This window comes from Psittacula echo (genome assembly GCF_963264785.1).
Source record: "Psittacula echo genome assembly, chromosome: 2".
Lineage (NCBI taxonomy): Eukaryota > Metazoa > Chordata > Aves > Psittaciformes > Psittacidae > Psittacula > Psittacula echo.
Genome location: NC_137737.1, coordinates 136,414,697 through 136,558,875, shown reverse-complemented (window position 1 = coordinate 136,558,875; position 144,179 = coordinate 136,414,697). Strand labels below are relative to the sequence as shown.

The window sequence follows — 144,179 nt, the reverse complement described above, 5'->3', positions numbered from 1 at the left end:
AACTTGACAACTGACATTTTTACATTACAATGGCTTCTTTGTCACTCCAAACAGCAACACATACACAAAAAATCAGTCCAGAAAGAAAATGTTTTCCATCATATTCATGTTTGCGTTATTATCAGAATGAGGAACTATGTGTGTGAAGTTCTCCATAAATTTTTTACCGGCAGTATTAGCCTCCTTTAGATATTGGCAACGGGTGGGAGAGGATCTGCCAAAATCCATTACACAGTCTGTCTTGGCTGTAGTAAGAGAAGGCATTCATTGTAAGCTGGGCAATTCAAATATCTAAGAATGAGAAAAGAGTTGACTCATAGTAGTGAATAATTAGTTTGAACTCTCCAAGCAGAAACTCTTTCATAAGTGAAGTATTTTATGAAGTTTTCTGAGCAGCAGAGGTCCAAAAAGCTCACTCGTCCCTTACACCAGCCTCAAAAAAGGTACCTCTTTTTGATGACTGGTCCTTGCCTCAGACACCAGTTCTGCAAGTCATGTGGTTGCATCAGAATCACACCTTTTTTGGAGGCTTGTCTGCACACAAACTCCCAGTGAAACACTGAGATTGCCTGTAAAGACCACACCTTCAGGCACTTCAGCCCAAGTCTAAATATAGTCACTCTTAAGGAGATTTTTTCCCCAACATTAACTACGCTCTATTGTCAGCATGGAAGAAATTGGATTTTTGTTTATTCCTAAATCACAACGAAAGCAATGGATTTTGAAGAGTGGTAACATGAGCTAATAAGTCTGTGCTGAGCAGATCTGCACAGGTTCATTTTGCAAAGGAGATCCATGGAGTAGTAAGCCCTATTAGCTGTACTACAGTTGTATTAGGTTCCTCTCTGTGGTGTCAGTCTACGCTTCAAGACCGAATTATGTACAACCATGGTGTCACATACAAGCCCACAATAGTATGCCATAATAAATATGCATTAATTTGTTCCCCCAGCAGAACATTTTCTGTGGAGAAAACTGCTGTAGCTGCCACACAGAGCATTTCCGTTAATTAATAAACACAGAGGAATTGCAGATGCTGATGAATTTAAGGAACATGATCCACTGTGATCCCTCCAATTGCAGTTTCATGAGAGACTGGCCCCAGCAACCACACTGGTTAAAGAAGTTCCTGTCCTATGACCTCCAGCTGCTCACTCCTGGTCTTACACCACATCTCATCATCCCTGCTGTTGTGTAAGAAGTATGTACCTTGAGCCACAGCCCAATTTAGCCCTATGGAGGATGATGCATGGACTCAGCTGAGGAGGCTGTGAATTTCAGTACAAGGGCAGGAGCAATCAGCTGGGCATGGAGCAGGGCATGCGCTTCTTAAAAGAGCTTCACTGCCAAAGTCAGTGTCTTGGGGAAAATCCACCCACAGGTTTATGGGGAAAATCCACCCACAGGTTTATGATTTAGTTAAGCCAAACTTATAGCTGAAAGAAGTCCCACTCCCCCTCCTGCCTGCTAGCCATGCTTTTTGCAAGCTCTTTCCCTGAAATGTACATCAAACTGTAAATAATCCTGTGCAGAAAGCTAAACTGATACAAAACTGATATAAAACTCCTTGCTTTTTTTGCAGGCTTAGTTTTCTGCTGGCTGAGCCCTCTGATCTGGCTGGCTGTGGCTCCAAAGAGCACCAGAGCCAGCACAAGGGATGTGTTAGAAACACAGAGAGAGGTGCAGGTGGGGAAGGGCTTTCAAAGGTAACTTGCCATTAGGTTGAGTTAGGCCATTATCAGAAGGCCTCTCCACAATGAGGTGCTGGCCAGGCTACTCACAAGTTACACAAGTCACCTTACAACACCCCTGCAAAAGCTGCGGTACATCAGCCCAGGAAATATTCATGTGGTCACTCCCTTCTGCTTGTCATTGCCAACGGGTTTCTTATTGAGCAATGGAACTGTCTTCCGCTTTTGATATCTTAGAAGAGCTTTCCTTCTGGGATTTTGGGACTGCACAGTTCTTTCAGAATGATTTTGTGAAAGAAGAGCCATTTAGATTCACATTCTCTTCAAGAAATTTCTTCAGTTTAATATTCTACCTACTTCAGTTGCAGAGGCATCAAAGAGCACAGCATGAGAGTTCAACACCTGAGTGATAGCAGCAGTGATAGCAACAGTGCATAGGGGGATCCCAGAAAAACCTTAATAATAACCATTAACATTTTATTTTCTGCAGTGCAATCCCTACTCCAATGTACCACAATTTGCTGTTGCACACCATGCAATACCCAGTGTTGATAAGAGTCTGCATAAACATGAAGAGTAAGAAAGCAGTGAGGAAGAAAGTTATCACAGAGCTGGAACTGCCACAGGAGTTTTTCCTTTTGACATTTTTAAACTATTTTTGTTCTGCTTTGTGGGTAATGTTTCAGGTCACGTATGATTTTGAAGTAGAAGGAAGGTAGCCTCAAGCATATAGACGCATTATGTCCAGCTTCCCTGGTTCCTAGCTTTGTTGCTCGTATCTAAATTTGTGTCCTCACAAATTATGTTGCAACTTCTGCTTCTAGCACTGTTTTGCCCAATTTACTATCTTATTCAAGCGAACATTAAATGGAAGTAGTAAAATCCACCAGGCTGCAACAACAACGAATTTTGGCAAATGTGGTGCAGAGTTTTCCTCTTGCGGCTTGATACTCAGTAAGAAACACAAACTTCAAATAGGGACCATTTTAAAGTGGATCATGTGGGTAAATTTGTGAAAGGAAAAAAAGAAGAGAACTTCTGAAATACATGAACTCATAATGCCAATGGTATATAATTTGAGTGATGACTTCCTAGCTGAAGATGGTGACCTAATGTGTATTTTATAGGAAAGTTATAATGAAACTTAATAGCATTAAGTGCTTTATAAAATGGTTCATTAACTGAAAAGGGGTGTTTCTTCCCTGGACAAATTGCCTTAGAAATGTTGGCCTTCAGGGTCCTGTCTTCATTGCTAAAATAGAATTGTGCCAGCAGATCTACTTTATACAGTTTTAAATCAATTTTGCAATCAAGGTTTCTGTTGATAAGCTCTTCGGGCTTAATTTCCCTGCAAAGCCAACTTGAGCTTTAACTTATTCCAGCTATAACTGGAATCCTGTCTACATAAAAAATATGAAGTCTGGGCATGCATTTGCTTTTGATTTGAGGCAGTGAGTTTAACAGGAAGATATAGGCTGACATTAAAGTGTCTGTCTTGTCAGCTACTCTGCACTGTGAGCACAGTTTTGCACCATTTGAATGCTGTTGGTCTTCCAATGCCTTCCCATTCCTCTTTACTTATTGCTAGAGGGCTCCTGCTCATGCCTGGGACAGAATTAATAGCACAGCCAGCTTTGGTCACTGCTCCACAAAAAAAGATGCAGACAGGCTGGAGAGGTCCAGAGAAGGACAATAGAGGTGATCAAAGGACTGGAAAGCCTGTGTATGAGGAAAGGCTGAGAGAACTGGGTTTGTTCAGCCTAGACAAAAGAAGGCTCAAGGGAGACCCTATCACCCTGTTTCAGTATTTAAGGGGTGGCTACAAAGAAGATGGAGACTTCCTTTTTACAAGGAGTCAGTCACATGGAAAAGACGAAGGGTGATAGGTATAAGCTGCTGCTGGGGTGATTCTGACTGGGCACAGACATGAGGAAAAAAATTCTCAATGAGAGCAATCAGCCATTAGAATAATCTCCACAAAGAGGTGGTGGATTCCCCAATATTGGACACTTTCAAGATTCATTTGGCAGGGTGCTGGGCCATCTTACCTAGATTGTGCTTTTGCCAAGAAAGGTTGGATGAGATGATCCTTGAGGTCCCTTCCAATCTGGTGCTCTATGATTTAAAATAATGGTTGGTTTAGGTGGGTGTCTTTGGCCGTGATCTGTGGGGGTTCAGCAGGACCCTGAAGAGAGGAAAAGTGAATGAGGCAGGAACCTCTCCATGTCTCTTACTGTAAGTCAGAGATCTTTTTTTATCCAAAAGTATTGAAAGTCCTACATCAGAAGGAGGCAACTGACATGACCTGTGATACTTACTATAAATAATGCACGTACAATAGCACCCAAGGATCTCACGAAATATATTATGTTGGATGTTGTATGCCGAAAGTTTTGCAACCTAAAGGTTTTTCTTTATCCACTGAGGGTGAACTTAGCTCTAAACAGAATACACAGGAAAACACAGTTGCTAATGTGATGGAAATTATTACTGCGTAATAATTAATGGATCTTGTTTGTTGACTTTGCTATTGGGAAATTCACTGTCTAAATATATTGGCTTGATTTAATAAGGGAAAGTCAGGCTGCCCTAATAGGTGGCTGGAAGATAAAATAAGCAGACAAGGTAAAAGAAAAAGGCTTGAAATAAGCCACTTCTTCACGAATGTGTGTGGATTTTTAAAAGTTAATGGGGAAAAAAATACACAAAAAAAGGATTGCAAGCAGATCAAAAGGACTATTTCAGGTTAAAATGGGGATGGTAGGTGGAATCAGGCTGTCACATGCATATTTTTTTAGAGAGAGGAAGGCAATGTGTTTCAAGAGGCCAGATCTACCTGTCTTGTTCTGAGGGGCTAATAAAATTTTGGAAAATGGATATGAAGTTCATTGGCTTTGAAATCTTTTGCTATTCACAGAATCTCACAGAGAAAAATGGCAAAGATCGAACTTCATACTGAGTACCACAAATGGACATCATAGTGCTGTGCAGGACTATAATGAGCGGGAAAACTGAGGAATACAAGATGAGATGAGTAATACCACAAAAAAAAAAAAGGAAAAACTAGATGAGCTGAGGTCAGGGAGTAGAAAGAAGGAAATGTAACCGTACCTATAACCACAGCAGCTCACCCAAAGGTTACTCATGCTTCTGTGAGGAGCAAATCCATGCCCTAAATGAGGCAAACACCACAGCTCAGATTGGAAACAAAAAAGGGGTTATCAGATCTCAGGTGGTGCCTGGTTTTCTTTTCTTCAAGTAACAGTCATCTTTTTTCTAATGGTTTAATATTGAAAGTATTCTTGAAGGAGGGATTTCGATGAAGAAAGCTGACAGTTGTGCCTGGGTCCCATTGATTCAGTGGCACTGGCTCTGGTCCTTGTGGGACAAGTGCTCCCTTAATTTTAGACAAGTCTACTTCAAACACAATTAGACAAGAGCCTTCTTTTCTTTTATTTTTGGCCTACATGCTGAGTGAGACACATCCCTTGCAATCATTATATACCAGTTTATTCACTGTAGACAGGCTTGTTTTAACAGAACTGTCAGGAGATGTGTCTGGTAGTCAAACAACTACCAACTGAAGGTATAATGGCAAGCATGGGGATTTTGTTGGGACATACAGAAATGTGCAAGGAATTTTGACAAAAGCTGAATTTCAAAAGTCTGGTATTTTTCAAGAGATGTCACCAAAGTCTATTTCATGGGATTTTGGGATTGATTCAATATTTCATTTTCACCTCCATTTCCTATATTTTAATCTTTGAAAAGATCAGACAAACAGAAATTATTCACAGGAATTGCAATATGGAAAATCCGTAAGAGCCCATACGATGGATTACGCTGGCCCACTGCTTACGATATGATGCTACCATTAAAATGTATTCTGGTTATTAGGAAAGCTGGAAGTGAGTCAATTATTTGAATAAACAAACAAAGACGTGGTTGCCCCGTAGTTTAGTACATCCCTGAGACGTCTGCAGGCTCCTTTCCCACGCCTGCTGTCTCATTCCTAAACTGGCAGAGGCTGTTGCGCAAGGCAGCCTGGCAACTCCTAATAAACAGGTAGCTTAATGCACTCTTCTGAAGCAATCCCTGCACACCAGGCACCTTTGTACACTCGGCGCAGGCACAGCAAATTGACAGCATCTTGAGTGTATCAAAGGAGGGAGAAGAGGTTTTGCAGCTTAGGGAAAGGGAGGATCAGCTTATCAGTCCAATGGAAGGTTCTTGTGGTCCCTCCAAAGGGGACACGTGTCCTGATCACATGGATGAGCTGGGATACAGAAGTTTGATGTGTCAGACACTTTGAAGAAGGTGAGAAGATAAAAGAAAGTTCCAGCTTTAGCTTTCCCCCTGAAGGCCTCTTTTGTGTGTTTGTGTCTAAAAGATGTAAGGAACAGTGATAACTTCAGCAAAAAGAAGTAACTCAGCGTCACAGCTGATGATGTAGTTCCCAGCCTTCCTAGGAAGCAGTGTTCTTACATGCAAATTCTTAGGTAATTGGCTGGGGATGAACAGAAACAATACACGAAAGAAACAAATCCCATACATCTGAATTCAGGTTCTTGTGCTGGGACAAAATGTGAGTATTTGAATTGCTCAGGAATGAAAGCCTATGTTTTCAAAACCAACTGATGTTTCCTGTTTCTACTAAGGCCTCAGACTGGGCATTCAAAACCACATAGAGCTGTTGGCCAACAGGTTTATATTTACCCTGGGAGTCACGGTAAAACTCACAACATTTCTGCTTATTAATTCCCCAGTTCTAATGCGTTTGGCTTTTGCAAGTTGCAACACAGTAAATACATTTATGTCACTTAGCAACCTCAGCTGTTTCCAAAGGAATGCCTTTTGTTCTTGGAAATCTATTATAAATGCAGGTTGCAAAATGATTATTGGGGAATCTAAACTCGTTTTATTTGGATGGTGTTCTGGCCTCTCCACATTCTGCATTTAAAGGGTGCACAGGAAATTTACTTTGTACAAGCATCCTTCATTTGCACTATTGTTATGAAGAGAAGCTCTGCATTTTTCATAGATATGACAGAAGTTCTGTCAAAAATAAAAAGATGTGAGCAATCCCTGAAGAAAAGATGGACTAGAAAAGACCTCCTAGTCACTGGGTTCACCACGTTCAAAGCCCTCTTACTGTTTTGTAAACAACACTACAAATACTTTACCATTGTGATGCAACACTACCTAGTTTCTATCAGGAACTTACCAACCTGGTTTATTTCTATACACAACACTGAAGTCTGAGATCACAGATCATGCAATTCCGGCATAAGGGTTTGAAATATAAACACCTGTGCAAATTAAATATTATTCCTCATTTCACATTGATTGGGTTACTGGGTTTCTGTACAAGTTAGAACATGCACACGATCTTGAACACGTACGTGTAGTGGAAGGACTGAGGTTACGCTCAATTGCGGACTTTAAAGGATTTAAAGGTTTTCTTTCTTCATCCTTAATAGGTTTAAAGCTCAGAATTCACATCCAGCTGTCCACCTTCTCAGGATCAGCGCAAAAGGTAAGATTCATAAATGTACCTTTATATTCTGAAAATAAAATGTACCCTCAGGAAATACTATAAGACTATGTCCAAATTTTATAGATGACTGCATAATTAATACAATTAGTACCTGTTTATGAAACATTGTCCTCTGCTAGGGATATCTGAAAGTCAAGTGTATCTAAAGACTGTTTTCTAAAACTGCGAACAGATAAAGTCAGAGTGCAAATGAACAACAATAATATAAAGGAACCAATTATTGTTTGCAACTGTAAGATCTTGCTAATAGAATGACTTAGACAACAATTTGCAGTGGGCATTTTCACAGTCCCAGAACAGAAACAGACAATAAAGAGAAATATATCCAGGAAAAAAAAGAAATGTGGCAAAGCTCATTGTTAAACTACTGCCCAGGAAAATGTTGTCAGTGGTCAGAAAAATCTTGTCAACAGTTTTGCAACTCTTGTCATCCTTTTATTTTTAAAAACCTGCCCCCATCCTTAATGCTTCGGGTTTGGGGCTTTTTTTTCATTGAAATTGCGGTAAACTGCTGAAGTAAAAGCCGTGCAGCAGAACTCATCACCAGCAGCAGAAGAAAAAGTATGATAAATCAGCTGTGATTCTCCCAGCCTAAATAAGAATACCTTGCTATAGCTAACTCAGAACTCAGCCAGAAGACCTGGTGGCTACAACTGGAGAGCCAGCTTTTGTCAGGGTTGACCTGGCAGCCAGTCCTGTCATGCTTATGAAGTTGTTCTCATTTCTACAGAAAGGCACTAACAAACATCTATCGGTTCATAAACCATAGTAGTGATTTCTGACGGGAACATCCCATGGTGGCTTCAGAGACTTTAGTCCTGCTTCTGGCATGGATTGGGTTTTAGCAACAGAAAAGTCTCCAGGTGTGGACATGCAGAGATCCCACTCCACAGATGTGATTATGATGTAAATTCATACTGAGCCCTCCTTGATGTAGTTTCCCCACACAAATCTTTGAGGGGGAGCTTCAGACCTGATATAGGATATACTGTCTTCTCCAGCTTTTTGGCTTTTCTCTTTCACTCTTACTGGCAAAAGAGCAGTCAAAATACCAAAGCAATGGCTGAGGTTCCCCTGTTCCTCTAGAAGCACAGAGTCTGAAATGCCCTTCTCCTGATAACCTCTTTCAGATAATACAAATCTATGAAGCTTACTTTGTTGAGCTAGTAAAACTACTAACCCTAATAAGTAGCATTCAACATAAACGTTGTCAGTGTGTTTAGTCCTAAAATACTCAGCAGATACTGAGTTGGTTGTCAATCAGGCAACCCTGGTCTTGTTAAAAAAGTTCTGAGGACATCAGGATTCTGCTAATCACTGCACTCTGAGCTTCCTATCTGTAGCACTGATCTGCTCTATCCTGCAAACTTTTCCCAGGGCTGCTGTTGGTTAGGGATGCAATGAAGCGTGATTTGTGATTATCATTGCTGGGCTCATGAAAGCCCCAGGTGTAGATGTAATCACAGGCAGCACTGAGCTTTTGCTGGTATAGCTTATTTTGCTTTTGTGGGAGGAGAAGAAAAGGTTGGAATAAGCTGTACTGGTTTATTGCAGTTTTGCTTGTACAGAATACCAGATTACCTACTCAGAAGTGCTCTGAATATAGATCTCCCTTGGAGTTGAAGTAGAGCCATCCACTGCATCTATGTAGGCCTTCCTTTATTTCACTTGAAAAGATACTGCATAGTAGGTAGAAGTGTTTTCTTAAAAACACTTTGGTGTGGAGAAACAAGATCTTTTTTCATCATCTGTAGAACAATGTGATCTGAGCTTGAGCAGCCAAGAAGGTGCTGAAAATAGGAAAAGACATGCCCTCTCCTTTGCCAGCCACTTACTGATTAATCAAGGGCATGGTGCTGATGGCAGTTACACATGTGAGCAACTTCCATTTTACTAGCGGTTCCCTGGAGATGGATTCGTGGAAAGGGTCTGGAACAGGAAAAGGCAGGGCAGAGCCTTGATCCATGTGATGAAGTAACCCCAAGTAGGTAGAAGACCCAAGAGAACACCACACAGACTTCCTTCATGGCCACTAACTCTAGTGATGGAAAGTAAGACCCCAAAGGCCAATTCTGTGCCAAGGAACTAAACCCAAATCAATGTGCAGCCGGACACGAGGGCACAGAAAGGTACCAGGCTGGTGAACTGATCACACCATTGCCAGGTGTGAACCGGCGGCAGCGCGGGTTGATGGCAGAACCGGGCACTGTCCCACGACAGTGTTGTGATCTCAGAACTGAACCTTGCAGACACAACTGCAATGGGAATTGCAACGCTTTTTGATGATCCGCTTTGGAAGGCACCGGTGCGTAACGTCAGCGCTCTTTTACGAGAACGCAGCACCGCTTCCACGTGCAGCGCTGAAGGGAACACACAACACACACAGCGCCCATCCCGCCGGTAGAGCGCGGCGGGCGCTTACAGGGGCACTGGCACACGCTCGTAGCCCTTCACATCACTGAAGGTTTCGCGGGCCGGCATTTATCGGGCCAGCGGGCTGGGGCAGCCGCGGTACCGATCGCGGGGGAGGCTGTCCAGGCTCCCGGAGGAACACTCCGGGGGGCAGCTTTAAACCCCTCTGCGCCCGGGCGCCTCTCGCCCCCCTGTGTTCCTGCCGCCCGCACTGAGGTGAGCGGACGGCGCAGAGACCCCGTGCGCGGCCCGCGCCTCCCTCAGCCGGGCCGCTGCCCCGCCCCCTCACACCCCTCCTGCCAATCACCCTGGCCCCTCCTCCGAGACCCGAAGTGCGGGGTTTGAAAGCGGACCGGTCCACGCGGCGGGCAGACTGGGGGGGGGAAGGAAAGGACCGGTGTAGCCGATGGATGAAGTGCAACCTCGCCCAGCAGCGGGTCTCCGGCCGTGAAAGCCATCCCTGTAGCGGGGGGTCAGTGTTGTCCACCCGCCTCACGGGGTGCCTGCGCCGGGAGCCTGCGGCGGCCGGTTGGCCTCGAGGGCTTCCCCCCCCCGCGCGGCGCAGTGGGAGGCGCCCGGGACCTCGCGTCACCCATTGTTTACAAACCAACGCCAGCGGGCCGAGCTCCAGCTTCAACCGCAGCCGCTGGAGCCGCGTGTGCTCGCGTGCGCGCGGGGCGGCGGGCGGCGGCCCCAGTCCCGCTGCGGCTGCGGCACGGCAGGGCGCCGGGCGAGATGCCGTGCCGCCCGGGCGAGCGCTTCCTGCTGCTGGAGCGCTCGGTCGCCGTGGGGCAGGCGGGCCCTAAGGAGGTGGACGCGCTGGTGGCCAAGCTGGGCGAGGTGCTGCAGCTGAGCGCGCAGCGGGCGCCGCCACCGCCCCGCAACACCAAGCACCTGGGTCCGGGCAGCGCCCGCGACCGCGCTGCCCCCTACTCGCCGCGCTGCAGCGGCGGTGGCGGGCTGCTGGCGCCCAGGGGACCGCTCCCTCCGCAAGCCCACCAGCAGCCCGCCGAGCCGCCGCGACCGGACCGGAGCGGCCACCAGCGGGTCACCAAGCAGCTGTGCGGACGGGGCTGGCTGCGGAGCGCTGCCCGCCGGAGGAAGCAGCCCCCGCCGGGACCGGGCGACGGGCCGGCGGACGAGGAGGACCCCCACCGGCTCCTGCAGCAGCTCATCCTCTCCGGCAACCTCATCAAAGAAGCCGTCCGGCGGCTGCAGCTAGCGGCGGCGGCAGCAGCGGCGGCAGCAGCCTCCACGACCTCCAGCGGCAGCGCCTCGGCGGGGAGCAGCGGCGCGGACGGCGAGGCGGCCGAAGCGGCGGTTGTGCAGCCCCGGCAGTAGCCGGCAGGGACGAGCGGCGGTGGCAGTGGGAGCGGAGGAGCGCGGCCGCTAACGGCGGCGGGGCCCCGGGCCGGGCGGACTGCGGGAGCGCGGTGCTGTCTCCGCCGCGATGTAAGTCTCCCACCGCGGTGTGGCCCCTCTCCCGCTGTCGGGGGGGGTGCGGAGCGCGGCGGGGTCGGTTGGGGTGGGCCGGGTGTGCCTCCCCTCACCCCTCAAGGTCATCCCCGGCGCCGCGCCGAGCCCCGCCGCCGCTCGCCAACCGGTGGAGGCCGCGCACGCCGCCCGCCGGAGCTGCTGTTGTGTGTGCCCCCCCGCCGCCCCCGGCAGCTCCTCCTCCTCCTCCCCTGCGGGCAGCCCGGCCGGGGCTCCGGCCCCCCCCCCCGCCGCCGGTCCGCGGCCGCCGCGGGGCTGCTTCGTCTCCCAGGAGCCATTTGCAATAATAGTCGCTGACCCCGGCGGGGGGGCTCCCTTCCTCTCCCGGCGGGTTTGGGGTTTTTGTTTGGGCTTTTCTGATTATTATTTTAACGTTTATGATTTACCCGTTGTGACGGTATGAAGCAGTTTTAAACAAAAATGTGAATATCAAAGCTGGAAGGCAGCTGGACTTACAGTTGTAAAGCCTGATGAGTGAATGAAGCCTGCATTGGAGATGCATTGTTCACGTAGCCGAAACAAGTTTTTTTTCTACCAAAAAGGAAAAGAAAAAAAGAAGGAGAAAGCCCTGAATCCATCCTTCCCCGCCAAACTCAATGGCTCGAATACAGGACGCAGCTGTTGATTTTAAATATTGCACTTCGTACCGGAGTGTTTGAAATGGGTTCCTGGTTTACAGGACTTACTGTCTTAATTAACCTGTCTGTATTGAATAAACGTGGTCTTGTTTTTATTTTCGGCTTTGTGTCTCATTGTGAAGGGGAAGTGAATTTTGGTTCACGAGAACAAAACTATATGGATGATGCTCCAGGAGGCACGTTCCTCTTGATCTTTCAGTGGCGAGATCTCCATTTTGCAGACAGAAAGGGGGGAAAAAATCCCCACAACAATCCGCATAGTCTGATGCAGTGGGACACCGGTTATTAATGCACAGAGATGCAACTGAGCCCCTTTGTTTGCCAGCAGTGTTCATGCGTGAGCTGTGAGACGCCCCTTCGAGCAGCCGAGAATGTGGCTGTTGGAATTTCTACGTCAAATCATATTGAAACCAAAATTGGGCGTCGTGTACTGGGGAAGGAACAGGGCTTGTGTTGGTTACTTGTTTGGGGTTTTTTCTTTCTCTGGGGAGGAGACTCTTGAAAGGAAGGGAGAGATGTCTAGGCAGCAATAGTTTAAAAAAACACATGTAAAACATAGGATTTGATGCTGGGGGTGATTAAGTTCCGATAGCTGTTCTGAATAGCTTTCTTGGTTAAATCCTACATTAGGTTTTTAGGAGTCGAAGAATGAGCTTCAAGATCAGGACTGAACACACAGAGGGGAGCATAACAATCTCCCAACCCCCACTCAATTTGAGGTAAAAAGCTGCTCCTTTGAAGAAGGTAGCAATCCCACATGAAAGAAAATGGAAGATGTTTGCCTTTGTCCAAGAGAGCAATTTGAGCAGCTACGTTTACTTGTGTGATTAGTTCTTTCAAGAATACATTAAATCCACAAAATATTTCAGATTTCTTTCTCTGCTCCCAGCTACTGATAGAAACTGATGCTCAGGGTTTTAATAATGTCTCACTGAATTCCTTATGTGCTAGGAACAGTATATGATGTTATTATTAGCTTTATCTTGATTAATTTATAAGTAGAATGCAGTTTTCCTATATCAAAGCAAAGGAGGAAGTGCAGTGCATTTTAGAACCTTAATTACTAACATCTGAAGTCCTTTTTCTCATAACTTAAGCTGCTTTTGTGGCATTTTGCACAACTTGGAAAGGATTCGGATCTGCCATTAATGCTTATCTTCAAATGCAATAATGCTATGTGTAGGTTGTCCTTCAAATAAATTTTTATTTGAAATTTTCTTGATTCTTTTTTAATCCAGGAAAAAAAAAAGTTCAATATATTGTAAAAAAGAAGGTTTCAAATATAACCACTAGCCAACAACTAAAAATCTAGCTGTTGTTGTGTTTGTGCTTTGAATGCTCAGGCAGATAGGTATGTGTTGTACTGCCACTGAATTTGAACCCTAGGATGAGGTGTTTAATTCTGGGGGAAGCAAGCTGAAAGAAAACCGAACATAGCTGATGAAGCCTGAGTTGTTATTACACAACTGCAGTTAAAAGTATATGTATGGCCATTGGCCTAGATTCTGCGAGCTGGCATGGTTGACTTGAATTTTTTCGCCACTGATAATTATGCATTGATTCTGCGTTCCCCTTGTACCCCTCCACTTTCCCCTCCCCAAATCCTAGCCTCTGTATACTAATGAGAACAGCTAACTTTACAAGTGTCCTTTGTAGGCATTGAAAGCCTTGAGACATTCCTTTTAAGGATTTTACTAGAATAACACTTTTCAATAAACTGGCAGTTGAAGTGAGGCTTAGAAAAGATGCTAATAAATTTCACAGTGACTGGCTGGTTTTTAAGCTTCCCAAATTACTTCTAAAATAGCTTTTACTTTCTCCTTTGTGCAGGGCTGGGAGATGTATATATCTGAAAAGGGCTATAGTAAGCTAAGTGTTGTGTAGAGTGTGTGATGATTTGGTAAAAGGAATTTTGGCACTTGTTTCAGAAAACTTGCATAACTCACTGATGTGTCTTCATCACTCCTAACGTGAACATCCGAAGCTCATGCCAGCAACCTTTATCATCACGTCTTCCTTATAAGTCTTTTAAAATTATCTGTCCAAAATAGAGCACGTGTCACTTCTCCATAAGGGAATGGCTCAAACGTGGCATATTTTGGTTCTGGAAGCGGAGTTTTACAAGACATTGGACCAATTGAAACATTGCCTGAAGGTTTCCACTGGTTCAGCGCAAATTCTCTTTTTCAGATATTGCCTTGTGCTATGCTGTGTGGGCATACAAGCAGATAGGAACTTTGCTATCAAAGTCACCCTCTACTTTTCCCAAATAGGATCAAAATGTTGGACAGTGAAGTAAATATTTTTGTAAGCTTTAAATACCTTGGTTTAGAGGTAGGGTTTCTTTAATACATTTAGCCTGTGCTGGTCCTCAGATACCTGTTACTGGTTTCTAGAGAAGTGAAAAGGAAATTCAAGTACATGCTACATTTGGTCTTCACAGTATGCTTAGACTGCCTTCATTTGTAAGTGAAAATACAGTTCAGCTTTAAATTTAGAATAAAATTTTCACAATAGGCATTTAGGTTTTATCTGTTTTTTTCCATCTTATGAGGAAAACAAATTGGCCAAAACAGGATTTTTCAGTGGATCACATGAGATGTAGGATCAAAAATAAGCCATTTAGATGTTTGTAACAAGTGACATTGCAACGCATTGGAGAAGTTTGTTTTCAGTGTATTTACAGTGGGCTATGTTTTGGGGGTAAATTTGATTTTAAATAATTTTGCAGGCAAATGCACAAAAGACAATCTCATTTTTCAATGTGCCTCTCTGTGGTGTTGCATTAGCATGGCACAAGGCTGCCACAGCTTTATCATTTGTAGTCTTGGTTGCAGCTTAATTCCTCGTGAGTTTTCTCTCTATGACTGAACAAGTATTTTCCTGACCCCTTGCCCAAAAGCTTCACACCCTTGTTATTTCTTGCTCTTTCTATTCTCATGCTCCCTGAGCTCTTGAAAGTAACTCAGTTTAGCCAGAAGTCTGGCAGGTAGAATTATTTTAGTATGCTATCCCCCTTATGTCTCCTGTCTCCCTTCTAGCTTGTTATTGTGTTTTGCACCAGCACTCAGAGACTCCTGCAAAAATCATGTTGATGTAGTACTCGGCATAATAAACATGGTGGGGAAGTAGGGACTCTGCCCTAAGGCCTTAAAATCAGATTTTAAAGAAAATAGTGAGTCTCATGGAGAGCATAAGGGAAAAGAAAGATGTTGGCTGGGTAATGCACAACTTAAGTTCTGGCCAGCTGGGCCAGTCCCAGTGTTGTCGGCTTCTCCATCTCCAAGGGCATCCTTCATTCCCTTCTAGTCCCTGGCCCTGTGATTTTCCTCTTGTCACCCTGCACGCCCCCCTTTCCCAGACCATTATTTTAAGCTTGTGGTTGTAATCTTTTGCTTTTATGTTTCTTTTGTTCGTGTTGTATTGCTCTCCCTAGATATTGAGTAGCTTTGTTCTCCTCAGTTGCTTTTTGGTAGGTACTTTTGACTTGCTTGTTCATTTGGCTTTAAATACTGTAGCTCAGTCACTTCTTGGTAGCCAAGATCTGCTTTACTTCCTAGAAACCTTGTGGTGAATGACTTGGAGGGCAAGTTACAACTCTTTCATCTTCAGTTTGAACAACATAGGGGAGAAATCAGAGGTGAAATCCTAGCTGAAATTAAATGAACAGATGAAGTTTACAGAAAAATTCCTTTCTCTGGGAATTTCCTCATGTTTTTTTTTAGAAGTAGCTGGAAAACACCACTTGAAGTGCTATGATAATTACATAAATGCCTTTGCAGCAACACAAAAATGACATCAACAAACTCATTTCCTGAGTCAGTGATGATGGTTCACTTTCTGTCTTCCAAAAATGATGCTTTGGCTGTGTGACTAACCTTGGCCACCTTTGTCAAAGCTGCAGAACTACCATTCTGCAATTTTCATGGCAAAAGGCAGATGCTAGAGAAGAAGGAATTGGTGCCCTTAGAGGAAGGCTGCAGTGTGCCCAAGCTGCACTAGTAGACACTGTAGACTCTGCAACAGAGGAAGCTACAGGAAATCAGGCACCATAAATCCAGAGGCGTGCAGCATGAGCTGTTCCTTATGCAATATCCTGTACCTAAATTGTATTATTTTTGCTTCCCATTATCTAATCTGGTGGTGTCTGGTAGAGTAATACAGTCAGCTAAGGGTGCATTTAATCACTGTAGGCACTAGGACATCAGCAATCAAAAGAAATAGTAAAAACTCCTTGTCTCTGTGTCCCCCTGGTAATTACTGACCTGGCTGGACATTTATGAAGAGGTGCTAAAGAAAAGCTATAAGCATCTGAGCTAGATGAAGAAGTTCAATATGTTCAGTTCCAAACTCAAGTACAGGTTTTATAGCAGCAGCAATTGTAAAGCTAGGGGGAAAAAAATCCTGCTGGAGCTTTTACATTTGGAAGCCAAGTGATAAGTTAGAGAATAAATAGACCTGCTACCTGCTTTCATTTTCCTCCCATGTAAGTACTGTTAGTCCTCATCTGAGGAGCTTTGTTGCTCCCTGGCACATTATGGGGCTTCTGCCATCAGCTGCCCCTCAGAAGTGGTCTCCAGTTGATTTCACAGGTTGTAGTCTTCCAGCTCAATGGAGCAGCACTGTATTAAATAAATACATTTTTCATTTGGTAACAGCACCAGGATGAAAATATTTTAATCAGGGGAAATGGATCCTGACTGGCTTAATAATAAATATTTGCTGCTCTAAGCATTTTACCACAAGAGGCTGTGACTTATTCTACCTGTATCACAACAGTTGTCCTAGTTTCAAGGCTTAAATCTACAAAAGCATGGGCTCTAAGTTAAGGTGCAGATTTGGGTTATTAGTGTTCTTAAATCCACATTGTGATGCCTTTTCAGTTTTACAGGACTAGTAGTTTTACACAGGAATCCAAGCAGCGCTGAAGCAAGGTGACTGAATGTGTGTCTGTACATCCTCAGCTTGTCCTGAAAGATGGAAAATGAGGGGGATTTCTAATCCTCTCCTGTTGTTAGCAGACAGCATTGGCAGTTGCTATTCTGGCAATACCTAGCTGTCAGTCCATGCATGGGAATGCCCCACCAATGTGATATCTCATCTGTACATCACTTTGGAAGGTAAACAAGCAGGTATGTGTATTTTTCATCTTGCTGCTCTTCTATTAGCTTCCACCAGGCTGCTTTGGCAGCTGCCTTCTTCCAAGACTTCTGATGCAAACTTTCTCATCCATTTTCTATGTCCTGAACAGTGACTGGATCCTGGGTCATAAGACGTGGAAGTCTTATTCCCAGAAAAAAGGAGTCTGTCAGCCTGCAGTGTGCCAGATATAGCAGAATGGAAATAAGAGACAGAAACTCCCACCGCTGCATCTATATAGATTTGTTTTTCTCCCTTGTTTTCATTTTAGGAGAGGCTATGGATGTCAAGCACCTCTGAAAGTCAAACTGCCAACCTCAGTAGAGATTTTGATCCACGGCGCCATTTTTCACTTTTCCCATTGTTTTCCTGGAGACCCTTTCCCAGCACGTTTGGTTTGTGTTGATCCTGTTCTCCACCCTGCTGTAAGACAGAAGTGCTCCAGGGCTAGAGAGCAAACATATATATACTTATAGCATGGGTGCTATACTTGTGTGCACACGAGCATGGGTTCAAATGTGCAGATGTTTTATTGATGCCAAGAATAAAAGATAGTTCTACACAAAGGATGTGCTATTAATTAGCTTTAAAATTATTTTTTTAGGAAAAAAAATAGTATACAGCAAAACTGATGGGAGAATACCATTGTGGTTTTTGTCTCATCAAAGTTAGGCGATTGTATTTTAGTGCCATACTGCATGTCCTGGGTGTGCATTGCCTTGATAGTTGCTACTGAGCAGGTCTTAGCTCAGTAAAAGCAGATCAGACCCTATCAGAACTACCATGTTATTGTAAGAAATAGAATTTAAAATGGGTTTTGGTTCATCTGCTTCTTCCTAAACAAATCAGAAATCCTTATTGTCAGGTGTATATTGACGCTGCATAACTCTTTCAAGGATGTCTTCATGCAGGCGTGACTTGAAGTGTGCAGACCTGCCTTATGATCACAATGGCTTTAACTTACCTAGTATTAAAAGTCTCAGATCTTCTGGCCTCATTATTTTTAACTGTGGTTGCAATGTTTTTTCTTGTTTGTGAGAGCAGAGATTTTTCCCTTATTTTCTAAAGTCAAAACCTTTTCTAAAGTCAGTCTGATATTTTCTGTCCTTCAGGGAGAGGAGGGAAAAAAATAAAGGAAACATCAGCTCAAAATCTAATTGTGAAAAACATTTAATGGTTTCAGATTGCATCTGCTTGGAGAAATTACGTTACAAACTGATCTTCACCTTTAAGTACAAGCACAGACACCTGGAAGTTGAAATTGTGTTATACAGGAGGCACTACTTTTAAGTCCATAAACTTTAGAAAGTTTTAAATTGGAGAGGGGAAGTTAACTTGAACATTAAACTAAATAGAAAGAGTGAAGATATTCAGTGAGCGATTCCAGCTTCGCAAATAGTCCAACTTATTTGAACTCCTGTGACTCAGCAGAGGAGATTCGTGGGTTGACACCAAAAGTGATCTTTCATAAGTGACAGTCCCACATAATTAAATCTTTAAAACTCTAGGGATTGTCATGCTGGGTAAGACCTGAGCTCTGGGTAGCTCAGTATCTTGGATGCTGGTCAGCTGCTTCATACCAGCTGCTGCATGGTGAAAAAGCCCCAGCAGTCCTCATCCTGATGTCTGGCATTTTGGCTGCCTCTTGGTTACGTAGCTTATTAACCCTTCCATGCTGTTGAGTTGTGGAGATTTAATCATGGTTACAGCTGATTTTCTTGATAGCTGTGCATGGTGGTCCAGTGCTTTCAGGTCAGTGCCAGGAGACCTGATCTACTGTGGTCAGTTGGCCTGTAAACACTTGTATACAAAGCTGGCTTCTGCCAATTCACCTTAACTACTACTGTCATTTAGGGTTCTATGGTTGACAAAACCATTCTCAGTTTGTTCTAGATCTAGATTATATCCTTTCTCAATGAGATCTGTGAGGGCTCAAAAGCAGTAACAGCCTTTCCCCAGCCACCAATTGCCATCTACAACAGGGAGGCCATCACTGCTCAGGCAGATGTGCACCTTTTCTTCGAGCCCTGTTAAAGGCAGAGAGAAAGGACCAGATGTCATCTTCATGCTTCAGGCATTCTTAATTTCCCCCCATGGCTCACATCTGGATCGTCTGTTGTTACCTTTGGACTCAAGAGGGAACAAATGAGTGCAATGTTAATATGTGCCCGGGGTAAAGGTTATTCCTTAAAGGGTGAGAAAAAAGCCAGATTTGAAGGACCTCCATCTCTTAGGTTCCTAGGATTGTGTTTATAACAGCAGCTCTTATCTCAGTAAACCTAGTGCCTTGGGACTTGACAAGAACTGACAACACCCTTCCATATGAGGAAGCAGTTTGCTGTAACCAGTGACTTCTCAGAAAATGTTCTAGTCCAGTGCCCATGTTGGGGGTTTCAGTGTGCCTGGACAACAGAGAACCTCTAATTTTGATTGTTCAAACTGAAAACTGAATGTTTTAAATTCACATCCTTTGCTTCAGATAAGCCACAAGCCTGAAACCGCCTCTCAGACATGCCTGTGTGCTCCCATATGCCTCTGGTCTCACATGCATACCATCCTGTTCTTTTAGCAATGGCATTAGGAAATTCAGATGAGAGCCCACACATATGATCTTAACAGAGCAGGATCAGCCCAGGCAGTTCAGCTCTCCAGTTCTCCTGAAGCTCTCATTTTAATGTTCAGCGGCATGGCCAAGTTGTTCAGACAGTCCTTCTGAACAAGAGCATCTCTGAACCTCACCTGGAGTATCAGCTGGCTGGCTCCCACAGGGACAGCTCTGTTGAAGTTAAACAAGATTCTCTCAAGCTCCAAATTGTAAAAGATCAATTTATTTATTTAGAAAGGGGAGAGTTTTCTACAGTGGCAGAACACTGTGGTAAGAGCGGAGTTAGACATTTGTAACAGAGGCACATATGCTCCAAGAGCAGAGCGTATATGGCCAACACATCTCAAAGAGCCAACTCCTAGGAACTAACTGTTCTTTCCTAATTAAGTATCCAAAATGGGAAATGATGGATGGTTTAATCAGGCCCCTTTACATAATTTGCTCTGCAATAGAAGATCATTCGCAGCTGGGTTTTCTTCAAATGTGTCTTGGCACAAGGGCTTTTCTTAATCCTTAACTCTTCTCTCTCTTAGCTGAAATGCCATTATTTCCCCCCCTTGATCCTCTGTGGAGGTGTGACCAGCACCTCACACAGCAGAGCAGGCGGGAACACTCCTGCTGCTCTGAACCACTGTGGTCCTCTCTGTTGTCTCCATCGCTGCCTCTCAGAAACTTGAAGAGCTTGTTTGGTTTTTGACCAAAACTGCTGAACTCTCTCCTGTAATGCCCTGCTATCCTGCTCAGCTGCAATGCATAGAGTTTAATTTTTGCTTGGCTGGTTTGCTAGTAGACTCCGTTTGCATATATATATATATATATATATATATATATATGCTGCACTGGCATGCCAGGAGGCGAGCAGAGATATGTCTATCTGGCTACGTGTTTGGCAAAAACCAAACCAATCCTTTTATCACCAAATGAGATGTCATTATAGCCACCCTCCAGCCTCTCCCTCAGCAAAATTAAGCTGTATAAAAAAAGGCAGGTCTCCAGCCCATCGTACTAGAGTTAATGAGAAAACCCCAGTCAAAGTCAGTGGTGCAGGGACCTTAACTGTTCTTAAGTTGGCGGCATGATTTGCATTGCTGACAGTGTGGTGAGTCAGCAGGGATGGGATGAGTGGGTCGGTGGTTAGCAAGCACTCCACGACTTGGCACCGGTACTGGCTGCCGTTATGTCATTGTGGGGATGTGTTAGCACCTTGCCTAATCTGTGTGCTTTCGGGCGGGGGGTTATCCTTGCACCTCCCTCAAGTGTGAAATAGAGGGAGAGCGCTGACAAACTCAGTCTTCATGTGCAGAGACTGAGGATCTGTGCCAGCAGCTCGTGTCAGCTTCGAGGCTCCGCTTTCCTGTGTCGTGGGGCTGTGACAGTGCAGGCAGGCGCTTCCCACTAGATACTCACAGGCACTGAAAATAGACACTCCATTACTGTAGTGCATTAGCTGACATAATGAAGGGCTCTGCTTACTAGTTCAGTTACATACTGGCAATCTGGCCACTTTGCATGCTTTATTTATCAGGTATTAATTGCAACTTCCACTTATCACCCCCAGCCTAATCACTGCCCCGTCCACTGCAGCCATCAGACATCTACTTATTTTTGCCTTTGTTATTAGCATCAGAAAACTCAATTACCGGCGCACAGGCATGCACACACAAACACACAGTAGTAGGTTTGTGCTGATGTTTTTAAAGATACACATCTGCTGATACTAAAAATAGGTCCTTGTCAGCAGCTTGGTAATTTTAGGCTCAATGAGAATTCATCCCCATGGTAACTGTACAGTTGTTGAATCATTTATTATTTGAGCTCCAGAATCACAACAGTGCCAGCAATTTTCATCCCCTGAACATTTTTAAGGACCTTTTGCAATGCTCCTTGCTCCACATCATCAATATTTATCGACCAAACAGCACTAGCCCTTGAACTGACTCCCTGCTTCTCCTCGGCTGTTATCGGGACAGGGATACTGGATATCAGGATGGCAGTTTAAATAGGTTTCACTTTGTGATAACAGCAGCCCCACTGGGATGGCTGTTTGTTTGGCTGGGGATGGTACGCACCAAGCCCTGCAAACTCCCGATTGGCAAAAGGAAACTTTAAAGTGCAGACCTAAGCCTCAGTCTTTGTCTTGAGAGCCACAAGAGGAGATGTCTCAGGTCTGTCTGTTGCAAGAGGTCTTGCAGATAAGGGGCTGGTAGTTTTTAACTGTGTAGATAGATGCAGTTGACTCCAAGCCGGTGGGGGGACACACTGCCTGGCTTTATGGAGATAAAAGCTGTTTGTACTTTCCCTTGCTTAGAGATAACGTTCATTAGGCATCTGGTGCTAAAACCAAGCAAAGCATAAGGGTGAAATTCAGGTCCCCTGAGCCCAGGGGGTGCTCAGACTCTGCTCTCATGGAGCCTCCCGAGAGTGGGACTGCGGGAAGCTCTGCAGGATGGGGTGGGGAGACCGTAACCACTAGCGGGCTTGGAACAGGAATAATTCAGCAGCAGAAACGCTTCCGCAGCATACAGATTGCATTGAAATGGGGTGCCTTAGACTGATTTTGGGATGGATTAAATCACAGGCATCAACTCCCTCACCAGCTGTCCACATGATTTTTGTTGCACCATTGCTGGCCATTAGATTTATGGAGTGGGCAATACAGAGAGCTGCTATGTTTTAGGTAGAAGCGGTTCAGTCTGTCTTAGTCTGACAAACTAGGATGTGAAAGACTGAGCCAGAAACACAGACGCTATTCCCAGGTGCCAGCAGTTGTAAAGTGACATGCGTAACAGAGCTGATTCCTCCTAGGTTAAACATTATAGCTATTATATACTGTCATGACTGATGCCGCATTTTTAGCTCAAATGCACTTTCATTGTGTGAGCATTTTAAGAAGCTCTTGGACAAGGTAATCTGCAAGGTGCTTTTAAATTACCTTTTGTCTTATTAGTTCAGTTGAGTTGATCACAGCAAAAGAAGGATGTGAAGTGCTTCGTACAGCGCCCTGCAGCTGCCTTCCACCTTCAGCAGCTCTCTGTAAATCTGTCAGTACCCAAAGCATGTTGTGCATCGCTTGCACAGGATTTGTCAGGTGATCCTGGTGTGCACTGCGGAGAGAGCCAGTGTCTGCTGTCAAGGGGAGCTTGGTTTCCCCTCCTGTGCAAGCGTATGATCATCACCGATGTCAGTCCAAGTCACCTATGTGCCAAGGGACAATATAGTGCTTTCCCCAAGGGCAGGATTGGAAGAAAGTGGCCCCTGCATGCACCAGTCCCTAAGTTCTCCCCTGGACAAGCGGCTGCTCTTTACTCTTTATTCAAGCATCTGGTTGCTCAGTCTGTTCATTTAATTAAACCAGGAATTTCCATCCCTCCAGTTGGTTCAGCCACTGTACATTTATCCCAGCGCAGATACAGGGACAGATTTGGAAGATGCTGCCTTATTTTATTTCCACCTGCCAGCCTCCATCTTCCTGGGATGGAAAGCAGCCGTGTGGCCATGGCCATGGCCTCAGCTGGCAGAGGCAATGCAAAGTCTCACCATGCTGCAGCCAGAATGTTTCAATAGGAGAATTACTCGCCTGTAGCATCCAGAAAGCTGGTCACAGCTCACAGGTTTTGTAACGAGGTGGGAGGGGGAGAGAATCACCTGCACAATAGACCAGAAACACCATTTATTTCCAAACCCGTTGTGGCCAAGAGCTTATTTCCAAGTAGCTTTTTCTGCTTTGCCATGCAGTAGTGGGTGGGCAGCTTGGTTCTGCCCTGCAGGCTGCTGCCCTTGGAGATGAGGTGGCTATCCCAGAGCAACCCGGCTCTTCCCAAACACTGTTTTCCCCTGTCACAAGAACGAAGATTTGAGTAATGACATCAAATACACTGTTACTGCCCTGTGGTGTACAGAGAACCACAGCACCCAGTTCTACATTGTCATTATTTATGCATTTTTACCTTGTTATGTTTTTTTTGATCCTGCTTGGAGGGGGGTAACACACACAGCGATGTTGTGTAATGCCCTAACAGTGTTGCTGACCATGAACTCCCAGGGTGGCTGTAAGCCAGGGTACCCACACCTCCATAATACAGGGTATCTGCACATCCATAAGGCAGGGTATCCACACATCACACAGACAGAACCCAGGGTACCTGCAGTCAGAAGCCTTCACCAGGCACTGACGAGGGCATTATTGACCCTGCAGGGCAGCCGCAATTGGTGACAGTGCGCAGAAGGGAGACCCAGCCTTCCTGGGACTGGGAGACCAGGCTGGGTTTGAACCTCTGGGTGCAGTCTTCTCCAGCACAGGATGTTTTTTTATCTGAAGTAAGAGAGAAATACTGAACATGTGATTCCATCACACTATTCTTGCAGTTGCTGTCTGAGAAAGAATCGAGTGTTAAAGCTCATCTATGAGCTCTGTCTTACTAGCTTTTTCCATCTGGTTGTAACCGTGTTTTCCATCCGAGATGTTGGTTAGTAAAAATAGCTCATCTATGATTTGTATTAGAGTACTGACAAGGGCCTTTTTGCCAGAAATGGCACCAAGCTGCGGAATGCTCTAGAAATGTTGTCATTCCATAACTTTGTGCTTATGTACGATCACTTGTGAGAGACGTTCATTTCATGTAACGTCCCTTCTTGCTCCACCCTGCAGGCAGCTCTGCACGGGATGAAACTTTTTAATGAATGGGCTCCTTTGTTCTTTATTTGTCTCATATCTGGCACCCCAATTACACACCAGCCTCCCAGGAAATGCAGGCAAAGTGCTGCTGTGCCATCTCGGGTGGCGTGAATGTGCCAGATGCTGCCGCTGCCAGCCAAATGCTGGGACTGCTGGGGAGACACTTTCCGCTATAACCTCACGCTGGCTTTGATATAGGACCTGAGGCTGGAAGTGAAGCAGGGCTGGGGTGATCCCTTGGCTCCTGGCAGCCAGAGGAGCAGGCAGAGAGACACACAGACAGAGCCAGCAGCCCATGTGCTGTCCAGTGCATGGATGCACACAGGACATGTGGTCTGACATTACAGATTGCAAACACTCACAGAATCCCATTCTTGCTGCTGATGCCTCTTATACAGTGATGGATAGATTCTCTCTACAGGTACCAACATGTAACAGCTCTCCAGAAGGCAGATCAGGCTTACTGGTTAATCTAGGACATTTGTAATTTTCTCTGCACTCATTGCTGTGTGTTCTTACTTCATTTCTGTGCTGCCACAGAGGGCTCTCACTGCTATGCACACCCAAATGTGATTGCAGCCATGTGAGAGAGGATCCCACTCCCACCCCATTGGGACCCAGCTGCACTGGGGCTGGCACAGCCTCAGCCCTGCTCAAACCCCCCAAACTCCAGCAGTAATTCACAGCAGGGCCTCAGCACTCCCATTTTGTGAGTGTGGTGAGCCCAGTGCCGCTCTTTCATCACTGCTCAGGCTCAAAAACCAGTATGAGGGATTGATGCTGGGGTAGACAAGGCTCAGAGGTCCAAACCACTCCTGCTCTCTTGCAATCCTGATCTCTTGCAATCCTGTTCTCTTCTGTGGTACAAAGAGGCTGTGTGGGATAAGCTGCTGCCACCCATTTGCCTGTCATGGGAAGCCTATTGTTGATGTGGGGTGATTCAATGTGTTACTGCTGTCATCAGGTTGAGAGCAGTGCTGTGACTCCAGCTGTCCTTCCCTAAATCTCACCTGAGTCTTTTCAGGCTGTTTCATTGCTTGGGATCCTGTGATGCTCTAGTGACAGCCCAGTGTTGATGGTGCTCCTTCAGCTCCCTGCTTGTTCCTGACTCTGCACTGGGGCTCCCCTTGGCTGAGCAGCCACCACTGTTGATCCAGCTCCAAGCTGTGATCAGTAATAGCAAACTATTTCTGTGCTCTTGGGCCCTCAGAACTGTTCTCAGGACCCAAGGCAGTATGCAGTGACAGCACAGGGCCAGGAGGAGGAAGAGATTTTCGGATGGGGTTGCCCTTATACTATGAAATCATGCCCCAAGATATAATGGGGGCACACCTTCTAGGCAGAGGTGATATCTTTCATCAACTGGAGTCATGAAGTTGAAAAGAAACTCAAGTTTGTGTGTCGCAGCCTTTCTCTGAGTGTGATATGTCTGTGTTTCAGCCACCTAACAGGCAGTCATAGAATCGTAGAGTAGTTAGGGTTAGAAAGGACCTTAAGATCATACAGTTCCAATGCCCCTGCCATGGGCAGGGACACCCCACGCTAAACCATGCCACCCAAGGCCTCATCCAACCTGGCCTTGAACACCACCAAGGATGGAGCATTCACAACCTCCCTGGGCAACCCATTCCAGTGCCTCACCACCCTCTCAGGAAAGAATTTCTTCCTTAGATCCAATCTAAACTTCCCCTGTTTAAGTTTGAACCCGTTACCCCTTGTCCTGTCACTACAGTCCCTGATGCATAGTCCCTCCCCAGCATCCTTGTAGGCCCCTTTCAGATACTGGAAGGCTGCTATGAGGTCTCCACGCAGCCTTCTCTTCTCCAGCCTGAACAGCCCCAACTTTCTCAGCCTGTCTTCATACGGGAGGTCAGAGCCAGTCAGGGTATGGTTTACTGGAGTTCATGTAGGCTCCTTGCTCAGTCACAGCCACTCAATCGGTCCTGTCCCTTGAGCCCAGCCGATGTGTGCAGCCATCTCTCTCACAACAGCAAATGAAGCAGTGGGGTTGGTATTCAATAACTTTTCTCAGTGTGGCCATGGTGCTTCTCCAGCTGTTTTCCAGCTTGGTTCTGTAGCCACTGCTTTGGCCACGTGTCCTTTCAGCCGGGCTGGCTCTGACTCTGTTACTGAAGTGCCTCATCGCAGGAGCTCCCACAAGCAGACCAGGATTACACATCCCCTGGAGAGATGCAGGTACTAAGCCAAGTGACTGCCATGCAACATGCAAGAGCCACAGCAGGATGTTCTTTATCACCACACTCCATTTACACCATGAAAACAAGGAGGTGTTTCGTTTCCAGTTTAGCACAGCACAACCTTCCACTGGCTTCTCAAAGCAAGCAGGGCAGAGGCAGCAAAGGTGGATGAAAGCAAGCTCATCTTCCTTATGCTTGCTCTGACTGCCGAGGCTGGTTTGCCAAGTAGCCCATCTTTAACCTGCAGTATGTAGAAGGATCTCATGGGTTCCTGTGCAGGCGAGGATGCAGGTGAGAGTGGCTGTACGCACCTCCATCCAAGTGATTAATGACAACAAAACCAAAAAAGAAGTTCATGTGGATCCATGAGCCGAACGTGGCATCTGAACACACACCGAAATAACGGGTTGTTTTGAGGGGCCAGCAAGCCTGGCAAACACATGGGCTGCTTCCCAGAGGTGTGAGATCAAAGAGGGACAGGGGCTGGATAGGGGATGCTGGAGAGTGGGCCATGCCTGCCCCTCGCTACCTTCTCTTTGCACAAGACACCTCATGCTTTGAGTCTCTGTCTTTTGCCCCCTCCCCTCCAGCACTGTCCCACTGCAGCCCTTCTGCCCCATGAGGGGCACAGCCTGGCTCTATCCCCTCAGCTCCAGAGAGACCAAGGAAGTGACCTTGGAAAAAGAGCAGGGCAGGATAGAGATAGTTGGGAGTATGAAAAAAGGCAGAAAGTCCAGGTTGCAGAAGGGAGCACTTTGCCATTGCAGGGGTGAGTTAGAGTCTTCTCTCTCATTCTTTTGGCCAGTTGTTACCAGCTCTGCATTTTAACAAGGTCCTTAGCTGAAGGTGTTACACTATTAAACCAAACAACCCAAAGGCAGCACAGATGTTGCATTTTCCATTGCAATGTGCTGTCTCTGGCAGCGTAGTATTTAGGACCTCACCACTTGTAAAATCCTGAAGTGCAGTGTTTGAGTCTGTCAGCAGTGATAAAAGCACCCTGAAAAATGATGTCTCCTTAGGGAATAGCACTGCTGCAATTCCGACACCAGAACATATACAGTGTTGTTTGGCAAGTTACTAACTACAGGTTAAACCCACTTTGTGCTCACGGAGTTGGGGTAGGCCTTTGCAAGTTACTTTAATCAATGCACATGCATGGTAGGAAGTTTGGGATGAGAATTTCAGATCTGGCAAAATAAGATCACACAAAATTCTCTAGAGCTGCACATGGAGGGTACAGAAATCAGCCTGTCCCAGCACCCACTTACAGCTTTTGCTGTTGCAAGATGTTTCAGTGAGATCATCCCTTGTCCTGCAAAAGTGCAAATAGAAAAAATACAAATTTAAGGAAGAAATTTTTAGGAGTGCCTTTAGGCTTAAAAAAATTCCTATTGTAAATGCAGGGCATTATTTTCAAAGTAAACAAATCATGGTAGAATTCTGATTATTTTTAAATGGTTTTAAGCCAAGAAAAAGACTGCACCATTCCCAGTTAAGCAGCGTAACATCGTGGCATGCGGGCTGGCACTGACCACAGAAAGCACCTCACTATTAGACAAAAGCTTATTTTAAAAAATACTTCACATTAAGGTCTTAGAAAACCTATGTGAAGGACATAAACATTCAGGTTTAGGTTTTTAATATGGGAGAAAACATGCTGCTGAGACTTTAAAAAGAAAGGAGAGGGAGAAACAGGATGAAGATGTAGCAACCTGAATACTGGACACTCTTTTATCATTAGGGTAAACAGGGTTGTCATTCCTTAGGTTATCCAGGCTAGTAGAAGGCATAATTTAATTCCACAGTTTATATTTTATATATAAACCCATTACATTTTAAAAAAGATTTTACTAAGAATGTAGTCCAGAAGGTGAAATTCCCCCATGTAACACAATCATTTTACATACAGTCTTTATGAAAGTATTATATATTTTCCCAACCTTTTTTTAGGTTAATTCCAGTTATTACATTCATACTACATACTTTCTTTACACATCTGAATATGAGTGATAGACTCATGCCTCAACTTCAATCAATGTCAGCCTCAGACAGTTATATCTTTACTGATGGAAGCTCAGGCTTTCCTGCTTAAATAAATAAAATTGCCTCCAGCTGAGAACCTGCCTAACTGATGTAACTGAGATACCCAGGGATATCAAAGCTGTGATTTCCCAATTCATCTTGCAAAAAGAAGACCAAATACACACATTTCACCCTTTTTGTAAGAATTGCCCCATTTCTAGACTGATTTCTAAAACATATGACCATTATAATGGAGGAACAGTATCTTTACTCAGCTTTAGATTAAATTTAGCATTGTAGTCAAAATAGACTTACTGAAAAAGAACATAAAGGATTCAGTTCTGTACTTCATAAATAGAACCAAAAAAATACTAGACATGAGAAATTATATAACACAAAACTCAACTCAGATTGTATATATTAGGACATACATCTGCCTTTATAAAATTTGAGGCTAGGGTCCAAAGAAGAAAGCAGTATCATCATAAAAAACAAGGCCAGTGGGGACCTGAAGAGAACATCTTGTCCGCACCTGTGCCTATAGCAACATCAGCTATACCAGTGGATCCAGAGGGTTACTGGATGGAGATGGAGCAGCCTCCCCAGGCAGTTCAGATGAGAATTTAAGTACTGCTGATTCAGAAAGGCTTGCTCCAATACCTCCTTTAATCCCCAGCTGTAACTCCATCCTTCTCTCCTGGTGTCATCCACAATGGAAAGAATTCATTCCTCCTCTCTTAATAGCCGCATTTTTAAATATAGTGCTTTTATACCTCTCCTCAGCTTCCTTTTCACCAAACTAAGCACTCCCAATGCCATCACAGGCCCCTGGGAGCTGTTTTCACATCCCCTCTGTTCACTGTCCAGTTGGTCCACATCTTTCTGCAATTTCTGTACCAATTCTTTGTACCTTTTTGCTAAAGTTTTACCGGCACTGGATAGAAGACTTGGAAAACTTGAAGGGCATCCCACTCAAAAAGCCCATTTGTACAACCAAACATGAGATTGGCCTTTGTTTTTCAAAAGCATTTAATTTTTGGTGCATTCAGTTTGATTTATTTTTCCAAACTTTCCTGCTACAAAGCCTACTGATGCCCATCTACTCATTCCCCATCTGTACTTGCACAGTTAGGATATTCCTGTGCAGTTAATATGCAAGGTCTCTATTCCACCATCACTCTCCAAGTACCTTATACAGGCTAATTTTCTTTCTGCATTCCTATTAATTTATAATTGCACTCCAAAGTTAAAGGCAGAACCATCTCCTCTGAAATGCTGGAAATACAATTTTAAAGTATTTGGCATCAATTAGTCACGTTCAATATACTCACATTTACGGAACAGCGATTTCAAAGAATGCCCCGTCACATACTTCAGACTGCAATAGTGTGAAGTTTGCCAGAAGAAAACATAAATCTAGATTACTATGGCTGTAGTGATTGCAGGAGGGTGGCATACAGGAAAGAGCAAAGGAATAAGGGAAAACAATGAAAGGGAGATTTATTTCTCTTCTATTTATTCATTCAGAGAGCCTCACTTCTGTTATATCTTGCCTCATCTGTAAGTTTTTCTACTTTGCCACTTCCTGCACCCCCCTTTTTTGTTTCTTTTACCTTGTACTTATTTTCAGTGACACCAAGGCACTGTCGTAGGTCTGGTCCCACAGTAACTAAATAGTTGTATAGGAGGAACACAAGCATCCCATACCCAAAGTGCTTTACCAGGAACTCTGTCTTAACTGTCAAGGTTTCCCATGGGCCTCCCAGGAGCCACAGAATTAGATCCTACAATTCTGCTAGTCTTTCTGCTGAGTTTGAGGGAAAATCAGGGAAGAAAAAGCAAAACAGGCTCCAAAGCTGCTGGGGACACAAACTAGGCATTCCCTATCCAGTGCCCCCAAAGCCCTGACTCCAATACCCACAGAGGTGACAGATTTCCTCCACCCAACCACTGGTTACAAGAGAGGCTGATGCCCTTCTCAGGCTGCAGTGTTGCAGTCTCATTTTCTTGAGAGAATGTACAGCTGGTGGAGCACAAAGGTGCAGCCCCCCCTTTAGTCACAGTTAAAAGGTGTATATGGGAGAAAAAGAGTCAAAACCCAACCCTGAGCTCCACCTCTCCAGCAGATACAGGCCTCAGCTCCTGTGCCCTCCACCCTAGACCATCTTTGTGTTTTTAGAGTCTTGGACTAAAGCACATCCACAGCTCTAAGTGCCTGCCTCTTGGACAGACACTACATTTGGGATGGCAGCAGTCCACCTGTGTTTTCCAGGAGCAGCTGGACCAACAAGGAAGAGGCCACAGGACAAATGCTTTCCCACATCAACCTCTAGAAGGATAACCAAGTGCATTTTTGTGGATTTGTGTGTTTTTAAATAATGAGACAGGTCTTTTTGCCAAATACCTTATCTTGTTTGGCAGTAACTTTCTCCCTTGGAAGATAGTTTCTAACTTACAACAACTGGCCAATTTCAAGAACAGATCAGCTTGTAATCCTCAGTGCTGCAATATTTATTTTGAACATGCCAGAGAACCTATCCCATTTCCAACTTTTAGCCTCACAAATGTCTTTATTTCAGGCTTTTCCTTCCCCAACACACCCCCCCCACAATCCCTAACTGAAGTCCAGGCCCAGGGCAGGCAGTGAGAACACAGACTGCTAAAAGACATCAGTTATTTAAGTAAGAGCATGTACATCATCTGATTTCTTTGGCAAGAGTGACAGCTGTCATGCTGGGTTGCAGTCAATGCATACTCACTCTAGCTCAGAGAAACCAGACTCAAACTACTGTCTCTGCCTGACCCTTGCTTAAAGAGGAGAAGGTGCTGCGTTCTACAGCAGATCACAATTCCTCCCCTTAAATACGAGACTGCTGAGCACCAAGCAGGGTGGGGAGGGCAGGAAGTGAAAAATAAAATTAGTATCAGAGATGTTAACTGCAGTTCTCAGTTTCTGGCCAAGCAGTGTGATCAAAGTTTGAAAATGACTACTCCTGTAAGCCACTGAAGTTTAAAAACCTGAGTACATGCAGAGAGAACAAGACAAGAACCAGAGACAAAGCCTTTAACATCCCACACATTTTTACATTTACAGAATTTTTTCTGCAGATAATCTGTTTTGTATTCCTAATAATTTCTGCGCTGTGTAAAACACACTTGTATAGAACGCTTCTGTGCAAAAGATTGTAAATATATACAAGTTTTTTATAAAAATGTCAAATCATTCAGAAATCTTAAAACAAAAAAAAAAGAACAACTTTAAACTATGTGCACAGTTAAGTAAAAAAAAAAAAAAAAAACAAACATTTTGGTATTTCAGGGAACATAATCATAGAATCATAGAATAGTTAGGGTTGGAAAGGACCTTAAGATCATCTAGTTCCAACCCCCCTGCCATGGGCAGGGACACCCCACACTAAACCATGCCACCCAAGGCCTCATCTAACCTGGCCTTGAACACCGCCAAGGATGGAGCATTCACAACCTCCCTGGGCAACCCATTCCAGTGCCTCACCACCCTCACAGTAAAGAATTTCTTCCTTAGATCCAATCTAAACTTCCCCTGTTTAAGTTTGAACCCGTTACCCCTTGTCCTGTCACTACAGTCCCTGATGCATAGTCCCTCCCCAGCATCCTTGTAGGCCCCCTTGAGATACTGGAATGCTGCTATGAGGTCTCCACGCAGCCTTATCTTCTCCAGCCTGAATAGCCCCAACTTTCTCAGCCTGTATAGACGAGACTTTGCAGGTTCAGACTAAACTATTTCTGTGTTAAGTTTAATAGTTCCTTTATCAAGAAGAAACCCTTGAGAACTTCTGATTTCAGCAACTGTGCTCTCAGTGAAGGGTTTAGCAGTCTGTGCACAAGTGTCTGAACATTGTACATTGAATTTTAAACCAGCGAAAGGTCCATTTGCTGATTTCCAGAGTTCTGCTTATTTTTCTTGAACACAATGGGCTTGAACAGTGGTAAAACTGGAAAAAATCAAAACCTCCATCTAGGCTCATGGTGTTTGTTCAAAACATCAGAAAGAGTGGAGGAATCTGCACGAGAGAGTTGTGCAAGTCACTGAACACCACAATAAAAGCAAACCTTAATCTCTTGATTTCCAAAACAAGAAGTATTTACTGAAGGACCAAAGGCTTTAGTTTTCACCTTACACAGGTTTCAGTCACATTTTCTGTTAGTGTTTCACTAACAGTATGACAGAATTTATTCAGTATTACATGACCTCTTAGCTTTCAAGGTGAAATTTTACAATCAACTCCAACATGGCAACACCATTATCCCTCAGCGCCTGCTTTAGTCCCTTCTACCTTCCCACCTCTAGGCTGACACAGGTACTCTCACAGTTAAACTGTAAACTGGATTGGGCAAAAACAGCCTGAAAGAAACTCCACAGGTTCCCCCAGTTCTACCATATTCCCTGACCTAGGTCACTGCACGGCATACATACACTATGCCACATCACTTCCCATCCTCCCATAGCCGCTTGTCTAAGCCAGGATGCTACTAAGCACCTAACTATGGCCTCAGACTGTTACTTACACGGACTGGGTTTAATTTTATCAACCCAGCCAGAAGTCAGCTCGTTGACCAACTAGCCCAGATGGTCACTTTTGCTTTCACACATGCTGTACTTCACTTAGCAAGAGTCTTAGAGCGCGGATGACAGCGAGGTGATAATACAGGTGAAGATTTTGCCTAGAAGTGATTACACCTTGGGCTAAGTTGCCATTGTGTCAGAGAAAAGGAAGAATAAAAGAGAGGGCACTTTTGTTGTAGTTATTTTTTTCAGAAGGGAAGGTGAAGGGCACAGAAGAACGAAAAGGGCAGAGAAGAAATCTTATTACTACTTTGACTATATATTTTTAAAAGACTAGCAATTATACAAACATTTTTGTAAATATATCTCTACATCTCCCTCTAAGACTACTGCACATGATATAGTGCACGGTGCAGTCATTAATACACTGCTTTTCAGTTCAACTTGCATTTTTCTGCACAAATGCTTTCTGGGTGACTTCACCCTTTGATTGTTCCTATACAGAAGATCGAGTAAACCAACCTTGAAAGGCTGAAGTGGCCTGATCAGAAAGCTCACAAAAGCAAGAGAGTAGCTGCCAGTTATACACAGAGAGTCTACTTCATTGAGGCAATTTTACATCAGTGTAAGATTCGGAAATCAAATTCTGCAGTTACCTAAGAAAGCAGCTCATTCTGCCTGAACAGTGCTATCCCCTAGTGCATTGCTAAGGAGAGTAACATCTCTGCACTTTGCTCTTCAGAAAACTGACTTTGAGGAGCTTTCTGGAGGCTCTCAATACTGTTATTAAAGCTTGAAGTATCATACACTTGGAGCTTTAAAAAGTACACAGAGCGGCAGTCCATAACTAGACTGGAGTAGTCAAAATTCTTTAAATGATGGTTTTAGTAGCCAAGGTCTTACATACTGCAGTATGACATTCTGGACATAGCACAGAGCAGCCATGCTCCCAGGGCACCAAATGAAAAGTTGTGTTGAGTACAGTGGTTGGTTGTCTGAAGCAAACACTATGATATCCTGAAGCCCATCTCTTGGGGTTTGTTATCCTTACCTTCTCTAAGGAAGTCTAACTGCTGGGGCCTTTAAAGGCAAATCCATTCTTTGGACACTTTCCTGGCTGGATCACTTGTGTGCACAAGTCCATCTTCTGTTGCACACTACAAACACAAGTTCAGATAGAAGCAACCAGAAGCAAACAAATGAAGAGAGCCAGCATCTGGCTATGCCACCTTAACCTTTCTTAAAGTCCTGAGCAGATGTCAAAGATCAGGACACATAATTATACATTGGTAATGCTCCCATCACCATGGTATTGGGAACAATTCAACAACAGAAACTACACTGGGGTAATCAGTCTCCTCTAACACATGGCTACTCACAGTATCATTGAAGACTGTCTTCATACTCTGGCAGTCACAACTGACTGGTCTCAAGACAGTATCCCTAGAAATAGAGACAAACACACCTCCTGTACAGCCAGAGCCATACATAACTCTCAGTGTCTCTAAAGGAAAAGCTAACAAGTTCACTGCTAGTTAGATCTGTATGGGCCATTTACCCCTCAAGTTGTCCTAATACTGAGGGGTGCCACTGGCTTCTACTCATTATCCAAATTGAAGATGAAAGTAAAGCAAACAACCCCCTCCTCCCAAAAATCCCACTTTTTTTGCTCAAAGCCTGCTATCATTTTGCTTTATCTCCTGAGCGTAGTTTCAAGCATCTAACACTTCCATCACCATCTTCATGCTATTCCTTAGACCTAAGACAGCCTCCCCAAACCACACTAGAAAGGTAGTTCCCAGACTGCCTCCACTTCTGTTCTCCAAACTCCTAGCTATAAAAGTACTATAGGAAAGTTGCTCTGGGCACTATCAGTCGTTCATGAAGACAAAATTTAGCCCAAAGATGACTGCCCCAAGATGTCTTATGGAGGAGTCTTCCCTCCCCAAAAGTCCTACAGCATTAGCCTACATTCAATCTCTCTAAATTATAGCTCATCATAGAATCATAGAACAGTTAGGGTTGGAAAGGACCTTAAGATCATCTAGTTCCAACCCCCCTGCCATGGGCAGGGACACCTCACACTAAACCATGCCACCCAAGGCCTCATCCAACCTGGCCTTGAACACCGCCAGGGATGGAGCATTCACAACCTCCCTGGGCAACCCATTCCAGTGCCTCACCACCCTCTCAGGAAAGAATTTCTTCCTTAGATCCAATCTAAACTTCCCCTGTTTAAGTTTGAACCCATTACCCCTTGTTCTGTCACTACAGTCCCTGATGAATAGTCCCTCCCCAGCATCCTTGTAGGCCCCCTTCAGATACTGGAAGGCTGCTATGAGGTCTCCACACAGCCTTCTCTTCTCCAGCCTGAACAGTCCCAACTTTCTCAGCCTGTCTCCATACGGGAGGTGCTCCAGTCCCCTGATCATCCTCGTGGCCCTCCTCTGGACTTGTTCCAACAGTTGGCATGGTTAAATTTCATAAGGTTGGCATCAGCCCACCGTTATATAAAATTACATGACTCCTAGCTCTTGAGTTCCTCCACAACTTTTAAGTTTTATAGATGCATTTGCCTCCTAGTATGTGTTCTCACCACTATTTTTAGTCTTGCCCTTCCCCAGTTCCCACTATTTGCAAAACCCTGGTGTCATCTTTATATAGCACACTATGGAAGAGGATAGCTCAGTCACAGAAGGTAATAAGGAAAGCCAGCTGACAAGCCACATAAAAGCTTGAAAGCACATGAAAGCCAGCTGTGTCCACTCCTGGACACAACACAGATGTTTATGTCTTCCCTTCAGACAAAAATCTTCAAGGGGTTTCACTAAGCAAATGCAATTGACTGATGTCTAACACTACTTCAGTGAAGAGCTATCCATATCTAGGAGAGCTGTTTCCCCACAGGAACTGCTTATAATGCTTGTTTATCCCCACAATATTTTGTTCCTAATCACCTTCGTGAATAATTCTTCACTGGTGGCTCACTCAATAGTACAGACGGTCTAATGCCAAAGATAACACTTGCAATCATTTACACCAATTTTGAGTCTATTGAGAGAAAAACAGCTGTGGGAAGTTCAGATTTTATGCTGTAGAGTAGCATCTTCATACAAATGTATCACAGTACACCACTTCTCACTAATGGTTCCCTGCATGCCTTTTCCATGATATTAGTAATCTTGCTAATCTCCAATAAAATGCTACCACAGTCAATATACCTACCTCCTCAAACACAAGATCCCCAAGAAAACTTTAGCTTATGAGGTTGAAAATAAATCTTCCTCCGCAGTTCACCAATCAGTTTTGGGGCTTATTGTCATCACATTCTGTCTACAACCTCAAAGTTTCCAATGTAGCTAAAGAATAAGGAGATGAATCCATGGCAGATATGCCCATCCACAGTTTGGACAAAAGCTCCAGGTCAGTGCTCTCCACTAAGTACCTGCCAAATACACCTGAGGAAGGAGCTCTCCACAGCTGCCAGCAATGCTAACAAGGCAGAGTTTGCTTTCATTTACTTATATTTCATGGACTTCTTAGACACAGCATCTTTTGTGGTCAATGACAACTGACACAGGTTAAAAGTTAATGCCACAAAGGGACTTCTTTGTCCTGCTTTAAAGCAATATTAATGCCACAATAATTAATTTATTCAGGAATAATACAAATACTTTCCTCTAACACCCAAACCACTCACAGTTCATAGATGTTAGAAGCTTCAATATTCTTTGTCAGGTCTTCCACAGCCTTATTCAGATCACCACAAAACTGTAGTTAGTTAACTGACTCTCTTTTTCGGTTTGATTTGGCATTTCCAGCAAATATCCTCTTTCCTAAAATGCTGCATAACCCACATGAATTTCCAGCTATTGCTAAAGGCATGCATATGTAACATCTAAGAAAAAAATTACCTTTGTTTCATTAAACAAGATGCACCCCGAAGTCTATTTGCAACTGAGTAGCTTTGTTGAAGTGTCATGAATCCTTTTGGTCAGCCAGCTGAAGCAAAATGGGTAATCTCGGCATCTGAGACAAGCAACCAGAACACCATGAGAGAACTTCAGCTACAGAATAGTTCAAATTTTTCTGCAATCCTTACGTAAACAGCCCCATTACTGACAAAACTCATACGAAGAGCAAGGCAAGAGACTTTCTTCCAGCTTGCTTTGCAAAGTTGACTCTTATTAGGGTCAATAAAAAGCTCAACTCCCAAACCAGACCAAGATGCAGCTTTCTGAGACAAACTACTTTAGAAAGCCAAGACAGTTCACTTGCATTACTTACACACACACACACACACACAATCCTAACACAAAACCAAGAAATCAGCAGAAAAAAAACCACGGACACATACAATGACAGACATCTTGGGCAGCCTAGCCTTCCTTTTGAAGCAAGGCTACAGCTATTGTCTTTACAAGATATTGCTGTTAACCCGAAGTTCCTCTCCTCCTTGGCCCTTGCTGAGAGACAAGCCACAAACATTTGCAGTGGTGCCATGCAAGCTTTAGCTGGGTGTCTGAGAGAAGAGCTTTTCCACCATCCCAGCCACTTGGTTCTGCTGCTGAACCTGTGTGTTTTCCCCTCAGCTATAGTAGGACAACATTAAGTAGGACAAAAATGCTTCCCCTTCAATACTCTTATTAGGTGGAATAAAAACCAAAACCAGACCAAAATGCAGCTGGTCTAATTCCCCTGCACCCCTCTATTTCTATTATTATTACTTCTACAGAGTCCTTCATTGTTTTAAGGAAGTCAGAGATTTGCTGGCTTTGCACTGAGACACTACATGCACTTACTAATTCATAATAGCACCTTGGAGATAAAGGTAACAGACAGCTTCAGCAAGAGGTTAGGCTAAAGATAGTACCTGCTCTATTTCCCCAATACAAGATAACATATGGACTGCCCACAGCTGTTTCTGCATGCTTCCCAAACTAAGGGGTGACCAACACCTAGAGGAACAGGAGCAAGTGACTTGGACTGGTCATGTTTCTTGGTAGAAAAGCAATATATAGAGGACAACAGTAACGGTAAGTGTTCCAGCTTATCTCCTCTAGTTAAGCATACCCCAGAACTAACACTTGCATGAATGTATGAGCTCAGAGAAGATTCCTACAGCTATTCTTAGCAGTTGCATATATAACAATCCAGTGGCAAGACCTTAACTCTTTTTATATTAACCTAATTCTTGAAATCAAACACAATATGAAGCATTTCCCAATGGAAACCTTTTTTCTTTACAAATTGATTTTCTTGAATCTAATCAACAGCTAGACTGGATTTTTTTTTTTTTTCCAGTCAATATTTCTGACATTGTGGAATTCTCCAAAGGCTCTCAAAATCAAACACAATTAAGTTCCAGAAATCAGTTTTGGATGCAAGAACAAGTTTTTGCATGTTCTAAAGGCTGATGTTGACATTCAAACAGCAGTTGTGCACCTCAAGGGATCCCAAACAATCATCACTAAAATATTATGTAGAAACACTGAGGCTCACGCTCTCTCCTGTTTGATTTCCTAATATATTTTTTCCATTATACATTTGCTTAACAGATACCGATGTCCAGAATGAAGCTGTGGGTTATGTTAAGAGCAGAGTAGAGGGGCAGGACCACCTCCTTTGACCTGCTGGTCACGCTCCTCTTGATGCAGCCCAGGATACGGTTGGCTTTCTGGGCTGCGAGCGCACACTGAAGCCGGCTCATGTTCATTTTCTCATCGACCAACACCCCCAAGTCCTTCTCTGCAGGGCTGCTCTGAATCTCTTCTCTGCCCAACCTGTAGCTGTGCCTGGGATTGCTCCCACCCAGGTGTAGGACCTTGCACTTGGCATGGTTAAACTTCATAAGGTTGGCATCAGCCCACCTCACAAGCGTGTCCAGGTGCCTCTGGATGAAATTCCTTCCCTCCTGCGTATCAACCGAACCACACAGCTTGGTGTCATCGGCAAACTTGCTGAGGGTGCACTCAATCCCACTGTCCATGTCACCGACAAAGATGTTGAACAAGACCGGTCCCAACACCGATCCCTGAGGGACACCACTCGTTACCGGTCTCCAGCCGGACATTGAGCCATTGACCACAACTCTTTGCGTGCAGCCATCCAGCCAGTTCTTTATCCACCGAGTGGTCCACCCATCAAATTGATGTCTCTCCAATTTAGAGACAAGGATGTCATGTGGGACAGTGTCGAATGCTTTGCACAAGTCCAGGTAGATTACATCAACTGCTCTGCCCCTGTCCATCAGTTTCGTAGCCCCATCATAGAAGGCCACCAAATTGGTCAGGCAGGATTTCCCCTTAGTGAAGCCATGCTGGCTGTCACCAACCACCTCCTTGTTTTTCATGTGCCTTAGCATGCCTTCCAGGAGAATCTGCTCCAAGAGTTTGCCAGGCACAGAGGTGAGACTGACTGGTCTATAATTCCCTGGGTCATCCATTTTCCCCTTCTTGAAAATGGGGGTTATATTTCCCTTTTTCCAGTCGTCGGGAACTTCACCTGACTCCCATGATTTTTCAAATATGATGGCCAGTGGCTTAGCAACTTCATTTGCCAGCTCCTTCAGGACCCGCGGATGGATTTCGTCAGGTCCCATGGACTTGTGTACGTTCAGGTTTTCAAGACGGTCTCAAATCAGATCCTCTCCTACAGTGGGCCTAGGGTCTTCATTCTCACAGTCCCTGCGTTCGCCTTCCAAGACTTGGCTGGTATGGTCAGAGCCTTTGCCAGTGAAGACCGAAGCAAACAAGTCATTAAGAACCTCAGCCTTCTCCAAATCCTGGGTAGCCAGTTCTCCCGGTATCTTCTGGAGGGGGCCTACATTGTCCCTAGTCTGTTTTTTATTCACTACATACCTATAGAATCCCTTCCTGTTATCCTTAACATCCCTAGCCAAGTTTAATTCTAACTGGGCCTTAGCTTTCCTAAGCTAGTCCCTAGCTTCCTGGGCAACACCCCTGTATTCTTCCCAGGCCACCTGTCCCTGCTTCCACCTTCTGAAAGCCTCTTTTTTCCTTTGAATTTTCCTGAGCAGCTCCTTATCCATCCAAGGAGGTCTCCTGGCCCTCCTGCTGCACTTCCTTCTAGTTGGGATACAACACTCCTGAGCTTGGAACAGGTGATCCTTGAATAACAACCAAGAGTCTTGGGCCCCCTGCCCTCTAGGGCTGTATCCTTACTAAGCAGGTTCCTGAAGAGGCCAAAGTCTGCTCTCTTGAAGTCCAGGGCAGTGAGCTTGCTGCACGCTCTTCTCACTGTCCTGAGGATCTCGAATTCGACCATCTCGTGGTCACTGCATCCAAGGTTGCCCTGGAGCATCACATTTCCAACCAGCCCTTCCCTGTTGGTGAGCACGAGGTCAAGCATGGCACCTCTCCTTGTCGGCTCCTCTATTACTGGCAGAAGGAAGTTGTCTTCCACACAATCGAGGAACCTCCTGGATTCCTTGTGCCGGGCCGTACCTTCACTCCAACAGATGTCAGGGTGATTGAAGTCTCCCATGAGAACAAGGGCCTGCGAGCGTGAGGCTGCTCCTATCTGCTTATAGAGCACTTCATCCACAGATTCCTCTTGATCAGGCGGTCTGTAACAGATCCCCACAGTAATGTCCCCCATCGCTGTTCTCCTTTTAACCCTGACCCACAAACTCTCTGTCGACTGCTCACCCATCCCCAGACAGAGTTCCATACTCTCCAGCCTATCCCTAACATAAATAGCAACTCCCCCTCCCCGCCTGCCAGGCCTGTCTTTTCTAAAGAGCCTGTAACCTTCCATTCCAACACTCCAGTCGTAGGAGCCATCCCACCATGTTTCTGTGATGCCTACTATATCATACCCCCCTAGACGGGCACACATCCCTAATTCCTCTTGTTTGTTCCCCATGCTACGGGTGTTTGCATAGAGGCATTTGAGCCGAGCTCCAAATGAAGCCGGCTCATTGGCTGGAGCGGCTGGAATATCTCTGCATCGCTCCAAGCTTTTGTTATAGGTGCTGGAAACTGACTGCGTGTGTTGGGATGGAACGATGCCTCCCTCCCCCAACACATCTAGTTTAAAGCTTTCTTGGCCAGCCTGGCAAGCCTCCTACCAAAACCACTCTTCCCCTTCTTTGTCAGACCAGCTCCACCAGCCCCCAGTAGACCTGGCCTACTAACTTGGGTCCCGTGTTCAAAACCCCCAAACCCCTGACTATGGCACCATCCTTTTAACCATGGCCAATCCTCCTGGCTTTTTTAAGGTCCTCCCCTGTATCCTGGTGAATGGACGAAAAGACAATCTGAGCTCCAGAGCCCCTAACCACCTCTCCCAGGGCTCTGTAGTCCTTCTTTATGTTCTCCAGGCTACTGCTATCAACATCAGTAGCACCCACATGGATCACTAGAAGTGGGTAATAGTCCGTGGGACTCACTAGAGCAGGCAGCCTCTCTGCAACATCCCTGATCCGTGCCCCAGGTAGGCAACACACCTCCCTCGAGGCCGGGTCAGGCTGACAGATGAGTGCTTCTGTCCCTTTCAAAGTAGAGTCCCCTACCACTATGACCCACCTCTTTTTCCTGGCAGCACCAGTAGAGATCTTCTTTACCACTGCACCAGCCGGTTGTTTCTTGTGCGAGTGCCCTTCCTTCTTAGCCCCCTGCAGGACAGCAAAGTGGTTCTGGGTGGGGACAACAGCTTTAGGAGGAAGCCCCTTGCTTTTAATTGTCCTCTTCCTCCTTTTTTTGTTGTTTTTTGTTGTTACTATTTCCCAGCTTCCTGGGTTGACAGCCTCCTCCTCTTCTCCATGAGCTGCAGGGGATGCTTGAGGCCCCTGCACAGTTTGGGCCTGGACATGCTATTAGCAAAAGTGTTTACATAACCTGAATAATTTTCCCTTTTCCAAGACTGGAATGTTTATCCACATTTCAAGAAGAAAAGGCTATATAATTTAACAAATAGCAGAAGTATGAGCCCTAAGTCATCAGCTCATCTGGTAATCAATAGGAACATTTAGATCCCCATGACTACAGTTTTATCAGTTCTAAGGAGCCTTATTCCAAGATGAAGCTAACTCTACCCTTGAAAACACCAAAAGCTCCTTTGCTACATATTCCATACCCATGTTTAACCGGATAACCTACTGCCCACTCGATGCATATCTAACCAGTCTGCCTGCTGCAATCAGCTTCCCATCTGTACAAGTTAAGGGTAGCTCAACAACAATAAGCAATGGGAACAGAGCCAGAAGTGCTTGCTGCCACAGAAGGGAATTGCTACCACTGTAATGGTCTACTCTGATTAGTGTTGGGATTTTCAACACACCCCTATAGACAGCTGAGTAAAGGGACTCATCCAGCAACACGTCTTTGCACCCTGAATAACCTGAGATCACCTGGCTAACACTGCAAAGGTTTAAAAAAGCCCCCTGCATGGGTCTTGAGGCACAACAAGATCATCTTCTCTCCTACCACTGAACTGTGTTGTAAATAAGCAAAAGAAAAAACTATACTTAAAGTGATCTCTGCAGCTATGCACAATGTTCTTATTTCAGTTAACCCCTCATACTCATCCAAATACAAAGTCAGAAGGTGACAGTAAGCACTGCTGACTGAGCATAAAATCATTCAGTATATTAAGCAAACAAAAGGAACTGGGATCTGTAAGCAGAAGAACCTCCACCAGCATTCATGGTGGCATTTCATATGGTGCATTGAGTACATATTGGACACTGCTATGAGAAACAGTGCTTTTACAGATTTATCAACTGTGAAGAAAAGTGGGATTTTTTTTTTATCAATTTAAATAATTGTATCATCCTGATATCCAGATACCTATTTATCAGAGCATTACATTTCTGCTGCTTTTCAGACACCATGGCAGCTTTACTAATTGAAACCTACATAATGACAGCCTATGGAGGCATGCAACAATTACTCTTCCCTGCTAATACATGCCTCCCTCAATGAAGTACAGTAGCAGTTATGGGCATTCCTGCTGTTCTAAACCTTGGCAACCTACCTTTATTTGGAAAAGTGAATCATTAAGTCTTCCCCTAAAACAATCATTCTGATGACAGGTTTGTGTCATTAACTAAAGAGTTGACTTTTGCTTTAACAAATCCATGTTGGAGACCAGCTCACTGTATGCAATGGTACTTAAGAATCCCAAATTCTGCCACTTGCTGTAACTATGTGAACTCCATTTGCTGGACAGCAACTAAAAAACACCAGTAAGTTTTTATGTTCAGTCAGCCCATTCACTACAGATGTGATCTCCTGCAATTCAAGATGACATACTTAAAATAAAAAGAGTACTACAGTCTAGGAGCTGTGGTCCTGAGTGTTTCTATCAGTACAGCTAAGCTGATGAAGAGGTTTTGGTTCTGGCTGCTGCTGTTCTCCATCTGTGACAGATCTCCCAGGCAACCACACACTGGGTTTCTTAAGCCAGTTCTGTCAAGTGATGCTGGTTAGCCAACCACACAGATGCATAAATAAAGCTGCTGCCAGCAGCTCTGAATGGTATCACTCCTAATCTAGCCCACTTGTTCCTAGTTTTGCCAGTTTATACTTTTAACTTAGTCGTGCTCCAATATGGATCCAAACAATGACCAGTGTTAGGAAAAAAACTGCTCACTTGCTCTCCATGATGGTCATTAAGGAGGATCTGATCCATCAGAGAGAACAAGTGTGTCGTGATTTAAGCCCAGGCCGTAAAAACACTTTTTTCTAACCTTGGTCATTTTATTCTTATACACACACTTCAGTACACATGTATATATTAATGCTGTATGTATGTTCCATACATAAATACTTTTACAAGTTGATTAGTGTATAATGAAAAAACATATACCTGATCCATAGCAGGAAGAAGCAGACAGATGAAGACGGTAACAAATTACCCTATATCTCCTTGTGCAGCAACTGTGAGAATCATGCCTTTAACTATCACATAAACCAGACCTTTTCGTTCAAATAACTCCAGGGGAGAACTGTACATACACTGGGAGAATAGAGATCACTCAAACTTAGACACTATTACTAGCACAGCTGAATAAAACTATAAACACATTGGAAAACACCTATGCTCACAAGCAGTATCTCTCAAGACAAGTACTACTTCAAAGGTGCAAACAAACAACTTTGCCTATCCACCTTGGTTCAATAGCACAAGAATTTACCATAGGACACAGAATATAAGAACACTCTTCCAGTTATTTTGAGTTCAAGGACTTCCTGAGCCAGATGTGGTTTCTTTGTATTCACTAACTCACAGTGAATTTCCTGCCCTTCAATTTACCCAGGTTATTCGAACCCACATCAGTTTCCAGCTTCCACATCAATTTTTGGCTACAAGTTTCACCAGCATACTACTCCCTAAGAAGCTCCTCTTTCCAATTCACTATTCAAAAGATGGTTTAAAAAAAGAAAAACAACAAAACCACACCCCAAAGTTTAAGTCCTTACAATCATGGACAGAAACTTCTGGGGGTTTAAAGGCACTGCCTAAGGGATCAAAATGGCATTGGAACTGAATAAATACAGGAAGACTTAACTTTGTTTTAAAACTACATATGCTGTAGCAGTAACTTTCAGGTCTGTGTATGGTAAAAGTTCCTGCAGAACACATTAGCAGTTGCCAAGTAGCACAGTTATTGTTTTCAATGTACATGAATACGCAGCAACAAGTATACATATTTATCCAGGATTAGATAAGGAAAGAAGCTCCTCCCTCCCATGAATCCTGTTGTTCTTTTTCTCAAAAGCCTAGGATTAGGCAGGGACCGAGACCACTGATTTGCTGTCAGAACATGTTGCCAGATATAATTACAAGCTGAACAGAGATATCAAAGACTGACAGATCCTGAATAACTTGCTCTCCTTCCTTTTCATTTTCAGTATACTAAAGCTATTTTAATAGCTTAGAAGGCATCCATTTCTTCACACCACCAGGTTTCATCACCAAAGCTATGAAAGCATTAAGACAAGTCTGAGTCTCAGGGATTTGATAGATACAGAAGACCAGAGTAATGCCTCCCTCCCCCCCCACCATCTAAGTTGATGACTCTGTGGAAAACAGAATTGGCTATTATAAAGCAACTCGACCTTGCAAGTCACAAGTGGTAGAACCTTTTGGCAGCAGGTCAAAGAAGCTTTCTTTATTTCCATAAATATGCACTGGTTAGATTTATGAACCATTGTCTGATCATTAGCCACTAGCTCTGTATTGCTTTTCCATGTACATGCATTTAAATGCACCACTTTGTACAGAGGATATCCCATTCTTTCCTGCTGCACATACTTAACTTTTTAATTTACGTTTCAGAACCAGAAAACTCCATTTAGGAGAGTTCCAATTACTACATGAAAGGGACCCAGTTACTTATTGCATCCTTTACAAAGCATAGACCTTGCCTGACAAGCAATATAGCATGATATTTCCCCCCCGCCCCCCGGGAAAAAAGCCCACCAAAAAGCCCTAAACTGTCAGCTACAAAGGATCACTGCTTCCATTGCAGTATGTACTATTTGTAGATCAAATATTTGCTTTGGTAATAAAAGCAATATCCAAACACCAGACCTCACAACACAGAAAGAAGCCAACCCCAGAGATTTTACCATTAAGTGAGGTATTTGTAATTGCCACAGAAGCTACCCAGGAAAGTTCTTGGGAATATTATCAACTCTCAGTTAGACAAGACTATAAAAAGGACATCTTGGGACTTGGGATTGATCAGTCTGTAACCAAAATATATGCCCATAGCCCAAGCAGCCAGTGATGGGACTCATGTGGGATCCCATTCAGCAAGAGAAAGACATCTCTGTAGCACCTGACACTTCACCTGCAGTGGCCAGTCTACTACTTTAATTAGCACATGAATTACTGCTACCATGTTCTCCTGACATACAGATCTATTACCAAGAAGCTTGTTTGATATTGCCAGTGCAAGTTTGGAACTTTATTTTTCTTGATCTTACATTAAAGAGGCTGAGTTTAGTAACATGATTATAACCATAAGACAGACATTGAAGGCATTGTAGAAGTTAACTCATGAGTGAAGAACACATTTTAATTAAAAAAAAAAACCAAACAAACAACCACCAACCAAATCAAAACAACAAAAATCACAATAGGCAGCTCACAGACATACTGATTTAGTGTAAAGTAATAATAAAACCATTGTTATCTTACAGGTACTAGAGAGTCTGTATTGCTCAACAACTTCACAAGTAGCTTTTTTGACCCTTCTCCAGAGACGAAAGGCCCTGGTCAGAATCTATTAAAAGAGTTGAGCAGGTTTTCCTGACAGATGGAATGGTTTATGGCTTGCAGGGAACATTGCTCTTCCCAAGGCCTCATGACTGCAGAGAGCAAATGGTATCAGAAGTTTTTGTTCTGTAGAAGATAGCTAATACATCCAGAAGAGCCAAAAGCCCTTCATGAGAAGTGTTTCTGAGGTCAGGAACAATGTATACCTCTATATGTTTTACATATGCATTCAATACATGTATGTGTCAATGCAGTACTTCCATAAATAATAAGGTTTCGACCATAAAGGTCAAAAGTTACTTTATTACAAAAATGAAGGCAGAATTTCAGAAGTTGTTGGAACAGACCCCAATCCACCCATTCTAAAGAGGGCCAAGGGCTTCTTTATAGACATGGGAAGGTTGTCCCTATCCACACACCATTTCCCACTGACGGCACAACAATGCAAAGTAACAAGTTTAAGACGCATGTTAGGTGAAAACAAAACAAAACAGCAACAAAAAAAAATCCCAATGTAACTGTGTGACTTGTTAAAAAAAAAAATTATTACTACCTGAAATACTCTAAAGCTTAGGAAGTCCCTAGATATCCTGAAATTGTTTCCCTGAACAAGATACTGAACAAGCTGCTCCTGGTAGCACAAGCCTTTAGCATGGCAGACAATGTTCTTTTGTGAGCTTTGTGCATTTGCTGCAAAAAAGACTTCTTTGTTCCTGCTTGGTTTCTCCTCTGCTTTACCTGGGGTAGTACGCTGTGTAGTTCATGAAGAGCTGAGCCCCAGCAGGGTAGTACGCTGTGGAGGGCTGGAGTGTTCGTGGGTTCAGAAGCATAGATGGCTGATACAGAGCAGCTTCTGTTGGCACAACTGCAGTGGGAGCTGGAAAGGAGTAGGAAGGGGGTGAAAGGCCTAAAGGGAATAAATGGAAAAGAAATTAGGATCTTTTGAATTCCAGCATATATATGGTCTTCATCAGCTGAACAACTCTGCAGTATGTAGGGAGCCTTCACAAGGTTCTCATTCTCTTGCTCATCACAGAAAATAAATCTGAGCTACCAACATGAGCTTGACTACAAGTGTTGTGCCCAGCCCCCAGCAAAATCACTAGTATACCTCTTGCTCTGTGAATAGGGTCTCTTTCTGAAGAGAAGGCCAGTTTTTCTTGTCTAGGCTCAGATTTTATGAAATCTCCAATCAAGAACTGTAAGAAGGAAACCTCTATGCTAAAGATCTACCTAACATTCCCCAGAGCAGAGGGCACCTTTTCATCCCAACGCTCCCTATTCCCCAAACATCTCTGCCTTCAATTAACCAACAGCAGAGTGAGAAAAGTTGTGGCTTTGCAGCCTCAAGTGTTAACACTGAGTTTTCAACAAGACATGAGACCTTAAATGAATTCTCACTGTTAGCCCACCTCCTTTGCCACTCTTTTCCTTTTCTTCCTTCTTTCTCCCACCACAGTTATCATGAAAGTGAACATATAAAAGCTTCAGATAACCCTGAATAGCAAAAATAGAGATTTTCCTTTAAGTGGTAGTCAGACCCTCTCTGCATTGGGGGATGGGCCAGGTACAGAGGTGGAAGGGCTTCTCTGAGGAACACATTGCTTGCATTTGTAGTTGAAAGTGGGAACACTGCCACCTGAGAGTTCCCAAAGTTTGAGACTCTGCTCAAGAACCTATCCCAGGAGAAGCTTCCAACCTGTCTGGAACAACTGTCACATACAGGACTACATACTGCACATCCCTGCTCAGAAGGATACTTGCATTGAAAGAAAAGAGCTGGTCACCTGGAAACCATCTCCCAAGGATTAGCTGAAGGTCTATTCAGACTCAAAAGGAACCACACCCAAGAAGTTTGCTGCCTTATTGGCACCTCTGACTAGGATTGAGGACACTTCTTAAAAAGCCACCAAGAACAGTAACACATTTGCATGGAGACAGACAGAAAGCTCCTACTACCTTGCCATTTATGATTTTGGAAGCAAAGTATTATTTTTCCCATAGGCTCAGATTTATATGGCACATATGCTTAGTAAATTAGCCCTTAAGCTCTTAAAGCATTTCCCCCAGACCTTTGTCTAGAAGTCCATGTTCATCCTAGTAGCTCTGAGGAGTATAGTTTCACATGAAATGCAATTTCTGCAGTTCTCTGAGGCCAAAGCTATGTGTAGCACATGGGCAATCTCAATTTCGTACAAACAGCAAAAAGCAACGGAAGAGTTCAGCCAGCAGTGGTTCAATAGGCAGAACATTTATAGTTAATTCCCAAAGGGAAACATTACCAATGTTTTCATAAACTAAGTTTTGGAAGTGAAAGGGGAAGGGCTTGTACTTGACATGTTCACTATGATGAAAAATGTAAATATGAATCAGTGTACATAGGAAACAGTTCTTTAAGTTCTAAAGCCTAAGCAGGGCTTACAAATTACTTCTCAGAGTCACGGCTCACACTGGCCAAGTTAAGTTTCAGGGAGGGGAAGGGAAGTTTGCCACTGGAAAAGCAAGAATAAGTTTAAAGTAGTTCTTCAGTCATAGTAATTCACAACCAAAGGGAAAAATAATGGTTGCAAGCTGCTGATGATTCAAGATGAAAAGATCTTATTTTAATGCCCCCCCCGACATTCCTTTCAAAGAACCAGAATCAGAGTCAACAAAGCAGCTCCAACACCTACCCGCACACAGCGTAGCACATTGGCAAGACCCATGCAAAACTTACATGGTAACTTACATGGTGGTGGGGACAAGCCATTTCGATTTAAAGTGCCCCCCATTAATACAAAGTTCATCTCCTCAGTAGAACATTGAAAGACTTCAACATATCTGTCCTTCATAGTCTTCTTATGACACTTCTGTGCAGCCAGAAAAGCTCGGTCTGCAGATTTCATCTGAATAAAAGCATCTCCCGAGGGACGTCCCTACAAACAGGCCAGAAAATAGGAAATGTTTCTCCCATAAAGTAGCAGAATAGCAGGAATTTGTGTTGTTAAAAAAGTCTCTTCAACCATAAATATATCCATTTCCAAGTCGATTAGCCAGCACAAGCGCCCATCAGCATGTTTAAGCTCTCTTCCCTAAAGTTCTTCCCACTTGTGCTAACTTGACTGTATTCATTTAGCTGTTTCAATTAAACTGTTGTTACTTCTACGTTTAAAAAAATAAGAACATCTATGGCAGAGACTATAGTTCAGGGATATTCGGGTGCTTCGAGATCTGCTCTTACCAGTTTAATAACTATGCAGAATTGGAAGATTTAATCCACATTTATTACCTGGGATTTTTAAAATTCAAAGATAAATACAGGCAAGTGCCAAATATTAAATATTTTTCATTAAGGCTAGGATGTTTTAGAAGGGTACTAGCCTCAGGTTTTGTATGATAGCTCAGAGAAAAACCAACAAACATGACACCCTTACGTTAGCTGTAGATGAGTAGGATACGCAACTGGGAAGAGTAATTTTAGCAACATGCAGCTTCTGACTTGAAGTAGCCAAAACTAGAGTTGGACAGCTCTAATTGAAGTTCTAGGTCAGTTCTTCTAGTTTCAGAGGGGAGAACAACTTTATCACCATCCTTTGCACAGCTATTCATGATTATATGGTTGAAACCAGGAATGGTGGGAGCATGCAGAAAGATAAAACTACTCATCAGGCAAAAACAGTATCTGGAGGAAAAATAAATCTGACAGCTTTGGGCCGGGTCAGCAGACAGCCCTCAGGACTACATACATACACCAGTGTCTTCAAGGTTCTTTCTTGACTGTTGGCAAGGGCTGACACTACTGTAAACCATTACTTGTGCTGTAACATCTGCATCTTTTCTTAGCCTCTCCCAGCCCTGCACATTCCTCAGATTTTCCAACCTTGGCTACATCAGTCCTCAGACACAGGAATCACTTTAAATCAAGGTACTGGAATAGCTATAGTGTCTTCTCCCTCCCCACACCCTCAAAGCCCAGAAGCCTTACTCCAGGACAAGGAATTATTTTGTAGTTTCACTTTAAGCTTCGTGTCAACCAAAACCATTTAGAAGAACCACTTTTACATCACAATGATCAGTGTAATCAGTGGAACCACTCAGGGCATCTTCAGAGTTAAAGGAGCTGCAGTCTCCTCCCCCTGAAGCCACAAGACTGCAAATGAAGGGGATGACAACAATGCACAATCCTCTATCTAAAAAGTTTTGGTAGGAGCTACTTCCAGAAAACAATGGCAAAGATGTGACTGTTTACAGGTGTCAATGAGCTGTTAATCTTGGTGCATAGCTGCAACTGTTTAAAGAAAGCAAGCACACAGTTCAGGAAACCCTAGGTTTCATGTTGACTTATGCCATAGGAAACCCTGTCTAAAAAGGCCACACAGTCACAGTTGTCCTCAAATGTACCCAAAGCATATTGTTCAGCAAGGCAGGTGCAAACCCCTCCTTTGAGAGCTAACCTTGTCCACACTTGTTTTGAAGATACTTCTTGCCTGGTACAAGAATTATGCATGTTGTTGAGCAGGACTCTTCAGTTCCAGCCTCCTGCAGTGCAGGATCACAGCTGCTGCTCTGGGAGCACAAATCCCTCCAGGACTGTGGCTTAGCTTTAAGCACCTGAGTCTCAGTAACAGAAACTGCTCTAGAGCAAATGCAACAGCTGGCACAGCAGGGTTCAAATAAGCAAACACATCTATTGCCAGTACTTTCAGAGGAGAGCTAGAGGCCAATTAATGCCTCTAGTGTCAATCTCAAAAGGTGCTTCTCTATTGTAACCATCAGAAGGACTCTGTTCATACACACAGAGTAATTGGCACAAAGTGGCCAGAAACTTAGTGCCTACCTGGTGATTTAGTACCATGTGAACTCCATGGGTCCTAATATCTGTAGAAAACTCCCCCAAGAACTCCAGGATGTCCCTTATAGTAGCAGCATAGGGAAGACCACGCAAACGTATGCAGTCTCTGACATTAGTGGGAGGCACAAATTGTTGAGGTAATACTGGAAGAATAGGAGGTGTTGGGAGAGGAATGAGAGGCGTGGAAGAGTACCTGTTCAGCACCTGTGCAAGCCAGAAAAACAGAGGTTACAGAAAGATTCCTTACTTATCCTTCAACTCAGAGGAACTGAACATAACACCAGTGCCATGTGTTTCCACTCTGGACAGTATTTCAAGAAAAATAAGTGAGCTAGATTCTGGGCTTAAACCACAAAAGCAGTGCTTAGAATTCAGATGTTTAAAAGTAAATATTTAGGCTTTTTTTTTCTTAAAAAACATAATTTTGCTTTGAAAAATTTACTAAAAATGTTATGCAACTCTCAGAAAACTTCTTAGAGCATGAAACCTGTCTTTCTACAGCATTTTTATTGGGAAAATAGCAAAAAAAGTAATTCTACTATGTACAGTCATGGTGACACTTCTACTCAGAATAACTCCTCAATAAAACTTTAGGAAAGTCTGGGAACTAGAAGCTGTATCACTACTAAACAGCCCTGCCTTGAGATGAAATAGTTCATCAAGTAACGTAGGTGGTAGTACTGAGTCACAGTCACGCTTTGACATTTTTTCTTACTATTTTAACAGTAAAAGCCTGGCCTGGTCAAGAGTTCACTAACTAGTCACTAGCCTTTGACTCTGAGCAAGATTAAAGTTCATGCACATTTATATAGTTAAGCAAAGAAATGAGAGCAGTTGAGAAGAACACGATGAGTGCTGCAACTATGCCTTCTCATCATCAAATGTCACCCTTCAAACAAGGCACTGAAATCTCTACATATCTGGGGGAACAGTGCTGTGCCATCACCTGGTTACAAGGACATGGCTACTGCTTGACTGTATTTGCATTACAGATGAGACCTTTTAGAATCACATTTAGAAGTTTGTGACATCAACTGCAGCTCTACAAATCTTCAGAGAAAATCCTCTCAGCCCTACTTTCTTACCCTGACAGCATAACTAAATCTAATGGTCCATAAAGCCATGTTAATGCAAGAGGGGGCACTCTTCAATCCCAGTTGCACAAAGTCCTGCCACCCTCTGCTAGACAGCCAGTGGTGGCAGAAGATGGCCAAGAACTGCCCTTAGAGGCAACTTGTAAGACTCTTCAGATACATTGCCCTGAAGACAACTACATCAAAAGGCTTTGTTTTTCTGTGTCAGTGAGTAAATATAAGTCTTTTAGATCAAGATTTGTTGCTAACTTTCTTCCTGAATAGAACATCATTGGACTCAAATTCAGTATCTGTAGCGTAAAGCACTAGACCTACATAAACTTTCTGCTGTAACTGCTGTTTGCAAGGCTATCGAATGCCAAAACCCCACAGGTTTGTATGCATGCGTATGTGTATGCACACACATGTATGACTGAGAATATCCACATGCCATGAAGTCTTACATTTAGAAGGAGCAAAGCTTCATGGAAATTCAGACAGTGCTTCTTCCAGCAAGAGTCAAGAGTGAGAGAAGGAAAAGAAAGCTTTCAAGTCATGGCCAAGTAGTATTTGCTTCCACTACTGTATGCCAGTGTAAGAATTTGGATTACAAGAAACCAATGTTTGCAATATTTACACCCACCTGCTGAACTTCTGCTGCAGTGCTCCTGAAGAGTTCAATGTACCTTTTCCCCAGCAAGTCCTTATGCTTTTTCAGTGCATTTTGTGCATATTCCTCACAAGCAAACAATACAAAGGCATCCCCTGTTGGCCTGCTATCAGGGTATGTGACAAACAAGACTCCCTCCTTTCCTCCTGTTACAGGGCAGTGTTGGCCAAAGAATGTCAGCACTTCTTCTGTTGTAACATTGAAAGGAAGACCTCGCATCCTGACAATCACTTGGTTTTCTTTTGACAAGAACTGTGCAACCTCATTGGAAGTACCTTTAACAAAAAAAATATACAGAAGCACTTAAGTCTATGTGGTCATAAAAGATCATGATAAGCAAGTCTGGCATAGCTACCTCCTCCCCAAAGACAGAACACAGCAGGTAGAACAATATTTGCTTCCAAAGTAATTAACACCCCTCCTCACCCCTTTTTAATAAACTAGAAATATTGTATAGGACATTTCCCATTAAAGTCTAACAATGTTACTCCATTTTGAAGAGATTCATCCTTATTCAAGGGGAAAATAAAAACTACTTAAAGTTCAGAGCTCAAGGAAAGCACAGCCTGTGAACCTTTCACATGGGCCCTACCTCTGCTGTCATGCACCTTGCCTTTCTAACTTATGAATACCTTTATCATGCTCTAAAACCATAATATATAGTAGCCAAGTACCCAGACCACTGTGCTGGGAAAGAAAGCTGGAAGGGCGTGTTGAAAACATGCCCAGGAATTTCATCCTATCCCAATAAAACTGTCAAAGTCTGCTAGTTCCACTTTCAGCATCTCTAGGAGAAGACCTCTGACGTGTATATTTATAATACTACCCTAACCAAAGCTAGCTGCTAACCAGCTTCACATCTTAATATGGGTCCTTTCACTTACACCCAGCTCATTCTCCAAAGAAGTTTGGTTGTGCCAGGCACACCCTTGTTATTTACACTGTGATATCTGTTTGCTTTTACATGCAAATCTCCACAGCAACAGCAGTTATTGTTTTTCAAAAATACTCTAGCTTTGGTTTTTAGTAATCAATAACATTTAGGTTCCTTCAGTTAAGATGAGCTACCAAATTAAGTTCATATCCAAGGTCATCATCTTGCCTGATCAAATCCTTATTTGATAAGCTGCTTGAAAATGGAAGGAATATGGAAGAGAAAGATGGACAGATAAATCACAGAATGCCTTAGACTGCTGCTAGCAGAGTACATAGTAATCAACATACCAGATAGCTACTTGTTTAAAGAAAGAAAATGAAAACCCGTATCTAATCAGGGCAGTTTACAGCCCAACACTGCAGATGCTGATGGAGCCCACTGTCATTCCTACCCACTAAAAATTACCTCCTGCAATTTTAAGGAAGTCTTCACCTGTTGCCTTGTATACCTAAAGAAAGAAAAGAGAATGTAACTGGCATGCTTTTTGCACTCCTGTTACAAACAGGACTTCAAAGCCAGTGTCACACACCTCAATGTATCGATTTCCCATGTGATGCTTGTGCCTTTGTAGTGCTAGATCTCTATGCTCTTCACTTACGAACCTCACAAGAGCCTCCCCATTCCTCCTACCTTGGGCATTAAGGCAGACAGCAGCACCTCCCCTGCAAGATTTAAATCAAGAGTGAGAAAACTCTATGACCAACACAGACGAAGCACTATAAATGCTTAAGTAAATTCTTGGTTACTAACTTGGCAATATTCAGGCCTTTGAAGAATCTTGCTATGTCCTGGTCAGATGACTGCCATGGCAGTCCTCTTGCTCGGATAACAGCATTGTCATCCACAAGTTCCATCTTGCTGCTGCAGACACAAAGAGGGAGTAATGCAGAGACATCTACCTTTAGTATCTGACAGGCAACACTCTCCCTGTTTGTCACCTATGCTTCAGTCCCTGTTCCACATCTATTGGATGGCACTGCCAGGGCAGCAATGGCTAAGTGCCACCACCATCCAAAGCCACTGCATGTGTTTCTCCTCAGGAAGCATCTGGTCCTTTTTCACCTCCCCTTTCCTGCTTCACCACATTTGCTCCTAGAGCTCTCATTTCTTTGATCATGTTCACAATTTACTCCTGACACACCAATGGTTTGTGCTTCTCCATTGTCTGAACAGGGCTACTGGTACAAAATAAAGCACTTGCTATTCTAATCTCAGCTAGGTGGAAATTGAAACAGATCAGTTAGATGTAACTGAGGTCAATGCTTATTTTTTGTACTGTAATCACGTTTAAGAGCCAGTTACAAGCCAAGACCAAATCTGTTCAGGGTTATACTGAGCACACAGAAGACTCCTGCCCAAAGAGTTTAGCCTTAACATAGCTCGTTTAGCCGTCACCTTGCTACTAGAGACTAATATAGCTACAGGCTACACTGGCTGCTTAGCATGGGAATAGCTCAGCCACAGAAAGCCATGTTTAATTGGTCATTACCACAGCCTCTTTTGTTCTGTTACTTGTTAAAAGTAACATGTATAACAATATGCTCACAGCTACCCAAGGCTGCCTTTCTGGCTATTGCAAGGACATGTTTTTGCACAGAAGAGACTATATGATTGATTAAGCAGATCAAGTCTTGTTAGCAGCAGAGGACTTTTTTTGCACAAAAAGGCTGTGGTACACCTCGTTACAGGAGGGTCATGTTTCTCTCTCATTTTAATATCTCAGGTGGCCTTTCTGTAGGTGTCTGTCTCAAGCTGTTCCCTCTCACCTCCTAATTCTGTACTTCTCACTATCAAAAATAAAATGGGAATCTTCTACCTCACCCCAGGATTTTGTTATTGAAAGGGGAAAAGCTTATGGCCATGGTAAAACAAACTCTGAGCTAATCTCACTGGATACTTTCTGTCAATATTGTTGTATTCTTTTCTTGCTTTTTTTGGCTTGGATGCACCAGCATCATCTACCATGATGATAGTTTCTTAACGTGGAAAAGGGAAGTAAATACTCATGCAAGACAGGAGTACAAGCAATACCATCAAGGGAGTACCCAGCAAACCATTAAGAAAAATCTGTAATCACACATAGAAGTATAATTACAGAAAAACAAAACAAACCCCCCAAAACCCCCGCCAAAACAGTAATCAAAAGCACGTAACACTTTAGGTTTAAAATCTATTCAGGAAGAAGACAATCATAGCTTAAGCAATTCACTGGTAGTACAGTATCCTTATGGAAATGTTTCTTCCCTATTAAAAAAAAAAAAAAAAAAAAGCAAGCATGATGCATATTCAGTAACTGTGAAGCAAATTGCAGGAAGAATTGTAGAGTTGGTACCAACAGGGTTACTCTGCAAAAATGCTTACTTCTCTGTTAATAGCACACTTAACACCCATTATAAGCATTTACTAGCAGGACCCAGAACGACCAGCAGTTAACAGGCAACATCGAGTGTAGCAAGAAAACTGGCATGCATCTCATCATAGATTATCTGTTCCTTTCCCCACTTAAAGCACCTAATCGATTCCCACAGCAGTGGCAAGATAAATAAAATAATGGTAACAGTTATTTGCAAGTTAGGAATACAGTGAAGTGCAGTTTATCCAAGCTGTATCTTAGAATGGGAGGGACAGGGATGGATGACGGACGGGGTGAGGGACAGACAGGTAGGGTATGCGCACACAGCAAGAAGAGAGAGAAAGCACTTACCACGGCCCACTTTCAAACTTGTAGCTTACTCTTTCTGGATCTGAAAATCGGTGATCTATGAAATACAGCACAAGTTATTTTCTTTTTCCTCAGCATACAGGACAGGCAGTAAAACCAAACAAGCAAGAAAAAAAAAAAACAACCCACCACCTTGTTCACAACAATCACTTACTGTATGGTTCAGATATTAGTGTTAAAATAATATTCCCCATATCTTCAACTTGAGAGGCTCCATAGGGAAATGCTGGACTGTTCTTGTCAAGATTTAAATCTTTATGCTGGAGTTAAGTCAATCATCACCAGAGAGATTTCTAATTGGCTTCCTGTTAGGGCAACAAGCTTTCATGTTACCCTTGATGGTAAGTCACTTCTCAGGGGAAATCTTTAATCCATTTTCTTGCTGGGATACATTAGCTGTTCTGTCTTGGCCTCTAGCTACTGCCACCTGTGGGAGTGCAAGGTCACTCCAGAAAGTGTCTGAGGACATGAGACCCCATAATAAGGACATATATATTTAATATACTTATGAATTATGTATGTTTGACAGATAGTTTTGCATCAAGAGATTTGAGTACTCTCCTCTTTAATTAAGATCTTTAACCTCTAATTTGAAGAAGGAGAAGCAAACCATCAACTAAGAGCTCCAGAAACAGAATATGCTACATGCTTTCTGAAAAAGCAAATCCCAAAACAGAATAAATAGCTTACTTCTTTGACCAAATTCACAAATGGCACTTGGTCTAAATCTTGCCTATTAGAAAATACAACCCAAGTTTAGTGCTGTTAGACAGAAGCATTTTGAGAATATGATAAGTGTATGCCATTGTAGATAACCAAGAGACAAAACGGAGTCCCACAACACATATGTTCTTTGATCTGAAGGATTTTGGAAGATGATAGCAAGGATAAGCTCCCTGCCAATAGAGAGCAGGAAGTGTTCTGTTCTGGAAAGAGGCTGTAGAATGACTTGATAAAACCCCGTTAATAAAGGGAGTCTGATACCACTTTGTTTCACGCAACTGTAAACAGTTTATCCTGCCTCCTGTCACACTTGCCCCTCTCTAACACCAGGCTACAGGACTGTAAGATTACTCACAACTCTGTTCCATCACTTATAAATGAAGTTTTTAAGAGGGTTTTATTCACTCACATCTCCTTTGATGAGTGTAGGGTTAAAGAACCCAAGACAACAAAATACAAACCAGCCAAAAATCCTAGCAAAAAAAAACCCCAAACAAGCAACCCAAGAACAGAACAAGTAATGAAATATAAAACAGTCTTGGGAAATTACTTGGGTTTTTGGCTCCTTTCATTACTTTACATCATGACTTCAGAGCAAAAGTGAAAGTTTCTTAAACAAGACCTATCCTGGCATGGCAGTACAGTAATGCAAGACATTCAAAATAGTCAAATGCACCAATTATTTGCCCACATCTTCAAAAAAACTACATGGGACACATTGCAAATGCTCAAGAGTCTGCATTGTGGTGCTCAAAAGCTGGCTCTCAGTCCTCTTAAATAAAGAAAACCTTGCTTTTTTCCACCTAGAGCTGAGCACATTTTGAGTTGGCAGATGCCTACATGCAGGGCAGGGAACAGAAGGTGTCAGAAAGAGACGCCACACACCAGCTTTGCTGTATCATCTCTTCAACGGGGGGCAGCACAAGTCTGATTGTGAAATAAAAATCTTTCCTATTATTTGTGGGTTAACTGCAAGTCACTTCTACAAAACATTGTTGTTTTCGAAGTTTAACTGGTATCTTGTCATGAGATGAAAAATAATTTCAAATGAATTCATTAATTCCTCTTCCACAGCAAGTAAAGGAAAGCTGCTGTGCCAACACAATACACTTTGAAGCTTTGTTGGTTTTAAGTGGGCATTGGAGTCTGTAAGGTGAGAGGATGGTGCTTAGTCTTACAAGAACATTGGCAGTTTAAATGAATCATCATAGTTAAAAACAAAACTAAAAACCCAACAAAAAAAGGCAGAAAACAAATCAGTGACCCCTCCCCCTCCAGCTGCATGACTCAAGACAGTTTCCTAGCCATAGCCATTACCCTCCCTCCACATACTTTCTTCGGAGTAAAGTAGTGAGAACTACTCAGTGACTGGTTTTCTTAAAGAAAAAGAAAACCAAGCTAAAAATCTTGAACCACATGCAACAACCCCAAAGCACAGTTTCTGAGACTATTAGTATCTGTGGCAACAAAAAGACATTCAAAACAACTTTATTGCAGTATCTCTTCCTAAACAGTACACTCAAGCTCATGCCTCCCCTGTCCCCTGTTGAATAGGGGTTGAAAAGAAAACTAATCAGACTCCCTCACAGAGAGGGTGCCTAATCAGTACCACACAGATGTTTCTGGGCACAGTGTATTGGAGCTGAGGAGTGCTTCTTTTCCTGACACCCTTTCCCCTGCAGAATCTAACAGCTCTGTGCTTGCTCAGGCTGTGCTGCACATCCATGGAACCAGAAGCTGCTGAAGGCACAGGTATTGAAACCCTGATCTTGCCTGACCAATTTTTACTAAGATTTTTGAATTGTCATCTTTGTCAAAGTCAAGAGAAATTGGGCAGGAGTTTCAATAGCTATTACAGCTGAGGACACGCATGCATGTACACATACATGCACTTGGCTGTTAGACTGTGCTGTCAAAACTCTAGGCATTTTAGTATTTCCTTTTTGCAGAGCCAAAGATCCCTACAAGTGATCAGCTGCCCGAGAGAAAATTCCGCATTGTGAAGGCACTAGGAATTTGAAGCAAGGCTATCACACAAAGAAAACAAACTCCCTCACCCCACATCCATTTTCATCAGAAAATATTTTAACTTCAAATACCAATCAACAGGAGGTCTAGTTCCTAAAACTCACCTAGTGCCAACAGAAGTCAGTACCAGGTGTTCAGACAGAGTCAGTTGTGCCAAGGAACTCTAGATTAATATAAACACAATCAAAGGGGGGAACAACATGGTGAACATTAGCGGGAATGAAAATTGCGCACACCTCTGCCTCTGATTAGCTAGAAGCAAGGCTTCTAGGCAAGACTGGAGAAGAAACTGATAGCTTTCTGCACATGTGAGGAGCGTGCTAACAGTAACATTAACCAAGTGAAAACCTGAAGTCTAATGGACAGCCATGGACAGAGACACTAGAAATCATGGGCACTTGAGGAAAAGCTGTTAGTAGAATAGTCTTTTTAAAATCCACCCCTTGCTCTGTGAAGGGATAAGAGACCGCATGTGTGTGTGCGTGCACGCGTGTGTTTGCAGGCACACAGTGATATTTGAAAGTTGCCTCTCCTGAACAATTGGAAAGTGGCTAAATCCAAGGTCACATATGAAGAAGTGTTAAAAACCAGACTTGGCTGTCTAAAGCTACTATATGCAATAGCATGCACACATATAATCTAAATGAAGCAATGGGCAAAAGACACTCCCAAACAACAAGGCAGGATGGGAAAAAAGGAACAACTTCTTACTGCATAGCAGCACCACCACCTCCTGCAGCACTCAGCAAGTTAGTAAAGGGGACAGGGAGAAACATATTCTACATCAAGGTGGCCTACATAATATGGAAGAAATTTCTATGTTATTTCCTTAGATTCATCACCACGGCTTCACCCACTGCCAGTGCCTCCCATAACTTCTTCCCTCCCACTGTCTCTTCCATTTCTCAGTTGAGAAACTCCTTTAACTATGCCAAAAGAAATACTGAAAAACTAATTTCGCTTTGAGATGACACAACATGAACTAGTCTTGCAATTGTGTTCTACACTGATCCTCTTCCCCCTTTGTTCTGTTTTTAAGTCTCTTCAGGCAGAAGATTATATCTTTTAAAATGAAGTTTGCATAAATGTAATCTGATATTACTCAGTTCCTGGGTACAGGAAATACTAATAGCAATATGCAAGATTCTCATGTAATACCCAGTAGCAAGATTTTTATTGCCACTTGTATACTATTGGTTATAACTGCTCCACATCACTGTTTTCAGGACAGCCAAGTTAAAAACAAAACAAAAAAAATCCAAACTAAACAAAACCCACACAAAAAAACCAAACAAACCAAGCCAAACCAAAAAAGTCAAAAAAGCCTACAAAACCAGTTTTCAGTGTTGCAGTATCCAGATTGTATACAGCACATTAAGCAGGCTGGTCTGAAGTATGCTTGTATTTCTACTGACAGCATCCAGTAGACGTTCCTAGTAAAGAGTTATCCTCAGAAATGCAGTTCAGAAGCAAGTGGAGCAAACCATGCACTGGAGGAAGCATGAGCTATTTGCCATTTAATAGCTTCTGCACACCCAATCTTGAGGCAAAGGATGAGTCTTCTGCAGATCTAATATGAATAGTCATGCAAGCTTTGTTCACTCCACCCTGAAGGCACTCACAGGGTGAAAACTGGCTCAGCAAGCTTTGCAAATCAAGAAGTGCAGCAAGTATGGGAGGTACAGAGGGTGCAAGAACAACCCTGCTCCTTCTGTATACTTACACATGGTAGGGGGAAAGAAAGAAGATTTCAATGGCCCTGAGTTCCTCTCTGCAGGAACATGATCGCTTCTCTCCCGTTTTTGGTTACTTTAAATTTCTTGTAATTGTTCTGCTGTTGCTACTCTTACACAACACTAAGTCTGCCAGAAGACTGATTCCTACCCTAAAACCTGTTTCGGGACCATAAGTTAGGTAGCAGTTGCACTCAGAGATAAGTTACAACTAGCATCAGTTCTTCCTCAGTCCCTCATATTCCATGGCATTTTAAACATTTCCTTACCTTTAATTAAAATAAATCAGTGGGTGTTTGCTCAAGAAATGTATAGTTTCTCAGGGAGAGGTGATGTAAAGCTTTCACCTGAGCTCTTGGATTTGGAATCGTTTCCTTGCTGTACAGAGTATCAAGCAGTTCACTGAAACAGTAAGTTCCAAAAAGAATCTTCTAAAGGAAGAATAACCCAGCTGATTAGTTGGTTTAATATCTCTATGCTATTTTTCAAGACTGTGCTTGCCTTGTCCACAAGAAATACATAACCAAGCAACAACTATGCAGTGTGTTATACACTGGATTATACATCCTGAATGACTGCACAGTCAGCAGTTATCTACCCTACTGTTGGGAGCACATTCTCCATTTGTTTGTAATCTGTTTAATCAAATGATACCCATCAAAAGAAAAGCTTTTTGACTACTACTAATAATTTAAATGACTGTACAATAATACCCAGCTTTCCCCTAACTTTCACATCATGCAAGCTTCTGTTTACTGATTACAACCATTTTACTTTCAGGTAAATGGAGATGTTGTAAGTACATGAATGGATGTGCTCCAGGACCATTCCACTACTACCAGTCTCTAAATGCAGGTTTTCTGCATCTCTAGTCAGTACACTACCCATAGACAAAAACCTTCTATACCCACTAAGAAAACCAACAAACCTGGCCCAGTATAGTTTGTGTGGCACAAATCATGGAAAACTTCCCTCACACAGTCCCTTTAGCTATGGGGTGGAAAATATGCGCTTTCTACAAGAATAGAAGAGCTTAGTCAGATTCTACACATGAATCTGCAACTTCATTCCAACCTACTCCATTTGTTTTTGTGTCCTCACCCCAGCATATCTGCTTCAAATCCAAGTTACTTTTCATTTAGACAGTCTCTTTGCTACGTAACTGTCTCAGGAGGAAAGCAGCTTAGATGAAAAAAACCAAACCTCTGCACAAAACTGTTTGAACTAGTCTTTGCACTTAGCACCTGCTTCAGCAATTATTTTTTTAATCCCAAGCACTACATGCATGTCCAGACTCTCCAAGTGCAATTAACTTCTACCACTTCTGACAGCAAGGAGATGAAGTCGGCAGATTTCCGCAAGGTGAGGAGAAATGAAATTACCATATTTGTCAATAAAAGGAAATAAAAAGTTATTTTACCTTTTTGGTCTCTGCATCCTCCACCTCCAACACTCTCAAGAGATACAGGGCAGGCACAGTTAATTTCAGTCATGTTGCATAAACATGGCAAGTTTACAGATGAGAACATCAGTTACAAATCAGCAGTTACACAACAAACCAAACCACAAAGACTAAGATAAACCAGAATAGAGCAATTTAGGTTTATATACCTTAAGAAGCATATCGGACACAGAATTCACACTTAAGCTGAGCATGCTCGGATAGACTGACCAGGCCTCAAGCAACATTAGCAGGGGCCAAACCCACCCTCAGATGGTACTGACTCTTCAGGGGCTTCCTGACAGTCAGGTAACATAAGGTGGTCTGCCCCGTCTCAGCAGGCACTGTCACAGTGCCTTAGCTGACCAACAGTGCTCCAGGTGCTACAGTTGTATTACTAGTTCCACAGTACCAAGACATACACACAAACAGAAAGCAAAGGCATCTCTCCAAAACAGCTGAAGTAGCTCATTGTCTTTAATAGACCTGCTCATATCAAAGCATCCCTGAACAATGCAGTAAGTTTTTGACCAAAACTTTCAGAAGCCTCCAGCTTCTAGACTATGCAACAAAAGCATTTATTTTGCTTTTTTACATAAGAATTCACACTCCTACACTAAGTGTACTGCTTTGCTTCAGAGTAGGGGAAGAAGTGATTTCTACCCCTTCACTAGGGGAGATTAATCTTAATTTGCACATGGCAAAGCAGAGCAGATAGCCTCCAGTATTCAACCTTATGGTTAAGCACCAAGAAAACCCACACCTACATAATGTGCCAATCACATTCCCTGCCTTAGGTTCACTCCCGAATCAAAGAGGTTCACAACAAGAATAGCTGGTCCCCTTCCTAAAAATTAAGACAGTCATTCTTACTTAAAAATCTAACTGATGGGACAATCAACCTCACAACTTAAATATTAGGATTCATATTGGCCATATGAACAAAGTGCCAGATGCACTAAACTGTGAAGTTTACAGACAAAACTACGCACGTAGTAAAGAAAACATACAGAAATCAAGAAGAAATACAGGACTTCCCCCCATGGGAGCATGCATTCTTGTATGTTTTTATCTTTATCTTTGTGAGAAAGCTCAGTACAGCTCAGAGTCACTCATTAAAGTTATACCACTCTTGAACATGTGTTGCAAGCATTACTCACCCATCTCTGTCCTAAAATTCAGGCAAAGCTGTAAGAACAGTAGACACCATCACTGTTAAAAGGATACATTCTATCATGGCTGCAACATCCAGTTTGCTAACATCAGGTGAGCCAGGGCAACACTTCTTGAACTCCTTACGCAAGTCAAAAAAGGAGTAGAAGCATTCAGGCAGCAAGATATTCTGTAAAAGGACAAAGTTACTGCTGTCAACCTGGGTAATCTTAATCTACTTTGTCTTTAGATACTAAAACTTTATAACAAGTTGCTTATATGGGTATGAAACACAGTCTTTGCTACAGAGAAACTCATATAGCTCTTCTTAGCCACCCAAGTATGTTTATGAACTTTTTTTTGCTTAAGCAGCTTTCTGTATGTGGTTTAAAAAGGGAAATGTGCTTTTTCACTGCCAGAGAAACGTTTGCTATTATTACTAGTGCTTCAAATCCAATATATACATAGGAGAGCAAATGCTTGCTATTGCAACATTTATCATCAATTCTTGATTCCAATTTTAACTGTAAAAAGCCAGAGGGCACACAGTTCAGTTTATAGAGCCAAGTAAATTTTGCAAGACTAGCAGAAGATGTTTTGGTTTATAGACAAGTCTGAGTTTTCAAAGAATAATCACACTTTAAAAACTTATTCCTTAAACCAAAACTAAAACCAAAACCCAAAAAACAACACACAAAAACCCCAACCAAAACTAGGATAAAAGCCAACTGTGTGTAGATGAGGGCTTGATATGGCACAGAGGTTGTCAGTCTAGGCATGGTAACTGCTTTAATTGCAGCATATGAAGCCAGAGCTTCTCTACAGGCACAATATTTTGTATTCCACTTGGCTGTTTGTTACCTGAAATATCTTTCCAGACCAAAAGCAGGGGCTTTCTGTGACTTAACAGCTACTTAGCATCTTGGCATTCTAACAGAATGACAAGATACGTGAAAGTACATTTAGGGAGCTCCAAGAAATAAGCCTGAAACAAGTTCTGCTTTAAGAGCATGTTAGCATACAGGCAGATGCATTAGGCAAATGATACTCTTTAAAGACAAACTTATGAAAATGGAAGTGCGCTTGCCAAGATTTCCTGCCCTGGTTTTAGTATGGCTATTCTTCTTCCTCAACAAGTGACCAAGTTCTGTACTTCACTGACATTCAGTTGGAGCAGTTGACGCCAATTCATTCTCCGAACACCATGAACTGCTAGATTGCTTCAGAGTGGCAATCTTAAAAGAGAAATATAATCCAACAAGTCTAGTGATTTATTTCTGCCTATCTGGATTTCAGTGACCCTGCTACTCCATCTTCAGAATTCACCAACGAACTATTACAGGTCTCATAAGCACCTGGTTTACTTAACCTATAGGCAGCACAGAGCAGCTTTCAAATGAATAATTCTTAACAAAACAGCAACAGAACATTTTGATGATTTGATTCCTATCAGTGACCCTGTGATGATACAGAAAAAGTATGCTTACCCCTGACACCAGACAAACTTAAATAATCATAGGAGTTGTCCCTTCTTTGCCTGCAGTTAAGTTATGCACATAAAAGGTTAACTGTATAAACCACATAACCATTGCAAGTGAGAAGAAAGTCTGTTAAAAGCCTGTTTCCACATTTTATCACATTATACCCCAAGACAAGTTATGTATATAAGGATCCTCTATTCATTATGAATCATGCTCACTGTTTCTCTTCTAAACCAAAGATATAAATACTTAGAGCACCAAGAAGTATTAAAGCCAAGCTCATCCAATATCAGTTCTGTAACAGCACAGACTTGCAGCAGTGCCCCTTCAAAGGTGAAACAACAAATTGATGGGCACAGAGGTCAGCTGCAATGAGAAGAGCAGAACAGCTCAGTAACAAAGCAATACATGTCTATAGCAAACCACAGAATGATTGAAGCAGTTATTTCAGGACTAGAGACTTGGCATATTGCTGCAACCCTATCACTAATGAAAAGTAGGCAGGATCTCATAATACTGTTTGCAATTTGGCAACTCTGAAGACATAGAAAACTCTAGAATATGGGACTAGTCATCACTCATGGCCTGCCTCAAACTGCTGTTCAGCTCCTTACAAATATGAGCACCACCCTCAGCTTCAACTGACTACATAAAGATTGAAAGTTGCTGAAGCTAAAGGTGAATGTAACATTTCAAAAGACAATTTATGATTAAAGTGGTTAACTATTTGGCAATGCTTCCACATCCCATTTATTAACCCATTGTAGCTACAAGTACTCTGTCAATGCATTGCTCCTTTCTTAAACACATAAGCAGAAGGCATTGTCTGTGCCTTTCCCATGGACAAGCTCTTTAGTATGGTAAGCATATTAACACACAAGCAATGTTTGTACAATGGTTGTGTGGAGGCACTCTCATACTAAAGAGAAATTGATCAATTTTGCAAGAAATCATATAAAGCACACTAAAAGTCAAACTGAAACTACAACTACATACCTTCTTGGAAGCTTCAGGATGCAGAACTTGCCTAATGTGCAGCTGCCCATCAGTACAGAAACAGAACGAAGTACCTACACCAATGTTCAATTCATTGCTCACAGACTGATTAAACTGAAAGCAGGAACAACAAAAGACACATGTAAAAGACAAGAGTGGCTGTGCCAGGCAGTGTCATCTGCTGTTGACATATTATTCCAGGGCAGCAGGAACATGGAGCTAGAATTCCTCTCTGTACAAGCCTAGCCTTTCATTTCTGTAGATTTGTTTCTTACTATCTATACACATAATAACTTTTATTATATTATTTTCACAAGGAAATTGACCCTATTCCCCACTTCTAATGAGGCAAGTCTACATTACAGGAAAACCCTCAGTCCTTTTCCAGAAGGATTTGCAAAAGCACTGCAAGGAGACATAAAGCCAGCTGCAGAGAGCTATAGTAACACCATGGCAGAGAAGCCTTTCAGACAGGGCACTCAAGCATGTTGAAAAGGAGATGGGTTTTCCATCCTTTCCTCAATGAGAATCATGCACACTTCTCTATTTATATAGAGGCTTCAGCATTGTTTCCTTTCCAGGACTGATGAGCCACCACAACCCTAAGCAAGGCCTGCCATCACCCAGGCTTTTCAGGCGCACCTAAACTTGGCCTCTTTCAACACCAATTGGGGCTCACCCTCAGCTGAGACTCGGCGTCCAGCATGGCAGGAGACCAGGGTAAAGAGATACCTGACCCTGACCTTCCTCTCTTGGTGTTCACTCCCTCCCAAAGTGAACGAGCAAAACACAAGGGGGAAATCCCCATAAAGCCCACCATAGACCAGGCTGCCTGTCACACATATGTCTGTGGTGCCCCTGTGCCAGACAACGCTGCCCCAATAACTGTGATGGCAGAAGAGATAAATGGATAACACTGCCTCTACCGCACCAGGAAGCCCCCAAGGAAGACCAGCACCCAGCAGCCAGTTATGGGGTGTCACCTGTCTCAAAGCCTGCTCCAGCGGTGGAGCCAGTGCCAGGCTCTCCACATCCACCTGGGTGATCTCCTGGCACTCAGCTGTCAGCTCCAGGTGGTCAGGCCGGACCAGCACATCATGCAGGTGCCCCAGCTCCAGAAAAAGCAGAGGGTGGGTGAGTCAGCTCCCCGGCCCGGAGGTCCCCACCTGCAGCACCGGCCCCTACCCTCCACCAGGGCCTGCTCCAGCCTGGGGGACCCACTGCCAGCCCAGTGCTGGGGCCGCACCGACTGTACCCAGCACGGCAGCGCCAAGGGGAGCAGCAGGTCGGGGTGCCCTCCCTCGCGGGAAAATACCTCCTTACTCCTCAGGTCGACCACTTTCCACAGGAGCTGGAGCAGCTCTCGCTCATCCGAGCCTAGCCTTGACCCGTTGTTTCCCGACGTGGTCACGAAGAGGATCACCAAGTAGTCAGGAGATGCCGTCATGGTGCCACCGGGCCAGTGGGAAGAATAAAAAAAGGGGGAAACGGGGAAAGGTGGGGAGAGGCAAAGAAAATGGGGGAAAGAGGCCAGAAACTCTCCTTGCCCGAGGCCCTTCCAAGCGAGACGCAGGCCTCGCTGCCCAGGTGCCGGCGCGGGAGGCGCACACTGCCGCTCTCCCCCCTCACTGTCCCGGGGCGGGCGGCGGCCGCTCCCACGCCGGCTGCACCGATGGGAAGCGCGCAATGGCTGCGGGCTTTTCAGCGCGGGGCCGCGGCCCTACCTGCCCAGCCCCCGCCCCACGTGGCGCAGGTAGCACACACCTGGCGCCGCCCGCCCATTGGCCCCGCCGAGAAGGGACGTGGCAAGCGCGGCGGGGCGGTTGGCGGAGTGGGGTGCCGTGATTGCAGGCGGGACGCCCGGCGCGGTGCCGGGACTGTGGACGTGCCGTCCGCAGCCGCCCGGGAACTACCGACAGCGGCCCGGAGCCTGCCGGGCTGCGCCTCACGCCGTCGGGGCGCACTGCCCGGGAAGGTGCCACTCCGCACCGACGGGGCGGCGTAGGGGACCGGGCACGGGCGTGACCGCCCGCTCTTGTCGGGACATGTAGCGGGAGGGCAGAGCAGGTTCGTCCGCAGCTCCATCAGCCGGGACGGAAGGGGAGGGGAGGCGACTATGCCGCCCGCAGCCGCCCCGGCGAGTCTCCGCCCTCGGCGCCAGGCGAGCGCGGCCGTCGAGGGCCGTCGGGAGGAACTGGTGCTGCGGGGCTGACTGCCGGCGGTGGGGCGTTTTCCTCCATCACGCTTAGGGCAGCGGCGCGGAAGCTTTTGTGCCGCCTCGGCACGGCCGATGTAGTCCTGTGTCACAGCCTTCCCTCGATGAGCCGTGGTGATTCTGGTCCTTGTGACAACAGCCTTCTCCTGGTGATCATTTTTTCACTATGAAATTTCTGTTTTAAATGTGTATTGCTCAAAACCTGTTTTTTTTTTTTTTTTTAATGACAAATAACTGGAAAGGTCAGTCAATGCAGGCTAAAGAAGTCACTCTAACTTTCCCTAAGGAAATCCTGTAGGACACTTAGTTTTTTTAGGACCCCGGTTCTGTCCTTCCAACTTAATACTGATGCTGCTTCTCTAAATTTTCCTTCAGATGCTTGTGCACACTGTGCTGTCCTTCATCGCCATTCTTTGTGCTGGTGCAGGCACACAGATTTCCTTAGTGTATATGCGTTGTTGGTTTAGCAGGAAGGGAGGAGAGGTGTGTGTGGATCCCCTAATGCCTGGAACCCTGGTCCTGCCCTAGTGCAGTGTGGGGCTTTCTGCAGTGACTGCCACTGAACTCTTTTGTTTACGTGCTTCAACAGACAGTCTTCACATGACACAGGGTGGCTGGAGTAATTTTCACCCGTTTCTGGTATAAGATTTAAAAAATGGCATTCTCTGATAGCAGACACGGCAATTTGAGGGGTAAACACAGAACCAAAGGTGCTCCATTTGTTGGAGGATTAGAATGCCTGGTTTTCTTTGAGTGTTTGTCTTCTAACTGTCTGATGTGTTGAGTAAAACAGGTGAAGCAGAGCACTGGGACATGTGTCCTAAGTGGGTCTGCAGCCAATCTGTACTCAATACCTGAGAAGTGGGGCTGGTTCTTGCATAGGGAGTTTTTGCTTTGTGACCTGTGCCCAGCCTGGGATTCAAGGATATAGAGGAATTCTTTGCACAGTTTCCCTTTCAGGTCTTAGTTTAGTGCAACATCTTGAAAAAGATTTTCTACTTTAGTAAAGAAGTCCAGGAGTACAGTTCTGCAATGACTCCACCCTGGAGCCTGCCAGGCAGACAGTGCCTGCTTGGTTGGATGGTCATCTTCCAGTGAAATGTCATCATCCGTTCCAGATGGCTTCCTTCCCAAAGCCTGCTTGGCTTTGGAGATGCAGCCCTCATCTTTGTGAGAGCGATTTTTGGATGGGTCCCTGTTCCTTTAGTTGTGATTTGTTGTGCTCTGGCATATGCATTTATTTTTCCCCTCTTACGCCTTATTGTCTCATTCTGTTCTGACTCTGTCTGGGAGCATCAGACTCCCCAGCTTTTGCTACAGCAGGCTGCCATGACACATAGTAATTCCTTTCACAGGTTAAGTTGTACCCTAAAAGTATTTTCAATTCCCATTACGCCTTTTGGGTTCTTGATTAAATCCATGGTTTTATGTCTTTACTTATTTAGTTATTTATTGTGGAAGCTGTTTGCCACTAATTGCTACTGCAGTGCTGTTACCTTTTATTTTTCTCTTTCTTGGGTAACACATTTCCTAAAGTGTCTGTTTTCCAGTCACAGTTCCCATTCCACCCTCTTTCTTTCATGCCTGCAGTATCTGGTCTGACAACATCCACCAGTTGGTCAGGTTCCTGGGTTGTGGTGCCCAGGCCTCTGGCATTCTTGTACTCCCATGCTGGGTGCTTCTCCCTGGCTGTTCGTTCATTATCCCAGGCCTGGTTAAGCACAGTCTTTGCATGAGGTGTCACCTTCCAGGTGACATCAGTGTTGTTGCCTACAGGAATATATTAGAGCATTTTGAGGCATGATGACCTCTCAAGGCTCCTCCCAGCACCTTGTTGCTGTATTTCTCTCCTCTGATACTCCTGTTTCCCACCTGCTGTCTGTCTGCCTAACTTCCATCCCCTTTGCTAATCTCCATTAAACTATTTTTCTGCTCTTTTTGTATTAGTTCTGGTTTCCCACCATGTGTCCTTTTGTGCAACTTTGTTTCAGGCCATTTCTGAAACTACTCACACATTCCTTTGTGCCACCGAGTTGGTTTTAACACCACCCCCTGACCATGGCAAGAGATCTGTGGGCCCTCTTATTTATTTCCCCCACATTCCTGAAGTGTCTTCCCAGTTTATGTTGAAGAAACCTGTGACTTTGCACATCTTGCTGTCTCCATTTTTTTCCTGTGAGTTCCATGTCTCCCAGCATGCTTTATTCCTCCATAGGAGGGTCTCCAATTCACCCCAGTACCACCTACAGCTCCATTATCCTTTCCTGCACAGACCTTTGGTCTGTGCCAGGTCTCCCACCTATATCCCACTCTTGCCATCTGTGCTCATGTTTTCTTTCAGAATATGAACCTGCTGGAGAGGGTTCAGAGAAGGGCCACAAAAATGATCAGGGGGTTGGAGCACTTCCCCTAAGAAGAAGGCTAGGAGACTTGGGATTGTTCAGCCTGCAGAAGAGAAGACTCCAGGGACACCTTATTGCAGCCTTTCAGTTCTTACTGAAGGGGCGTATTACAAAGACAGGGAGAGACTTTTAGCAGGGCTTGTCATGATAGGATGAGGGGTGATGGTTTTAAACTAGAAGAGGGGAGATTCAGGCTGGATGTGAGGAAGAAGTTGTTTACAATGAGGGTGATAAAATACTGGCACAGGTTGCCCAGATAGATAGTGGATGTGCCATACTGGAGACATTCAAGACCAGGCAGGCTGTGGCTGTGGGCAACCTGATCTAGTTGAAGATGTCCCTGATCATTGCAGGGGTGTTGGGCTAGATGATCTTTGAAGGTCTCTTTCAACCCAAACTATTCTATGATTCTATGATCAACTTTTTACAACTGGAATAGGAGAATCAGCAGAGCTGTATCATTTTGATGGAATTTGTTAATGGTTACCACCAACTATTTTTAATCTCTTCAATTGCTTTTGCTAACCAAATTCTGTTCTCTCCACTTCCATCAGTCAATAAATAACTCTCTGCCAATACCAATGTTGTTCCTTGAAATTGGTCAGCTGGGTGTGACAAACACTTCTGGTTTACCTTGCAGCAAAGAAATACCACTGACCTGTGGGGCCAGCCATGTGCTGAAATCAATGATGTGTTGAGAGCCACCCAAATTTAATCTTGCAAAGCTGATTCTTCTCATATCCAGAGCTGTAGCTGCTACTGGCAGCAAGGGAGTCACTGCAGATAAAAATGCAGGGCTGGAAATCCCCTGCCAGTTACTGAAAGGACTGGCACTAGCTGAGCTTGTTGCAATACTGTTGCAGGTTGTCTCAGGAGAGAAGCATCTGACTGGGACTGTGCTTCTCCTGCAGTTGTATGTGTGATGATGCCCATGTATTAGATCTGCAAAGCTGCTCTTGCCCAGAAGTCTCCAAAGAGCCCATAAAAGTAACCGAAGTAAGCAGTGTCATTTGCAGCTGTAAGGCTTTGTGTTACTTTAGCAAAATACAGATTGTTTGTTTTGTTTTCTACTTTAAAAAAAAAATATCTGTTTAACTGCAGGAGTTTAGATCTGTTTATGCAGGAGGATGAGAGAGTTTCCCAGCTTGGGGCAGAATGAAAACAGGCAAATCTTGTATGGCCAATGGGCCTCCCGGATTTTCAGCTTCTGAAGTGTTTCTATGAAGGGATTTGCAGTATTTTACTACATCTGCTGAACTAGCAGGAGGAGGCAGTACCATGTTTTCAGTGGATCTGAAAGCAATTTCAGCCAGTGAGTCTCCCTGCGCTGCTACAAAACACCTCTTCATGTGCGCCAGTAAAACTGGTTGTGGAGCTGCACGTTGTGGTCCAGCTCCCCAGCACATGGTGTGGGGCCAGGAATGTCCTGAACTAGTTTCACCACTGAAAATGGATGTATGGAACCACAGCTTTGTTTAAACTGATGCAAAGTCTTCAGGTGAAGTCCAACCTAGAGGGTTGCTACTCCTGGTGCAAGTGGAACCTTGAAGTGCTGAGAGAACAGCAAGCTTAGCTACTGAAACTAAAGAGGGACTTGCCAATTCCTGATGTGCACACATAACATCTTATTTTATTAAGGTGATCCAGAAACAAGACACAGATAATAAGGCCTAATTATCACTAAGGAAAGTGCAGGTATGTGGCTGAGGCTCCATGCAGCAGTTCAGAGATGTTACACATCCTTTTCTAGACCTCCTCAAGGCACATGGTGCAGTTTTGCTGTTATAGACTTAAGAGCTCCTACACAAAACTCATGTAACCACACACTGCTTGCATAAGATGAGTTCCACATCATTGTGCTGGCCACGGGCAGACTTTGGCTTCATGCTGTCTCTAATGCATGTAAAACTTAAGTTGTTCTTGCAGAAGGACATTGGATGCTAAACAAGAACATGAGCTGCAGAGAGGTTCCAAGGAATTGTTTTACATGTACTTGAGAGAGACGATGGTTTCTCCCATGGGAAAAGGGGTAGTTTTAAATAAGGAAAAGCTGCGAAGGAAAGTCCTCAAGCAGGACTGCATTTAGCCAGTGTTGATCCGGAGCTAAATCCCGCGAGCCGCAGCCGTAGCAAGGCTAGGAGCACGCTGCAGTGGGGTCTCCAGAACGCCGTGACACCGCCCGAGGGCATCACCCGCTGCTCACACGCTTATCCTGCAGCACGAATGCAGCGGCAGCGGCCCCGCTCCGCCGCGGGCCCACAGCTCTCCCTCCTCTGCCTCCAGCGGGCGGCGACAGCTGAGGGAAAAGCCGGCGCGGCCACTCCGCTCTCCACCCCCGAACCTTTGCTCTGGTCCGGTGCAGTGGGAGCGCCGCGAGTGACCCCTCACCTCTCCTGGGCCGGCGGGGGCAGTAGGTCCGCAGCCCCGCCCACCGACAGCCCTTTGCCGAAGGCGACCCCGGCTTCGGCTCCCTTCCCCTCTTCTCACAGCGCTGACAAAAATGGATCCTCACGCAAGGAGCAACACCTCCCACCTCAGCCCCGCCCCTCGCCTTAACCCCGCCCGCCTCTGTGGCGGCGGCCCGGAAGCGCTCTGGCCGGCGCCCGGAAGCCCTTCACCTTCGGCCGAGCCAAGATGGCGGTGGATACGGCAACCGAGCTGCTGTTTTTAGACACGTTCAAGCATCAGAGCGCGGAGGTAACGTGGCGGTGCTGGGGCCGTCGCTGTCTTTTTTTACCTTATTCCCGGCTGCTGCTGCGTCCTCCTGCTCGTGGCGGCGCCGTGGTGGCTGCAGGGCACAGAGCACCGCTGGGGTAGGCCCCGTTGGTGGCTCTCGCCTCAGCGGATGGCCGGGCAGGAGGGAGCAGTCCCCGGGAGGGAGCCAGCTGAGGGGGAGCCCCGCCTTCTCCCCCCGTGCTGCCGAACCCCCCGTCGTGCGCCCATCCCCGCGCTTTCCCGGTAGCCCTGAGTGCCGTTGGCAAGGACTGAGGGAAGGCGCGGCGGTGGGAAGGGAGCGGAGACTTAGAGGTAACGGGGAGGAGAGGCGAGCGGAAAATAAAGAGGATTAAACTGGTTTGGGAAGTCTGTAAGAGAGGAAGACAGAGGGAGGGTCTGTCAGATACCTGACACTTTTTTGTAGCTAATGAGCAGAAGTATTTGTGTGTATGGGAGATACTCCCTTAGGTTTATGCAGCCCACGTGCATTGTGAACAAAATGAGTATTTCAAGCTTGCTTCAGCAGTGGGAAATCGTGCAGATATTCCACTTTGAGGCTCTTGGGATCCTGAGCATCCTTGAAGCTGCTTGTGTTACAGCAGATTTGTCCAGGGCCCATTGTGCTCTTCAGAGAGGAAGATGGGAACCATCAGGGAAAACAAAAAAGTGTTGTGTAACACAAGGAAGATGTTATAGAATTATAGAAATTCTGAACTATGTTTGTGCACAGGTATCAGGGGAAGAAAATTAAGTATTTTGAGCTGATACTGCAATTAAAAACAAATGGGAAGTTATTCTGGAGTAATTTCTGGCTACCATGACTAGGGAGACCCACATGTATTTTTAATTCTGCTATTTAAGACAGCATTGGGTGGGAAACACTCACCACTTCAGTTCCTCTGGGTAGGAAACAATAGCCACTCCTGTTCCCCTCAAGGGCAGCGTGGTCTCTTATTGAACATTTTTAATTGTGTATAATGTTTTCTGGCACTTTAATTCTTGCCTAAATCTTTTAAACCTAAATCGTATTGAATTTTTATTAAAGAAAAAAACCAAAATGCATATTACATGTTGCAGGAAAGCCTTCTTGATGTCATACTAATTATTCAGCCAAGTGGTCCATGAGTCTTGCTTTAGAGGTTGTGGTTCTTCATAGGATCGTAGGATGGTACCAGGCAGCTGCTTGCTCACCCCCGCTTCAGGGGGATGGGGAAGAGAATTGGAAAAAAAAACCCTGTGGGTTGCAATAAGAACAGTTTAATAATTAAAATGAAGTACATTATAATGCTAATACTACTAATAATAATTAAAAGGGAAAAAACAAAGAGAGAAAGAGATCAAATTAAATCAAAACCTCGACAAACAACAGTGATGCACAGGACAATTGCTCACCACCCACTGACCGATGCCCAGCCTGTCCCTAAGCAGCAATTGCCCCCCAGCCAACTTCTCCCCTAGTTTATATACTGCGCATGATGTGCTATGCATATGCTATGTGGTATGCAGTACCCCTTTGACTAGTTTGGGTCAGGTGTCCTGTCTGCTTCCTCCAGGCTTCTTGTGCTCTTCCTCACTGGCAGAGCATGAGAGACTTGAAAAGCCCTTCATTAAGCACTACTTAGCAACAGCTAAAACATCAGTGTGTTATCAGCATTGTCCTCAGAGTAAAGCCAAAACACAGCACTGCACCAGCTGCTAGGAAGAAAATTAACTGTATCTCAGCTGGACAGCTTCAGTTTAAGAATGTCTATATGCTTACAGGTGGACATATAGTTGATATATGCACTATTTTGTGAGTGTACACATGACAGAATTGATGTATAAATATAAAAAAAATACCTAATGTAGTGAATTTAGGGAGAGGAGACCTTCAGCATTAATTGTTTGGTGGCTGCTGTGTGAGAAATCAGTGTGTCTTTATGATTGCTTCTTGGTTTGCACAGACATCTTTTAGGAGTGCTGAAGCATTAGAATTCATTATACTTGCTATTCCTTTGTGGTAAACAGAAATGTTACTTGCAGAAGTTTTTCAGATGATGCTGCAAAATCGGAGAAATAAGCATACAGAATTCTTGTACGGGTCTAGTAAAACAAATTTATAGTATCATTTTTAATATTACATTTGTAATATAACATTTGCTAATGTTTGAAAATAAACCACACATTTTCTTTTCTCTTTAATTATAAAATTTAGATGTTTTGGTAAAAGGACCTTTAATAAGTTAAATTCCAGTTCTTACCTTTACCAGCATACATTGTTAGAAAAAACCCTATTACTGTGTAAGAGTTTCACAAATAAAGGGAGCCAGTTATGTAAATAAGTCAGTAACACTTTCTGTAAAAAAGTGTTAAATATAGAAAAGTGCTAGAAGATTATATAAAACCCTTTCTGTGTAACAGTATTTAACAGTGTTCAGCATTTTACGGAATTGAATTTTGTGATTTATTGGGATTACGATTTTAATTTGGTTAATAAAATTCTTTAACTGCATCATGTTGTTTGAATTTTACATTTCTTAGACTTTCTTTATTCTTTGTTTTGTAGCAAAGTACCAATATAGATGTAGTTCGTTTTCCATGTGTGGTTTACATAAATGAAGTACGTGTCATTCCTCCAGGAGTGAGAGCTCACACAAGTTTGCCTGACAATAGGGCCTATGGGTAAGTGAAAGGTAGCAGCTATCCAATGCAGGGACACCCTGCTGTTATTTTTTCTTGAACTTGTATATCTGAATAGAACCTCCAGTATAAAAATGTAAGATGCATTTATGTCTCTACTGAACTTGTAATTATTTTGGGGAATTACTTAAACAGTGTAATTTAAAGCCCTCCCCCCCGTTAGTCCTACTTACTCTGATGAGGAGCTCAACTGAGTTGATTTTTACCTTTGTTCTGTTTCCAGAGAGACATCTCCACATACGTTTCAACTTGACTTGTTTTTCAACAATGTCAGCAAGCCAAGTGCCCCTGTTTTTGATAGGCTAGGGAGGTAAGTGCCTTTAGGATTGCTGCGTGGCTTCATTATCTATCTTTTCTTCCTTAGAATTTTTTAGTGCAGAAAATGCCCAGTAGAAAATCTGTATCTCCTATGAGTTTCATGTTTGGTCTGGTTTTTGCTAGGTTGTGCTTTTGCCCTTCAGTCTGTGTGGGAGGACAGAGGTTCATGCTTAAAAGAAGAAAAGTTCTAATGTTTGTAAACTTGCAGAGCCCATATAAATTAATGAAAAGTATTTTGTAGAAATAAGTGATTTTGCACTCTTGTCTTTAAGAGCATGTATTCGTTCAGTGTTTTGCTATTGGCTTATGTGTTTAGTACTGCTGTGCTTCATGTCTTTAAACATGTTTTATATTAATGGAAAATAACTTTGTACATTTTATTTAACAGCCTTGAATATGATGAAAACACTTCAATTATATTCAGACCCAATGCAAAGGTAATGGAATGTGATTTAAATCTCCTTTCCTAAACGGCTATCATTTAGGTATAAATATGGTTGCCTGTGGTGCGTTAGCACTGTGTAAAGCATTTACTGTTTAAGATCTTATTCTGAAATTTGCCTGTAGTTCAGATACTCATCACTTTTGAGTCTGCATCTATAATGGCATGAGTTGTAGAACATTTGATTGCTTGACAGTTCCTATGGAGATTAGCAACAGAACTATCCATTACTTAGGAGCAAAGATAAATCAGAATGTTGTGGCTGCAGGCCGCAGCTAAGCACACCATTTTCAGTTTTGTTTGGGTTTATTTTATTCAGATTGGGCTGTGGCCCATGGTCATTTATTTATTTATGAATTTTTTGTCATTAATAGGCCATAGTAGATTAGGCAGTATATTGCAAGGAATTGAATAACTTTAGAGAAACTGTATTTATTTGTTGTAATGATTAATATATTTAAAGTTTTCTCAGTTTTCAAAATGTGGTGTAAAGAGGCATTTTATTGTTCAGTTCTCCTTTTTTGCTTTTATGCAGATACTGATAGAGTAAAATAACTTTTCTGAAGTTGTCTTGTGTAGTTTTTAAGTGCTTTTTCTTTAAAAAACCCAACAGGTCAACACGGATGGATTGGTTCTAAGAGGGTGGTACAACTGTCTAACTTTGGCAATATATGGCTCAGTCGACAGGGTAGTAAGTCATGAGAGAGAGTCACCTCCTCCACCCCCACCTCCGCCACCACCTCCTCAGCAACAGCCTGGTTTGAAAAGAAACCCAAAACATGGTAAGCCTCATAAGAAGGCAAAGATTTTGTTTTTTAAAAGTAAACATTATGGTACTCCATCTGAAAAAAAAACCCCAACCCCCCGAAAACAAACGCATAAATCAATGCTTTCGTATTTTATATTTCACTGGCTTTGTTTTTCTAGCTTTGTCTTTGTCCTTAAGTTTTCTACTTTTTTATATTTATATTTATATTGAAAATTTTTAAATAGGTTCTTGTATAGTGCTTCTTTGAGAGTGGGTTACTTGATCTATTGTTAATTACTGAATATGGTCAAAATACAGTTTAATTTGTGTGAACTTATTAATATTTGGATGTTCGATGCCACAAAAAAAGTTATTAGAACAGTATTAAAATCCTAACAAGAAAACTTCACATTCATTATTAACTTCCCTTTTGTGTATGGAAAGTAACTTACAGAAGAGTGTTTGCTTTGCATTGGTGTTAGAATGGCCATGAATAGAATCCAGGATCAAGTTTCTGCTTCAGTGTTGGTTTTGGACTTAAAATTAGAACTATCTTGTTCAGCGTACAGCTGTTGAGCTGCAAAATTTGAATACTCTGTGCAGTAATAACTGTTATAAACTGTAAAATCCAGTTGATTAATCTGTATGGGTTTTTTGGTTTGGTGTTTTTTGTTTTTTTTTTTAATTTAACTTGGATATTATTGGTAAAGTATTGGTAGTTCCGAAACCAAAAATGGCAATTACCCATGTTAATTTGAACACAGTATGATGTTAAAAAAAAAGAAGTCAGTGGTGTTAATATGCTTGCTTATTGGTGTAGTTCTTGTTTACATCAAAAGTGGTTTCAGAAAACTGCCTCACGTATTGTGGATGCAGAATACAGATTACATAGCTGGGAAATGAAGGTGTTCCCTAGTCAAAAGTAGCACTGAAAAACTGAAATTTCCTGCTTCTGTTCTTGTGATTTCATTAAATACAAGCTTGTATTTTCACAATAAATACAGTTGATGGAGAGAAAGAAGACCAGTTCAATGGCAGTCCTCCAAGACCACAACCTAGGGGACCAAGGACACCTCCAGGCCCTCCTCCTCCTGATGATGATGATGATGAACCTATGCCTGTGTCAGGTAGAATGAGAACAATCTGTTTTATCTGCTACACTCACTGTTTAGTGGAGGCAGGATTCTGTGTTCCTGCCCAATGTGAAGTTTCCCATCTGCTGTAGCTTCTGCTGGACAGGTTCAGTTTTAAGAAAGGGATTTGAAAGAAAATGTGTTCACTATGTTAAATTGTATCAATTTAAAAGTTAGTAGATAGCAATTCTATGATCCTGTATAATTGAGCATTGGATTTCAGAGAAGTTATCTTGTTTTCATTCCTTAAATTTTGTATATATTTTTAGTGGTTGGGGAAAAAGAAGATGATGTGGACCATAGGGAAGATTACTTTGAGCCCATTTCTCCTGATCGAACCTCCATTCATCAAGAAAGCCAGTATTCTGACGATGGAGAAGTGGAGGAAGATCAACAAGAAGAAGGAGATGATGAAGATGATGTGGATGTTGAGGATGAGGAGGATGAGGATGATGATGACGATGATGATGATGGACGTACAGTAGAGAGTATTGCTGATGAGGAAGAGGAGGAGGAGGAGGAAGATGAAGATGATGAAGAGGGTGAAGAGGAGGAAGAAGGTGAAGGTAAGTGAAGTTGTAAAAAATGAAAGGAAAAAGAAAGTCAGGTTTATGAAATGTTGATGGTGGTACCATTATGATTACGAGGTGTGAAGAGAACTAGATCTTCACTTGGTCATTGTGCCATTGCCTGCCTTATTTATGGTTCTGTCATCTCTTGAGAACAGTATTTTGCTGTAAAATATTTATTCCTTTATAGTAAATCTTCCTGTTACTTTCTATAAATAGAAGAAAACAGGTACAGCTTGTATAGGTAAGAATGAACATTCTATTTTGTCAATGTGTACCCCAGTGTCGTGGTTTAAGCCCAGCCAGCAACCCAGAACCACGCAGCTGCTCGCTCACTCCCCCGACCTTCCTTCCCCTGCTGCCGGAGGGATGGGGAGGAGAACTGAAAGAATGTAACTCCCACGGGCTGAGATAAGAACAATCCAGTAACTAAGGTGTAACACAAACCACTACTGCTACCACCAATAATAATAATGATAAGAGAAATAACAAGGGGAGAGAATACAACCACTCACCACCCGCCGACTGATACCCAGCCTGACCTGAGCAGTGATCCAGCCCTTGGAGTAACTGCACCCAGTTTATACACTGGGCATGATGTGGTGTGGTGTTGTATGGAATACTTCTTTGGCTAGTTTGGATTTGGTCTCTGCTTCCTCCGCTTCCCCTCCTCCCTGGCAGAACATGAGACTCAGAAAGTCCTTGGTCAGAGTAAACAGTACTGAGCAACAACTAAAACCATTGGTATTATCAGCGCTGTTCCCAGGCTGAAAGTCAAAAACACAGCACTGCACCAGCTACTAAGAAGGAGAAAAATGACTGCTACTGCTGAACCCAGGACACCCAGTTAAACTTTTTGCTTTATACATTCTTGTAAATGTCTCTGTTACTGCACTGAAAATCTGTCAACTGGGGCTTTCACTTGTGTCTGGAGAGAGAAAGCTTTCTGTATGTTAGATTGTTCTCTAAGCAGTAATATTTGCATTACATAAATTGTTACTTTTGGAGAAGATTCTCTGCAGTTATGAACTGTTTTATTAATAATTTTATTTTGTAACTGAATATTTTTCTTTTTAGGAGATGATGGATACGAGCAGATATCAAGTGATGAAGATGGAATTGCCGATCTGGAACGTGAAACATTTAAGTATCCAAGTTTTGATATTGAGTATACTCCTGAGGATCTGGCATCTGTCCCTCCTGTGACATATGAACCTTTTGAAAAGGAGCTTGGACCTCTTTTATACTTCAGCTGCCCTTACAAGACTGTATTTGAAAATGAAGTTGGTAAAATAAAGGACCAAGACCCTGAAAAAGAAAATTCAGGGGCAGTGGAAGCCTCAGTTAAATTAACTGAACTGTTGGAATTATATCAAGAGGAAAGGGGTGCAAAGTGGGTCACTGCATTAGAAGAAATTCCAAGTTTAATAGTAAAAGGATTGAGCTACCTGCAGGTGAAAGACACAAAGCAAGACTATATTACCCAGCTAGTAGACTGGACCCTGCAAGCTTTAAACCTTCAGGTAGCTCTCAAACAGCCCATTGCTTTGAATGTCCGACAACTCAAAGCTGGGACAAAATTGGTATCGTCGTTAGGAGAATGTGGGACTCAAGGAATAACAGCACTCTTGCAGGCAGGAGTTATTAACGTATTATTTGACCTGTTGTTTGCAGATCATGTATCATCCTCCCTTAAACTTAATGCTTTTAAAGCTTTGGATAGTGTTATTAGTATGACTGAGGGAATGGAAATGTTTCTCAGAGGTGGTGTAGATGTACATGAGAAAAGTGGTTATCAGAAACTTGTGGAACTCATACTGTTAGATCAGACTGTGAGGGTAGTTACTGCTGGTTCTGCAATTCTGCAGAAATGTCACTTCTATGAGATTTTGTTAGACATTAAAAAGGTGGTTGATCAGTTAGCAGAGAACACTCCTCCTCTTCCTAATCACACTGAATCAGAACAGGACCAGGACTTGGCAGGACTTGAAAGAACCAACCAAGAATATGACAATGATGTGGAGGCTCCTATGGACATGGATCATCTTTTGGAATCTTCTAATATAAGCGAAGGAGAGATGGAGAAACTTGTTAGTCTTCTTGAAGAAATCTTCCATTTGATGGAAACTGCTCCTCATACAATGATTCAGCCGCCTGTGAAATCTTTCCCAACCATGGCACGAATTACAGGCCCTCCAGAAAGGGATGATCCTTACCCTGTCCTGTTTAGGTATGGCAATTGCAAATTCACTTTCTAGAGCGTATTTCCTCCAACTTGATATAGGTATTTTTTAGCAGTGACCTAGTTTGACTAATGCTTTTCTAGAAGTTTCATTTTGTGCTTTATCATAAAGTCTGAGAGAGTTTGATAGTTAATGTACTTGTTATTTTGCTGGCTTCCAGTCAACCTAGTATGCATGTAACAAGAAGTCAACCTCTTTGCTATTACTAGTGTCATGCTAGCACTTCAGTTGCATTCACTTGTGCTAGGTGCTGTTCCAGTGCATGTTTGAAAAGCGGTTTTCCTTTGTTATCTTGGAACACATCTGTGCGTGTGGGTAACACAAGTCTGGAATACTTCCCTCTGTATGCCAAAATGGCAACATGCATGCCAGCCACAAGTTAGAATTTGTGCAGTTGTGTCAGCATTAGCTCAGTGTTTCATAGCACAGGCAGAGGAGCTGAGGCCTGCATGACTTCATCCATTTAAAGCATCTCATGGGTTATTTCTCTGATAGCAAGTTTCTATCTAGAAAGTATTTCTCTAAATGCTGACAGGTTGCTTTGATAGTAGTGATGTAGGTCATGGCTGAATACAAGTATCTATGTGCAAAGAGTCTTCAAATCTCCTTATATGTATGCCATACTGATTGATTTCTTAGCATACTTAACACACCACTGATGATTATTCAGGCAGCAAATTTAATAAAATATCAAGTATTATTTTGGTTGTAGGTAAGGTGGGGGTTGGTTTTTTTTGGGGGGGGGGGGTTTGAAGATCAGCATTTTATATTCAGGTATTCCTGTAAATATTATAGCAATTATGTTTTATAAGGTTACATTTTTGTATTACTTCATAATCAGTTATTATTTCTCGTAGTCCACAGATCAGTAAGTTCTGAAGCTAGGAGTCATGTAATTTTATATAATGGTGGGCTGATGCCAACCTTATGAAATTTAACCATGCCAACTGTTGGAACAAGTCCAGAGGAGGGCCACGAGAATGATCAGGGGACTACAGCACCTCCCATATGAAGACAGGCTGAGAAAGTTGGGGCTATTCAGCCTGGAGAAGAGAAGGCTGCGTGGAGACCTCATAGCAGCATTCCAGTATCTGAGGGGGGCCTACAGGGATGCTGGGGATGGACTATTCCATCAGGGACTGTAGTGACAGGACAAGGGGTAATGGGTTCAAACTTAAACAGGGGAAGTTTAGATTGGATGTAAGGAAGAAATTCTTTCCTGAGAGGGTGGTGAGGCACTGGAATGGGTTGCCCAGGGAGGTTGTGAATGCTCCATCCTTGGTGGTGTTCAAGGCCAGGTTGGATGAGGCCTTGGGTGGCATGGTTTATTGTGAGGTGTCCGTGGCCATGGCAGGGGGGTTGGAACTTGATGATCTTAAGGTCCTTTCCAATCCTAACTATTCTATGATTCTATGCAGTGTTATGAGATGATTGTAATATTACTGATAATTTTCCTGTTCTTTTTTTGTTTCCCAGGTATCTTCATAGTCACCATTTCTTGGAATGCATTACTTTGCTACTGTCTATGCCAGTGACAGGTGCACATCCAGGTGTGCTGCAAGCTATACGAGATATATTGCGCTTCCTGGCACAGTCACAGAAGGGGCTTCTTTTCTTTATTTCCGAGTATGAAGCAACAAACTTGTTGATTAGAGCACTTTGTCAGTTTTCTGATCCAGATCAGGAGGAAGGTCTCCAGTCAGATGGTGCCAATGAGGATACTTTTGCCCTGTGGCTCCTGCATTCAACACAGACATTACAGTGCATTTCAGAATTATTCTGCCACTTTCAGCGGTGCACAGCCAATGAGGAGACTGACCATTCAGATCTGCTGGGAACACTTCACAACCTTTACTTGATCACCTTTAACCCTGTGGGAAGATCTGCTGTGGCTCATGTGTTTAGTCTGGAGAAAAATCTCCAAAGTCTTATTACTTTGATGGAATATTATTCCAAAGAAGCTTTAGGGTAATTTATGCATTTATTTATATCTTTTAGATTTTTATGATTTGAAAGTATCTTTTGTAAATAATTCAGTGAGTCTGAAATATTTTTTCTTTTAGATCATGATGTTTTTATTAAAAAACTAAACAACCTGTAAGTAGAAGAACCTGATAGAAAATCAGGTTTGTCGTTTGTAACCAACTACTTAATACCCAGAACCTGTGTAGGTCATCCACCAAGGTGGTGTAACATAGGTCAGGCTTCTGGATATGTGAAAAAAGTCAGTAAGTAGGCAGTTTTTGTTTAAACATAGAATTTGACTGTGAAACAAGTAAAAGATTTGATTGGGGAAACTGGACACTGTACACTTCTCTGGCATGGGAATCTCTCAAGTTGTAAGTTCTTACAAGTGCTATAAAGAGTCATTATTTGTTCAAGGCCAGGTTGGACAGGGCTTTGAGCAACCTGGTCTAGTGGAAGGTGTCCCTGCCCATGGCAGGGGATTGGAACTAAATGATCTTTGAGGTCCCTTCCAGCCCAAACCAGTCTGTGATTCTATGATTATTTTCTCCGGACAGGCAGTGCTACTACTTTAGGTTGCAGTACTTTTAAAACAAGATTTGTAAACCACAGAGTTATAGAAAAACATCTGTGTCCTGCTCAACTTGCACTCATCTTTTGTGGAAGCTGAAGTAAATACGAAGTCAATTTAAAGAAAGCTTTCACTTTTCAAAAAGCATGGGAGGATAAGGGTTTGGGCTTTTTTGTTGATAATTATATGGGGCAATTCTTGGTGAAGTTAAAAGTTCTGTAGGTAGATTTTTGGTGGTCAAAGAATGAAAATCTAACAGAAATCCTATTGTAATAGCTAAGATCTAAAGAAAACCCTTGTTGTTTCAGAGACTCAAAGTCTAAGAAGTCAGTTGCATATAATTATGCCTGCATCCTTGTTTTACTGGTGGTTCAATCTTCAAGTGATGTCCAAATGCTGGAACAGCACTCTGTGCCTTTGCTGAAGCTTTGTAAAGCAGATGAAAATAACACCAAATTGCAAGGTAATTGGGTATTCTGTATTGAAACTTTGATATCCAGAGTTGTGCTCTGCACTGCTTAACTGTCTTGTATGGATATACCAGTAATTTCTTCCAAAACTTAAATGCACTGAAAGAAATTTGCATTCTTCAAAGTTTTAGTTTAATTCCCTCCTCTGCCATGCTTTTATTTCTTTGCTCCTCACCTGATTATCAGTTTTGTGAGAAGCAGGGCCAGTTTGTCAAACCAAATCACAAATCAGTCTGAGAGTAGTTGTCAGTTCATCCACAGTCGACTGCTGAACCTTCACATTTTTTAAAATCCTTCCAGGAACAATAGGTTTTAAAACTTTAAATTTCTTGTTCCCAGAAACTGGGACTTTCAAGTTACTCTGGACTAAAAGGCTGTTAATTTGTAAGAACTTCCAGAGTGAGTATGTACAGAGACTAGCTCCATTTGGGCATTTAATAGGAGTTTTGTATTCTGTTTGTAGTAGCCTGTTATGTACGTTAAGGGGAACATGCTTTGGTCCTTGCTCTTGATGGATTTTTCTTTAACTGACAGTGGGACCCTGAGTGTCTTTTGTAAAATACATTCAATTAAAAATAATAGCGATGATAAATGACAGTTACGAGTGCTTGGGTTAACTTGAGCCAACTTTTGTCCATGTATGTGAGGTATATTGCCTGTTCTGAAGTCTTATTTTTGTTGATGCTTTTCAGCTAGCTACAGCTGCATAGTATGCCTCACAGATTTCACACTTGACCTTAGTATCTGTTGTGTAAACTAAGTACATTTTTATTGAAAACAAATTTTATGTTCATAAATGCACTGACTTGATTAACTCTTAAGTTTTTGTTTTTTCTTTTCCCCCAGAGCTCAGCAAGTGGCTTGAACCTTTGAAAAATCTTAGATTTGAAATAAATTGTATTCCAAATCTCATTGAATATATCAAGCAGGTTAGTAAAATACAGATAGGTGCTATCTTGTAGTTGTGCTCTATAAGCTTAGACCTTTTGTAGTTTGATATTTTATCTTAGGTATGTGCTAACTAATATAATATTAAAAAATACATACTATTATCCAAAATAGATGTTTTCATTGAAGCTTATGATTTAGGCCAGTTCTTGCACTCAGTTATATTTATTGAAATAAAAACTACATGATGCAAAGATCCAGCTATTTAAGTCTTTCAGCTTCCCATAAACCACAACACAAATGTTGACCCTCCTGTTTTTTACTTCTTCCATATTTGTGGCTGTTTTCCAGAAGGTGGAATAACTGAACTTAAATGAATTGTGTGGAATATTTACAGTAACTAAATACAGGATTTGAATAGCAAGCTAGTGATATACTTGTTGTAAAGTCCTTCCTTGTAATACTGGTTCTTTCTTTTTTTTTTTTTTTTTTTTTTAACCTAAAAGAATATTGACAATTCGATGACCCCAGATGGAGTTGGTCTTCCTACTGCACTTCGCGTTCTTTGTCATGTTGCATGTCCACCACCAATGGTAGAAGGTTGGTATGTTTGTACTGCTTCACATAGAAATCTTAGTTTTTTGAGTCTTCTGCTTAAACAGTCTAAGGTGTAATTGTGATTGCCTGGGAGAAATTAGACATACAGAGATGTTACTTCTTTTCTGTACAGGTCAACAGAAAGACCTTAAATGGAATCTTGCAGTTATTCAGCTCTTTTCTTCTGAGGGAATGGACACCTTCATCCGGGTGTTACAGAAGCTGAACAGCATACTTATTCAGCCTTGGCGACTCCATGTCAACATGGGCACCACGCTTCACAGAGTTACTACTATTTCCATGGCCCGCTGTACACTTACTCTTCTTAAAACAATGCTAACAGAACTCCTGAGGGGTGGATCTTTTGAATTCAAAGACATGCGTGTGCCATCAGCACTGGTTTCTTTACACATGCTCATGTGTTCTATTCCTCTCTCGGGACGCTTAGATAGTGATGAGCAAAAAATTCAGAATGACATTGTTGATATCTTACTGACTTTTACACAAGGGGTTAACGAAAAACTTACCATTTCTGAAGAAACTTTGGCGAACAATACTTGGTCTTTAATGCTGAAGGAAGTTCTCTCTTCAATTTTGAGAATTCCCGAAGGCTTTTTCTCTGGACTTATACTGCTTTCAGAGCTGTTGCCTCTTCCACTGCCCATGCAGACAACCCAGGTATGGTTTATATATATTTAGCTTCTAAAGGATTTTAATTATGTATAATCCTTAGACCATTTTCACAGTTGTGGAAAAAAACCAGATACATGAAAGGGTGAATTAAAGTTTCTTTAAAGCATTTGTGTTCATATAGATTCTTTGAAGATACATCTTTTTCATCAGAAACAAAATGGGTATTTTTTGAGCATCTTTTAAAATCAGTAGTCTTATGTTGTTCTTTTGTCCCTTGTGAAATTACCTAGACTCCATTCTATTACTTAAACAATTAACAATGAAACAGTTGAATTTAACCTGGAATGCCAAACTCTTAATACATTAAGGCCCTCCATTCTTTTGGCATGGATCTTGAACCTGTGATCTTTAATAAGTAAGTGTAAAAGGTGTGTAACAACCAAAGCTCCTGAAGGAATACCCAATTTGCTGGAATCATGCCCTGTCATTCAATGATAATAATCAAAATGGCATTCCTTGTTTTTGATGAGGACAGTATTACTACTTAGTCTTTATATATATCTTCTGATAGAATTCAGGTTTTCTCACGAAAGGAGAAACCTCCCTCCTGTCCTTTTGTTCCTGCAGGTAATTGAACCTCATGATATTTCAGTGGCACTCAACACCAGGAAGCTGTGGAGTATGCATCTTCATGTCCAGGCCAAACTGATACAAGAAATAGTTCGATCTTTCTCTGGTTCATCTTGCCAGCCTATTCAGCATATGTTGAGACGTATTTGTGTTCAATTGTGTGACTTGGCTTCACCTACTGCTCTTCTTATCATGAGGACTGTATTGGACCTGATTGTAGAAGACCTACAAAGGTATCTTTGTTTCCTATTGCAAACATGTCTTAAATGAACTGTTAAATTCACCTTGGTTCTGTGCAGTAGATTTAGTAGGGAGAAAATACTTTCAGAAATATTACTTATCCATTATGAACTAAGTGAATTCTCAGTCCAGTGCTGTATACTGTGTCCTGAGAATGCTTAATGTTGCTAAGGGACCATCTGATACTTCTAAGTTTTGATGTAGTTTCACATTCTGCGTTTATGGTAAGTGTTTTAGGAAGATTTTCTTCAGGCTGTCCCTACAAAGCCTTATCTCATCTGTGAAGTGCTTCTAAAGGACCTAGCTGATACAAATAAGAAAAGTAGGCCAATAAAGTTCCTTATACTGGAGTCTGCACACTAACAGAGAAATGTGTAGATGTTTGTAAGCTCGAGTAAGTTGAATACCACAAATTCAGAAGGTTTGAAACAATGAGTATAGTATATTAAATGCATGCTATAGATTGCATTAATTAGATTAATTAATTAGTTAAGTTTTGATGGCAACCAGAAGTCATTTAGTGAAAGTTGAGCAGTTTTCAAAAAGTAAATGAAGTTGTAAGTTTACGTATGTAGACTAGGTGGGTTTTTTTAAATGCAGAATTATATGACTACTGTAATGGCTGCTTTTATGGTTTTTTAGATCACTTTAAAACAGCTTTCTCAAAGTGTATTGATATCCTTTCAGCAACACAGAAGATAAAGAGAAACAGTACACTGGACAGACCACTCGATTGCTTGCTTTATTGGATGCCCTGGCTTCACATAAAGCTTGTAAATTGGCTATTTTGCATCTTATCAATGGAACTTCTAAAGGTGATGAAAAGTATGCAGAGGTTTTCCAGGAGCTTTTGGCTTTGATGCGGTCAGCTGGGGACAATGTCACTCATCAACAGTGTGCTGAATATGTAACTTCCCTTTTGCAGTCTCTCTGTGATCAGGTATTTCCTATATTTATTGCAAAACGTGTTGATAATTGTAGGCGACATATTGAATGAGGTTATTTCTAGATGCCTGCTGTTTTCCAAAGAAATAAAAAAACCCCAGCATTGTTGAAATACAAAAAGCAAAAAAAGAGCATGGTTGCTCCTTTGGCATACTTGCTGTCTTGGTGCTGCTGAATGTAAATACTTCTGGTTTATGATATGTGTTTTTCATTATGTGCACTATTCTGTAGCTTATTAGAGAACAAACCCTGTATGGCACAAAGATTGACTGTCCCCTCAGATGTGGGTCGCTGGCAAAACTTGAGTTGTCACAATTCACCTCTTACATTGAATGAATACGTATCCCTTAGCTGTGTAACTGAAACGTTGTAAAAAAGTATTCCAATTATAAAGGGATATATGATATGCTGCTACCATAAAACTCCACCATTAAAAAATAAAGCACAGGTTACTAGAGCAAGGTAAGAAATGTTACCTGGAAACTGATTCATAGACTGGCCCAGGTAGTTTCTCATTATTTGTGTGCATAGATTTGCATGTCATTATTTTCCTTACCAGTTGCATGTATTTATTTGCTTTAGTGCTTACTCACTTGTGCAAAAGACATTTGGGCATTGTTGGTCAGTAGAAATTAATCAGCCTTTTGCATATAAACAACCGTATTTGTATCTTTGCCCATGCAAATTTATTGTTAAAGTCAGTCTTGTTTTATTTGATGCAAAATGTGGAGGGGGCAATAGATCTTGAAACTTGCTAGGTAGTGTCTTGACCTCTAAAATTTCATAGAACCACAGAATCATAGAATATCTAAAATTGGAAATGACCCATAAGGATCATGGAGTCTAGTCCCTGCACCTTGCAGGACTACCTAAAACTACACTGTATGACCAAGAGCTTTGTCCAGATGCTCCCTGAACTCTGACAGGCTTGGTGCCGTGCTTCCCTGGGGAGCCTGTTCCAGGGACCAACCGCCTTCTCAGTGAAGAGCCTTCTAATGTCTAACCTGAACTTCCCCTGATGTACCTTCATTCCATTTCCTGGGTCCTGTCACTGGTCACCAGAGAGGAGATCAGCACTTGCCCCTCCTCTGCCTCCTTCCTGTGAGGAGGTTGTAGACTGGGATGAGGCCACCCCTCAGCCTTCTTATCCAAGCTGAACAAGCCTCAGCTACTCCTCATATCTTAAGGGACATAGATTAAGGGACAGTTTGACTACCTAGGTGAGAAACTGTAGGCATGTTGTCCAGTGACTGTTTGGCTTTCACCTGTGGTTCTGCTATCACATTTCACCCTTTGGAGCTTTTATGTTTTTAAAAAATAATAATGGCTTGTAACCCTGAACAGAATCAAAATAAAAAGGATACTCTAGATTAGTATTTTACTGGTCAGTAATAACTGAAATACTGCAACAAGATGGTAAAGGGTTAGTGAAAGAACCTGCTATGGCTTATACTTAATGCTGGTATACAGAATGCATTTTTTACTATGTGTATAATCATTTTTTATAGGATATTGCACTCATTTTACCAAGTTCATCAGAAGGCTCTGTGTCCGAAACAGAGCAGCTTTCCAACTCTTTACCAAGCAAAGAGCTGATGCCCTTGATTTGTGACTGTCTGATGGAAACATTAACTAATTCTGAGAGCAGTTACAATTGTCTGCTGCAGTGTATCCGAACAATGATGTTCCTGACTGAGCATGATTATGGTTTCTATCACTTAAAGAGGTATGGTGTTCTACGATGTGACTGACTACTTAAAATAACTTAAAAACTTCTGCAATGTGAAACCATTTCCTTTGCCTCTAGTAGAAATGATGAGGATAAGGCACCTGAACTTTTTATTTCTCTCTGGGGCTTCAGTATTTTACTCAGTATTTTGGTCTTACTTTACTCGAGATTTTACCTCTGAACCATTTCTGCAGTATTTACACATGAGCACTTTGTTTCAAGAAACAGAGAAGTAAAAATAGGTTTATGTACTCCATTTTGTCACTCCAAGGCTGGAGGACTGGAATGAGATCTGGTGTTCGTGTCCTTCCCTTTTGAGTCACTCGGTAGTTAGAGCATTCATCTGGGACATTGGAGAGCTGTCTGACATTCTCTCTATTTTGAGGGGATTCAGTTTGTACTTTCCCACAGTGTCCTGACCTCCAGGCAGTTAAGGCTTTAGAAATGAGTGGTTTGGGTTTTTTGTATAACTACTTAATGTTGACTCCACTCCCTTCTAAACAGAACATCTGCATGCATGGGACAGTATTGTGTTGTTTGACACTTAATGCCTCTCCCTGTCTGTTGAAGGTGAGATGCAGAGAGGCAAGATATTTGTGAGGTTCCCAAACTGGAAAAGGTACCTGAGGTACCTGAGGCTTTGTCAATAAAAGGTTGTTTAAAGCACACTTCTGAGCAGTGCTGTGCTGCTCAGGCTGCAAGAAGCTATACAACCCACAAACTGAAAATAAGCAGATAAGATGCTGTTGTTTCTATGATTCTGTACGTCTAGCTGTCAGCTTCAGTGCACAGCCTTGCTATTTTTGTGTTGATGATTACCTTTCTGGTTTGTTTCTGCAGCTAGGCAGCTTGGGATGCAGTAAAATTGTAACATCATGATCCTGCTTTATACATAAGGTCCTTTGCAAGCAGATATTTCTGTACTCCTATCCCTTTGCCACCAAAGATGAAAATGTAATTTCTTGCAGGTTTTAGAGGTGTCGCTGTAGTACGTATAGCTGTGTATATGAAGTCTGAGATATCTACAGACAGCACTGGTGGGAACAACAGTCTACTACAGTGAAAATAAGGAAGGTCCAGCTTCTAATCTTGATATAGGCAACTTGATAATTGTAAAATTTAACAGATTTGGTTTCATATAGCTTATTTTCCTGTATCTATTTCACTGTAATGTGTTAGAATGAAGCACTAATCAAGTATTTTCTCTCTTTTCATTATGAAAACAGCTCCCTAAGAAAACACAGCAGTGCTCTCTACACTGTATTAAAGCGAGTAATAACTAGTTTTAGCAAAGACACAGGTGAACTGGCCTCTTCTTTTCTGGATTTCATGCGACAAATTCTGAACTCCGATACGCTGGTAAGTGAACGTGTGTTGGATACTTAGAGAAACTCAGCTGCATTTCTCTGCAGTGTGAGGCATGTTGAGGAACGATTATTTCAGAAAGCAGTAGACTGCAGATTGCTGTGTCAGGCTTTTCCATCAGTAGTGTTAGTGCCATCTTTAATTTTTAATGAAAGCTGGGCAGAACAGATGTTTATTAAATAAGAGGGTATTTCAGTAGGCAGAACAGCACAGTGGTTCATCCTGATGTCTTAAGTGAATAGCATGCTATTGTTTCCAGGTTTAAGATTTGTGGCATCCTGTTAGAGAGTTGCTCTATTGATATGTACTATATATAGAAAAGAATCTAAAATGTTTGTTAATTCTGTGATACAGACCTCAGCTTGTCTAGGAAAGGTTTGCATTCATCTTGATGCAGCATCTAAACTTGCCTAGTAAAGTGGACTTTATTAAAGTACTTTGTATTAAATGTTTTTAAATCAGGAGATTACTCTTGTTTTGCTAAATTTGCTCTAATGTGTGTTTGAATTCTGAGGGATTTGCAGTCCAGAAATATAACGAATATTTATGTGTGGTTATTTCTCACTTGCCAAATGTTTCAGGGATGTTGTGGAGATGATGGAAGCCTTATGGAAACAGATGGATCTCATCCAGGCAGAACGCTGGGTCTGACTACTGCAGAGTTAAAACATCTACTACAAAACAAAGAAGAAACCCCAGAAAACCTGCTGCTTGATCTGGAGAAGCATGTTATGGTAAAAGGATTTAAATGAGCAAGTTGATGTTGGGGTCTTGTATCTGAACATGCTTTTAAAACAATATAGCCTACCCCTCCTTGGTGGGAAGGGTGCACAACTCTGTGGCACACCTTGTGGAACTGGTAATAGCTGTTGCCACTGTTTCAGAACTGATGTCCAAAATCACCTCTTCTGTGCAGGATGGATTCTGACTTCATTGTTTGCCTTGTGGTAGTGGTAAGGAGTGCCAGATAGGGTTGGTATCCCCTTGTGCTGAGAGAACAAGCACACCGTAAGAGAACAGGCAGTTAACTGTGTGTTGAAAGGCAGTGAATGCATACAGCAGAGAGCATTGGATATGCTGAAGCAGATTGTTAATGTAATAAGCAACAGGAACCACTGCTTAGCAGTGGCTTGATGTTACTGGTAACCAGTAACAAGTGGAGTACCCAGAAGTCAGTACTGGGGCTGATACAGTTGCATGTTTTCATCAGAAACGTGAATGGTGGATACATCTTCAGCGAATTTGTGAATGACAGTAAGCTGTGGGAGTGACTAAAGTGACAAAGAGGAAAGCCTCAATCCAGAGAGACTTCAATAAACCTGGTAGCTTTGATGTAGCTGAAAGCTTGTGTGGTTCATTATGAAAGATGCAAAGTTATGTAGTGAGAGCAGGATAACCTCATGCCTTGATGTGGGCTGGACTGAAAGGGCCAGGTGATTATGGTGGATGTTAGGTTGAACCTGGACCAACAGCATATGGTCACTGCAAACAAGGCAGACTGCTCTGTGCTGTCCTGGAAGGAGCACAGTCAGCTAATCAAGGAACCGTACTGTGTCCTTCCATGGGATGCTGGTGAGCTCTCCTGTGGAGAGTTGTGTTTTCCTTGGCCAGCTTTGCCCTCTCACCAGTTCCAGAGACATCTAGGGAAGCTGAAGAGTGTTCTACCAAGGTGGTCAGGGACCTAGAGCACATGTGCTGTCAGGAGAGGATGAGGAAACCAGGCTTGTTCAGCCTGGCGAAGAGGTTAAGGAGCTATCTCAGAGCTACTTAGAGCTGTTTGGGAGATAGTAACAGAGGTGGTACAATCAAACTCCTGTTGGAAATTCCAGATGATAAAACAAGGGGCAGTGGCTCCAGATGGTAGCTTCAGAGGTTCAGGTTGATTTTAGGAGGAGGGGGAGGAAATCACTGAGAGAAGTGCAGTGCTGGAACAGGTTGCTCAGGGTGGCTGTGGGCACATGATGACAAGGTTTGTTTTACAGCATATTGGGAGGCTCCTCTGCTGTTGTTTGTGTACTCAGGTGTCTTCGTTTCAATATATGGAGATGGATAGACCATTTTGTGTAGTATCTCCCGCCACCCTGTTAATTAACAAAAACATATTGTCTTCTCTGAGGAGGGGAAAAAGTTCTGACTTGTGCTGTGTTGCCTTAGGATCGTTCAAAGGAAGATGATGGCCTTGAATCCTTACTGGACAACATCGTTGGAGTGAGGCAGATGTTGGAATCTGCGGGTGATTCTTGTCCACTGAGTGACCAAGATGTGGAGCCTATTCTTTGTGCACCAGACTCTCTTCAGAATTTGTTTAACAACAGGTAAAATGGTTAAATATGTGAGCATACCTGTAATTTACTTAAGAAAATGCAGTAATTTATGCATGAGTATATTACAAACAGAATCTAAACACCACTGTTATCAGTACTACCTACTAGTCCTGGTGTATTTAATTTCATGTTGAGTAACAAGGGTAAAAGCAGCAACATTCACCCCACGTTCTGTAATGCTGCATGTACTTGCAATTGGTTGTCATTCATAACCAAAGAGGTATTTGGCATTGTTTTATTGCAGGACTACCTATGTGTTGGCAGACGTGATGGATGACCAGCTGAAGTCCATGTGGTTCTCACCCTTTCAAGCTGAAGAAATAGACACTGATCTGGACATGGTAAAAGGCTTCATTAACCTGCCTGAAGTGGATATAAAAACGAGGGTCAGCCTGAGATAGTAGCATCAGGAATTCATATGGCCAAAGGGTTTGTTTTCCTGAACTCACTCGGGTAAACTGACCCAGATACCAGGGTTGGCATTTGTTACAGGTTGTTACCAAATGCCTTCAGGTTTACTTGAAAGCAGCAACAAACCTGGCACCTTCTGCAGCGCCCTAATGCAGAAGTCATCTTTAGAGGAACAGTTGTGTCAGTCTTGACCTGCTCCTGCATTGCTGCTGTGGCTTTACAGCAGTTTGTGTTAAATGTAGACACAGAAGGTGATTTCTTTTCTTTTCCTTGCTTGTCTCTGTCATTGCAATACCCAGAGAACCCGAGAGCTACACTTTGTTAAAGAAATCTTTGCTCTGATGTGACAAAAGTGGAAAAAAACGGCTCTAGTAAATGAAACTTCCTGCACAAAAACTTGTCACAGGATTTGAACCTCAATTTGTATAATTTAAACTTTAAATGTTGTCTTGAAACATAGACAGTAACATTCCTTTTTTTTTTAAATTGAGCAGTTGGCAGTGTCTTAATTTAGGTGAGAAATAATCAGTGCCTGTTGACTGCTTTGCCTTTGTCCTTTTTTAGATACGCTCTTTTTAATGAACATGCAGAGGTGTTCGTATTTTAATTTCTTAAGCAAAACCCAAACTGTTGATTCCTGTATAAAAGCAGCATTAATAAATGTATAGGACTGTAGCTTCAGCAGAAGAATGCCTCACTGTAGGTCATTTAGTGACAAGTGTTCGTACTTAAAAGCTATGCTCTTGCCTTTGCTGAGATCCAGAACCAGCAAGACAATGTTGCTGCCCCTCTGCTGCTCCTTTGTTACTTAGTAACAATACTGCTGCTTTTTTTTGAGCTACGTAACTGCATGGAAAGGTGCTTTTTTGCTGTGATAGAAGAACCTTTGTTGAACGTCATCCATCCTCGTGCAGCATGTTTTCTTCTTCAGAGGAGCTAGTGATGATTGTTGTAATAAAACTATCATTGCAGGTAAAAGTTGACTTGATTGAACTGTCAGAGAAGGGCTGCAGTGACTTTGACTTGCAAGCTGAATTAGAGAGATCATTTTTGTCAGAGCCTTCATCTCCTGGACGCACAAAAACCACAAAAGGGTTCAAACTTGGCAAGCACAAGCACGAGACCTTCATAACTTCGAGGTAAGATGAGTGTAAAGAGTAAATAATGTGTTCAGCACTGACTTGTATATCCTCAAACCTTTCAGATTACATCTCCAATATGGAGAATGCCTGACCTTCAATATGAATACATTTTTACATTAAATAAATTATGCTTTGTCGTGACAGTGGAAAATCCGAGTACATAGAGCCTGCAAAGAGAGCTCATGTTGTACCACCACCAAGAGGAAGAGGCAGAGGAGGATTTGGACAAGGGATTCGACCACATGATATCTTCCGTCAGAGGAAGCAGAACACGAGCAGGCCGCCCTCCATGCATGTGGATGACTTTGTTGCTGCAGAGAGCAAAGAAGTTGTTGCTCCGGACGGGATACCACCAGCCAAAAGGCCACCAAAAGTGTCGCAGAAGATTTCTTCACGTGGTGGGTTCTCAGGGAATCGCGGAGGACGAGGAGCTTTTCACAGTCAGAATAGGTTCTTTACACCACCTGCTTCAAAAGGTATGTTGTTTCCTGTATCAGAATTGGTGTAAATGAATGCTAAAAATGCTTCAGGAATACTAACCAATTTACTAGCAGTTAATTGTTCCTGGTGTGAGATGTTCCTGAAGCAGTGTTGTTGAAGTAAGTTGTTTAGCACTAGAAAAGGTTCTCTCAAGTGCTGTGGAATTAAAATAAGGCTGTGAGTTGCCTTTTCTCTCCTTCTTTTACAAAAGAAGTTAGCTGTTTTCTTTTAGCAATGGTTGGAGCACTTCAGAGATGCAGTCATAAAAATAAAAAGCATTCTCTGCCATTTGTGACATGGTAGTTCCTGAACTCAAGCATCACAATGCATTTCTGGCTTTAAATGAGGCTTTTGAATAAAAGGATGGCGGAACCTGACAAGAAGATGCAGTTTTCAGTGAATCTGGAGATTGTAGCTACACAGTGTGAAGTTTCTTTCATATACAGACAAGGTTGCATTCCTTTCCATTCTGTAATTAGGGCAAGTCTTTGCATAGCAGAAACACAAAATACTTCCATTTAGTAAAGTTACAAATACTAGGATTTACTTTATCACAAAACCTTGAAGTATAGGAGTCTATCTTCCTACACTAGATAATGTGAATTCTCTTAAACTTGAGTTCATGTCTGTAAAATAGGTATTTTCCCCAATTTTGTGTATAATACAGTAACTTGCAGACTTTGAGTTAGAATACTTGAGGGTATGTTGATGCAGAGTAGCTTTATCTATTTGAATGATGTACATGATGTATTTATTACCCTGAGTATTGTGAGGCTTGAAATGGAAATCAGAAAGTGATGTTTACTCAGCAGTGTGTGGGTTTTTCTCTCCCTATCCAGGAAATTACAGCCGTCGTGAAGGTGCTCGAGGCTCAAGCTGGAGTGCACAGAGTACACCCAGGGGAACCTACAATGACAGTAGAGGTGGTCAAAGCAATTTTAACAGGGGTCCACTGCCACCACTGAGACCATTAAGTTCAGCAGGTACATGGTATTCATATGGGCATCGAACTATAGAAAATTCCTTGAATTTCATTTTTGCTTTACAAATGAAACCGTGCAAGGATGCTGCAGACACCTTGAAATTCAGCAAATGTTTTAAACATATATGAACAGTTATCACTGAGACTGTGTCCAATCCAGCCCAACTTTCCTACCAACTGCCCTGTAATCCGTAGAACTTGCTGAATTGAACACTTGATCGCAGAACCTTAATTTTGCATTGAGACTTTTGCAGTTCGGTTCTCTTCGTACCTACATGGTAACTATAGAGCCCATCAAAGCAAAAATACTTGCCTAAAAGAAAAGTGAGCATTAAGAGGAGAATCCAGATGCGGTTTGTGTCTCATCCTGATGTTGTCCTTGCGCTTTCCCAGCAGCTACTACGCCTAGGGCCTTTTTTTTTTGTTTTTTCCAACTGAGTATACTTTTCTTTGCTTTAAGGCTACCGACCGAGCCCTCGGGATCGTGCTTCCAGAGGCCGGGGAGGAATCGGACCATCTTGGACAAGTGCTAATAGTAGTAGCAGTGGTGGCTCAAGAGGGAAGTTTGTTAGTGGAGGCAGTGGAAGAGGTCGTCATGTACGTTCCTTCACACGATAAAATGAGACCCAATGGAACAGCCCAACCATATGAACTTGTGTGAAGATGACAAAGAAAAGAGCGGCACTAAAGGACCAATTCAGAGTTACTGCTCTCTGAAGGACACCAAGAGAATATTTTTGCCTGAAGAAAATTTTTTGTTTGATACAAGACTTGAAATTTCAATAAAAGTCAAGACTTTTTGTGTACAATTGTAAATTTTTTGTTGCTTTTGAAAGAATGTTTTTTTTTTTGGACTTCAGTAGACAATGCTCAGTAAAGAACCTCTTTGAGTTGAGACTTGAAGGACTTCTAAAATACTCATTGTGCCAAACAAAAGGTACAGGCGTTTTGTGTGTGACTTAACTACCGCAAGAAGATCAAATATATATATATATGTATATGTAAGGCAATTTTAGTTTTCTTTCTCTCAGGTTTAGAGCCATTAGCCCCTTTTTGATCTTTAGCCAATGTGAGTTATTAATGAATGAGGTCCATCTGGCAGCAGCTGAAGTAGCAGGTGATAGAAGATTGATCGAAAATGATCTGTGAAAGAGTACAACTCTAAATGTGATTTGTGTAGGGTTTGTTGTACATCTCTGGTAACGTGGGTAGACACTTAAATAAGATCACACACCTGCTAAAATCAGTAGAAAATCCGTCATTGACTTAAGGGAGAATAAAGTGATGTTCTAGCATTTACTACTCCGGCTCATGCATTAGGAGCACAATACTTCATTGGACAACAGAGTATGCTTTGAAATTAAAAGGCAAGGTGCCTGTACCCTGAGAGAGCCTGGAGTTACTTGTTGCCTGCCTCTCTGCTCACTTACATAGTTGAGAAGGCATAGAGACAGATGTCTGAACTGTAGAACCACACAGTGAAGCAGCAATGCTAAACCTTCCCTTTGATTATAGATGGTTGGGATTTTTGTTCCTGATGTTAGGCTGAAATGTAGTGCGAAAAGAAACTTTGAGAAGTAGGAATTGGTAAAGAAATGTTACCACTGGATTCAACCCTAAATTTATTTTGTATTTAACTCAGTGGTTGAAGTAAGCTTTGTACATGTTTGGATTCGTTTGGGCTCCATGGGATTCCATAGAATTAACTGGTTCTTGGTAGCCTTTTATTGCATTTTTGGATGGGATGAGGTACACATACCATTTGACAGATGAGCTCCGCTGTCAGACTTGGCTGAGCCTGATTTTCAGTCCACTTTGGTCTCCTGGCATTACAAAAGTGCTCTAAAGGGGTCTTCATCTACCTAAGTAAGGCCCAGTTGTAATGTTCTTGTTCTGTGTAAGCTTACATTGGGCAGCTTGTCTGCTCAGACTTGTGAATTTTACTACCCAGTTTTAAGCGTTTCTAGAATTTGATAGTACTTCAAATCCATTTTAGCCGTATGCTGCACAGCTAAATGAAGTGGGGTTTATCTGACCCACAGAAGGCCCCTATTATGTGTCCTTTCGCTGTGAGGAGACTGGGACGGCATCCCACTGTTTGAGAGGTGATTGGTTGGTACAAAGTCAATTGACACAAACCCCTGTCCACTGGCTGGGTGCAGTTCAGCGGGGTTCTGTCAGTTTGCGAAGATTTCAAATAACACAACAAAGATCTGTATTGCCAGCCAGCCAATTTACTGAATGGTGAAATAACAGGAAGCTGTAACGTTACTAATAATGCAATTGCAATGACTACAATGGGTGGAGCTCTCACTGCGTTACAGGTATTGATGCTGTTTTTTTAAGGAGTGCTGCACAGCTATTTTCAAAGCTGAGCAGCTCCTTTACACCATGTGTTTAAGGTAGTTTTATTTTTCTTGAGCCTTCCCTGTGTTGGAAGTTCACAGGGACACCGATCACTTGTTTTCTGTCAGAGGATTTGGAATGAAAAGTGCCAAGCATGGAATAAATATGTAAATACTCAGTCTTGGTTCTTGAACGTTCAAAACACATAGCATGTCCACCAGTCATTTTCAGTCTAGGAGGAAATAAAAGGGTTGGTTGAATTGTTTGATGTATGCAAGCTCTGTAAATTTAGCTAAACTTGAAGTATACACGTATCATGTTTTGTTTTGGGTTTTTTAAATGAATTTAGATCTGTGACCCTTCAATGCAAAGTGGTTCCTTTCTTGGATAAATTCAACTTGAAATAATGCTGTTTGTTTAAAACTTAGAGGTACTTGGTTTGCTCTTTTAAACTGAATTCCTACCATGAGTGATTAACACTTTAAGTATTAAATTTTGCTTTTTATACTCTGCCCAAAAAGAAATGTTCAAGTTTTGTGTCCTGACTGGAGCCCCAGAACACTGGAAGTGTGTCGATGGATGGACAGGTGTAAGCAGGTACCAGGTTATCTGCACGCTATAGCTGTGCTGTGCAAGCTTTCAGCCTTTTTTAACCCATGGAGTAACTCCTACCCTCAGGCAGGAGAATATGCTCAAGGCAGTTAATGCAGAACACCGCACACAGCAAATGCTCTGCAGTGCTCTGTGCTGATAGTTCATGTTTAAGCAGATGCATCCCTAGATCACACCTTGTGAACAACTTGTTTTCCTACATGTTCATATCCTACATGTGATGTGTCTGTAGTGGCTGTGAAAAACCTACACTGAGAACAAGATCCCTTCAGTTGAGAGAATTAATTTTCCCCTTCTTGTCAGTGTTTCCTCCTCTGTTTGTGCAGAACTGGAGTGTCACACTTGTGTAGTCCTGGAGTTTTCAACTTTGGGTTAGCTCTTCACCTTCAAAGCTGCTGCTCATCCCATGCAGAACTCCCACCTGTGAGGCAGGAAAGAAGTCCTTGAAAAGGGACAGGGCCTTGTTTATTGCTATATACTGCCTCTCTTGGCAAAACATAACCTTGTCCATTCCAGTGCACTGACCCTGTGCTGTGCAGCCAGCATACCTGAATTGTGCTGCTTCACTTGATAAAGAATACTGAAACTTGTGCAGCAGAAAGAAGTGAACCAAACCGCAGTAATCATGGTGTAGACCCTTTATTAGTTCAACTTTTATACAAAGTGTACTTCAAAGTGATACAAAGAGTGTTACTGTGTCTCATACAGACTAGAGATTAAGATCTGTTAAGCACCGTTTTATCCTTCTTGTGTATATAAAGGTAGAAAATGTACATAGACTGGCAGTGAACCATAACGCTGGAAGACAGTTCAGTGTTTACCTGTTAATAAAAAGTTGCATAGAATTGTAGGTCTTTATAAAGGCATCTATCTATGTGGTAAAATCTCCCTGACTGACCATCCTTCACCTGACAAGCAGCATGGAGAAAGGCAAGGCTCATACTGCTCTTTTTGAATGCCACCCCCTACTCCTAAGTGAAATGGCTGTAGAAAAGCACCATGCCAGAAATGTCCAAGAGGACAACACGTGGAACAGTTAACTTGCAAGGCTACCAATTCTGTACATCTTAGGAACTGTTTGCCACATGGGATCGATCAGACTTCTTAAAAACACTAACAGCATTTGATATAAAACCACTTCTGTCCAGTTAGAAATACTTTATTAGGTATTTTGTATGTGTAATTCCATTCCTTTGTGTGCTGACAAGAAAACCCAACAAACTCTTGCGTGCTACTTAAATGAGTTTCTCTCATAGGAGACTGTTGATGTAGTACTAGAATCATACTAAGTACAAAGTTGCCACCCCAACTGGGAGGTCAGCAAAATTCTTCCTTGGCCCTCCCAGTGTGCGGTTCTCAGTTCCAGGCCTTTTGTTGAAACTCAGCTAAGCCTCCCCAGAATCACTGTTCTCACTCCAGCTCAAGTAATCCCAGCAGCTGTGCTGGCCAAGACCACCGACAAGTTTTTGCTTGGGAGGAGCACAGCAGAACAGAGAACACAGCTTTAATGCTGAAAGAAACAGAGGAAACTATATTTTGTCTGTAATTTGACCTCTCCAGGGGAGAAGTCAGTTGAAGGGAAATAGTTTACCTGTATTTGTAACTGTCCTCTTGGCTCCTCAGAATGATGATGTAAGTGTTGATTTCCTTTCAAACATAAACTTAACCCCTTTCTTTAAAATACTGTTTAAATGCATCCTCAGTGCATTCTTTCTCACCCAGTTTAATCATAACCAACTAAGTAGGAAAAGACCTTTAAGATCATTTAAGTCCAACCGTTACCCCAAGGCTGGGGTTACTTCTTGTTACTTTTGAGAAGAGACCAGCCACCTCCTTACTATAACCTCCTTTCAGGTAGTTGTAGAGAATGATAAGGTCCCCCCTGAGCCTTCTCCAGGCTAAACAACCCCAGTTCCCTCAACCAATCCTCCTTGTAATACCCTGTAGTCTCACATACTTTATTTAACAGCATGCTCTATGAGTTTTGTTTGTGAAGCTCCCAGGTTTGGTACTGTGATAGTTTGTACCCACTTACCTGGGGATAAAGATTTACTCTCCTTTTAATTCTAATGCTAGGTTAATTAAAATGTCACAGGCTAGCAGTCTGCCCTGGTGAGATACCTGGTGGCATAGGCACAGGCAGCCACATCACTGCTTTCGGACTCCGGGAAGACAGTTGGAGCACATGTACTTTCCCTCCACTCTCCCGGCTCCACAGTCTGCTCTCTCTCCGTGATTTATCATGAGAATACTGCCACCAGTAACTCAGTGCCGCAGCCCTCCTGTAATGCACTTTCAGCAATGTCTCTCCTATAACCCTGTGCCAATGCCTCACCACCCTCACAGTGAAGAATTTATTCCTAATGTCTAACCATTTTAATAAAAAGGATTAACAGACTATTTGAAAGAAAAAAAACCCCTTGCTTCTGCCAGCTGCTGTGAAGAGCTGTGTAATACATGAGACTGGGAAAGCTTAAAGTAGAGAAAATATTAACATAATGGGCTATTTAATTTCAGCCTAGGTAATTATAAGACAGGTAAAATGATGACCACACTTCAGCATATTCCACCCCGTGTGTAGTCCATCAGCAGAGGAAAGTCTTAAGTGCAGAACAGTTATCAACACAAAGAAATGGGATTAAGCTTAAAGTAAGTGAAGGGATCTGATGCTATCAACTACTAGCATGACTATTTAACATATCTCTGCAAGTGCTTCTTTGGTGCTAAAGGAAACCCAAGCTGATGGGTCATTCCAGCAGCAGGTGGGTCCAAAGTGTTGCCACATTTGAACACTGTAATTCAGAACTGGCAGCTGGAAGCTAAACAGACTGTGCAGATTAAAGTCCTTCCTTACCACCTAGGCTGCGTTTTCTCATGCAGTTTCATCTGTCATGTAGGGGACAGACAGCACACCAAATGATGAGTAAATATTAAATAAACCCTATTTCCTGTACTAAGAGGTATTTAGTGAAAGAAGTCGGTGAAACTCCTAAAGCAGACAAATGCAGAGATCTAGTTATGGAGAAAGCACAGAGCTAATAACTTGCTTTTTTCATGTGGTCAGAACAGAAAGATGGGGTTACTGCCCTCCAGTTCATCTGAATTTTACAGGATTTTGAAGTATTTTTCTTCTTTTACCTTAAGCAAAGGAGATAAATTCACATGATAGAACCACACAGTTACAGCAAAAAAGCACTGATTGATTCTAACAGCATGGAATCTGATGTTGCCAAGAAGCTTCGAAATTAGAGTAAATGCTGAAAGACAGCCACACAGACAACAGACACCAACAGCTACCTTATTTAGAACACAAGGTAATAAACACATTCTTACTTTCTACCTACAGCTTTAATATCCACACTGATGTGAATGAATTGACCACTGAATGTTTAGCATGAATGCAAGTCTTCCCAAATTACAGCTATTTTACTGGTTCAGATTGTTAATATGGTTGCTTAAGAGATGTGCCATGTCACGAGTTAGTGAGACTGCTATAGTGATCTAAATACTGGCAATGAATGTAATTTCATCTACAATATAAGGCCTGAAAACAAGTAAATATTTGGACATAACTCTTGCTATGAATGTTCCCTTTCAGAAAAAGAAACCCAAAACATTTACAGAAAGTTATTTCCGTCAGTTTTTAAATGCACAAGATCTGAACATGTGCACATCTGCTTCAGTGGTACTAAAGAAACAGCAAGTTAGAAGGATTTATTGATGCCTGAAATCAGACAGCTGTGACTTCAAGTCTTCATAATGTAGTGTTATGTGCTACAGAAGACTGTTCCCTCTCTCCTTGGTTATGCCGTTAGCCATAAAAGCATTGCTCTGAGTGACAGCAAGGCATGCACAGTCATCTATTTGCTTTCTAAAACATAAAATTAGCTTATTCAGATTGCTGCACTTGCACGCATTACCCTGAAAGTTCAAAGCTGATTTCACACATTTGGTAAACAGCAGCCAGGTTCTTCCCTGGTGACTCCACTGGAGAGCTGCAACGGACAGACTATGGCTTAGTTATACCACTGAAACCCATGTGAACAGGTTGGGTGAGAAGTTTAGAGAAAAGTCAACGAACTATACAGATTTCTCATGCAGTCCGTACAGATAAATGCCTCTGTGATTCAGTATTCATGGGTCTTACACAACTGCAAACTTGAGTACTAATAAAGACACCTGAAGTCCAAGTGACTGTACAAATGTTTGTCTGTTGTGGACACTAATGTTCAAGTAGCCTTAAACCTGCTAGAAGAAAATTAAGGATACTCCTATTTATATAGGCTTTAAAGATATTGAGTACCAAATAGGCTGGTCTTCAGCTTTAAGGACCCTGTAGAAATAGTTGATACTTGAACATATAAAAACTTCAAATTTTTAAATCAAATGCAGACCCCCTCCCACAAACTCCACGTTACTTACACAAGTATTTAAAAGGTTCTGGGTGACTCTATTACTTCAGGCTTTGGTATTAGTCTCTTCAGTGTGTATCAGCCTGGGAAATTAGAGAAGCTCTAAAGTAAAAGTCAACCTCACCTGAAGCTATTACATAGCAGGAGAATTACAATTTAAAGTGCTTTCTTTCCACCTTTGAAATAGACCTTCTACAGACTATAAACAAAGATCTATTAATTTCTATTACTGATTAATTCTGTTACTGACTTCTCCCAAAATGAAGGACATCCCAAATGTCATTACTGATGATCACATTTTCTTTCCGTTTCAAGCATAAGCATAAACTACTTAGGCAAACTACAATGGACCGGGAAGGTAACAACTTTTATTTATCTTTGACTTTCAAAGGCTTGAAAGACTCCTGTAAATGACACACTGAAGAGATGACAAATCAAGTCTCTTTCTCCCTTTTTATAAAAACATTAGATAAAAATGTATTTGTCAACTACTGGCTTTAATGCCCAATGTTCCGTAAGAGAAAATTCTTGCATTTGTTTATATGCCCCAAGAGAAAATATAGTAATACAGATCTTAAAAGATACCAAGTAAAGTTTACCAGTCATTCTTCCAAAGTAGAAAAGTTAGCTGGATGGGCACGGAAAATAGAAGAAAGTGCTTTTTGAGCTTACTTCTGTTTAGATAACTGTAACTTCCCTAGGTTTTCGTTTCACGCTTTCTAGACGTGTCAGAGGGCGGAAGTTTGTCGGCTTCCTGCTTCCTTCTGCAGTGGTTAACCGACAGTCCTTCTGCAGCCCCCTCAGCAGCTCCATTAATTCCCGTTTTTCCAGCTCTGCCTGCTCCAGCTCCTGACGGTGCTGCCTCTCTGCAGCCATCAGGGAGCGAACATCTGACATCATTCGTGACATCTGACTCTGAAATGCAACTCGGATTTACTGCAAGAAACAAACTCTTTTCTACTGATGGTGGTATGAAGTTGAATTGGCCAAGCATGTACAGTGAGGGATTATAAAGAATAAGCAACACTGAAATAACTTTTTGATGGCATAATAAATGTAAACAACTTGAGACACAATCCGGCATTCACCCTCCCAGATAATCTCATTTCAAAGATTCCAAAACAGTTTTCCTGAAAGTGCAAAAGGTTTCTTATAAAACGTAATAAGACACAGTGGATTTACCCAGCTGCTGCTTACATTTTCTATTTCAAGACCCTGACCGAAGTAAGGGTTTGGTTATGTTCAGGTATATTCTTCAAGGATTTAACATTACAGCCAATAAAAATAAAAATGTAAACTATAAAGTGCTTGCTTTGGGCTTTAGAAAGTCATTACTTTGTGATAAAATAAGAACTGGATGAATGAAAAGGTAAGATGGCCTTGCTCATTACTTGATTAAGTTTACAGTGCAACTTTCCGACCTTCTAATTACAGCTGAACCAGAGTGTAAATGCCACTGTCTGCAGCAGGGCTCCGTGTCAGCCCTGGATTAAGTCACTTTACATAGCACTAATAAAGGAGCTGGATATTTAATTACATCTGATTTGTGATGTAGACACACGTGTTTATACACTGAAAATGAGTTTCAGTCTGATTTGCCAACATCTTATGTACAGAACAATGCAGTCCTTGTACAGGGGTACCCAGGTTAGCTCCAAATGAATCTGAAGTAGATAAATCACACAAATAGAGCACTCAGTCTACTTCTCCTCAGACAAGATTAGCCTGCAAAGCATTGTGCTAACAGCTGTTTTGCTTCCCATACTAAATGTAATTCTCATCTGTATGAGACTACATTTACAGAATAAGAGACTGTTAGGAGAAGGGGAAAACAGAAAATAAAACGATCCTATTTACCTTCAGCTCTTCAATTTCATTTTGCAGAATACTCTCTTTTTGGACCATATGCCTCCTCTGTGAATCTAACCTTGACTCCATTTCATGCTTTGCCTCCTCCACTCTGCAGATCATTTCTGACCTAAAAAGTTTATTTCGCCTTGTTAAGTGCCATAGGCATGGAAAACAATGATTTTCAAATTCCAGAAAGACTTCTGGAAGCCAAACAACCCAATGTGATTCCCATCACATTCTGCAGGACACACCTCCAGAGGCATGACAGTACCGCTTAGTAATTGCAATAAAACTAGCAAGGGGGCACTATGTGACCATTCACACAGTCTGCATAGGGGACAACTGTATCATATTCCTGAAGTAATTCTATGATGTCATGAATATGTATTTCTGATTTTAAATTATTTACTGCCTTTTACCAAGAGTATCTGCTTGCTTAATATTACTAAACACATGCAGTCAAGATAAAAAGTCTGAATACTATAGTATTGTTAAATATCTTGTTACTTTTATGGTGGACATTAAACAATAATATGAAGTAAACTGTTATAAACTAATCATTCACACAGCTTTACAGCCCAAAATCTAACTGTTACTACATTAACCTTTTCAGTTCAGAAACCAGGCAGCAGAATCCCTTGTGTCTCAATGCTTTTAAATCAGATCTGAGCCTGACTTCGCAGCAATGCTCATGAGCACAAGACTTAGACAGCGAATTGAAAGATAGAAATGGGAAGGAGCATGGGAAAAAAAACCAAGTCAAACTGGAATATTATGGAAAGGGAAAGCTACAGACACATCTGTAAGGATGCTGGTAAGAAGAGTCATATTCACTAACTTGTTATTAATCTGCCAGTGTTTTAATAAAAATTGAAAATTAGATCCTCAGAGGTTTAATCTATCAGTCTGTACCTGCCAAAATAATTATAGTATTTTATCTTCTGGATCTGTACAAATATAAACTAAATGTAATTATTAACTAATGTGACTTTGGGTCTGTAACAGTCTAATGGAAAAATGAAATTGCCAACTTCAGTCCAGCTTTCTTAGGTATTTTGTAATTGTATATAGTCAGCTCACAGCTTTATTCAACTGCAAGCAATGACATTTTGGGATTTATAATAACTTGGACAAAACCAAAGTAACAGCAAAATAATCAAAACAGTAAGAATTTCAAGTCTATGCTGACCCATAACAATATGCTGGCCCATAAGTATCAAGCAATTAATAGACTACGTAATGCATACCAGAATCCAGCATTAGTATTTGACATGCTTTAGGCAGTGATTTTAAGCCCAAGCTAACACAAACATTAAAGGAAGAGAAGATTTGTACCGAAGTAGTTCTAGCTCAGTTCTTAGCTCTGCCACACAATTATGCTGTGTGTCCTCCACACTGAGAATGGTGTAACCACAGCCATTGGGGCATTCACGGCTCCGATATTCACACACTGCCAGGTGACCATCTAAGTTACGTCGTTCAACTTGAACTGTACAGCCTGAACAGGGAACAGTAAAACAAGCCAGTTGTTAACAACTAACAAAAGCACAAGCAGGCTGCAATGTGCTGAGCTAAACAACTGTCACTCTGTTAAAGCAATGAAAAAAGTAATTTCTTTAGAATGTGAATATGATGGTTATAACAAACACAACTAGTAATAAAACACTCTTTAAAAGTCTTAATAAGATATTTCTTCATTAGCTGAAAACACTGGAAAACTGATAGTAGGCCCGACAAGGATGCTGGAGACAGACTCTATCAGGGACTGTAGTGATAGGACAAAGGGCAGTGAGTTTAAATTTAAACAGGGGAAGTTCAGGCTGATACAAGGAAGAAGTTCTTTATTGTGAGGGTGGTGAGAAACTGGAACAAGTTGCCCGAAGAAGCTGTAAATGCTCCATCCCTGGCAGTGTTCAAGGCCAGGCTGGACAGAGCCTCGGGCAACATGGTCTAGTGTGAGTCATCTTTGCCCATGGCAGGGGAGTGGAACTTGATGATCTTAAGGCCCTTCCCAACTCAAATCATTCTATGATCCTGTTTTTTTAAAGTCCTCTACTGCTTGTCTGGCATTAAAGCAAATTTAGTACTGACAGTGCTGATGCCAAGCTAAGACATTGGCTGGCTTGTGCTTCACCAGACTGCGCTGACTAGAATTGAAGAATGCCCATGAGTTAAAAAAAAAAAACCCTTACCATATCAAATTTAGGAAAAAAGTTCAAAGACCTAGTCAGAGACACGTGGGTAAGAGGGATGTAACCTGGTTTTCCTCACAATTGTTTGGTCTTGTGTATAACATACCAGACCACATAAATAAACAACAACATTTATTTATGAACGTTTAATAACTAATTCAAAAATAGGAAAGTTTCCACAGAAATTCTAGGATAAAAACTTTACAGACCTGTAGGGATTAAAAATAAAATGTAGAGAACTGAAAATGAACACTATATAAATTATTGCTGCATGTAACACTCTAAATTTGAAGTTTGCAGTCTTAATGTTTAGAGGACTGTCCACTGTAATATACACTTGCATTTAATTTTAAGGTAAAATCCACGTAAGAAAACTGAACCAGTGAAACTTGTCAACAAAATCCCCCAGAAAACTACAAATGACAGCCCTCTAGAGGAGCTTTACTGATAAATGATTTGTAATTGAAGTACTCAAAACATAGTCCACTGTATTCTAGAGTAAGAGTTCAAGAGATGCAAAAGCTCTCATGCCCTGAACACCAGACACCAGAGATAAGGTGTGGGAACTCTATAAATGCTACTGTTTCTGTAGAAGGTAAACCAGGTGAATCTGAAGTGTCTGCAGGAGTCACTGCTGCCAGAAATTATAACTTTCAGTGGAGCAATTCTAGCACCCTTTTCTTCTAATTAATTACAACAACAGACTTAGCTATTCCCTTAGCATCAGGAATTAGATATTAACTTCGCCTAGAAATATATGACATTTTGAATAAAATTTTAACACTATGATCCTTTTTAGCAGTATGTTTCTTCCTCGAGAGGTATAGACTGTTTTAAATAAAAACCTTATCATGATCTCAACAATTCTAGACAGAATTTAGCTTAAACCAATTCTTATTTCCACAATAGGTTTCTGTTAAAATCAGGAGACAGTGAGCAGCTGCACATGCACCAGGCAACCAAATGCTTTATAAGTAAATTGTGATCTGTAAGCATTCTGTAGGTGCTGTTACCTTCATTCAGACATCAGAACAAGCAGTCAAAATTGAAAGACAAACTCATTGAAAAACAGAAAGAAAGCAAATGCACTACTATATCTTCATAAATTTGAAGTCCATCACACTCATTCATTTTGGTCAGCTCTTGGCTAAGAAACTGTTGCTAACCATCATGCTTGCCATAAATCAGTAACAGTTTTGTCCCAAACCACTGCTGTAAAGAGCAGATTATGCCAGAGCTTTGAATTTCTGTTTGGAAATAATGGCCATTACTGCCATTCTGTTGACAGAAAGATGACAAAAACATGTTTTCTGAATATAAAGGATTCAATTTATTTAAATGTTACTCACCAGCATTGGAGCAAGGTATTTGACTGTACTCACACTCCCTTTCATGCCTGTCTATAGACTCCAGAGAACAAACCATTTGACAGCCATACTCCCTGTTTTTGCAATGTAGCTGAAGACGGTTTAAATCATTTCTCATGTATCTACATTAAAAAAAAAAAAAAAGTTCTAATATCTGTGAACATTACTGAAAAGTTTGTATTTTCAACTTTGGGGAAAGAAAGCAAAATTCTAATCTCCATTAGGAAAAACTGTGAATAATCAGTTGGTTTTTTTTCCATATCGCAAAAGAACAGGCTTAAAAGAAACAATGTAAATGGAAAAGTCAGTCTCCAAAATTAAATGTGCAAATGAAATCTTTATTTTAATGATTTTCTAACTATGACCTTTCACTGCTCAGCAGATGTTACCAATAACAATCAAAAGGGCTACTCAGTCATCATTTAAGTTTTCTGTTTCTAAACATGCCAAACCAAACTGACTACAGTGAGTACATAGCAAACAATCTGTAAACTAAATTCAAGGGTTCTGTCTACACTGTATGTCAACTTTCCAGACAGAAAATCTCATTAGTGACAAAAGTACTGAGAGTACAAATGGAGTAAATTTATCATCTGTGGCCGAAGGTTTTAAACACAACGTAATTGTTAATCTGAGCAGATTAGACAATGCATGGGTTAAATGGCAAGCGGTGTCTACTGATGAAACTCTGTGTGCTGGGAACAGCATAGTTCACTTGGAAAGGACCTACAATGATCATCTAGCCCAACTGCCTGACCAGTTATGGAAGACACTTGTGAAATCAGTCTGCTTTACATGACACGGTGGCTCAAGACAGATATTCTTATGGATAAAGACATTTTAAAAAAAGGATTTAAAGGCGAGAAGTTGGATTTATATCTACAGAAATTATTCATTATAAACCCAACTACAGTATCTAGGTAAGGCTGAGAAGAAAAACAAAAGATATACAGTGTTTAGTGACTGTTGTCAACAGTTGCTTTGCCTGATTTCTCCAAAAATATATTTGAATGCTTTGGTGCTGTAGAAGATATTCAGAATAATATCCAGAGAGATGTCTAGAAGCAGGATTAAAGATATAAAAAAGTGGAGAACAAATTAAGTGTTTGAAATCTTAATACCTTGAAAGTTAGTTATAATAAACAGAAAATGGTAATGCTTTCATGCAAGTGATCAGTTTCTGCCACATGCAAATTCGATAAGGACAATATAAGTGACAGTAAACGACAAGAGATAAAGCTGTGCAAGCAGAACTGAGAAATCCTGAATTCATGTGATTTCAACATACAGCAATATTACTGTATACCTGTAGAGAGGCCGTAGCAAAGACACATCAATCATCTGTCTGTCTTCAGGGCAGTTACTGTGATGAACAAGCCATCCATGTATACAAGCAGTACAGAAAGCATGTTCACAAGGAGCCTGTAATGGATCTTCTAACACATCGCGGCAGATGGAGCATAATAGCCCTTCATTGACGTAGCCAACGAAACGCTCAATATCGTAACCCATGCTCTCCACACTCTTCCAACCTATTGAAACAACACAGAGGAATAAAGCAGTCTTTGTCCTGAATCTGTATGGCCAGATCCACAAAAAGGCCTGAAAGCAACCCTGGAAACACTGAGAACTTAATGTGAATAAAGAACTTCATGGTGAGAATGCAAACACTTACATACTTCAGAGACTTTAAGATTTAAATAAGAATTTGAGGATTGTACTGCTGGATGTCAGAATCCCCATCTCTCTGCATTCTGAAAGCAAAGACTTTAGCAGGCAGTTGAGCCATCCTTGTTCAGAACTCTGTTACAGAACACAGTTCTAGCAGCCACTGTGAAACATGGATTTTCTACTTACCTGAATTCTACCTGAAGCGGAAACATTGTAGAAGCTGAAATGCAGATGTTTGCTTTCCATTTTAAAGCCTTCTGTATCATGCCTAACCAACTTACAAAAAAGTATTCTTACAGACAATAGCTGGACACTTCCAGCTAGCAGAATTCGTATTTATGGACTGCACGTCACTTAACATGTTGCTTTCATACTGAAAAGGCTAAGATTCTCTGCTCATTGTAGCCTTCTATTCCAGAGAGAACAGCATGAAATCCCCACATGCCTAGAGAAATACTTAATATTCAGGAAGAAAGAGAAGCCAAAACTGCAGCTTACTCTCAAATCATGAAGAGCTACTGTCTTCTCTCACATGGTCTATTTTATAAAACTGAGTAGCCTTTAAATGGATTTGAAAGCTTTGTAAACAACTAACCAGCAACCTGCATTCATCAGAATCCTATCATGAAAAGCCTAGAGTTCAGTAAGATCCCAAGGAAGTCACGTAGAAGAGTATGTTTTAGGCTTCACATATAAAATTACTTTTGTAACCCCACTGAGACTTGTGAGAGAGGTTTTTATTAGTTATGAGGTTTTCTGAATAAAACAGAAAAGGAAGATATCCTACCTTTTCAGATTTTACTACATATATATGTAGTTTGTCCAAATACTTCAGAAACAGTTTTCTGATCAGTAAGACATGTAATACTTCCTTCCCCCAGTTCCTCTTCACTGCTTTATTATGCCTATGAGAAAAATGAGAAAGGCTCAGTACTGTTTCCTAAGTTACCAAGCCCTGTGTCCAACCAGCCAGCTGCTGAATAGACGCTGTCCTGACAGCCCACTAAAACAAAGCTTTCCAAAACAAGCCACTGTAAAAAATACAAGACAAGAGATCTGACTAGACTGGGGGGAGAAAAACAATAATCAGTCTCTCTTTCAGTTATTAATGATGCAGATACTTATGACAAAACTGAGCATTTGCTGCCATTTAATTTTGAAGCCTTACAGTTTTGTTTGTAAGACAACATAATTCAATATTATTGGAAAGTAGCAACCAAAATATAGTAAAACTATACTCCTTAGAAAGATGAAAGTTTCTTATCTAACCTAGTTTTATCTGTGTGTGTTATGCAGTTCATTTTTGAAACAGAAGTATCACAGTCAAGTTCATTGTATTGACAAATGACACTGCTCCAATGTGCAGCAGAATTAAGATTGTTCACTTTCAACAAAAAAATCCAAAAAGGACGTCATCACTTAAATCCCTGCAGTTGATATCTAACAATTGCAATGTGACATTCAAAGAGAATCTCAATCTGAATTAGAAGTGTGTAACAACCATAAGGATCTCTAAGGACTAATGACAAATTTTGCTCTGAAGGGAGAAAAAAACTTTGCAATTCCTCATCATGAAATGTTCTGCAATTGTGGAATGTGTAATGGATGAGAACCTAACTGAGACTTGATCCTCAATAATAACTGTGAGAGCCATATCAAAGTATGTTTTTGACAAAGTGTATTCCATAAAGTATATATATATTTATATTCATTATGACTATTTGTTGGAAAGAAGTAGGAAAACATAAGTGTGCAGCTGTTCCATGACCTTCACATTTGGCCACACTGGGGCGCCTGGCCCCATTCTTGGCATAGCCAACGGTGAGATCATGAGAAACTGCATGGCCACACCAGTAACCAATTACAGGTCTGGCATAAAGCCAGCTGTGTTTCTAAGGGTATAAAAGCAGGACCCTCCTGTAGCCGAATATGAAGCCTCACCTATGGGTGGAATTTTCCAAGTTACCCGGGACTCCTGGCATCAGCTGCAACAGGGCTTCCCAGCTTGAAGTGTGGCCTGGATGATGACGATTAGGTGGTAACTGGTGATGTATTTCTTCTTAATCACTATTCTCTCTAATGATTTGATGCACCGCTAATTTTCCTCTGTGTTATACATATATATATATATCTATATCTATCTTACTCTCTTTATTGTGCTTGTTTACTACATATATAGCTATATACCTGACTAGGCTTAGCGTGCCTGTTTGCTTTATTGTACTTGTTTAATAAAGTGTGCATGTTCTAGGGCTAGTGTGTGATCATTCTGTTGAGTACCAAAACACAAAACATATTACCTGCTACACGGTTTACATATTGTTTAGTTTTCTCCTGGCATGTTTATCGCACAGCCGATGCCAGGGCTTGCAGACATTCTTCAGCCAGATTTAGATTAGCTGGGACATGTACTAGTTCACTGACCTAGCGACAGCACTGCCACAGCAGCAGGGAAAGCAATCCACGTGACTCCTGACAAGGTCCCAGGCAGATTTCACAGACTGCATCTAGCTCTGTGCTTCTGTGGCTACAGCACTACAGGTAAACTAAATTTACAGGTGTCTAGGATATGCTATTCCTTCGGTCACAGCGAGGACATTCTATGATTTAAAGCAGTCTGCTCAAGAAAACAATTCTTTTTAATACTGTTGTTTCTTTATAAGTTTTTACAGTTCTGCAAAGACAGGAAATTCAGGACTTTGCTAGTTTTGCATGAACAAAACAAGCACTGTGTTTGCACAAAGCTGGGACTGTAAGGACAGCAAAGACCACACTGGAAAGCTTAAAAAGTGGAAACCAACATTCATTATCAGTAGCAGAACATGAAGTCAAATACTAGTTCCTAATACTGATGAAAGCATTGAAACATATAGTATGTTTATGCTGGAGGACTGTTAAACATTATATACACATTCTATAACTTGAACTGTAAGCCTAAAGCTTTGATTTGACTTAAAGGATCCCAGAAGATTCAGCTTTTAGAAAACTTTCATAGGGGTATATAATATGTCAACAAAACTGTATTTTTGCTGTCCCAGTATTTCTGTTCTACTGTAAGCTACATTTTGCACATATATTGCTGATACCTAAGCACTAAGTCTTCAAGACACTCTTTGGCATATTTTATCACGTTTGAAGTCTATCAGAATGCAAGAAAGAGTATTTTTATAAGTGGGGGAAAACCACCTTTGTTCCTGACAAAAAATAAAGCACAACAAATACGTATATAAAGCCCCAACCAAAACTGGAGTTCAAATGGAGAGTGGATGAGAACTCTAAGGCAAAAATTACAATCAAAGGAGGTTCTAAAGAGAAGAACTTCAGCATGCTTTCAAGACTGGTGTTGGAGCAGCACCATCCCACACAATGCCAGAATCCTTGTGGCTTTGAGTCTGAGACCCATGACAACAGCTGTCACTGTTCCAGATCTCTTCAAGTACAAATTTCCTGGCCTGAAAACCAGAGATATTTTACCTTCTGCTAACTTAAAGAGATGCACTTTAGTCAACAGATAAGCAGAGGGAGAGCACCAAATGAATGGCATGTGCTGTACCAGTGCAGATCACTTTACTCTGAACTTCTGTTCTTCCCCAGAAACTTCCCTCTTCTCGACTTTGCCTCAAAACCTCCTCTTCTATTTCCATTACAATTCACCAGTTGTCATACTCCTTTTTTGTTTGCACCTGTAAACTGCATTATATATCACTGCCTTCCCACACTCCACTAACATTTCCAAACCTTGCTCAGCCTTTGATTTCTCTAGTCCAGAATTTTACAAATCACCTGGCCATTAGCAGTGACATTGCCCATGAGGATATCTGGAATTTGAAGGTGCCCAATCTGGAAGGCAGAAAGCCCAAGAACTACTACATGCTATTCAATTTCTATTGTTTCACATATATATTATTTCTCCCAACATTTTTTGACAAGCAAAAATATCCTCCAGACTTCACAGATACCAGTTTTTAGTAGCTCTCATCCCATGTGGTTTTCCAGGCAGATGCGGACCTACAGCTTTGAGCTATGCCTTCAAAGAGTGATTTTGTTTGGATAAAATAACAGAGAGAATACATATGTGGTGTAGTTCCCAGGAACACAATCACATAGCCTGCTAAATGTCTGGCACTAATCAGTGTAAAAAGCAGGACACTGAGATGGGATTAATGACTGCATTTTTTCATCTTCAGTAGCTTCTGATTTTTAAAACCTGTTTCTTTTCTCTGTGACAAGACAAAGCCAAACTGTTTGAAGGGCTGGACTGAATCATGACAGAACTACAGATGTGAAACACTAAGACTGCTTTTTCTGAAGTATGTGTGACTGGAAGAACAGACAATCTTTGCAGGGCCCAGGGATGAGGCGACATTAAAACATTATATTGCTTGAGCTTCTACTTCACAAAAATACACTGTGCTTTAAATCCTTCTATAGAGAAGCAATGTTTTAAGGTGTCTTGTGCCACTCTGCCACAGTCAATGTAAGCCGCTTCAGGCCACTATTAATGCCCATAGAAGCAGACTCACCCCTTCAACTGTGACAGTACAAGCTATTTCTACAGTCACTTGATTTATCACACTGAGTAACTGGCCTGTTTTAAGACTGAACTGGGAAAAAAAAAAAAAAAGAAAAGAAAGAAAAGAAAAAAGATTTAACATTGGCATCTGTCCTGCAGCAGCCCAAGCCAACCTATCTGCCAATTCTTGGCCTCCCTCTACTTCCTCCCTTGAATCAGTTTGAATATTTAATTTGGCTCTTTCCTGAACTGGCTCAGACACCTACTCACTGATTTGCTAGGCCAGATTTTCTTGTAGACGGCTCAGAAAAAGCTCTATTGACTGTAGAAGTGGGGCAAAACAGGAGATGAGGGACTCCAGCCAGGGCTGAAAGACAGACAGCAGCTGCATTTGTGACCGAGGCTGCCAGACAGCTCCTCCCTCAGCACAGCTCCCCAAGCTGCTACATTGTGAAGTCTCACAAACATCTGTGTTAAGAGAAAGGGACCAGAAGGGTAAGAACGAACGGACAGCAATACCAGCTTACACTGATGTAAAAAACTGACTTAATCAACAAAGGCGTCTATAATAAACAGTACAAGATACAAAATTAATTTAAGGCCTCTCTCAAGAACTACTTAAGAAACTGGAGCTACTTTGACAAAGAACATTTTTACACAACGCTTCCGCTTGCCGTCCCGCTATAAAACCTACTCGAAATAGCGCAATTCAAGATACACGCTTCACAGTTCCCTTTCGAGTTTTGAAGGGCTGGACTCTGCCGCAGAGACAAGACCGGAGGCAGGACAGCTCTGCCCAGAGGCTCTCGTGGGGAGGAGGACTGTGCAGAGGTTGAAGGAAGGCTCCTCGGGAATGGACAACGCTCTTGGGCACAGAGAACAAAACTGGCCTGGAAACCATAGGGGCAGCAACGTAACGATAAGCGGCCGCGCCTGATGGGACTCAAACAACTAACGTGCACTTACCACCATCTTCTCAACAGGATGGCAAAGCCACCACGACCCCTGACAAGGTCCTCGCACAATGCCTCTGCCCGCAACCCGCCCCGGACAGCCGCTCACCACGCCGACCCGCGGGCGACTGTCGGCCGCAGTCACCAGCTCTCCACACTCACCCCTCCCGCAGCCGCTACCGCCGCGCCCGGCAGCCGCTCGCTGTCGCAAAATCGGGGTTCGTTTTGCGGCCGCTCCTGCTTGACGGCCACGCGACCCACCGCAGAGAACGCGGCCTCGGCGCCATGCTGTGTGTGGCACAAACGCCCAACACCACCCCACAGGGCAGGCCTGCGCATGCGCACCATAACATTTCCCGGTGGGAGGTGCAGGGAGTGCGCAGCTGAAGTAATCTTCGCGCCCGGCCAGGGGAGGACTGTGTTGCTCACAGCGCATGCGCGGGGCGGGCAGCGGCTGACGGGAGCCGGCGGCGGGACAATTGAGTGCTGAAGTTCCGGTAGGGTTGGCGGTTGAGGTACGGCCGCGACTGAGGTACGGCAGAGGGTGGGAGAGCGGGTGGAGGGGCGGCGGGCTGAAGAGCCGGCTGGGCGCTCCCCGTCCCTATGTTTGCCCTCAGGGAGACCTTTCCTTCCTGACACTTTCCGGCTGTTACCGGTCGGCTGAGGCGCGCTGGGGCGATAATAGCAATTTGAATAGCTTTGCTTTTCGCACCCTGCTCCACATCCTTATAACTACTAGTTTAAAGAGATTTTTCACTAATACTGATGTTCAAAGCGATGCACTCGCTGTCTGCAGTTTAACTGCAGTTAACCCTGTGTCGCATCTTCGTAGTTGCCTACAAAAAACCCATCTAGCCTTATAATCTGTGCCGGGAATGTCTCTTCAAGTGTCTAAGAGAGCATCCTTAAATATATGTTAAATGTGCGCCAAGATAGGTAGCATAACTGCCTTTAACAGGACTCGGTGTATGCAGTGTTGAGTCCAGTGTGTAAAACTTTGAAATGCTATTTGTATATGTATTTCATTTTGATGCAGCTATTCAGAAGTCTTTAAGGAGAAAAATACTGCCGAATGCAATGCTTGCAAAAGCAGATGCATTCATGAGATATTGTAGGCTGTGGTTTCATGGTACACTTAATTTAGGCAAGCCAGGTTGCTAATAAAGGCAGGAGCAGCACTTTTCTCATGATACCTTCAGTTGCTTTCCTGCAACCATAGCTAATGGTACTGCCGAGTACAGGGTGATTCAACAGATCAGTGTCTGGAAAAGGTGTATTTGCTTGTCAACTGATCTAGTTGTAATGTGGAGGCACTCCTTGCCCTTCCTACACCTACTCTGATCCTATCTAAAAGACCTAGTGTCAATCATTTGTTGCATATCTATAATGGCCTTTTTTCTGTATAGTACTGTAAAGATACAAAACCCAAACCTTTTATTTATTATTATTTTTGTATTTTTTATTTTTTAAAAGCTTATATTTTGAGGTCAAAGAGTGATGTACGGCTGGAAGCAATATTATGTTTTAAAAACCACAAACCCTTAATGTTTTTTGTAGTTGCAGTTAGGTAATACTGGTAATATTCTTTTTAAATTTAATGGGAGTGAAGTTACTGAATTCTCAAGGGTCATAGCTTTAAATTTCTTACTGATTTGCAAATCTCCTAGTGTGTCTGTTTTTGTGGTGTAAGACCAAATGACAGTTCAAAGTCCAACTGGATTTGGAAACCAAAACACTTTAATGATAGATACATGCAGTTTTTGAGTTGCACAACTCCACTGTTCCACCAGAGATATGACAAGCTTTAGAAGTTAGGGGGGTAGGGTTAGTGTAGCTGTTCAGGCACGCTATGCAGTCCTCACGTGGAGTTGTGGGGTGACACCTGGGTTGATTTCCCAAGTGTCACCATGCATTACAGGACTGGGTAGGATAAAGAACTTGTTCAAATTTGTACAGCATCTGAAGCTGGCTGTGATCAGCCCTGGCACTTGCAGTCTGCTCCTCTGAATGGTTCTTGACAACTTTGTAGCTTTCACATTGACTATCTGTTGCTTATACTACAGGTCTACTATTATAACCACCAAGCTACTCCCTTATTGCACAGGGTTAACTAAAGTTCATATGCTAACACTGCTGTCATGTAGTCCTCATTTGTGTGAACTGCTGTTGACACAGGCAAAGACCTCTTTCGTTGTTTTTTTAATAACAGCCACGATGGAAGTGACAACAGTTCAGGCCGTTTTGCTGTGGTTTATGTCTAGTAACAGCATCATATATATGCTAATTGTTCAGTTATGAAGGAGATAGCAGTACTCACTCTAGTGTCTGCCTGTTTGCAAAACATCTTGACAGTACTACCACTGTGCAAATCTTGGAAAGAAAGGTTGTTGTGCCCTAGTAAGCCACTGGAGTGCGGGGTAGTGTCAAAAAAGTGCAGGAACACCCTGACTGCTGTGCATGAATTTGTTGTTCATTGTGTGCTAATAATGGGCTTTTCAAATTTACATTTTAAGTGTTTAGATGATCCGTTATGTTTCAAGTTGTCCTTCTTTTTATAACCTGGTGTAAGTTTGTTAAGCAGCCCTATGTTGCACATCTCCAGAGCGTTTCTTGCTATTGCAAACCACATTATTGGTTTTTCAAATGAAAAGGGAAATGTTCAACTACAGAATTTGCTGTAGTCAATCTCTCCTAGTACTAAAACAAGTCATTGCAACAATGCTACTTTATATAAAGTTGTACTATACTTATGAATTAAGATTATTTGAAGATCTTTTATGCTATCTTTTATTTTGTTTTAAAATAGTGCTTATATTGTTATCTACGGATGCATTTTTATGTAAAGCCTATTCTGACTACAGTTGTCTTTATCTGCTTCCTTCCTTCCTCTCCACCCTCTAGAGCAATACAACTAAATATGAGGCGATCAGCAGCTCCAAGTCAAGTGCTAGGAAACGTATCCAAAAAGCCAAGGTTTATACCACCAGGAAAAAATAGCACAGTTTGTCTCAAGAATGAAACTAAGGAGATGGACCAAGAAATTAAATTGAAGGAGGTAAACTGAACAGTGCACTGAAAAGTGTATTTGTTTGTACAGTGTTTTTACTAAAAGATAGCATGCAAGCTCACCAAGAAAAATCTCTGTTTAAATGAGTCTGTTTAGAGTAGATTTTGATACCTTTGCTTTTACTACATTTGATCTTGCTTCTCGGGTAGACTTCTGTCACTTTGTAGAGTGGATGCAGAATGTTTTTCAAGTAAATTAAAATAATCAGTAATGAGCACAAATACAGTTCTCAGTGTAACTGGGATAGGAATTGCATCTTGGTTGGTATCAAATACCTTTGTTGGTATCAAATGTTTGAAATGCTTTGGCAAAAGCAGTTAAAAACCAAAGATACCCAGTAATGAAATGTCAGTACATAAAGTTGCAGTTTGCTGCAAGGAAGTTTCTCTCAAAACCTTTAATATGAGCCAGAAAAAAACCCATCACAATTCTTATTGATTTAATCTACAGAAGACTTCTATTAAATTCAGTTCATAAACTACGTGTACAAATGCTGTTTGGTATTGTGTGCAAGTGATTTTTGTTGTGAGCACTGGAATGCATATATTTGTGTAGGATTGTATGTATGTCAACAGTTTGATAAGGAGGATTAGTATTTATTGAGATCCCTTCTCATTTTTCTTCATTTCTCTTCAACTGCATGAAGAAAATGCTATTGTGAACTTTTTCTTATCTATCTGCAGAAGAGAAACGAGGACCAGAATCAAAAAGTAAATTTTATACAGTCTGTGGAGTCAGCTGGAAAAGGAAAGACTACCAAAGCATGTTTCAGTGTTAATAAGAGTAGCAAGGTTGAAATGAAAACACCAAATATGCCCAAAGCTGGTAGGATGCTCTTTCTTATTTACTGCCATGTATTTTAAGAGAATTTTAAAGCTTATGAATGCTACACTACTTAGTAAGCTTTTACAAACTACTAATATAAGGGTTATGCAATGGTGGAATTATTTGGTGTTCTACTGGGTAGAAAGTGAAAGAAAAACATTTTTTTTTTTTTTTTTTAATAGAAAAGGAAAAACGATGTTTTAGAAGCCAGCTGGTTGCGCTGGTATTCAGGTGTGTGTCTTCCAGAAGAGTGCTACGGTCATCTCACTGTAATCTACAGTAATATCGAGAGGAGAGTTGGGATACCTTAAATAGTGGAAAAGTGTAATTTGGAGACTTTGCTGGCTCACGCAGAGGATGCTCACCATTCAGAGTGCATTCATGGGGTTTTTCAGAATTCATGAGGATTTCTCTTCTTCAGTGCAAAGCCTGAGCTGTTTTCTTCAGTGGGCACTTGAGATTCCAAGCATAGGCTGCTAACTCTAGTCTAGTGTCAGAGCAGAATGGGGTCTGTATCTTCATGTGTGTGCACTTACTCATTTATTACCCCCAGTAATGAGTATTGCTCTAAAAAGCTAGGTAGTAAGCACTGCAAAAATACTGGAGTTTCCAAACTGTAGCAAATGCATTTTGATGGACCTCAGTGACTCTGTGGGGTTAAGTGTCTTCATATCTCACTCTTCACATGCCCTGACCACAGATACAGTGCAGGGATGTTCTGTGTTGTGTGAGTGCAGGTGTATGACCTCAGGAGCTTAGTGCATCTTGAAAGTGTTGCACTTGAACTGAGTTGCTAACCATGCTGGATGAAAATCATTCCTCTTGGAACCAGCTCAGGCATTTCAATATCTGTCTTTACAGTTAATTCACTGTTGTTTCCTCATAATTAATTACACAGAAAATGATCCTTCTCTTTGTTTTAGGGTTCAGTGAGTTGGTAATACTTTGTGTTATGACTGGAGTTTCAAAACAGCATTTCATGACTGCTTATCCCCTTGATTCCATAATGGTTAGAATTATAATGCAGAAGGCTTTAACAAAGTTTGTGAGTGATGGATAGAAATAGTTAACAAAATGGATCCAGGCGTTATCGCCCTGGTCAGGCTTAAGCCTTGGTAACGGTGAAGAAAACACCAGGAGTTAATACCCTCCTCGGGCCTAAGCCTTGAGAACTGTAAAGAGAACAATGAAGGGTATACGAAGATAGGCTGAGAAAGTTGGGGCTGTTCAGCCTGGAGAAGAGAAGGCTGCGTGGGGATAAGGATGCTGGGGATGGACTCTTCATTAGGGACTGTAGCGACAGGACAAGGGGTAATGGGTTAAAACTTAAACAGGGGGAGTTTAGATTGGATGTAAGGAAGAAGTTCTTTACTGTAAGGGTGGTGAGGCACTGAAATGGGTTGCCCAAGGAAGTTTTGAATGCTCCGTCCCTGGTGGTGTTCAAAGCCAGGTTGGCCAGAGCCTTGGGTGACATGGTATAGTGTGGGGTGTCCCTGCCCATGGCAGGAGGGTTGGAACTAGATGATCTTAAGGTCCTTTCCATCCCTAACTATTCTATGATTCTATGACTGGGTAAAGATCGGTTAGCAAAAGAAAGCAGGTGGTTTGCAAGATAAAGCAGGATGTGCATCTCAAAAACAGACCAAACAGTGTGAATATTTGTAACTCTTAGTAGTTTTGCTAAATTGGGATGATAAGGGAGTAAAAGAGTGGAAAGTTACTGCTTAGCACTTAGTAGACTATAAAAGGGATGCCAGACACGAAATAAAGGTCTTCAGATTTCACCAGAACTGGAGTCCATCTTTGATACGCCACAAAAGTTATATTTAATTTTATTTCTGATAAGAGCTGCTAAATCTGGAAGCCTGATAGAAGCAAAGCTGCCATGGCTTCATGTCCCAAGGGCCAGCCAATAGTGAAGCTGAGCATGTATTCCCAATAGGCAAGTGTACATACAATACAGATACACATACACACATGGCTCGTAACAGGCCAACACAGAGACCACAACACTTGGGCAAACACAGACAGTGCCAGTGGACACCTCCTGTTCCTCCTCTCTGGCTCATCAGGGTGCAAGCCTGCTAGTGGAGAATAATATATATGTATATATATAGGTGTACACAAACAGAGAATATAGATCCCTTCAGTAGCTGATCTTGTGCGCTCAGTCTATTCAAGTATTTGGCTGCTTGATTTTTTGCACACCCCAGCTGTGGGCATGTGAGCATATGAACCACAAAGGCCCACAGCTCCCAGTGGTCCAGGTGCTGCTATTCAGACCCGTGCTCCCACAAGTGAAAACACAGTACAGGTGCCTACTGATGTCTAGTAATTGACCTTAGACACTTGGTCTTCATAGTGAAGGGCTCCTAGATCCACTAGTCTCCCATCTTCCTTGTGCACAAGATACGCATACTCACAAACATGGATCTAGACTTAAGTAGCCAACCCCTAGATGTCCTGGTCTTTCCAGTAACTTGCTTGGACTTCCCTGTTCCCTCCAGTAGCCAATTCTCAGATCCTCTGGTCTCTCCAATACTTGACCCAATCTCATGGCTGCTCCAGTACTTGACTCTTAAGACTCTCCTCTTACTTGCCAGATAGCCCAGCTTGATGTTTGCTAGTGATCACGCACTCACACATGTACCCAGGCAGTATACATGGGCTCCAGCCTCTCCACTTGCTGACACATCAGGTACCGAGGTCCTGTGACCTGTGTGTGGTCCAGTTCTAGCTGCTGACATTACACTTCCATACACACTTAGACACACAGACTAGAGTCCCTTCACCCAGCAAAATATTTTTAGAAATGTAGTTTAATAAGAAGATGGGACAGACTGTGGCAGTAGAGTGCAGTGCATTGCTGGACAAGCACACTGACCAGTCACCTGTTAAAAGTTGTCTGCTTTTTCCTTTTATTTTCCTATATTTGTTTCACCCTGAACCACCTTCTGTCTGTTCCTTTTGCTTGTCCTTGTTCTTTTTCCTTCAAAAATCTCATTAGAAGCTTTGTGCAATCTCCAGATGCGCTTTCTAGCATCTTATGAGTTCCAGGCTCCAGTAGGCAGCAACCCCCTTCATTTTGTGAGGTTCTCTGGACAGCCCTTCCCATTGACTCTTCTTGTTGGGTTTCACCCCCAGAAAAGAGGGGCTGATTGATCCCCTGCTCATCCCCTAAGAGGATGCTGACATTATCATGTTGTGAACCAGAGTTTATGCGCTGTTTGTAGATCTAGAAAATTCAGCCTCCTTGTCTGTCTTAAGGGTGTCTGTTTATCTGCTGCATGCTGTAACTTCCAGTTCCGATTGAAGCTCATACTTACAGAAAATTTTCTGTGTATATGGGATAAGTTGCTGGAGTGGTCCTGCTTCCCTATAGGTACATCTGAAAAATTTGTGCCTGCTGGTTCTAACAGTGAACTTGAAAGATAACTAGAGGAGTTATTTCCACAATAATCTGGGAGTGGGCAGGTTTTGCAACAAAAAACGTTGCGAAATGGAAAACATACTAAATGCTTTTTCAGTCTCATGAATTCTGGGTGCAGGTGGTATGGGCTTTCTGAGATGGCTTTAGAAAAATAACCAAAAAGTTGTGGAGTGAGACTTCGTGTTTCTATTGATGTGCTGCTGCCTTTCTGAATGACTGAGCAAGCCATTTTGTGCAAAGCCTTTCTATGTTTGTAGAATGGGGCTAACCCTGCAAGTCTTTGTAAAGCTGTGATGAAATGTGGTACAAAATAAGGGTATCTAATGTCAATGTTAGTATGGTCATCAGGTTCGTGGGTAATACAAGCGCTGTGAAATCAACCCTGCGTCAGGGCTCTGCTGAATCTTAAATTATTTCTTAATAACTGAAATTTTCCAAGACAACTTCTGCCCTTTACGTCACGTTTGTCTGCTATTCATTACAGCTAAAGTAGCAATTACGTACATTGTGTAAAGCATAACCTCCTTTGTAGTGTGAAATGAAATTGTTTTGGCAAAGCTGCTTTTGGTATGAAATTCAGAAGTAATGGAAACCAGTTATGAAAGCCAGAGTCAGTTTGGGTTTTTTTTATTATTATTAATACTGTAATGGAATTATATCTGACTGCCAGACTCTGCAGCCAAAGAAGACTTCTCTGTTAAAGGGGCATTAAAATAATTTAAGGATTTAAAAAGTCTGTGTACGCATTATTATGGTTTATTGTATCCATATCATTTAATGCAGATAATAAACTGTTAGCTGTATACCATGCTCAAAGCTGCTGTGTTTGGATTTCCAGTGCAGCAGTGGAATGTGTAAATAAATCCCCCTGTTTCCATTGACGTTCTTGTGAAACACCTGTGGACCATTGGACAACTGCACTGTTCCCAGAGCTAATCTTTCTGAAACCCACCCCTGAAAATGCTGTGCATTCTTTCAAAAAAACCTTGTTATCTGACACACAGTGTCCATTTCCTGGAGCAGACAAGTAAAGGTTTGATCAGATAGCATCAATCTAAAAGTTATAGTGTATCTTAACAAAAATACTTGCTTTTCCAGGCTTCTTTTCAAAATAAACTTTTCTAAAATGTCATTAATAACAGTACAGCGTAAGGGACTGAAATTCTACAAGAGTTGAGTTGAGTGAAACCTACCTATGTGTTGTTATTTTAAGACATTTTGAACTGTAAGATACTGAACACACCATTCAACAGGCAATTTGCTAATCATGATTCTAAGTTGTTAATACTGGAAAATGATATTTTTCCATAAATACACATCTTTGTAGGAAAATGAACTTTACTACTGCTTTTTGAACCTAAGGGGCAAAGAGCACAGCAGTCTCTTTGTTATCTTTGTTTTGTATTCAGAATACAGTACCTGCTGACACTGACTACAGATGTGTGGAGGGGAGGTAATTTCCTTGACATTGTCATTAGTACTTTTTCTCACATGTTTCCAGAGAATTCTATCAGGTATGCTCTTTAAAAATGAAAGTTACTTTAACATTTCTAAACTAACAGTAATTGAAAACAGAATTATAAATGTGTTTGGAAGGATATTATTGCAGCTTTTCAAAGTGCTTGTTTTCTATTTAACCTCATTACATTCTGAAGACCTATAAGCAATAACAAAAAATTACAAATGATTTGAAGAAACAGTGGACAGGCAGATCACTGAACTGTACTTAGTATCTTGGCATCACAGAAACATGGTGGGATGGCTCCTATGACTGAAGTGTTGGAATGGAAAGTTATAGACTCTATAGACTGGGAGAATGAAGACCTTAGGCCCAGCGTAGAAGAGGATCAGGTTTGAGATTATCTTAGGAACTTGAATACGCACAAGTCCACAGGACCTGATGAAATCCATCTGAGGGTCCTGAAGGAGCTGGTGAATGAAGTTGCTAAGCCACTGTCCATCATATTTGAAAAATCATGGCAGTCAGGTGAAGTTCCCAATGACTGGTGAATGAGAAACTTAACATGAGCTGGCAGTGTGTGCTCACAGCCCAGAAAGCCAATCGTAGCAACCCCAACTGGGCTGCATCAAAAGGAGCGTGACCAGCAGGTCGGAGGAGGTGATCTTGTCCCTCTACTCTGCTCTTGTGAGACCCCACTTGGAGTATTATGTACAGTTCTGGTGTCCTCAACATAAGGACATAGAACTGTTGGAGCAAGTCCAGAGGAGGGCGACAAGGAGGATAAAGGGGGCTGGAGCACCTCCTGTATGAGAAAGTTTGGGTTGTTCAGCCTGGAGAAGAGAAGGCTGCTTGGAGACCTCATAGCAGCCTTCCAATATCTGAAGGGGGCCTACAAGGATGCTGGAGAGGGACTCTTTATGAAGGACTGTAGTGCTAGGACAAGGGGCAATGGGTTAAAACTGAAACAGGGGAAGTTCAGGTTAGACGTAAGGAAGAAGCTCTTTACTGTGAGGGTTTTACTATATTCTGTGTGGAAATGAATAGCTTTTTCACCTGCATACTTAGACACGGTATTCTAGTTAGACTGATATTTCATTGTTTAAATCTGATGTAGGTGAACAGAAATGCTGGATATAGAGTTTTACTCTGTTAAAGCTCACCTGCTTTTTGGTTCGGGAGTACTCTGTCTTTCATTCATCACTAACATCTGTTAATGCGTCTTCCAAGAAGAACTTTGTCAGAAGTTAAACACTATCTTTGAGGTAACAGTCAAGACAGATTTCACAGTAGGGTTTATGTGTTCACCCTATGTTTTTCACTATATGTTTTTAGATGTTTTTCATGCCCGTGTTATTAACTGTATTTATTATTTGAATATATTTTCTCCAACTTCTCAGGAATATTAATGTTTACTGAGTTCATTGGACTATAAGGTTTAGATTATGCTCATTTAAGTTAGCTTCATTTTCATAATAGGATTGTTTGTTGGCTGCTTTAGCTCTAGAACATTGTTGCCCGTTAGTCTGATATCTCTTGTGACTCAGTATGAATAAAACCCCTCTTAATCAATTAATTATAAGAGGAAAACTACTTTTCATTCAGTTATGATAGTTGCAACCAATTCCCTATCAGTTTTAATCAGAGTATTAAAAAATATTATTTTCAGAGTTTGTCACTGTCCAATTTTAGTCTAACTGCCTACTTTTGGTTTCTAGATAACACAAGTGAAAACATTGAGGCCTGACATCTCATAATGAAACATATTACTGCTAGAATTAATTGGACATGTGTAAAAGTAGAAGTGTTTGTTGTAATTTTTGTTATTGCAGTCATTTCTATTATTGCACTTCACAGATTGACCTGAGTCAGATTTTCCAATTAGGTGTATTTTACTATCTGTCTATTCTAGTGGTGGAGCTGCATGTATAGCTGCAGGTCAGTGGGCCCTTAAAATGTTTTTGGAAACAGTTGGTAAAGCAGTTGAGTCTTTGGGTAAATGTTACCATCTGTAGCTCTTACTTACTAAGTGCACTTTAGTATGACTGTGGTGTTATTGGATGCCTTAGTGCAAGTAATTTATTACTGCATTGTTTTAAGTTTGTAAATTTTGTTATAAATTTTTACTCAAACTAGTACCAAATTCCTTTGCTAGCTCTGCGATTTAAAATTACCTCTTTCTCCCTGCCCAGTACCCCACCGCCCAGCAGTCAACGTGCTGTGGGTAGTCTTCTCACTTAGACTCCTGTGGTTATTTACTTCTAGATGGCTTGTGTTTTCTGCTCTGCAGCATTAGGACTTTCTGACATGTCCTGAGGACAACACCTTTGCTCACTCTTTCTTGGGATGTGAATGCTCCATCCCTGGTGGTGTTCAGGGCTAGGATGGACGTAGCCTTGGGTGGCATGGTTTAGTGTGAGGTGTCCCTGCCCATGGCAGGGGGATTGGAACTAAATGATCTTAAGGTCCTTTCCAACCCTAACTATTCTATGATTCTATGATGTCTTCTACTCTGCTGCTAGCATAAGACCTTCCCTAGCCTTTCCCCAGCTGGTTATACACACTCAGGAGTTCCCCTCAGCTGTGCGCATGCACTGTTTACAGTTATACATGGAGATGGTAAGATAGCAAAGCTGGAACAGCATTTCAGTGAAGGAACTTTACTACTGTAATCTTAAAGTATTCAAAGCTCTCAGGACTTTAAAAAACCAAAACAAAATGAGAGGCTCTTTAGTTTGACATTGCTTGTTCTCTTGACTCCTCAGGAGTTTGGTTGGGGGTTTTTTGCCTTCCTTTTCCTATAGATTCATCACTTTCTACGTAGTGATGACCAGAACTATGTACTAAGCAGAACACTGTCCTCAGGAGCTTCTATTTCTGTGCTCAAAAGCACCAAATGCAGCAGCCGTGAATTCCCTAGTTCTTTAGCTTTAAAGTCTATCAGTGGAAAAGCCATTATTGGATTGTAGCAATAGTCAGATAACGTGGAGTCAGTTGCCATAGACTGAAAACAAGCAAAAGAGTATATATGTGACACACTAGCTTGTTGGAGAAGTTCCCATCTCTAATGAGTATTGTTCGTCTTGAATTTGGGCTGTCCACCAGCTGAGCAGTAAGATACACTGTGGTAGTAGAATTAGCAATCAAGTGTGAGATGAGAAAAAGGAACTTACACCAGCTTCAACACCAAAAGCAACATATGGTGTAATGTTCAGTGACTGCAAAGCTGCTTTCTTGGACAGTGTAGCCATCTGCAGTGCAGTATAACAGGCTGCTGTAAAACAAATCCAGACTTGTGTAGTTCTGGTGTGGTATTTCCACAGTTAGTACAACGTAATTTATAATTTGATATGATCATATCTTGCTGTCATGTGAATAACCAGGCTTTATGTAATGACAGACAATATAACCAGCTTATTCACACGTTTGAGAAAAGTGCAGTGAATTGACAGTGAGATATACTTTCCATTTGTCCTAGTTCAGTGTGCTCTGATACATGTATTTGAACTAATGAGGTAATGAAGGAAACCAGAAATCAGAAGGGTATTATGTGGTCAGAAAAGAAAGAAAACCAGAATTATATTAGATGTAAAATATTCAACATTTTCCAAGAAGTTGGAGTGAGTTTTGCAGCAGTAACTTGCCTATTGAACTGGCTGTTCTTTACAATTACAAAATCTAAATTGCTAGGTTCTTTACTTTTGAGTAGTGATGTATCTGCTATTGAAGAGAGCTGTGCTGCATGTGGGGATAAACAGTTGTTATGCATTTTGCTTTAACTCAAGTTACTGAAAATTAACATTTGTAAATGAAAAAAAATATTTAAATACTCTTTTCTTGTGCAGAGACAGACTAATCTTGACACTGCAGATATAAAGCAAACTTCTCTTTCTAAGGGATGGTGGGGGATATGTTGCAAAATGGACTTACTATCCCAATATATTTATAATAACTTCGCTCCTGGGAGTTACATGCAAACACACACAATATGTAGAAAATGAAATTCTCTAATACTGTAACTTTCAGAATGAGGAACTTAGGAAATACTCTGTATAGAGATTATTTTCAAGGATTCAGGTTTAACAGTAATAATTCTTTCAGGTTCCATGTTCATTCTGAGGGAAGTTGTACAGAGTTTCTTCTTGATTATCAAAATCTTATTATCAGGCTCTGCATATGTAAAGAGTGAAGATGGGCAGAAGAGAAATATTATTTGAAATTTCTCTCATGTTTTTCTTTTCCACTCTCCCAACCCTTTGGAAAGTCCTTGTGCGGGCATTGTGGTTTGTTTTCCCCACCCCCAGCTCTCCTGTGTCTACTAGATAAGAAGGTGGATTTAAGGGAGGATGGAGAGAATGTAGCTATCAGTTAGAGAGACAAGAAATGCCTTAGTTGAAAGGAACTAGAAGGTTTTTGTGAGCTATCATGACTGTTATTGCAGACTTGGCCTGGATCCCTTCACAGATAGTCGCCAAGTCTCTCCGTGGCTGTGCTCATTGTTTGGATGCCCTGTGTTGCCATGTGTCTCAACGTGGTCGTAGGACGTATGTGACTCAGAGCTGGTCACAGTCAATATATTTGTTGCCTGGTTGGAATTAAGGCACAAATGAGACCAAATGCTGAAACTCTTTAACAAACTCAAGTGTTTAGATTAATGCAGGGAGAAGTGGGAGAGAAGAGGGGAAGAGGTAAGAGGAGTTGCAAGCAGATAGTCACCACTCGTGGATCCAGCGACGTCTCATTGGCCCTTTTCATGCAGGTTATTGCCGGTGGTGGGAGCTCACACTCTGCCCTGAGTCCTGACCTTTTGTTTCCATGTTCTTTGGGGTTTTATCCATAATTTGCATGCAAAGCATAAAGAGGTGTTACCATAATAATGAGGGACATTTTTTAGTGAACACACGTGCAGCTCTACAGTTGGGGTTCCGAGAGGGTCCTCTGAGTGATGGCTGTCCCTCATATTGTGCCCTGGCCTTTGAGTTAGCACTTTTCGCAGTCCAGGGGAGGCATATCAGCTTTGAACAAGGGGTCAGAACAATCCTGCATACACAGTGTCAAGAGCCAACACATCCTTGTTGTTCGCTTCATTTGCGGTAATTCCTTCAAGGCTTCCCATGCTCGAATGCAAATGGTATCTGAGACAAGCTCAATTTCCAGGCTCTCATACCATGACAGCATAACTAGACTTCAGTCCCAGCTTTTAGCCTTGGGCCTCAAGTTTTCCCCTGAAACAGAAGCTCTATCACTATATGACTTTCCTAAAATCAACAAGATAATGGTAAGATGGTTATCTCACTGTCTTCACATACCCACTGAGCAAAATTAGAAGAATGGAGATAGCTGCTTCTATGTAAAATGCAGGGAATAGATTTGGTGAAAACTCCTGGAACAAACTTGCCAACAAAGTTTTCAAGTTGACAGGCAGGTATTCTTTATTGCGGTGCCGGGAGACACAGGAGATAGCTCCTTCTAACGTGTATCCCCTTATTGCTACACAAGCCGTCCTTATATAGTCACTTGGGCATACATACATATTCACGAGGCTACACATGAATTACATCATTTTCCAGAAAGTTTCCCGCATGCATGCAAAAATGTGATGGTGGTCTTTGAGGGTCGTTTACTTCTTCCAACAATATTCATAACTTCTTTCTGGCAGTCTTTGAAGCACCAGCTTAATTAACATTACAGACATAGCAATCATCCTGTCCTTCTACTTATCAGTTAGTTTAACTGCTCCCATCCTGGACATCTGCTAGTCTCAGATACTCCCCATCCCCAGGTCCTGTGTTTTATATTTTGTATTTCTTACACTTTTTGTACTAAGGTCCTAAGGACCTAAACCTATGTCAACTACCTTCAAGCACGTTACTTAGAACTGATTACATTTTGTGCTTTTGTGCCTTGTCTCAGCTTCCCCTTGTCCTCCCCGTCCCCAAAGCAGGACAGAGGTTTAGGAATGTTTACAAATGAGTTGTGCAGGAGAAAGAAAAGGAGGGATCTGAGGTTTGGGTACAGCAAGGATAAAAGCAAGAAAGTGCAAAACTGATGGTGAAAGTGTTGCTGAAGATGAGAAAAAAAAAATCAAGTGAAATGAGAAAGCCATTTGAAACAAATTATCTAAAAGTATTTCTAAAAATACTTTGAATATTACATACTCAGTATATATTATACTCTGCTGAGAACAGATATAATCCCTGTAACTTCCAGGTGAAATTGTCTTGCAGCTTTTGGCTCATGAAACTTTGTCATCTTCAATCCTCTCCTTAACGAATAATGCCTGCAACTCTTAGTTTTGGGAATTACCCATGAAACAACCATCCCTATGAGAGACCTTTGGAGTTTAAAACATTCTAACCCACCCTTTGCCTCAGCAGGCTCTTAAGACAGGCAGATCAAATGACTTGGCACTGTCTTGCTGTCATGTCAGTAAAGAGGACTATATGATGACCTAATGGAACTTTTGCAGCCATTACTACCTATAGACGCTCTCAAGTCATCTTATGCAGCTGCCAAATTCATTTGCAAGAGTGAGCAACTGCCTCAGTACTTGCCAAATGTTTCCACTGCCAGTCTATTCAGTGATGTGTAACGTACCCCATCCTAGCTGCTGAATCTTTTTACAGTTTCTCATAAGCACAGGGGCACCAGGGTTTCACTTCAGCTTTAATTCAAATCTTGCAGTTGCCCTCTTGTTCTTAAGCTTTTCAGGCTCCTGAGTGACTGCAGATGCTAAACCCAGGTCTCTGCAGAGCCAGTTTGCTTGCACGTTATTAAACAAGAACAGATGTCCTTCAGTCTCATTCTGGGGCTGACCTTATGGTCAGAGCACCTTCAGAGTTCAGCAATCAAATGTTGATTTGATTTTTTCTTTCATTAGAAGGTCCCAGCCTGAATCATTTAAGCCTGTGTCATTCTCTTCAACATTCAAGTTTGCTGTCTGATCCAAACCACATCTTTCAAGATATGTTCATTCTTATGTCATCCTTAATTCTCCCAGATGTTTTTTTGTATTCGAATCATGTACCTTATATTGATTTTTTTTTTTTCCCTCTGTCATGGAGAGATTCTTTCTTCGTTCTGTGTGACACAGGATCCTTCCTCTCCCTCTCTCCCTCCAAGATGCTCCCTGATTTTAAGGCATTCCCCTTTTCAGAGTATTCTGTCTCATAATGTGCCTAAATTTACATGGGCCACTTGACGCAGTTCGTGGCTGTGATACAAATCTGTCACTTGTAAAATCTGAGCCTATTGAGTTTTTCAGCAATTCATAGTCATTTGGCTATTTTAATCCTCTGGATCAGGAACTGCTGGTGGTTAGAACTGACCTAGATCAGAAAAAAATGATTAATTTGCAGACAAATCAGTTCCCTGATCTGATTTGCTCCAAAGACTTCTGAGCACTCATATCAGCACAGTGGAGGGGCAGGAACATGGCAGGGCTGGGGAGGAGCAGAAATTCCTATTTTGGCAATGTCCCACACAGGTTGACTTAAACCAATTATTAAACTCTATGCTTGCCAAAAAAAAGAAATTTATTAGTTTGTAGCTGGATCATCTCCCTGAACTGTTTGTGCACTGTGTTGCATAAGTGCTAGTGTTGGTGGAAGGTGTAGGATGAAGGGTGGACTGCAGCACCATTCCTTTTTTTGTAATTGCCTTGGAACTACACCTATTGTTTTAGCTCAAAAAGTCCGTATGTAACATTAATATCCTTGCTTCTCACCTTCTGTGATTTCTCATCCAAGTACTGATGTGACCTTAGGCTGATGAGCAGAGCTATTTTAAAAAGGGGAAAAAAAAAAAAGAAGGCAAAAATCTTGGTTGGCAGCCAGGTTCGTTTTTATGAGGGTTATTTTACACTCCTGCAGAACAATGTGTAATTCAGACTGATTCCTTCAGGCACTTGCTCAAAAGAAATCTTTGTAGCGGTGTTTTGCTCTAATTGCATTAGTGTGGAAACTTGATCTCTCCAGCAACATTAAGTAGTAAGGTGATAGAGTAATACAAGTTTAGAAAGGTCCATATTCGGAGTTGCTATATCTGGTAGCACAGTGTAGAGGACACTGCTGCAGCTCCTTGTGGCCAGTTCCACACGGATGTATTCCCAAGAGGCACATGAGCGTGTGTGCACGCTATCTGTACATGGCCAGCCATGCATAAAATGCAGCACTCAGGCAAACAAAACCAGCATCAATGGCCTCATCTTTTCCCTTCACTGGCTGACTGGGATGAAGGCCTGTTTATGGAAAATACACACATACACAGGATTGATCTTTCCAGCAAGTGGCCTTAGTCTCTTATTCTGCTCCGTACCTGGTCCCTCAATTCCCTGGTCTTCCAGGCGCCCCACAGACTGTACTGGGTCTCTCTGGCAGCTGGTCTGGATTTGTCCTTACCAGTGCTCAGTCCCCAGGTGTCCTGGTCCCTCCAGTAGCCAAATCTCAGACCTTCTGGTCTCTCCAAAGCTAGCCGGGACTCATGGCTGCTCTAATTCTTGGCTCCCAAGCCTCATCTATACTTGCCAGCTAGTGCAGCTTGGTGTTTGCCAGAGATCACCCGCTGACACAGTTACCCATGCAGCATCCCTCCCTTTTCTTGCATTAGGTTTTTCCTCTAAATATATTTTATGCCTTCTGCAATCCCAGAATGTTCCCTGCCATGTCATAATGAGCCCTATACCCTGTAACCCCCTCCTTCAGTCTGCAGGGTGATCTAGAGAGAGCCTCTCCTCTGGGCTCCCCCATCGCCTGGGAATCACCCTGGCATGCTCGGCTGCCGGTTTCTGACAGCCCTGGGAGCAGCCGGGCCGAGGGCTCAGTTTCTTACTTGGGTTATTGGGATTTCTCTGCCTAATGCTGTTCATCTGTGCTCTTTGTGTCTGTGGGGAAGAGCCTTTAATCCCACAATGTAACACTACTTTCTTTTTGCCACTAAAAAGTCAAGAGACTGGGCACTGCACAATTGCTTCAACAGCCGAGGGTTACAGCCTCTTAATATTAATTCAGAGCTAAGTGTGGTGAAATAGGGAAGGGTTAGGTGTTTAAGAGGGATGGCTTTCATACAGTGCTTCTCACCACATGAGTATTTTGTTTCTCAAATTCGAGTGTGATGGGCTTCAGACTATAAAATGCTTTATTTTTGTCTTGAAAGCAGCTCCAGCAAAGTGGACTGCTCACAATTTGGTTAGGTGGTATGGGCAAGTGGTGTCTCAGAAATGGTTCCAAATGGGCTTGTTATTCTAAATGCTAATTGATTTTTAGCAGTTAAAAGTGTCCCTTTGTTTAGTTTGAGTTTGTTGTTTTGAATATAGCTTGTGCCTGCTTTGGGTTTTTTTCCCTCTGAGCAAACAAGTTTATACCTAGATCTTTATAGCCTTAAGATATTTCAAACTGTAATTACTCCTCTTCACCCCCCTCCTTGGCTCCCTTGTTTTCAAGGCTGAACATGTTAAGCTTGGGAAGCGGTTTCCACTATCTCGGATGGTGTTTGCTCTCACCCCAGACTCTGGCAGTCACCTATGTCGTTTTTCAAACTTAGGTTTTGGTTTCTGTGTTTGAGAGCACCTTTCCTTACAGCTGCAGGTTTTGCTCTCTCTCCCATTTGCTGATGTAGTTTAGACCACAGAGATGGAAAGCCTTGCGTCCATTTTTACGTGAAGACTTGGCTTAAGGTGTTTTCGAGCAGACGTTAGGCATGCACGCACACAGCATGCACAGCGTGTTAATGAGGATCAAGGGTTTATCCCAATAGAACGCCTGGAAGTGTGGTTACAATAGTAGGCTGTTTTATGTAGGTGGATGTAATGAAAATCCCAGCATCCACACGCTGTAATGCCTCCAGGAAATCTGTCGCGACTGACTGCAGGTAGCCTGTGCCGCCTGCAGCTCGGGTCTGCTGGTCCGTTCCCGGCTGCGGCGGGCCCGAGAGCGGCGTCACGGCCGCGGGCCCAAGTAGCGATAACACGGCGGTTCGGAGTGCCCGCCGCTCGCTGCCCGGCGTTCTCCGGCGTTCCCCCGCCGCGGAGCGAGCGGGCTCTTTAAGAAGCCCCAGTGTCGTGTCGGCGGCAGGCGCCGAGTGCCGGAGAAGCTCAGCTTTACAGCGGAGCCCGAGCCTGAGTGTAACCAACCCGGCTGCAGGCTCCGCGCCCTGATTGACAGCGGGACCAGCGCTATGCAAATGGCGGCGGCGCGGCCGGGGGCTCTCCAGCCGAGCTCGGTACCCCCGCGCCCCGGAACGCGCTCCGCGTTCCCCAAAGCAATTATTGCTTTTCTGGGGACGTCGTTACGTGTAAAATCATCTCGAGCGCGGTTTCAGTTTGAGATACGTGCGAGAGAGCTAGGGAGATGTGTCAGAGCTTGTTACTCGGGGTAAATTAGGTAATTTTTAGCTGGGTAATGTGCTAATCTTTAAACCTTTATGTTTCTAAATCCTGCGTATGCCTGGTCTCTTCATACAAAAGTGTATTTTGCTTGTTTCTTCTCGTCATCTTCAGTCTGAAGCCTTATGTAGGTCAGGCTTGGCTTAAGCAGATTTCCTGAACCTGCGTCAGCTTAAGCTGAAGGAATTTTAATAAACCCTCCCTTGTAGGCGTGGGCCTAAATGAGACTAGCCTAGTTAAGCCTGATCTTTTTCTGTTTGTGAAAAAGAGCTGAGCAGAGCTAGGGACTGCATGGTGGCTTCAGAAACGGCTTCCTTAATTCAAAGATAACAATGGTTGGGAAGGCCAGATCTTCTAATTTTACCTTATCTGAAAAGCTTGATTTGCTAAAACTCGTGAAGCCGTACGTTAAAATTCTCGAGGAACATACTAATAAGCATTCTGTAATAGTGGAAAAAAACAAATGCTGGGATATCATAGCTGATAACTACAATGCCATCGGAGTAGATCGCCCTCCTCGTACCGCACAGGGCCTGCGCACGCTGTACAAGAGGCTCAAAGAATATGCCAAACAGGAGCTATTGCAGCAAAAGGAGACTCACTCAGATTGTAAAAGCAGCATTTCCGAGCCAACCAAGAAAGTTGTGGAGATGATTCCACAGATTTCCAATGTGTGTTTAAGAGACAGGAGCGGTGTTCAAAGGTGAGATGATTCTTTTTATTTTGTTACTGAATGAAAAGTATGGCGCCTCCTATCTACTCTGTAACTCTTTGCTTGTGGTCAGGCTCCTAAAAGCAGTGTGTAGCTGAGAAAAGCCCCCAATGGGGAACAATGACAAAATAATACTGCTTTTGTTTTATGGGAAGCTGTATGGTGACTTAGCACTGCATTCATTTTTTTTTTCAGTTCTCTTTCAAAGCCTGTTTCAGAGTCTTTGTCATACTCTGGAAAGTGAGGGTTAAGAGAGAAGCAAAGAGAAATAGTAGCTCCAACCTCGACCCCTCCCCTACCTTTTAATAGGCAGATTATTCAAACACGGGCAAAGTGATGGCAATTCTCCTCCATTTAAGGTAATACTGCAGTCATTTTGCAACATATGAAACTGTTACCAGTTTATAGAGAATTTTTAATAAAGTTAGTTCACAGGGCTAAGAAACCTTGGCTTGTACACCTTTTGTCTCTCATTTACTGTTTGCATGTTATGTTTTAACTAATCCCATTCCTTTTTAAAAAACAATAAAATTGCCTCCCTGCACCACAGTGCCTTTGTGAGTGCAAATGTTTTGGATTTTTTACATTATACTTTTCTTGCATGGATGGTGGTTCCCTGGAACTGGAGCAAAGCTAACTGCAGTCTAAACTCCAAGCAGTTCTGTATCGTTGGATGGCTAAATACAGAGAGAAACTGAGAGGTGCAATACTAGAAGTTTTCTTTTTTTGTAGGTAGTTTTTTTTCCTGCTGCTCAGTAAAGTGAGACACACTGTCTAGATTTGAGCCAGACATAATACAGGCAGGCAGCATGCAGGCTTTCTCGCACAGCTGGCTAATACCCCTCATATCTGACTTGCAACACTCTGCTGGTTCTGTATTGGTCCTTGAGGGATCAAAAAATGCCTGGGTCAGGTTTTGGTTCCTCCAGATACAAAACTAAGCTGGGGAAGAGGAAAAAAGGAAGAGAAATAACTCCCCAGCAACCTTAAGAAAGCTTTGAGTTTTCTTATTTTCCCAAGCAGATTAATGGGAAGCAAACTTTCCATATTTTAACCAGATATAGTGATAACCGGTGCAGCAGCGTAATGCTCTAAGAAAAGCTGGCATGCGCACACAGGCTGAATTGAATTCATGGTGCCACTGGTTGAAATGAATGGTAACAATTGTCTAAATCCCAACATGCCAGATGCTCTAAAAATATGCTGTTGTGGGTCCTTTGCGTAAAGAAGTCTGAAGCAACTGGGCTGTGCTGCAGCTCCTGGTGAATGCCCCTGGAGGAACCATTCCAAAGAATTCTCTGGAACAAAATGAGGCTTTTAATTGCACTAATAAAGGTTGCAGTGTCTTGACTACCAACTTTTGTGAGGAGGAAAAAAAAAAACAGTGTGAGAACTTTGGTTTGTAGATCAGCTTATAAAAAGCACTGACGCTTTCCGTGAATGATTAAGAGCTAATGATCTCCATAGTTTGTCTCCTATAATTTAAACATTTTTTGTAGTCCCTTATGAGTCTGGGAACGTAGACTTGAGTACTGCCTACTCAAAATGTTTTTTTCCTAGGAACACCCAATATACTGTGCACTGAGGAAAAGAATATAATTTAAAAGATTGTTTTTTTCTTTGCCCAAATACATCATTATTTGATAGTTCTAATTTAAACTCTGAGTGGCATTTTACCCAAATTTTCCAAACCCTGTATTGGGTTTTAACTCACCAGGATATGGCTCAGGTTTTGTAGGAGGGGAATACAACTTGAACAACATTGAATCCAAATTCTTAATCGCACCTTTAAGCAATTTCTAGCTCGCTGTGATTAAACAAAACCTGGTGAATCACCAGTGCCTGCAGGGTTATAAACACCATCCCCCAGTTGTGGTAACTGTTGTTTTCCTTTCTTTCAGACAAGTTGTCAGAAACAACATTAGTAACCACCATACAGGCGGCTCTTTTGTTTCTCAATTCCTTCATTCTCTCTTTGCTGTCTAATTGTTTTCCTCTTAAGAGACTAAGGGGAGAAAAAAAAAAGGCAGCTTCATCAGAGTTACCTGAAGATTTGGTAATTTTCTAGTTCTGTGTGGGTTATACCTTAGGAGATGGATTTTTCACTGTTTGGAGGCTCTAGTCTATGTTCAACTAAATCTTACCTATCTTTCTTCTCTTTAACCTCTCTCACTTTCTCTTTCTGCTCTCTCTCTGTTTCCCTTTGTCAGAATGACCTGCTTCTGCTGGTTGTTTCCACTTTTCTCAGGCTAAAAGCTGGGCAGGAGCCAGCAAGTAAGGAGGAGGGAAGCTGTATTAGAAGCTGCGGTTGTCAAGAGGGGCAAACCCAGAATTCCAGTCAGCACTGGGGAAAACAAGTGAAAATTTGTGTGCAGGATAATACTTCCGGTGCTCAGTGAGAGGAGTAAAAGGAATATGAGAAACAAATATATAGGAAAAGGTGAAGCTTTGTGGCAGGAGGAGGAGGGAGTAAGGTGGTATAATTGATTCTCTATAGGCAGCTCAGGTAACAGTCAATAGAATTAAGATTGTCCTAGCATTTTCTTTGGAGAATAGATGAAAAGTCTACTTTCAACAGTTGCTTCAGATAGACTTCTGGGGTTTTTTTTTTTGTTTGGTTTGGTTTGGTTTTTTTGTTTTGTTTTTTGTTTGGTTTTTTTTTTTAAATCTTCAGTTAAAATGGTTTGGGTGGTTGACAGGATCAGTTTTTGGCAAACACATTGCTCTGACCTTGTTGAACGCTTTTGCAATTGAGTATTTAGAATCCTTCATACTTTTAGTGTAGAAAATGCGCTTTCATGTTAATGAATGGCAGGCTAGATCTGAGTCCTTCAGAAACTGCAACCATGACTGCTTATTTCTTTTAAACCAAGAGTTTTGAAGACTGTGGAAGATGCAGAAGAGATGATCATGCCACCTTTTGATTAAGGAGTTAGTGCATTTAAATGAGAAGTGGAGGTACAACTTCAGTTTCTCTTTGCTTCTGGGGATTTGAGCTATCTATTGCTACCCAGGCCAGTGTTTTAATAATCAGATAGTATTTCTCAATTTGTGGATAGTGGGGCTCACAACACTTTTGAAAACGTAAGCAAACACCTCCCACCCCTCAATTGAATAGAAAGCAACTCAGTTCCTGCAGGATCGGGAAGCATCAGTGAATGTTACATTAGTCATGGATCCCCCCACTGCCTTTAGCTATTCCCAGGAGCTCATTCTTCAAGGGTTGGAGAATGTCTGTCTTTATCTTCAACCACCAGTTAGAGCCTCTGTTACTCTCTTAAGGCCATGATGATGCACTGTACAAAGTCAACATGTTCCTGTTCCCATGTTACACTATACTGCCTTCCCAGTCATGCTGAAAGCATTCTTCGTAGAGCTGTACTGTAACATAGAGCAAGAAGCTGATCTGGCTTTAAAAAGCATAACCTGAATAAAGGAGTGATGTGCAGAAGTGTAAGGTTTCAAACAGAACTGATGATAGAGAAGTGGCAGAAGCAGCTTGAGCCATCATTATCATCAAAGCTAATGTAATGTCAAATGATGATTTGAGGTGCTGCTGACTCAGGGCTTTACACAAAGACAGGTGAGTCAAGTGGGTGTTGTACTTTCGAAAAGAAATGCACAGAACTGTAGGCTGTTCTTAATGGAAACATTTCTGTGTCTTTTCTTGAAGCTTCAGAACATTGACATCACCGATTCAAAGAGAAGGAGCAAGGATTAGCTTGATTCCCTAATCTACTGGCAGGACTGTCATTTGGATTCTGGTTTCTTCTCCCAGGGCTCTTTGTGTAATTTTATTCAGTGATCGTTTTACATAAAAAACCCCCAACAAATAAGTACTTGGGTGTGTGAATCAGAAACAGGGAACACATTATAACAGGAGATGAATAAGTTTGGGAGATGGAATTGTTTCTGCCAGAGTTCACTCAATCTAAATTAATGCCCTTTTAAAATCACATTACATGTTATAAACTCTTTCCTCTGTCACTTGCATGATTTGCTGCTGCTTTGTTTTTATTCTTATTTGTCACTAATAGCCCTTCTTGCTTCTCCAGTGTTGAAAGAAGGGCGTACCAGAATTACCAGAAGGACATACTCTGTTGGCTATACTGCTTTTATAGCAATAGAATCCAGATAAGACAGGGCTGTGTATGTGCAGTGAAAAGAAGGAGGGCTACAGGTAGTGGTCATGGAATGAAGTATAGTCCTAAGCATAGATAGCAGAATAGTATTTCAAGTGAAGTGTTGCTTACTTACGTCCTTTTAAAAAAAGTTTTTAATGGATTATTTAAATATGATTTTGTGTGTTCTAGTGCTAGTATCGATAAAGAAACAATTGCTGGTACCAGTTCACCACAGGCAATGTTGGATCACCATCCTGCGACAGTCATGATGGAATTGCAATCAGAAGAGGATATCAAACCTCCTCCTTCTTTACTTATAGACTCACAGCAAAATGAGAACTTGGAACAAGGGGAAGAACACCAGCTGGTGCATATAATGGAAAGGTCTCCTTCAACATCAGTATCTTCAGTTGATATGAGAGTGATGATGTCTCCCTCTCCTGTACCAAGAAGAGATGAGTTTTTTAGGCTTGAGGTTGGAGAACGTTTTAGACCAATGTGTGGTTATGACCCACAGATGTTACAAATGCTGAAAGAAGAGCATCAAATAATTTTAGAAAATCAAAGAAAAATTGGTCTTTATGTCCAAGAGAAAAGGGATGGTTTGAAAAGAAAGCAGCAACTGGAAGAAGAACTGTTGCGAACAAAAATCAAAGTAGAGAAGCTGAAGGCAATACGACTACGCCGTGATCTGCCAGAATACAGCAATATCTAAATATTTTATTACTTCTGTCATATTCTTTGAAATACTTAATAATAAATGCTTTTGCCCCAGCAAGATTGTTCTTGATGTTAATATGAATGGATCAAAATCTGGGCTTGTGAGATGAAAGCATATTTTCGATGTTGTTGTTTATGTACCTTACAAAATACCTCATATGGGTTTGAATGCACCAACTCTTCTGGTCTGAAGTGTAATTAAATCTTACACAGTTAAGTGTTTTGGTTGATAAAAATCCAAACGTCAAAAATCTTTCCACTTCTTTCTATTAGAGTTGTGATGAGCTAATGCAAATTTAGCTCAGTTATTTTTAAGAATTCTGATCATATGCATTATTTTTTCAAATAGTCATTTAATATCTCAATGAAGTTACAGGTTAATACATACAAAAAGGAGGAATAAGAGGCTTGAATGTCTTATTCCTTTCAAGTTGGTAAATCTTTTGACAGTGATGAGATTTTGTTGATATATCAGCTTGGAAAACAAAGTTACTGGATTGTTATATTTTTTTAATGTTCAGTAGACAGTTGAGTAAATGCACATCTTTTTAAAAGTTGCTACTTTTTATTGTTTCCAGTGGAGAAGTGTTTCCATAGGATGTTATGGAATAGAGACAGTGAATGCAACGCTTGGTTTTTAACTGCATGCATGTGTAATTTGTGTGTACAGTTACCATGATCGTATATTCAGTTATAGTAATTATACTGGTGATCAACCACAGAAATGTCTAATTTCTTCATTTGCATGCATAATTACTAGAGTGCATGTGCAACCAAGACAATTGCAGGTGCCTTTGATCAATATCACTATGACTATAAGCTACTGAAATGAAATAGTGTCTGTATGCAAGTAACATGTGACTTGAAAGCAACAGAGGATTCTGTGTTATTCTGGGTACCTTTTAGAAATGCTGTTGTTCTGGTCTTTCAATTAGTTTCAAATAAAAAGCCCCAAATGAAAAAGACATTGATTCCTCTCTCTGTCCTAGTAGCAGCCTTTTCCTCTGCAGTTACGATTAACCTTGATAACTGGAAGAAAAATACCTGGAAAGCATAAATCTCAGGTGATTGAGTTCTTCATAATTCTTAGTCTCCTGCCTGTTGTGAATGGATCCAGAACTGCGTTAGATCTCTGTCTCCTTATTCCCTGTAAGAATACTTTCTCCTTCCTCTAACCTTTAGCACAAGAAAATGAAGCACAGCAACAGGGAAAAGGAGAGAAGAAAGGTAGTTCCTCCTGTGCCTCTCATCTCCGAGGGCCCCAACAGCAGAAAGAACAAAAACAATAGGGAGGAAAATATTTCTTCCTGTGGCTGCTTGTAACTGTCACTTCTGTCATCACTATTTTCCCAAATTTCCTTCTTTCTCCATTCCCGTAGAACCTCAGCCCGCAAGCATGGGACACTGCATCAGCAGACTGTGAATGAGGAAAGCCTCGCACCTCCTTGTTGGTCTTCTGACTGAATCAGGTTACCTTTGTAGCCACAGGGATAAATGCTTATTAAAAACTGAAGGTTGGAAGCGTGTACGTTTGATTGAGGCTAGTGGAGCTTAAAGAACTGTAGTTAAAATTTTATGATAGTGATACTAGAGAAATAATCTTGACTGTTGGTGCCCAGGTTTAACAGGTTCCAGGTAGGAAGAGTAGAGGAAGCAAGTCTTTTGTCTACAAACTGAGTAAAATACAGACAGTAAAAACAGATGTTGCCAGTATGGAGTTCTGCAGTACATTTCCAGTTGTTTTCTAGAGAAGAGTGTGCTGTGTTTGTTCTGTTGGGAAATTTTTGTGTGTGCTGATTGAATAAGTGGCCTCTATTTCTGTATAGTCCTTGGCTTTGTGCTGTATTTTTCAGTTCAAAGACATCGACCTGTTTTTGTGTAGTTGGAAGCACTTCAATGAGATACTCACTTCCCTGAGTTTATGAGAGTCAAAATATTTGCTTTAATAAATAAATAAGAATTTATTTGTTCTACTTCTCAGAAATGGGAAACAGACCTAAATTCTCTGCACTCGTCTTATAATTTGGAAATGCTTCATCTTATCTTTTCGGTTGCAAACCAGAATTCTGCTCTCCAGTGGTAAGGAATTAGTTGCTATTTATTGTTTCTGTCCTTACATATTAAGCAGATGAACAAGTTTTGAATAGTTCAGAAAATAATCCCCATGTAGCTCATTGGCTTGCAGTGGTTTTGTATTATAGCTACTCTTCTGTTGGCTACCAAAATCCTCTAAAGATTTTAGAATATTTCCTGCTCAATTCTCCTTGAGCTAGATGAAGAGGTGACCTCCAGGATTTCTGTTGGCATGATATTTTTATTTTGAGCACTAGAACCAGAGGAATTCCCAGTCTATGAAAGCTTTTAGTCCTTTCTGAACTAGCAGGAAAGTAGAAGCAAAAATGCTTCTTAGTATTATAAAATACTTCAATAGCTCTGGCTAGAGCAAAGTCTCCCTTGTATTCTTGATATTGGTAGGAGAAGGATGTAAATGAGTAAAGAAGTAAAATGCACCAGCCTGGTGAGAGATGTCACCTTATAATCAGCTTTCTTCCGTAGCTGCTTATTCTGGCTTTGTCTCACTTGGTGGTGGAAGGCCTTTCATTCTTACCTGCAGGCAGCACCTCTAGTTCAGAGATCTGAACTAGTTCATGCTTCTTATTTGCTTTGTTCTCCGTGTGTTTCCTTTGGGT

At 42.1% G+C, this 144,179-nt stretch overlaps 5 protein-coding genes across 14 annotated transcripts; 3 read left to right on the top strand and 2 right to left on the bottom strand.

Annotated features, from left to right (window-relative positions):
• Positions 1-10,311: 10,311 nt before the first annotated feature.
• Positions 10,312-11,887, top strand: LOC308217620 (GSK-3-binding protein-like). Its single transcript, XM_080610785.1, has one exon. The coding sequence runs from the start codon at positions 10,396-10,398 to the stop codon at positions 10,999-11,001; it is 606 nt and encodes a 201-aa protein (XP_080466911.1). The 5' UTR covers positions 10,312-10,395; the 3' UTR covers positions 11,002-11,887.
• Positions 11,888-34,046: 22,159 nt separating this feature from the next.
• On the bottom strand, positions 34,047-67,465 carry ESRP1 (epithelial splicing regulatory protein 1; the record flags this gene model as incomplete). The annotated part of the gene is made up of 14 exons (XM_080611108.1): positions 34,047-34,137; positions 46,970-47,138; positions 48,948-49,146; positions 51,048-51,266; positions 52,779-53,080; positions 54,148-54,190; positions 54,272-54,404; positions 54,493-54,603; positions 56,447-56,501; positions 56,619-56,717; positions 63,617-63,731; positions 66,019-66,132; positions 67,002-67,130; positions 67,334-67,465. The coding sequence occupies 14 exons, from the start codon at positions 67,463-67,465 to the stop codon at positions 34,047-34,049; spliced, it is 1,911 nt and encodes a 636-aa protein (XP_080467234.1).
• Positions 67,466-73,252: 5,787 nt separating this feature from the next.
• On the top strand, positions 73,253-97,852 carry VIRMA (vir like m6A methyltransferase associated). Of its 2 annotated transcripts, none has more exons than XM_080611733.1 (24): positions 73,253-73,332; positions 75,896-76,011; positions 76,253-76,339; positions 76,736-76,784; positions 77,403-77,571; positions 78,542-78,664; positions 78,940-79,236; positions 80,320-81,469; positions 82,959-83,450; positions 84,327-84,481; positions 85,335-85,417; positions 85,883-85,976; positions 86,107-86,651; positions 87,234-87,469; positions 88,164-88,416; positions 89,930-90,147; positions 91,377-91,509; positions 92,097-92,249; positions 93,670-93,830; positions 94,084-94,180; positions 95,223-95,389; positions 95,537-95,868; positions 96,712-96,855; positions 97,315-97,852. In XM_080611733.1, exons 1-24 carry the CDS (start codon positions 73,270-73,272, stop codon positions 97,470-97,472), a joined length of 5,475 nt encoding a protein of 1,824 aa, XP_080467859.1. In that variant the 5' UTR covers positions 73,253-73,269; the 3' UTR covers positions 97,473-97,852. The 2 variants fall into 2 exon arrangements, with proteins under 2 accessions (XP_080467859.1, XP_080467858.1); XM_080611732.1 differs by having other exon boundaries at positions 80,317-81,469.
• A 2,596-nt stretch (positions 97,853-100,448) lies between these two features.
• LOC308217191 (RING finger protein 151-like) lies at positions 100,449-117,068 on the bottom strand. Of its 9 annotated transcripts, XR_013956198.1 has the most exons (9): positions 116,785-116,924; positions 112,093-112,210; positions 110,941-111,166; positions 109,617-109,756; positions 107,411-107,573; positions 106,082-106,202; positions 104,897-105,139; positions 104,235-104,307; positions 100,449-103,807 (listed from the first exon to the last, which is right to left on the bottom strand). XR_013956198.1 is itself a non-coding variant. In XM_080610108.1 (8 exons), exons 4-8 carry the CDS (start codon positions 111,144-111,146, stop codon positions 104,903-104,905), a joined length of 867 nt encoding a protein of 288 aa, XP_080466234.1. In that variant the 5' UTR covers positions 111,147-111,166; positions 112,093-112,210; positions 116,085-116,286; positions 116,785-116,924; the 3' UTR covers positions 100,449-104,902. The 9 variants fall into 9 exon arrangements, 7 of the variants coding, with proteins under 7 accessions (XP_080466234.1, XP_080466235.1, XP_080466239.1 ...); XR_013956197.1 differs by having other exon boundaries at positions 104,235-105,139; XM_080610108.1 differs by adding an exon at positions 116,085-116,286 and having other exon boundaries at positions 100,449-105,139.
• An 18,457-nt stretch (positions 117,069-135,525) lies between these two features.
• FSBP (fibrinogen silencer binding protein) lies at positions 135,526-142,417 on the top strand. The gene is made up of 2 exons (XM_080639500.1): positions 135,526-136,636; positions 140,959-142,417. The coding sequence occupies exons 1-2, from the start codon at positions 136,266-136,268 to the stop codon at positions 141,482-141,484; spliced, it is 897 nt and encodes a 298-aa protein (XP_080495626.1). The 5' UTR covers positions 135,526-136,265; the 3' UTR covers positions 141,485-142,417.
• Positions 142,418-144,179: the final 1,762 nt, after the last annotated feature.

Bases quoted from the DNA above. Each gene is read 5' to 3' on its own strand.
- LOC308217620 (XM_080610785.1), top strand. From the start codon at position 10,396: ATGCCGTGCCGCCCGGGCGAGCGCTTCCTGCTGCTGGAGCGCTCGGTC.
- VIRMA (XM_080611732.1), top strand. From the start codon at position 73,270: ATGGCGGTGGATACGGCAACCGAGCTGCTGTTTTTAGACACGTTCAAG. The intron at 94,181-95,222 runs GTAAAAGGCTTC...CTATCATTGCAG, and splicing joins TAGACACTGATCTGGACATG to GTAAAAGTTGACTTGATTGA. The intron at 96,856-97,314 runs GTACATGGTATT...CTTTGCTTTAAG, and splicing joins GAGACCATTAAGTTCAGCAG to GCTACCGACCGAGCCCTCGG.
- LOC308217191 (XM_080610110.1), bottom strand. From the start codon at position 111,146: ATGGGTTACGATATTGAGCGTTTCGTTGGCTACGTCAATGAAGGGCTA. The intron at 109,757-110,940 runs GTATACAGTAAT...TTTTTAATGTAG, and splicing joins TTGCTACGGCCTCTCTACAG to ATACATGAGAAATGATTTAA. The intron at 106,203-107,410 runs GTACAAATCTTC...TAAACTTTTTAG, and splicing joins ACTGAGCTAGAACTACTTCG to GTCAGAAATGATCTGCAGAG.
- FSBP (XM_080639500.1), top strand. From the start codon at position 136,266: ATGGTTGGGAAGGCCAGATCTTCTAATTTTACCTTATCTGAAAAGCTT. The intron at 136,637-140,958 runs GTGAGATGATTC...TGTGTGTTCTAG, and splicing joins GACAGGAGCGGTGTTCAAAG to TGCTAGTATCGATAAAGAAA.